This window comes from Brassica napus, chromosome A8 (genome assembly GCF_020379485.1).
Source record: "Brassica napus cultivar Da-Ae chromosome A8, Da-Ae, whole genome shotgun sequence".
Taxonomy (NCBI): domain Eukaryota; kingdom Viridiplantae; phylum Streptophyta; class Magnoliopsida; order Brassicales; family Brassicaceae; genus Brassica; species Brassica napus.
Genome location: NC_063441.1, coordinates 203,746 through 336,692, shown reverse-complemented (window position 1 = coordinate 336,692; position 132,947 = coordinate 203,746). Strand labels below are relative to the sequence as shown.

General features: G+C 36.5%; 27 protein-coding genes, 1 long non-coding RNA gene and 1 other non-coding gene across 38 annotated transcripts in view; 13 read left to right on the top strand and 16 right to left on the bottom strand.

Moving 5' to 3' along the window:
• Positions 1–5,586: 5,586 nt before the first annotated feature.
• LOC106354082 (serine/threonine-protein kinase BRI1-like 1) lies at positions 5,587–10,031 on the bottom strand. Of its 2 annotated transcripts, none has more exons than XM_013793932.3 (2): positions 9,564–10,031; positions 5,587–9,466 (listed from the first exon to the last, which is right to left on the bottom strand). In XM_013793932.3, the coding sequence occupies exon 2, from the start codon at positions 9,343–9,345 to the stop codon at positions 5,848–5,850; it is 3,498 nt and encodes a 1,165-aa protein (XP_013649386.2). In that variant the 5' UTR covers positions 9,346–9,466; positions 9,564–10,031; the 3' UTR covers positions 5,587–5,847. The 2 variants fall into 2 exon arrangements, with proteins under 2 accessions (XP_013649386.2, XP_013649385.2); XM_013793931.3 differs by having other exon boundaries at positions 9,594–10,030.
• A 3,426-nt stretch (positions 10,032–13,457) lies between these two features.
• Positions 13,458–17,651, bottom strand: LOC106354084 (chloride channel protein CLC-f). 2 transcript variants are annotated; one of them, XM_048738395.1, is made up of 8 exons: positions 17,053–17,651; positions 16,565–16,967; positions 15,904–16,098; positions 15,239–15,693; positions 15,013–15,117; positions 14,282–14,707; positions 13,972–14,204; positions 13,458–13,837 (listed from the first exon to the last, which is right to left on the bottom strand). In XM_048738395.1, exons 1-8 carry the CDS (start codon positions 17,482–17,484, stop codon positions 13,756–13,758), a joined length of 2,331 nt encoding a protein of 776 aa, XP_048594352.1. In that variant the 5' UTR covers positions 17,485–17,651; the 3' UTR covers positions 13,458–13,755. The 2 variants fall into 2 exon arrangements, with proteins under 2 accessions (XP_048594352.1, XP_048594353.1); XM_048738396.1 differs by having other exon boundaries at positions 16,565–16,981; positions 17,053–17,252.
• Positions 17,652–17,773: 122 nt separating this feature from the next.
• On the top strand, positions 17,774–17,855 carry TRNAS-UGA. Its single transcript has one exon. It is a non-coding gene; the product is annotated as a tRNA-Ser (tRNA).
• Positions 17,856–18,126: 271 nt separating this feature from the next.
• Positions 18,127–19,169, bottom strand: LOC106354085 (nucleoside diphosphate kinase 1). The gene is made up of 3 exons (XM_013793937.3): positions 18,959–19,169; positions 18,807–18,855; positions 18,127–18,653 (listed from the first exon to the last, which is right to left on the bottom strand). The coding sequence occupies exons 1-3, from the start codon at positions 19,007–19,009 to the stop codon at positions 18,307–18,309; spliced, it is 447 nt and encodes a 148-aa protein (XP_013649391.2). The 5' UTR covers positions 19,010–19,169; the 3' UTR covers positions 18,127–18,306.
• A 5,016-nt stretch (positions 19,170–24,185) lies between these two features.
• On the bottom strand, positions 24,186–24,995 carry LOC106354088 (photosystem I reaction center subunit V, chloroplastic). Its single transcript, XM_013793942.2, has one exon. It carries the CDS (start codon positions 24,821–24,823, stop codon positions 24,338–24,340), a length of 486 nt encoding a protein of 161 aa, XP_013649396.1. The 5' UTR covers positions 24,824–24,995; the 3' UTR covers positions 24,186–24,337.
• Positions 24,996–25,219: 224 nt separating this feature from the next.
• On the bottom strand, positions 25,220–28,446 carry BNAA08G00370D (uncharacterized WD repeat-containing protein C2A9.03). Of its 3 annotated transcripts, XM_013793939.3 has the most exons (10): positions 28,253–28,446; positions 27,660–27,837; positions 27,349–27,516; positions 27,140–27,226; positions 26,842–26,976; positions 26,648–26,758; positions 26,477–26,568; positions 26,293–26,398; positions 26,117–26,203; positions 25,220–26,031 (listed from the first exon to the last, which is right to left on the bottom strand). In XM_013793939.3, the coding sequence occupies exons 2-10, from the start codon at positions 27,804–27,806 to the stop codon at positions 25,618–25,620; spliced, it is 1,347 nt and encodes a 448-aa protein (XP_013649393.1). In that variant the 5' UTR covers positions 27,807–27,837; positions 28,253–28,446; the 3' UTR covers positions 25,220–25,617. The 3 variants fall into 3 exon arrangements, with proteins under 3 accessions (XP_013649393.1, XP_013649394.1, XP_048594350.1); XM_013793940.3 differs by lacking the exon at positions 27,349–27,516; XM_048738393.1 differs by lacking the exon at positions 28,253–28,446 and having other exon boundaries at positions 27,366–27,516.
• Positions 28,447–33,396: 4,950 nt separating this feature from the next.
• LOC106354089 (phosphatidylinositol/phosphatidylcholine transfer protein SFH13) lies at positions 33,397–37,647 on the bottom strand. Of its 4 annotated transcripts, none has more exons than XM_048738391.1 (16): positions 37,541–37,647; positions 37,083–37,280; positions 36,853–36,964; positions 36,426–36,735; positions 36,235–36,334; positions 35,877–36,143; positions 35,709–35,786; positions 35,527–35,631; positions 35,398–35,447; positions 35,223–35,322; positions 35,013–35,114; positions 34,827–34,940; positions 34,597–34,741; positions 34,092–34,480; positions 33,921–33,995; positions 33,397–33,832 (listed from the first exon to the last, which is right to left on the bottom strand). In XM_048738391.1, the coding sequence occupies exons 3-16, from the start codon at positions 36,911–36,913 to the stop codon at positions 33,812–33,814; spliced, it is 1,917 nt and encodes a 638-aa protein (XP_048594348.1). In that variant the 5' UTR covers positions 36,914–36,964; positions 37,083–37,280; positions 37,541–37,647; the 3' UTR covers positions 33,397–33,811. The 4 variants fall into 4 exon arrangements, with proteins under 4 accessions (XP_048594348.1, XP_048594349.1, XP_013649397.1 ...); XM_048738392.1 differs by having other exon boundaries at positions 34,597–34,738; XM_013793943.3 differs by having other exon boundaries at positions 34,579–34,741; positions 37,541–37,646.
• A 7,329-nt stretch (positions 37,648–44,976) lies between these two features.
• LOC106357205 (vacuolar cation/proton exchanger 5-like) lies at positions 44,977–49,045 on the bottom strand. The gene is made up of 13 exons (XM_048738389.1): positions 48,875–49,045; positions 48,377–48,447; positions 47,312–47,539; positions 47,162–47,229; positions 47,048–47,076; positions 46,766–46,962; positions 46,369–46,572; positions 46,124–46,246; positions 45,915–46,031; positions 45,765–45,818; positions 45,563–45,679; positions 45,368–45,461; positions 44,977–45,250 (listed from the first exon to the last, which is right to left on the bottom strand). Exons 2-13 carry the CDS (start codon positions 48,398–48,400, stop codon positions 45,240–45,242), a joined length of 1,266 nt encoding a protein of 421 aa, XP_048594346.1. The 5' UTR covers positions 48,401–48,447; positions 48,875–49,045; the 3' UTR covers positions 44,977–45,239.
• On the bottom strand, positions 48,612–52,232 carry LOC106354090 (probable galactinol--sucrose galactosyltransferase 1). The gene is made up of 12 exons (XM_013793945.3): positions 51,948–52,232; positions 51,612–51,853; positions 51,443–51,533; positions 51,296–51,344; positions 51,110–51,201; positions 50,902–51,009; positions 50,242–50,787; positions 50,018–50,159; positions 49,869–49,936; positions 49,659–49,793; positions 49,351–49,568; positions 48,612–49,261 (listed from the first exon to the last, which is right to left on the bottom strand). Exons 1-12 carry the CDS (start codon positions 52,136–52,138, stop codon positions 48,879–48,881), a joined length of 2,265 nt encoding a protein of 754 aa, XP_013649399.2. The 5' UTR covers positions 52,139–52,232; the 3' UTR covers positions 48,612–48,878.
• A 6,372-nt stretch (positions 52,233–58,604) lies between these two features.
• Positions 58,605–60,094, top strand: LOC111199997 (F-box/LRR-repeat protein At2g40920-like). Its single transcript, XM_022690681.2, has one exon. The coding sequence runs from the start codon at positions 58,605–58,607 to the stop codon at positions 59,910–59,912; it is 1,308 nt and encodes a 435-aa protein (XP_022546402.2). The 3' UTR covers positions 59,913–60,094.
• Positions 60,095–61,844: 1,750 nt separating this feature from the next.
• On the bottom strand, positions 61,845–63,500 carry LOC106354091 (BTB/POZ domain-containing protein At1g55760). The gene is made up of 4 exons (XM_013793946.3): positions 63,261–63,500; positions 62,942–63,090; positions 62,746–62,864; positions 61,845–62,674 (listed from the first exon to the last, which is right to left on the bottom strand). The coding sequence occupies exons 1-4, from the start codon at positions 63,377–63,379 to the stop codon at positions 62,072–62,074; spliced, it is 990 nt and encodes a 329-aa protein (XP_013649400.2). The 5' UTR covers positions 63,380–63,500; the 3' UTR covers positions 61,845–62,071.
• On the top strand, positions 62,444–63,463 carry LOC125577224. Its single transcript, XR_007315574.1, has 4 exons — positions 62,444–62,686; positions 62,758–63,007; positions 63,083–63,163; positions 63,234–63,463. It is a non-coding gene; the product is annotated as an uncharacterized LOC125577224 (long non-coding RNA).
• A 3,934-nt stretch (positions 63,501–67,434) lies between the features above and the next one.
• On the bottom strand, positions 67,435–69,547 carry LOC106442555 (pectinesterase inhibitor-like). Its single transcript, XM_013884227.3, has one exon. The coding sequence runs from the start codon at positions 68,153–68,155 to the stop codon at positions 67,634–67,636; it is 522 nt and encodes a 173-aa protein (XP_013739681.2). The 5' UTR covers positions 68,156–69,547; the 3' UTR covers positions 67,435–67,633.
• A 47-nt stretch (positions 69,548–69,594) lies between these two features.
• On the bottom strand, positions 69,595–70,814 carry LOC106353206 (heavy metal-associated isoprenylated plant protein 41-like). Its single transcript, XM_048738387.1, has one exon. The coding sequence runs from the start codon at positions 70,265–70,267 to the stop codon at positions 69,731–69,733; it is 537 nt and encodes a 178-aa protein (XP_048594344.1). The 5' UTR covers positions 70,268–70,814; the 3' UTR covers positions 69,595–69,730.
• A 295-nt stretch (positions 70,815–71,109) lies between these two features.
• On the bottom strand, positions 71,110–73,312 carry LOC106355934 (heavy metal-associated isoprenylated plant protein 41). Of its 3 annotated transcripts, none has more exons than XM_022689689.2 (3): positions 72,765–73,312; positions 72,406–72,607; positions 71,110–72,321 (listed from the first exon to the last, which is right to left on the bottom strand). In XM_022689689.2, exons 1-3 carry the CDS (start codon positions 72,949–72,951, stop codon positions 71,427–71,429), a joined length of 1,284 nt encoding a protein of 427 aa, XP_022545410.1. In that variant the 5' UTR covers positions 72,952–73,312; the 3' UTR covers positions 71,110–71,426. The 3 variants fall into 3 exon arrangements, with proteins under 3 accessions (XP_022545410.1, XP_022545411.1, XP_022545412.1); XM_022689690.2 differs by having other exon boundaries at positions 72,406–72,604; XM_022689691.2 differs by lacking the exon at positions 71,110–72,321 and having other exon boundaries at positions 72,402–72,604.
• Positions 73,313–73,510: 198 nt separating this feature from the next.
• LOC106354093 (protein BOLA1, chloroplastic) lies at positions 73,511–74,228 on the bottom strand. The gene has a single exon (XM_013793948.3). The coding sequence runs from the start codon at positions 74,136–74,138 to the stop codon at positions 73,662–73,664; it is 477 nt and encodes a 158-aa protein (XP_013649402.1). The 5' UTR covers positions 74,139–74,228; the 3' UTR covers positions 73,511–73,661.
• A 1,488-nt stretch (positions 74,229–75,716) lies between these two features.
• LOC125577422 lies at positions 75,717–76,295 on the top strand. Its single transcript, XM_048738931.1, has 3 exons — positions 75,717–75,911; positions 75,997–76,134; positions 76,215–76,295. The coding sequence occupies exons 1-3, from the start codon at positions 75,717–75,719 to the stop codon at positions 76,293–76,295; spliced, it is 414 nt and encodes a 137-aa protein (XP_048594888.1).
• A 433-nt stretch (positions 76,296–76,728) lies between these two features.
• On the top strand, positions 76,729–77,517 carry LOC106359236 (glutathione S-transferase T3-like). Its single transcript, XM_013798966.2, has one exon. The coding sequence runs from the start codon at positions 76,729–76,731 to the stop codon at positions 77,515–77,517; it is 789 nt and encodes a 262-aa protein (XP_013654420.2).
• A 2,582-nt stretch (positions 77,518–80,099) lies between these two features.
• On the top strand, positions 80,100–83,364 carry LOC106354094 (uridine kinase-like protein 3). Its single transcript, XM_013793949.3, has 14 exons — positions 80,100–80,120; positions 80,613–80,764; positions 80,841–80,932; positions 81,051–81,120; positions 81,278–81,396; positions 81,534–81,630; positions 81,749–81,828; positions 81,922–82,116; positions 82,196–82,279; positions 82,344–82,404; positions 82,485–82,545; positions 82,627–82,720; positions 82,789–82,944; positions 83,019–83,364. The coding sequence occupies exons 2-14, from the start codon at positions 80,617–80,619 to the stop codon at positions 83,166–83,168; spliced, it is 1,407 nt and encodes a 468-aa protein (XP_013649403.2). The 5' UTR covers positions 80,100–80,120; positions 80,613–80,616; the 3' UTR covers positions 83,169–83,364.
• A 2,112-nt stretch (positions 83,365–85,476) lies between these two features.
• On the top strand, positions 85,477–88,012 carry LOC106354097 (SEC14 cytosolic factor). Its single transcript, XM_048737378.1, has 10 exons — positions 85,477–85,829; positions 85,922–85,953; positions 86,273–86,356; positions 86,453–86,506; positions 86,589–86,666; positions 86,771–86,824; positions 86,907–86,966; positions 87,057–87,152; positions 87,238–87,420; positions 87,488–88,012. Exons 1-10 carry the CDS (start codon positions 85,775–85,777, stop codon positions 87,767–87,769), a joined length of 978 nt encoding a protein of 325 aa, XP_048593335.1. The 5' UTR covers positions 85,477–85,774; the 3' UTR covers positions 87,770–88,012.
• Positions 88,013–88,922: 910 nt separating this feature from the next.
• Positions 88,923–91,427, top strand: LOC106354098 (cellulose synthase-like protein E1). The gene is made up of 6 exons (XM_048737377.1): positions 88,923–89,790; positions 89,867–89,983; positions 90,055–90,267; positions 90,356–90,559; positions 90,679–91,026; positions 91,096–91,427. Exons 1-6 carry the CDS (start codon positions 89,023–89,025, stop codon positions 91,273–91,275), a joined length of 1,830 nt encoding a protein of 609 aa, XP_048593334.1. The 5' UTR covers positions 88,923–89,022; the 3' UTR covers positions 91,276–91,427.
• Positions 91,428–106,536: 15,109 nt separating this feature from the next.
• LOC106357206 (cathepsin L) lies at positions 106,537–109,320 on the top strand. The gene is made up of 8 exons (XM_022689687.2): positions 106,537–106,848; positions 107,042–107,194; positions 107,463–107,553; positions 107,991–108,280; positions 108,363–108,497; positions 108,588–108,812; positions 108,888–108,964; positions 109,048–109,320. Exons 2-7 carry the CDS (start codon positions 107,042–107,044, stop codon positions 108,915–108,917), a joined length of 924 nt encoding a protein of 307 aa, XP_022545408.2. The 5' UTR covers positions 106,537–106,848; the 3' UTR covers positions 108,918–108,964; positions 109,048–109,320.
• A 392-nt stretch (positions 109,321–109,712) lies between these two features.
• BNAA08G00220D lies at positions 109,713–110,928 on the bottom strand. Its single transcript, XM_013793958.3, has 5 exons — positions 110,769–110,928; positions 110,546–110,691; positions 110,101–110,452; positions 109,984–110,029; positions 109,713–109,906 (listed from the first exon to the last, which is right to left on the bottom strand). Exons 1-5 carry the CDS (start codon positions 110,782–110,784, stop codon positions 109,858–109,860), a joined length of 609 nt encoding a protein of 202 aa, XP_013649412.1. The 5' UTR covers positions 110,785–110,928; the 3' UTR covers positions 109,713–109,857.
• A 4,468-nt stretch (positions 110,929–115,396) lies between these two features.
• LOC106354100 (mitochondrial import inner membrane translocase subunit TIM50) lies at positions 115,397–117,693 on the top strand. Its single transcript, XM_013793959.3, has 10 exons — positions 115,397–115,779; positions 115,862–115,959; positions 116,063–116,099; positions 116,203–116,264; positions 116,341–116,457; positions 116,615–116,719; positions 116,797–116,895; positions 116,973–117,129; positions 117,219–117,321; positions 117,403–117,693. The coding sequence occupies exons 1-10, from the start codon at positions 115,479–115,481 to the stop codon at positions 117,443–117,445; spliced, it is 1,122 nt and encodes a 373-aa protein (XP_013649413.1). The 5' UTR covers positions 115,397–115,478; the 3' UTR covers positions 117,446–117,693.
• Positions 117,694–118,045: 352 nt separating this feature from the next.
• On the top strand, positions 118,046–119,283 carry LOC106354101 (zinc transporter 11). The gene is made up of 2 exons (XM_013793960.3): positions 118,046–118,588; positions 118,672–119,283. Exons 1-2 carry the CDS (start codon positions 118,114–118,116, stop codon positions 119,169–119,171), a joined length of 975 nt encoding a protein of 324 aa, XP_013649414.2. The 5' UTR covers positions 118,046–118,113; the 3' UTR covers positions 119,172–119,283.
• A 4,689-nt stretch (positions 119,284–123,972) lies between these two features.
• LOC106354102 lies at positions 123,973–126,067 on the bottom strand. The gene has a single exon (XM_013793961.3). The coding sequence runs from the start codon at positions 126,009–126,011 to the stop codon at positions 124,134–124,136; it is 1,878 nt and encodes a 625-aa protein (XP_013649415.2). The 5' UTR covers positions 126,012–126,067; the 3' UTR covers positions 123,973–124,133.
• A 253-nt stretch (positions 126,068–126,320) lies between these two features.
• LOC125577255 (nuclear pore complex protein NUP214-like) lies at positions 126,321–127,061 on the top strand. The gene is made up of 2 exons (XM_048738504.1): positions 126,321–126,719; positions 126,798–127,061. The coding sequence occupies exons 1-2, from the start codon at positions 126,479–126,481 to the stop codon at positions 126,920–126,922; spliced, it is 366 nt and encodes a 121-aa protein (XP_048594461.1). The 5' UTR covers positions 126,321–126,478; the 3' UTR covers positions 126,923–127,061.
• Positions 127,062–127,484: 423 nt separating this feature from the next.
• LOC125577039 lies at positions 127,485–129,574 on the top strand. Its single transcript, XM_048737696.1, has 4 exons — positions 127,485–127,843; positions 127,914–128,109; positions 128,359–129,003; positions 129,096–129,574. The coding sequence occupies exons 1-4, from the start codon at positions 127,686–127,688 to the stop codon at positions 129,285–129,287; spliced, it is 1,191 nt and encodes a 396-aa protein (XP_048593653.1). The 5' UTR covers positions 127,485–127,685; the 3' UTR covers positions 129,288–129,574.
• A 91-nt stretch (positions 129,575–129,665) lies between these two features.
• BNAA08G00150D overlaps positions 129,666–132,947 on the bottom strand; it is a 4,104-nt gene continuing 822 nt past the window's right edge. Inside the window, exons 4-18 of the mRNA XM_013793965.3 lie at positions 132,836–132,907; positions 132,584–132,731; positions 132,355–132,437; positions 132,125–132,180; positions 131,896–132,032; positions 131,694–131,784; positions 131,536–131,601; positions 131,226–131,448; positions 130,998–131,099; positions 130,785–130,870; positions 130,597–130,719; positions 130,392–130,461; positions 130,208–130,299; positions 130,017–130,121; positions 129,666–129,918 (exon numbers count right to left, since the gene is read on the bottom strand). Of these exons, the coding sequence (XP_013649419.2) occupies positions 129,790–129,918; positions 130,017–130,121; positions 130,208–130,299; positions 130,392–130,461; positions 130,597–130,719; positions 130,785–130,870; positions 130,998–131,099; positions 131,226–131,448; positions 131,536–131,601; positions 131,694–131,784; positions 131,896–132,032; positions 132,125–132,180; positions 132,355–132,437; positions 132,584–132,731; positions 132,836–132,907 (1,583 nt within the window). The 3' untranslated portion in view covers positions 129,666–129,789. The remainder of the gene's footprint in view (positions 129,919–130,016; positions 130,122–130,207; positions 130,300–130,391; positions 130,462–130,596; positions 130,720–130,784; positions 130,871–130,997; positions 131,100–131,225; positions 131,449–131,535; positions 131,602–131,693; positions 131,785–131,895; positions 132,033–132,124; positions 132,181–132,354; positions 132,438–132,583; positions 132,732–132,835; positions 132,908–132,947) is intronic.

The following is a 132,947-nucleotide window of genomic DNA, read 5'->3' as shown; positions in this document are numbered from 1 at the left end:
AACGTAACCTGAAATTGTCGTAAGTTTTTCATACATTCCATTGCCCATAATAAAGCTTCCATCTCCGCATGAAGAGGAGTAAGAGAAGCCCGAACATTCCTTGCACCCATCAAACACGCAAATCCTTCTAGAGTACTGTACCATCCTTGACCTGAAAAAAATGGCCAGCATTTTCATAGGGGTTAGTTAACCCATAGATTTTGAGAAAAATTCAAAAAAAAACGAAAATTATATTTTAATGCATAGTTGCATCCTTCACTGACATATGATGAAGGTCAAAGAGGTTGGAACCTTTGTGGTCTCCGTGTTTCTATAAATAGCGATTTTATAGTGGTTAGTCAACCAATTTAGGGGGTGTTATGAAGTTTTACTAAATTAATTAACAAAAAAATTAAACGATGCCCATGTAACATGAAAGAGAGTTTCATATACATTAACACAAATGTAGAATGTGTTTAGAAATTTTAAAACAACACTAAATGTTATAGGCTTCAGTATATAGAGCATTTACCGAAAAATTAAATATTTTTGTAGGGGTTAACCAAAAGATTTTGAGAAAAAATCAAAAAAAAAGAAAATTATATTTTAATGCATAGTTGCATCCTTCACTGACATATGATGAAGGTCAAAGAGTTTTGGAACCTTTGCGGTCTCTGCTATTCTAGAGAATAGCGGTTTTATATTGGTTAGTCAACCAATTTAGGGAGTATTATGAAGTTTTACTAGATTAATTAACAAAAAAATTAAAAGATGCTCATGTACCATGAAAGAAAGTTTAATATACATTAATACAAATGTAGAATGTGTTTAGAAATTTTAAAACAACAGTAAAGATCATAGGCTTCAGTATATAGAGCATTTACCGAAAAAATAAATACTTTCGTAGGGTTAACCCATAGATTTTGAGAAAAATTCAAAAAAAATAAAAATTCTATTTTAATGCATAGTTGCATCCTTCACTAACATATGATGAAGGTCAAAGTGGTTTGGAACCTTTTTTGTCTCCGTTTTTCTAGAGAATAGCAATTTTATAGTGGTTAGTCAACCAATTTAGGGAGTATTATGAACTTTTTCTAAATTAATTAACAAAAAAAATTAAACGATGCCCATGTACCATGAAAGTGAGTTTAATATAAATTAATACAAATGTATAATGTGTTTAGAAATTTAAAACAGCACAAAAAAATAATAGGCTTTCAGTATATAGAGCATTTACCGAATAATTAAATATTTTTGTATGGGTTATCAAATAGATTTTGAGAAAAATAAAAAAAAATGAAAATTCTATTTTAATGCATATTTGAATCATTCACTAACATATGATGAAGGTCAAAGAGGTTTGGAACCTTTGTGGTCTCCGTTTTTCTATAGAATAGCAATTTTATAGTGGTTAATCAACCAATTTAGGGAGTATTATGAAGTTTTACTAAATAAACTGACATAAAATTTGAACGATGCTCATGTACCATGAAAGAAACTTTAATATACATTAATACAAATGTTGAATGTGTTTAAAATTTTTAAAACTACACCAAAAATCATAGGCTTCAGTATATAGAGCATTTGCCAAAAAATTAAATATTTTCGTAGGGTTTGTTAACCCATAGATTTTGAGAAAAATTCAAAAAACAAATATTCTATTTAAATGCATAGTTGCATCTTTCACTAACATATGATGAAGGTCAAAGAGGTTTGGAACTTTTGTTGTCTCTGTTTTTCTAGGGAATAGCGATTTTATAGTGGTTAGTCAACCAATTTAGAGAGTATTATGCAGTTCTACTAAATTAATTGACAAAAATATTTAAACGATGCACATGTACCATTAAAGAGAGTTTAATATACATTATTACAAATGTAGAAAATATTTAAAAATTTTAAAACTACACTAAAAATCATAGGCTTCAGTATATAGAGAATTTACGGAAAAATGAAAATTCTATTTTAATGCAAAGTTGCATCCTTCACTAACACATGATGAAGGTCAAAGAGGTTTGGAACCTTTGTGGTCTTCGCTTTTCTAGAGAATAATGGTTTTATAGTGGTTAGTCAACCAATTTAAATAAAAGAAAAGGAAATTAGTTTAATAATAATAATAATGGCAATTACAATATAATATATGTATTTCATTAAGGTTAACCCTGTAATTAACTACCGTAATAATTGATGTGAGCACAACACGTAGAAAACTGACTTCTCAAATAATATAATAGAAATAAGATGTTTGAGTGCAGTTAACCAAGGGTCACGCCACACACTCGTAGTTTCTCCATTACTAATGGCTTTTCCCAAACCTTTGAGGAAAAGGTCTCTTCCTAACAGTACTCCTTTCCAACCATGCGATGAAGATGCAGTGGGAGTGGTTCTCAGGAAGGAGCCGTTGATGCAGTATCGTCCTCTCAAGACACGGGATAGGAGGCAATCGGGTTTAGTTACAACTCTCCAAGCTTGTTTAGCGAGGAGTGTGGTGTTAAAAGCTTGTATGTCTCTCACACCCAAGCCTAATAGAGCGCCTTAGGATTGATGATTTTGGTCCATGAAACCCAAGACATCTTCCTTTCGTTTTCATTTTGTATCCCACCAAAATCGTGTAAGAGTCGATTGGATTCGCTTACATAAACTCATAGGAAGCTGAAAGCAAATCATAGTGTATGATGGGATAGCAGTACAGACGGACTTGAGCATTACTAGTTTACCCCCACTCAAGAGCCGTTTCGACGACCAGCTGTTTGCTTTTAGTTTGATACGATCAACAATGCTTGTGAAGAGTTTTTTTACGTCTTCCAACGTGTTCTGTCAAGCCCAAATACTTTCTCACTCCTCCTTCATTAGCAATACCGAGGATATAATGAACACTAAGGCATGTCCTCTGTGGTGTTTTTGCTGAGAATGAGATAGATGATTTAGCTGTATTAAGTTTTTGGCCCGTTGCTGCCTCGTACGTTTGGAGTATGTCCGCAAAAGCTAGGAAACTATCACTGTCTGTTTTTACAGAAAACATAGTGTCATCGGCAAACAATAGATATGTGGTGAATGTCTCCCCGCTCTTAGACCCGTTAGATGTCCATTTTGTTGGGATTGCCGCCAAAGACCGGAAAGGATTTCTCTTCATAGTATGAAAATACACGGTGAGAGAGGGTCGCCTTGTCTAATTCCGGGGGAAGGGATTACTTTTCCATGGACTGAGTCATAGATGAGGAATGAATAAGAGACCGAGGTTATACAAGTCATGATCCTTGCTACAAAGATTGGGTCTCGATGAACTTCTATTCTAATCGGTCGTAAGCTTTGTTCATGTCAGTTTTAACTACCATAGAGCAATTTATACGGGCTTCGGAGTGCCTGAGGGATTGTAGGAGTTCATGTGTGAACATATTATGTACATTCTGTTCGTTTCAATGCAACATTTGCGTATTTTCATACTCATGCATGTGTACTATATTTATGCCAAACAACTTACTTACAATGTTGAGTGCATATTATGTAAACATTGAAAAGAATCAAATATTTGGAAAAAGTTACTACATGGACTTTTTTTTTGGAAATTAGGCAGAAAGTATATTATGGATATGAGTCTAGAGTTTGCGAGTATCCATAGATTTCTAGGATACCAGCAAGACCAGTCAATCCTATTGCATTGGTAGTTCATCCAAGGATGATGGCAAGTGGTTTTATAAAGATATATACAATGAGAGAGAGATTAAAAGGATTCCAAGTGAGAGAGTGATTTCAATCAAACCAAATATAGTTCTCATTTTTGTCTTCTCCTATAGAACTCACGCATTCAAAGTTTCAAGTTTCAACTATGCATAATACATATCTAGTTACCATATAATATTAATGCTAGCTATTATATATAACTATTTTATCAAATAAATTAATTTTGGTATATATATATATGATTCCAACACGTACCCTCTTTATAACGCTTCCGCGTACCCGCTTCCGGTTCCATGTAACATAAATGACATTACATAAAGTTATCTGGTACTCCGATACTTGCTTGGGGCTGGCCAATTTGGGAATGAGGCAGATGTTAGTTGTGTTTGAGATCGAGCACAGGGATCTGGTTCTAAAGAAGGCCTGGATATCCAAACATATCGCAGGGCCGACTGTTTCCCAATGTGACTGGAATAAGCATGCGGAAAAGCCATCCGGACCAGGAGCTTTGTCCGGATATATCGAGAATAAGGCAAACCATATCTCAGCTGGAGTAGGACTCGCTGTAAGAGAGGTATTTGTAGACGCATCAATAAATGGAGCTATGGCCTTAGATACCGTTACTTGTGAGTTATTTCAATTTGTTAAGGGGAGATACAAAACCAAAGTTGTAGTTCAAAAAACAGATGATGAGACGGTATGTGTCATGGTCTTGACAATGCGGGTGTATATGAGAATCCTGGAAAGGTTGAAAAGAAGGGCTTTATCAAGGTATTTATGGTTTCTTTACTCACATAAGTAGTTTTAATGTATCTTTGTTTTAACTGTTCCCTTTTCTGCAGGAGTTCTTGAAAGAAATCTCCGGTACAAGCTTTGAATTTTAGATCAAATTGACATCCAATAACATGAGGATTGCTGGGGAAAATTTGCATAAAGCTTTCTGTCTCGAGTTGACATTTTCCACAACGAGAATGTATCTCTTTATCCCAAAAGAGACTATAACAGGATACAAGTCTCCATTAGAAAGAAAGTGAAAATCCAGATTCTTCTGTCTCATTCCCTTCTTAACCATAAATGTATACTAACTTCTACATCGGATTTTGTGCAGTAATTGAGGAGTTTTTACAAGTACAGGGTTACTCAATATGAGAAGATAAAGGTAAGAAAAAGCCAATGATTTTGTTTTTCCTCGTTGCTAACAATGATTCTCATTGTCTGATATATAGATGTACATATCAAAATTGAAGAAAAACTGGAGGCTGAGTTGAAGTAACGAAGCCACAAATGTTTGTTTGTTAGTCTCATTAACGATGGAAAACTCTCTTTAGGAGGGGGTATATTCAATATAAAGTTTTAAAGTTTGAGGTGATTTGATTTTTGATGAGATTTTTAGATGATTTCAATCAATTGGATAGTTTAAAGTGATTTTCGTTAAACTACTTTAGAATAAACTACTTTAAAAGTTTATGGCCTTTGTGCCCGCGGTCGCAGCATTCTAGCTAAAATCTTCTCCATAACTCGAGATTTTCTTCCAACACCGCCTCAATATCTGCACTAACTTTGTCTTCCATAGTTGGAATCTTGGTTCTCGGATTATCATCAACGTCTGCAAATTTCAGCCCTAACCTCATTTGACTTTGTTCTTGCAGGTGTTCTCTTCATGTCTATATTCCTTGTTGATGCGGCGTAGTGGCAAACGAAAAGTTAGAAGTGGCGAAATGCTCACACTTCCATGTTGTCCTTGACCTTGTTCCAACTGGTTAATTTTTTACTTCTACCTGACGTGGGGAATCTTTGTCGTAATGATTGAATTTCTACATCTTCCAAAGGAAAATACAATGACATTTTGTTAGTTTAGTCAACTCTTTTTATATGTTTTTTATTTCATCACTTTCCCAGATCAGGGTATAAACGATATTAAACGAGTTATGTGAAAAAATGATCCATTACTTCACGCCACAGATCCACCAATCGTTTTTCAAAATCGAAACTTACAAAAGTTTATAATGAGGTACTTCTCTTACCGTGCTTAACAAGTTAACCAATGACAACAGAAAAAAGGCCTCCAAGCGAAAATCACAAGCTTAACAGCTGGAATAAATTTCTTCTTCTCAATCTAACCTTCTCGCTGGAGCTTCTTCAGTTATATACACACTGACACCAAAATTTAGAACATAGCATCTGATTCCTCTATATCTTAAGGCTCCTTATCTCTCGTGACTCTTCCACCAACGGAGTTTCCTTAAGCGAAAACTCATCAAGACTATCATCTTCCTCTGCTGAATCAGCCTTAAGCTCTTTGAACATGGCCATCACTTGTATCATTGTTGGCCGCTTAAACGGTCGATCGTCCAAACACTGAGACGCGATCTTCAAGTAGTGAAACAGCTCAACGTCTCCTGATTTCTCTGTTACAAGCTCCTGGTCGAGAATCTCAACTCCTCTTTTCTCTCTGTAGAGCTGTTTCGCCCACCCGACAAGGTTATTGTCTTCTCCAAACTCCCCTGGATCGATCGGTTTCTTACCAGAGAGAAGCTCAAGAAGTATCACTCCGTAGCTGTAAACATCCCCTTTAGCTGTACACCTGAAACTCTGGTAATACTCCGGCGGAACGTACCCTGGCGTACCTGCCAGCGTGCTCACGCTCAGATGTGTGTCTAGCGCGCTAACCAGCCTCGCCATACCGAAGTCCGAGACACGTGCTTCCAAGTTTTCGTCGAGAAGAACGTTGCTAGACTTCATGTCTCTGTGTATTATGTGAGGAATGCAGCTATGATGCAGAAACGCTAGACCTCTTGCAGCTCCAACCGCGATCTTCTTCCTCGCAGCCCAGTTTAGAAACACGCCGCCTTTTCTTGATACCTCGTGAAGAACAGTTTCTAAGCTTCCCCATTTCATGTACTCATAGACAAGAAGCCTCTCTTCACCGATCTTGCAGTATCCCAAAAGAGGAACCAAGTTTCTGTGTTTGATTTTACCGATTGTTTCCATCTCTGCCATGAACTCTCTATCGCCTTGCCCCGTGATTCGGATCAGCTTCTTGATTGCTACCGTTGACCCGTCTTTGAGCTGAGCCTTGTAGACTTCTCCGAACCCGCCAGAACCGATCATAGTCTCTGCGCTAAACCCGTTTGTGGCTTCAAGAAGATGCGCGAAAGTGAGTTTTCTCAGCGGCTTCTCGAAAGTGGCAACGTTGATGCTAAGCGGCTCAGGGACGCTAGAGAGCTTCCAGCTACAACTTCCAGAAGTGGGAAGGCTCTCAATGAACTTCTCCCTCTTCTGTTCCTTCTTCTGAACTTTCCACGCCCTGTAAAGTGCCATGACTAGCATCACAAGACACATGAAGGAAAACCCGATTCCAGCGATCACAGCGGTTGCAACGGTCTGCTTCTTGGGGTGGACTTGGGCTGTAACGGGCCGCCGAGGAGCAGACCCGCAGGGACGCAAAGGAACGCCGCAGAGGCCGGAGTTGTTTGCGTATCTTGTGACAGGGAACGTTGTAAGCTGGCCACCAAATGGGATCGGACCGGTGAGGTTGTTGTTAGAGACATCAAGATCGCTTAGGAAAGAAAGCGATCCGAGCGACCCAGGGATGTACCCTTGAAGATCATTGTGAGAGAGATCAAGAACACCAATAGCTTTCAGTCCTCCAAGACTGTCCGGTATGGTTCCGGTTAACCGGTTATGTCCCAAATTCAAGACCTGGAGGTACCCCATGTTACCATAACTGGGAGGTATAAAACCGGACACAGAGTTGTACGAGACGTCGAAGTAGATCATGCTTCCGTTTGCATAGAAAGTATACATTGTCATCCCTGAGTATATCCGCGTCGCGGGACACGAATGAACCATCGGAAACCGCTCCAGCCGTTCAGCACGAATGTCTTCAAACTCAACTAGTCCTCCCGCACCTCTGCAATCAGTACCGCCTTCGTTCCTCACAAACGCAAACTGTTTACCTGAAACACTCCCTGGCATTACTAGCCCGGCCTGGCTAGCTAGCTCGCCAGGGAGTGGCCCGGTTAGATTGTTGCTGTTGAGATCGAGCCAGATTAGGCTCTTGCAGTCCCCGAGCTGAGGTGGGACGCTCCCGGACAAGGAGTTGTTCCCGAGCTGCAAGATTGCTAGTTTGGTGAGATAACCGATTCCGCTAGGGATGGTCCCGGTCAACCGGTTGCTTGAAAGAGAGATCCATATCATGTTGGTGCATTTGGAGATTGAGTCAGGGATTGAACCGGTTAAGAGATTGTTGTTGAGGATGAGAGTCTCCAAGTTCCCTCCTTTGACGCAAACACCTTCCGGGATTCTCCCGGTGAGATTGTTCGCCCACATGACCAAATCAGAGAGGTTCGGCAACATCCATACCTCATTCGGAATCGGTCCCGTGAGAGCGTTGAAGCTGAGATCGATCGTCTTCAAGCTCTTGCACATGCCGAGCTCCATAGGAACTGTTCCCGAGAGGTAGTTGTTAGCCATGAGAAGCTTTTCAAGAAGCGGTGAATAGCTGCAGAAACCAGAGGGAAGGTTCCCTGTGAAGCCATTCGAGCTTAGATCAAGAACACGGAGGTTTGTGCAGTTGGTGAGCGAACTCGGAACAGAGCCTGAGATGTTGTTGTACGCCACGTACAGATACGCGATCCCCTGAATTTTACTCACGACGGTGGTTAAGAACTCGCCGGAGAGGAAGTTGTTTCCGAGGTTAAGGCTCTGTAGCGAGACGCACGCCGCGAACGGCGGAGGAAGCTCGCCGGAGAGAGAGTTTCCGGAGAGATCGAGAGTCTCCAGCGTTCTGCAGAGTCGAGAAAGCTCCGGCGGGATTTCGCCGGAGAAACGGTTGTGAGCGAGGGAGAGATGCTTCAGATTCTGGAAGATTCCCCAGTACTCTCCGCCGCCGGGGATTTTTCCGACGAGGTTGTTCCGGGAGATGTTCAGCGTCTCGAGGAGTTTGCAGTTGGTTAGAGAAAGAGGGAAGTGATCGCCGGAGATGTTGTTCTGCGAAAGGCTGAGGAAGGTGAGGTTGCCGCAGAACCCGAAGCTGAGATCGGAGAAGTCGCCGGAGAAGTTGTTGTGAGTTAGGTCGAGGTATTTCAGCGACGCGGGGATGAAACTCTCCGGGATGTCCTCGGATAAGATGTTGTAGGAGAGATCAACGGTCGTCAAGGCTTTAGACGACGGAGGAGAGCCTAGTTTTCCGGTGAGCTTGTTGTTCGAGAAATTCACGGAAACGAGATTGGTACATGTCGAGAAGATGTAGTCAACCATTGAATAATCGGATAACGAGTTCGAAGACAAATCAAGATTCTGAAGATAACAGCCGTCGCCGGAGGAGGAGGAAACAGAACCAGAAGAGAAATCGTTTCCTTGTAAGTAAAGATTCTGGAGACTAGTTAACGCCGTGAGGTTAACTAGGTTTAGGGTTCCAGTGAGTCCGCCGTTTCGGAGGTCCAACCCGATGACTCGACCGTAGTCAGAGCAAGAAACGCCTCGCCAGGAGCACGAGCCACGGCCCGACACGTGTTTCCAGTTACCGAGGATGTTGTTAGGGTCAGACTTGACGGAGGTTTGCTTGAACGCCGTTAACAGAGCAGTTTCGTAGGAGTTGTTTTCGTCGCTGATTAGTCTTTTGCCATGAGTGGTCATCACTATAAGAGTTGCGGAGAAACAGATGATTAACGATAACAGCTTCATTTCCACACCGAGTGTTTCGATCAGAGGCTTTATAGAGATTGATGATACTCAAAGGAGTAAGGATCTTCTTCTGACTTGTTCTGATTCATTTACTGTACTCAGTTCCTCCAGAGCTTGGAATCTGAAAATAAAATAAAAAACAAAGTGAGCTTTTAGAAAGAAAAAAACGGCAAAGAAACAATTTTTAATCAAGAAAGAGTTGATATACATATATGAACCTTGTTCAAGAAGAAAACAAAGAGTATAACCTAAGTTTGACAGAGACGATTGTGACTGTGACTGGAAGAATAGAGAGAGACAGAGTATCACTAGTGAAGAAGACAAGAGAAATTGTTTTAAGATAGTGTTTCTGCTCTCAAGTACGATGTTGCAGAGATGGTCGGACTGAAAACAACAAAAGTTGGATATTTTTTTTCTTTCTTTCCAAAATCAGATGGTTTAAGATTCCGTAGTGAGAAGAAGTGTTTACATAGAGAGGAAACCTTTTTTAGCAAGACCAGTTCACCAAGAAGAGAGAAAGAAAAGAAAAAAAAAGTGATTTTTCAGGAACAAAACAAGAATTCTCCCAGGAAAAAAAAAGAAGAAAGAATTTTCCTTTTTGATCTTGCGTAAATGAAGAGCTAATGGGTGTCCTTGTTTGGAAAGAAATACCAATGGTCTAATTGTTGTAAAAAAATGAAGGATTTCTTTTATTAATTCAAAAATAATATTCTCTTTGCCGGAAAATTGCAAACAAAAATATAATAATAAGAAAAATTGGTAAATAAAGGAAGAAGAAAAAGTAGGAAAAGAAAAAGCAGAAAAAAATGAAGACATAATCCTCCAGAAAAGAAGAGAAAACATAATCATGATACTAAAGATTAATTTTCTCTTTATAATCTCTGTCTAATCATCAATTATCTCGTATTACTTTAATCATGAAAATAATGTTTCACAAATTAGTTAAGGTCGAATTTCACGGCGAAATTTATGATTAATATTATTGTATTATTAGTCTAAATCTTGCTTGTTTTGGGGGTTAGATGAATTACCCGGCACGTATGTAAAGATGATTATAAGGTCTCTCGTTCCCATGTAAGTAAATAGCTGTCTCTCTGCTCTAACATATAGTTCAAAGAAAGAAAGAAATATGATTTTTTAAAAAGATTGACGATTGTTACGATAAAGGCCTACTTTTTCCCTTATTTTTCGTATGTTTCTACGCATTTATGCAACTTTCTAACCCTACACGGCACCAAGCACTAAGCTTATTTTAATTCAAATGAATTTAACAAGTAGTATGGTTATTATAATTTGTTTATGGTCCTCGTTTTCTTTTGTATATTAGTTAGCGGCCCCGCGTATTGTCTTTATTTATATAGTTGCCGCTTAACTTTTGGCAACTGTCGCATTTTATCCAGTTTCTACCTAAACCGCATCTATAAATAATGAAATAGTTCGTAGCAAAAAATAATAATAATAATGAAATATAGCTGTATTAGCTAGTCTTTCGAGTATCAAAGTGCAGTGAGTATAACTAAGAGAAACTTCCTTGCAGTAGGCCTAGGCATTTTAACGTGGATCCGAAAAACCCGAATTGGAACCAATCAAAAAATATTCGATTTGGAACTGGATCGAAAATTTATAAGTATTTTTTGGGTTTAAATTTTTTTTACTCGAAAGAACCGGAATCGAAAGGAACCGATCCGAATAGACTCGGACCCAAAAAACCGACTTGAATAGACCCGACCCAATAAGAACCAATTTATACCCGACTTAAAAATATGTATATCTAATACTATGATGATTTTGTGTTATATTTTATATAAATTACTTTATGGTTTAGTTGAAATATCTTTTGTTAATAATATTTGTTATTATTTCGTAACATTTTTTAAATAATATGAAGCTTTAAAATGTAAAATTTAGAGTTTAAAAATATTTTATTTTAATTATTAATAGTTTCATTTAAGTTATTTTGTAAAATTATAGATATATATGACAAATATCAGCTAAATTTGATGGAATTGGGTATATCATGTCCTTTTCACATCCTAAATATCCGGATCTGATATAGACCCGAAAAATTACGGATATTTTATGGTATTTTAGTTATAGATCCGAACCGATCCGGACCCGAGAAGAACCGATACGAACCCGAACCGAAAATTTTTAAATACCTATTAAAACTAAATATTTAGGATCCGAAAGACACAAACCTGAAAGGAATGCGTCTGAATCCGGCCCGAAGACCCGAATGCCCAGGCTTACCTTACAGATATTTTTTATAGTTATACACATTTATTTTAATTAACTAAAACAAGTTGAAAAACTTTTGATCCATCTAATTTTACTGCTTTAAAAAAAAATTTAAATTTAGCAAAAATTGAGTTTTTTTTTTTTGCTTAATAATTGAGTTTTGTCGATGTCAAAAAAATTGTGTAATAATATTTAACGTTTAAGATATATATTTTTACAGGAAACTTATATAATGAAGTCTAATATATGCTTATGTTAAATGAGATTTATTTACTCGTCCATAGCATATATATATATATATATATGTACAAACAGGAACATTAATTTCAAAAACCCGTGACATCCATCTACATGTAAAAATGAGCTAGAGATTACGGAGAAAAAAGACAAACAAATTTCTTGAAGTGTTAACATATAACATAGTTTATACACATAGAAAATAGGAAAACTAGAGTATCATTTTAAACCTACTTAGCTTGTGTGATGTCCGATGTAAATGAGAATAGGGTCGAGAATTTTTAATTTTAAAAATGGGGCAGGAAAAAGACAAGGGTCCTAGGAAGTAAGTTTATTATTAGTAGGTTAGATAGTAAGTTAAATAAAATAAGAAGGGGTTTTATGAAAAGTCGGAAACGGTTTCGACGCGCGTGGGCCGTAGGGTTGGGCCGTGTACCAATTTTGTCAGTATACTCTACCGCACGAGCGCATATTTTATGACCTCTTTCTACTCTAAAAGATTCTCCCATGCCCACTAAGTATATTTATTTTTATACAGTGTAATGTTAAATTATTCAAGGACTAGAATAAAATATAATTTTTGAAAAGAAAAAAAATCAGTCGGATAATTTAGTTAATTAAATATAAACTGTTACTTTTCTAGCAAAAGGTGAAAACCATCAAAATCTACGACTTTAACCTTTACGAATATTTATTTTTAATTCAAATAAGCATAATTTAAAATAAATTGTGTGAATAATTGTTAATCTTCATCTCAATAAATTTCAAAATATATCTAAAAATAAAATTTAAAATGTTCACTTACAAGTTTGATATATAAAAATTCGTCTTATTTGCCGAAATTATACTAGGTATGTATTTATTTTCTTATTCTCATTAGGCCATATATAGCTTGCAAAAGAAGAAATAGAAAAAGGTGGAAAAGGACATTTTAATGGTCCAGCATATCATTATCAAGATTAGCTAAATGGAAACTGAAGAATAGTTGCATGCATGTCTCTTGACATCTTTCAAGTTTCAAATGCAAAAAGAAGTTCACATATGGAAAATGATTTTTCGAGAAATAAATCATTTTAAATTAAATTGAATTTTTAGTTACACTTTTATACTAAGCTGTTTTCAATTGACAGATTGGAAGATGCTAAGACTATTTTTGCACTTTAATTGTGGGTCTCAACCAGAATGTTGAAAAACCATATTCATTCTTTGTTTGACGTTAAGGACCGACCTAATAATAGTGAAGAAAAAGTTAAGCGTTTTAAATTAATCATTTGTCACCCACTTACCAATATATGTATGACCAGAAAATTCAATCACACTCCCAATCAAATTAGTCAGCTATTTGTTAGTCTTGTCTCTTTTTATTACCAAATTTTACTGTAAATTAAAGCTCTTTTTAGTGAAAATGATTAACGCAAGGGTCCATTACCAGTCATTGCGTTATCTTTCTGGATCTTCTGTATATGATTTATCCATCAAGGTAAAAAAAACCTTTTTAAATTCACAACTTAAATTAACAGTTGTACATCACATACATGCAAAAAGAAAAGCAATTCTATGAAAGAAATGCAAAGGTCAATAAATGCTTTTTTTGTCAAATAAATGCTATATAAACCTTAATAAACGAAGAAACCATATAAGAGAATTCATTGTGTCAGTCACTTATAGAATTTACGATTCCAAGTATCACAATTCACAAGGCTTGCTAAGAACTAATGATATTACATTTTTCTCACCCAACAAATGTTGTATGTATGTTACACACTAGCTTTCTATTTGAGTATATGATAAGAGAGTGTTACTTTTGCGAGAAAAATATTTCAAAAAACTAATAAAGAGGTATTATTTTACGATCATGTTTTCCTCCGATCTAATCAATTGCACATAAGAAATTAAAAAAAAAAAAAAACTATACCAGATTGGCACAAACCCATATCAATGCACATTTGCCGCACCAACCTCCTCGTACTTATCTTTTCTCCGCTCGTTGATCGATCTCCTACGACTCATCTCATCTCTGCGTAACAAAAGGAGTTAGTTTTGCTTAAGATTATGAATTAAATATATCAACACACGCAAACACCAACAGACAATGGAGTGTTTGAAGGTTAAATGGGCAATAAAGGTAAAAGAGAAAACTTTTATAATTACCTGAGAAAAGTCCAGATGGAGTCATAATGAAGAAGGCCAAGCAGTTTCCTCTTTTTCCCTTTGTGACTTACTTCACCTCGTTTTACTACAGGTAGTTGCTTCACACCTCTTGCCTCCATTAACTCTTTGGCCACACCGACCGTCGTGTCTGGATAGCAAGTAATCAAACCGCGTTCTTGGCCTCTATACGTTATTTTCTTAGTACACACTGAGGAAACCGTACATGTATTCTCCTGCAACAAACAAGGTTCATTCAACTCCATTGCCAAAAAAAAAGAGACAGGAGAGTTTGTTATGTTTCACTGCTTACATCTACAATTGGAGAGACCTTATTGGACAAGCAACGTCTAATGTCTCCATGTGTTAGGATTCCGGCTAGAAAATCATCTTCATCGACCACCACAAGGCAGTTTTGGTGGCTGTCTTTAAGAATGTTTCTTGCTTCTCTTAGAGTTGTTCCCAGACAAACCTTCACATAGTTCTTTGGCATAACCCGCAAAACCTTTAAGTCGTCCAGAATAGTTTCTTCATCCAAGAAGGATTTGTGGTCAGGGTTCTCCATCACGGTAAGCTCAAGGGAGTTTGCATTATCCGTGCGTCTCCAAATGCCTTCGGTTTTAAGATGGGACGGTGAAAGAGTAGAGTATCCTCTTCCTGCGTTGCGACCCTCTGAAGAATCACTCTCTTTGTCTTGGTTTACCACAGAGGGGACCCATATTGCTAAACCAACCGCTCCCTGTTAGAGGAAACAGAGATGCATATCAGATCATGAACAAACATGATAAAGATTTTTAAGATACTTATCGCTCTCTATCCGTATAAACTACCTCTGGTTAAAAACATTATAATAGCGAAAAATGATAACTGGTTCATTTCATAGTTTCAAGAGAAGCTTTATTGCTCGATCAGCTAAACAAGCCAACTAGGGAAGCAATTCTTGAATCTCACCCCTCTAAGCGATTTTACCACATGTTATATTTGATAGTACCACATGTTATCTAAGCACCAGAAAGAAACTGAAAGGGAAAAACGTATGGTTACCATGAGAGGAAGCAAAATTCTATAATCTTTTGTTAGCTCGAACAGCAGTAATACTGATGTTAAGGGGACTGAGCACATGGAAGCTAGTGTCGCTGCCATGCCAACCTGCATCACATTAATGAGGACATCTTGATGAGTCAAAATCAGTAACAACAGAAGTGGACACTATCAGAATTAGAAAAAGGATGCATTGAAGTAAAGGCCTGCATCAAAGGTAAAACAATACCAGAGCGTAAGCTTGCGGTTGAGCCACAGCAGCATTACCAGGAATTGCTCTGTTAATAATCTCAGCAGCCGAACCTCCAAACACAGCACCAACAGCAGCACCAATCATCAAACTTGGTGCGTATAGACCGCCTACAAGCCCAGAGCCTTTGCACAAAGCAGTAGCCACAACTTTGGCTGCGGCTAACTGAGCTAATAACCAAATTCCAGGAGCTGAAGCACTCGTTCCAGTATGCAGGATTTCCTCAACATTTGTAAACCCCCAGTACAAAATTCCGGGGTACTTGAGAGCAATCATCCCAGCTCCTAAACCACCTAATGCAGGGCACACAATAGCAGGAAGACCAAATTTGTCTTTGATGAACTCGAATGACTTGGTAAACCACGTGACGAGCCAAGAAAAAACAACGCTGACAGCACCGCACAGCATTCCTAATATCAGGTACAGAGGGAGCTCTGGAGACAAGTGAAAACCATGTTGGGAAACTTATTAGAAAATGCTAGTTGAAGCATATATATATCAGCCTTCGTAATTTAAAGATACCAAGCATCTTTATGATATCATACCCTATCCATCAGGACATTCGATTATAAGCTACTGATCATTTATACCACCAGACTAACTGATAGTTTACAACTGAGATTAAAAGCAAAAGAATAACATACCTGCGGCGGACTTCAGGTCATACGAGGGGACTGTGAAAGCTGATTGAGTCCCAAGCAACGCATTCGACACAGTCGATGATATAACAGAGGCCAAAATTATCATTGCAGTGGTAAATGGAGGCGAGTTCTCGGCACGTAGAGGTCTTAAAACAGTCTCAATAGCAAAGAAACAACCCGCCACTGCTGCATTAAAACCTGTGACCACAAATAACGATCGGTAAATCAGATTTATAACCATGAACGAAATTTCCATATTGGAAAGACCAAATAATTGTAGTGCCTGTCTCAGTGGTCTCATTATAGTAAGAAACACATACACACGAAACCAACATCAAAGTAACCATAAGTAAACTCTTTTTCATTAATTAATACCAGCAAAAAGCTCTGTCTAGTGCTAGAACCTAAGATTCATAGACACATTTGTAGGCTAAGTAGTACATAAATTTGTAGGCTACAGTACATACAAAATTCTGGAACCAAGAGAGTGAGCAAAAAGAACGAGGGGCAATTAAGATTGAATAAGCCAAAAAGATCCCAAGAACGAATAAATACTAGAGTGAACGAGCTGTGCTGCTATTCCGTGCATAGGCAATCCAATAATACACAAATATCAATTATGGACGAGGAGGCATAAGGAATTTTAGAAGAGGTCTAAACATACCAGATGCAATCCCAGAAGCCGCACCAGCTGCAGTGAGAGCTATCCTCCTTTCTCTGTTGTTTTCCATCATTAGCGCAAAACCATTGGCACATGACTTTCCAATGTCAACACTAGGTCCCTCGGGACCCAGTGAACATCCTGTACCAAGGGTCACGGCAGCTTGTATGGCTTTTATCACTGGGAATATACCAGCAAGTAAATCTACACCTTGTCCTTGGGAAGAAGTGGACTGCCTTATTTGATCCAAGATCTCAAGCAAACCATGCATCATTCCTACTATAACACCCCCAGTGACAGGAATCAAAAGAATCCGATGCCACGTGTCGGCTAGTCTCTGCAGACGAAGCCAAGCAGCACCCTCGTTGGGTGTACCAGCCCATGACCACTCATGAATCACATGAACCTAGACAAAAACCACTACTCGAATATCAATCAATATGGATTCAAATCAATGTGCACAGATCAAGATCTGACGCATGACAGCGTACCCCTTTGTTGAAGCCGGCGACGCAAATCCCAGCGGCGACACCGATGAGACAGCCGATAAGAAGCAGAGCCCACTCAGGTGGAGCACTATCTCCCAGCACGTCGTTGCCTTCATCAAAACCGTACTCATCATCGCGATCATCGACGCCATCTTCTTCTCCGGCAGCCGAGAGTGGGGAAGAAGAAGAGGGATGGTGGTGGCTCCTATCGATTCTGATATTCTCCAGTCGTTTGAAGCTCAGACGACGCCCGGAGAGAGAGAATCTCCGATCCAGATGCTTGAGCAGATTTCTAACTCCTCCGGTGGAATTCCTGATGGCCGGAGACTGAGATTCAACGTCGAGATCACCCTCTCCTCTGCCATTGACGACTTCATCTCCGTCGGTTGATCGCAATAGATGCCTGTCCTCGTTGTACTCTCCTCCCGATGACATATCTAATTCCCAGCCTCCGTTACAAACGCATCATCCAACTCGCCGTGATGATTCACGACGGCATCAATCTCTCAGTAACAAATTCTATTCGTCGCCGGTTTTCTTCAGATTTGATCGGCTTTTCAGATTCTATACCGTCTCGCGACTCTCGATGATGAAACACGCGGCATCCGTCGTCGTAAGAGAAAGCCTCACTGTGAGCTTGAGAGAGAATCCAAGTCAGCACTTATGGGCCTTTATTGGGCCTTCCCTTGTTATTATAATCAACAATTTCACTTTAACGCAATAAGTCGATATGTCCGAGTGGTTAAGGAGACAGACTTGAAATCTGTTGGGCTTCGCCCGCGCAGGTTCGAACCCTGCTGTCGACGTTATAATTTTAACTTTTGTTTGACATTTCAGTTTCTGGAAACAGTTGGAGTTCTCGAGAAATAGAAAATAGAGAAACATTTGGGAGAGCAGCTTTTCTCACAATAATTGGTCACAAGAACATTATCCTCCTACACTAGTCTAAGTGCAAAAACCGTGTTGGCAACTCGCACGCCTGTGTTTTAGAATTTGAGAACGCTAATAAAACTTCCGATGAAAACCCATTTGGCTCTCTTGCTCGGGTAGAAATGAGAATATATGAAAGAGAGAATATAAGACGGTTCAAAGAAACCCTCACACAAAAAATAACAGATTCAAAGTTCTGAGATTCAAACTTCAAAAAAAAGATGCAAAGAGGCGGAAGCAACAGAGCTTGCAACAAAAACAAAGGAGAGAAACATGTTTTGACTCATAAACAACAACCAAAACAAAGGATCACAAAACGATAGAGAATCATTCGTAGATCCAAGAATGAAGGCTGCTCTGCCAGTTCACAGGTCCATCAGGGAACCACAACGCACACTCCTTGTTAGCACTCTCCACCGAGTCACTCCCATGGATAATGTTCCTCCCAATGTCAATTGCAAAATCCCCACGGATGGTTCCTGGCTCAGATGCTGCAGGGTTCGTTGCTCCGATGATCTTCCTTCCTGTCAACACAACATTCTTTCCCTCCCAGATCATTGCAACGACTGGACCAGAGATTATGTAATCAACAAGACCACTGAAGAAGGGCTTGGCTGACAAGTCCTGGTAGTGTTTCTCAGCAAAAGGACGGTCCACAGTGATCAGCTTTAGACCTGAGACCATGCCATCAATCAAACCAAACTATCATCATACAATACTGACCAGATCTAAGTCTTAAAATACAAACTACAAACTCAAAAGCTACATCTGCTAGGCTAGTCTCAGTTACGATGATAGTATGCGGCTACCAACTTAAAAGTATTTACCTTTCAAAGTGAAACCCTTCTGCTCGAACCTGCAGATGATTTTACCGACCTGAAGATGAAGCAGACATAATAATCAAGATACTGGCGAGGAAACTCAACAACAAGTTTCTCAAGAACACAGGTAACAATGAAGAGTATCAGTAGAAGCGTACCAGACCCCTTTGGACGCCGTCGGGCTTGATCATGATGAAAGTTTGCTCCATTGTCGATTCTTTTTGATGTTACTTACTAGTCGGCGATACCTATACGCAGTGAAGAGAAGACGTATTTATATAGAAGAGCCCTAGATGCTGAGAATATGCGCTCCTCGTTGTGGGGCTTCACCAGATGGGCCGTAAGATGTTTTGCTTTTCACTATTCAGAGGTCCATTGCCTCACTTGAAACTTGAACATCTATCTATATTATTAAAACTGAAGTACCTTTTAGTACTGTTTGTAAACATGGATAAAACATAAATTAGAATTGTTTGGAAACAAGGATAAAACATAAATGAGAATTGTTTGGAAACATGGATAGCAGATTAATTACTTTCTTTTATTTACACATTTAGTCATTGCATTTATTATAAATTATGTATTTCCTTTTTGTATTTTTTTTTTTCCGCCAATAAGATTTTTTATAATAATACTGAAAACGGGCCAAGCCCAGAGAAATTACAATAAAAGCCCATAGCGAAACCCAAACTCGATCCCCAAATGGGCCCAAAACCCACCGGCCCAACTTGAGTAACCCTAATTCCAAACCGGCGAGAGAGCAGCCGCCTCAAGTTTCAACTGTTTCGATGCAAGGACACGTGACGCCATCCTCGACGACGAGGGGGCACGTGTCGCACGGACGCCTCATCTCCACCACCTAACAACTTCGCCGGAGATCCAACCTTCGGATCTCTCGACCAAACCGGAGCACCGCAGCTCCACCATACCTCTCCGCAAGCGTCTTTGGGCCTCTAAAACCGGAAGGGATCGATCGCCATGGCGAGATCACCTCCACCACCAATCACGACAACCACCCAAAGAAAATATCGCATGCAACCTAACCGTTTCACCGGAGATCTCCTCTCTCCTACGACGCGAGTACAAAACCAAACCCTAAGACAAAGCGATGAGAAAAACTTAAACTAAAAAGACCAAACCCTAAAAGACTAGGGGACGAGATCCGGCGACACGAAGCTGTGATAGCCTTCACCCCCCGGAGACTAGAGCCGACGACGGCGGAACTGAGGAAGCTTCCCCGCCACGGATGCGAGAGCCGGCGGCGACGGATCTGTGAGAGCCTCCGTCCCCCGGAAACAAAGAACGCACAAACTAAACCCCCCATCCTTCCCATCAACGCATTGTGACTCCAAAGCCATAACTCCGGCGGTTAGTGGCTGACCAGAGCTCCGAACTGCAGAAACCAGAAAAGAATAGGAGGAGACAGGAACTGGCGATTTATTCTAGAAGAAAAAAGGATTCCGGCGGCGGCACGGACGCTCACGCGCCGACCAACCGCCGGATCTCCAAAGTTTTCTCTCAAGCTTTCTCTTTCTAACTTTCTCTCTCAAAGTGCTCCAGCCGTTCACTTTCCTTTTTGTATTTTTTATTTATAGATTCTGCCACTACATTTAAAATTAATTTAAATTAATTAATTACAATGGTTGTTGTTTCTTTATAGTGAAAAAAAACTAAAATATATAGTATATCTTATATAAAAGAATTTTAAATATAGTATTACTTTATTTAGTTTAGTCAAATATAAAAATTTCGAGAGTTCAATTTTCAAGAAAATAAAATATCATAAAATTAATAATAATTCATAGAAAACTAATGCAAAAATTAAATTTTAGGCATGTTTTCCTTAACAAAAAAACAACAGGTCAATATATGAATTATACAATTACATCAAATTACATTAAGTTATTAAAAATAATATAATATTATGTACAAATAAAAAAAATTATTATCAAACATCTATATTATAAAATAATATATTTTATTCTCTTTTTTAACGCTGATTTATTATGATATTACAATTATGATATGAGAAAGACTACATAGACGATTCTACTATATATGTACATTACAAAACATAAAAATATATATATGGAATTTTTAATCAAACCAGCGGTTTATGATTTTATGTTAAACACAAATTAAATCAAACATCCGCACGGGGGTGCGGGTCAAGTTCTAGTATATTATTAAAAGAGAAGTACACTTATATATTGACCTTTAAAATTTGCAATTATTTACAATGTAATGCCATTGAGTTATTAAATAGGGCAATTGTCAATAATAGCACCTTTTGAAGTTTATGTCTCAAAAAGAGCACTAGAAGGAGAAAGTCACAAAAATGACATTCATTAAAGGGTAAAATGTCCCTAATATCCTTGGTTTAAATTAAATAAACAAATAAAAAAAAAAATTTTATAGTTTCAGATTATATGTTTTCAGATTCGGAATTTTTATAATTTTTTTTTTATTTTTTTTTCAAATTTTCTTTTTATAGTTTAAAAATAATATTTGAAACTGTTTTATAAATTTTTATTTTTTATTTTAGTATTTTATTTTTATAAAATTTTAAACCCTAATTCCAAAACCCCACCCCCTTAACTCTAAACCCTAAGGTTTGGATTAATTAACCCAAGGGGTATAAGTGTATATTTACCTCTTTAATGAAACCTATTTTTGTGACTTTGAACCTTGAGTGATACTTTGGGAACAAAAACTTGGTTTGGTGCTATCCTAGTTTTTTTCTCTATTAAATAACTATAACCATTAATCAATGTCTTTCTTAAATTAATACTATCTAATTTCCCGAAACGAATGCAAACTAAAAACTTGGATTACATCAAGTCATTAAACCGTAAAATTAGTAAGCATAATATAGGAAAGTAACGAATGACATAGAAAACATTTTTAACTACTCCCATAAAATTATTCACCGAAAGTTGGTTTTCGTTTGTTCCTCGCCAGTAGCTCAATAGCTGCTCTAACGTGTACGGACAGAAATAAATGATTAAGAATTTTATTACTCAAAATACTTACAATTTTTTCTAATTCATAAGCACACGTTCATTCATTCATATCACTCTAGCTGCAAAATCATAAACTGGTGTTCATGTGCTTTATTTCTTTTTTGCTAAAAACTTTCATGTGATTTTTTTTATGAGTAAAAAACCATGTTATATTTTTGTTACTCTTAACATACTTTCATTCAAATCAGATTTTTAAATATTTTCCGAATCAGATAATCTATAATCCTCCGATTTAACCGCAAAAAATCAATTATCTTTTTTATTTCGAAAAAAGAACAGTAACAAAAACACTACATTTACATTATATTTTTTTTACCAGCCTACTTCCTATATTTGTGCACCAGCCTATAAATTTAAGGACATCACTTAAATTTGCCATTTATTTATGATTCTCATTTATTTCCAATTCAAATCTATATTATTAAAGCCAAAATAATTATTTATTCATCATCATAATTACAATTTATGCCACTGATTTAATAATTATTATTTAATTAGCTATAAATCATTTATTTTGGTAGAATATCCTCTAAACAAACTTACCGTTATTCTCTAACCGAAATATTCTCTAATTAATTTTACTGTAAAATTACCATTACTATATATTTTATTAAAACAAAAGTGAATTTTATATGACATGGTTTATTTTATTTTAGAAAGTTAGATTTATTAATATACAACGTAAAAATACTAATTGGTGCTTTAATTTATAAATAAATTACAAAATGGCTGATGTAAATAAAAATTGCAAATTGACGAATATGTTATATAACATATCATTTTGATTGGTTTAGTATCCAACCATAATATGAGCTTAAAAATCGCCGATGTTATATACTACAAATCGAAAACAAACATTCATACGGATGCACCATTTGTGTTATGAATAATTCTATAAATATTTTATATTATAATAGACACCCGTGCGGGTGCACAGGTCAAGATCTAGTAAATATGTTAAAAGGGATTATTAATCCAAATAAATAAGGAATTGGATTAACTGAAATGGAATGTTATATGATAAGTGGAATCAAAAGTGGGTATGCGGAAACAAATGTTATGGAAACGTAGAAGCTAAATTTAAAAAAGGACTAAGAAGAGGAACTTGTTGAAACGTATACAAGAATAATTTTATAAAACTATGACTAAAAATATATGCAAGATTAAAATAATATTATACACAAAATAATTTCTAGTATTAGTTTAATATTTGTATATTTTTATTCTTTCTATTTTAATACTATTATTTTTAGATTTTATATAAAATAAAAATATATTTTATATTTCTTTTAAAAAAAATTATATTTCTTTTTTTAAGAAAAAATATATTTCTTATTTATTTATGACTTTGGATTTTTAAAATAGAATCAAGATTTCAAAACGAAAGCGTAATCTTTCAAAGTGTTTTTAAAGAGATTATTTTGACGAAATTCTGAAAACTTTCACAAGTTTCTAATTCGAATTTCTTTCGATTTTAAAGAAGAAAGCAAACGTCATGTGAAGCTTCCGTTCAACCTGGGAATTAATCTGTGAGTGTGGTAGAGTCGTAAAAATACATGTTTATTCCTCCCGAATATTATTAACAAAGACTTTTTAAAATGTTGTATTTTTTATACAATAAGAGCATTATTCCAGGGTTTCTTAAAACGGAGTTTTTAGAGAAATATAAAGAACTATTTCTTAATTTTTAATTAAAAAGTTAAGAAACTGTTTTTTAGAACATGATTAATAGGAGTTCTTAGGAGTGGATTCTTAAATTATGCTAAAAACCCCACCCCTAAAAACCTCTTTAATCATGGACTTAAAGTACTACTTTAAAAAATAATTTCTTAACTTATTAGTTAAAAATTAATAAATAGTTGTTTATATTCCCCTAAAAATCTCGCCCTAAAAAACCCTTGATAATGATGTTTTAAAAAGTAGTTTAAAAAGACTTGGACTGCAAGGTTGAAACAAAGATGTTGTATAACTGCAAATAGGAAATCCATAACGTTGATCAGTCCTGTCTTTGAGATTAGGCATGTGAACTCGGTTCAGTTAGGTAATTTGGTTTTAGTTTGCTCAAAATTTTGCCTGAGTTGAACCGAATTCTGCATATATTCAGATTATTTCCTTGTTTTTGCCAAAAGAAACTTTCCATATTGTTTGTGACGACAATCGGAATAACCAAGTACAAATGTTATAAATATAGTTCTGAAATTAGTGGATGAACATCATGAGATTTCATTGTTATCATGAAATAAAATCTTAAAATTATAAGAACCTCAAGCACACTAGCTTTCTAGCCACAGATGACTTTATTCGTAAATGCACCTAGTTTCATCTTTGTGTCATTATGTATATTTTTTTTTAACTCTGCAAGTGGATCACGAAATATAATATGTTTCAAACGAAAGGAAGACCCACAGAGGCAGAAACAAGCAGAAGAAACAAAGATAGGTGACTAGATTGGGTAACTTGCCATACAAGTCAAACATATACATAAACGAGAGAGATATAGTTTGAATGAATCAATCAGCCAAAGAAGCTTGGATCGTAGCCATTGCTAGAAGTGGCCAAGACATAGTAAGCAACGATGTGACCAATAGAACCCCAAGCAAGAACATCCACGATGTTGAATCCAACTGGATCGTTCGATTTCAAGAGGCTTACGTACTCCTTGGCACGATCATCTCCCGCTTCGAAGTGGGTCTTCCCGTTCTGCTCCGGCACCTGTTTTGCCACATTCTCTCTCTGAAAGTTGAAGAAGACGAACCGGCCTAGGAAGAGGGAGAGACCTGTGCTGAGGCTAATGACGACGGATGGGCTGAGCTCAGCTCTCACAACGGCGGAGGAGGAAGATCTTCTTCCGGAGGTGGTGGATAGCTTTGGTAAGGCGGAGGAGCCACCGAGTCGGAGAGGACGAAGGCCGTGGAATGAGATGGAGTTTGGGTTTTTCTGGGAGATTACGGTGGAGAAAGTTGTTGGTGAGAGCAAAGCAGATGCGCTTGTCGCCGCCATGTTATCTTCTTATTCTTTGGAGAGTTTCAGTGCAAGAGAGAATGAGTGGTTTTGGATTTATGATCACTTTTGGCTTCTTGGAGGAGACGATACAAGATTTTGCTTGTGAGGATAGGATTCAAGGTTGATGATGTGGCATTCTCTCATTGGTTTGTATTGGATTATGAGATTTCAGACAAGTATTTTGTCTTACAGCCCCTCCTAGTTTAGACTTGTTCCCGTAAAGCGCCTTACATTTCACAGTCATACTAGAAGCAATATTTGCGTTAAAGCCCCAATATATACATTTTGTTTTGTAAAACGCCCAAAGTTTTCTTTTGTCAATTTAGACTACAGAGATTAACACAAAATCAAATTCTTTTTGGGTTAAAACCCTCATAGTTTAGACGGTTCTCCTTATAAGACCCTACTCTATTAACGTTCAATTTAATCCATACAAGTTTACAATCCAATAGAATACAACACAAAATCAGCAGAAAAGGATGAAAACGAGTCCCTAACAATGGATTATAGCCAAATACTAAGCTACAGGCGATCGTGTTGTTTCATCCTGGTCTATCCAGAGTAAAGAGTTTATGCAAACTCAAGCTGAAACTCAAACACTTATGTACAAATACACGAACCTCAACAGTCAACACTCAAAAGCTAACTAAATAGACTATCTGTGAAAACCCCTAGTACTTGCACAACACATCATTTACACCATTGGAGATTTGATTATAATGTTTTTATTTGGACGCAAGTGTATACCAGGCATGTGGTAAGCTCTTTTATTCTTCTGATGGCTCGAACGGTTACATAAATGAATCGAGGTAGGAGTAGTTGTGGTGGCGGCCATACTCAAGGAGACTACCATAAGTACGGTCCCAAACACCGATGAAGAGCGCTTCCGTGTCAGGGCTGCAGGAAATTCCCGATATCTCCCCAAAGAAATCGATCTCTTGCTCTGTTTCATACCCCTTCGAGACATCGTAGACATGGACAAAGTCAGCCGGCTCAGCCATGGCCATGTATTTCCCATCAGATGTGTAGCGGATAGATCGGATTGCTCCAAGGTTACCCCTCAAGACAGCAACAGATTTAGACAGGTTACGAATGTCCCAAACCCGACAGGTCTTGTCTTGGTTACCTGTAGAGAACGTGAGCCCATCTGGGTGCCATGCTGATGCAAAGGAAAAGTCCAAATGTCCTGCTAGCGTTTCCAGTGTCTGTCGGAAACATCCAACTGAGTTAGAAGACAAACATGGTTATTTATTCAGAAGAGTTGATCATATAGAGATAGTGTGTCTGCACCTTTCCAGTGTTGGGGTCTACGAGAAGACCCTCCGGGTTGTCTCCCACAATAGTCAATAATTTACCATCAGGGCTCATAGATATGTGCTGACAATAAAAATTACTCAAACTTAATGTGACACATACACTTATGCCAGTGTAAAAAATAATAATCAACAAAAAAAGAATAGACTTACATTGACTGGCCAAGGAAAGCGAAAGTAGTTAACAAGCTGATATGTCTCCATATCAAAGTCTCTGACTCCACAATCATTATTTGAGGCAGTGAAATGAAGTGCACCACTGCAGACAAACAGACATAGGCCAAAGGGAATGTTAGAAGCTGGAAACTAGCAAAAAAAAACTACATGGAGCAGATACCTGGGTTTGTTATAAATCTCAATTGCATTGGTGATAGCATTATCGTCATAGGTTGTACGGGAACAGAAGCTCACACCAGGTCTATCAAGATGCTGCATCAAACAATTGTGGAAACAGTTGATTAGATTGCATGTCTGTGTAATCCATAATTGGAAGAACTTTAGAGTTTACCTTGCATATAAGTTCTCCTTGAAATCCACCAGCAACTAAGAATTTATCTTTAACTGCAAGCGTACTCACTTGAGTCTTCGTAAATCCCTCCAGCAAACTTCCAGGATGTTTCTGCACCCACACAAGAAAAAACCACTAACTGATGTGGGTTTTAGAAGAAGAATCTCTGATGATTCTGGAAGAAGGAAGCAAACCTCGGATGGGGAAACATGGCCTTGAACATTGAGAATTTCATGCTTTCCAGAAGTCAAAGTAGAGTATTGGCTCACTAAAAATTGTGACATGAGGTACACATCATGCTTAGAAGTTGCCCATACCAAATTCCTCAACTACAATACAAAGATGTACACATAGAAGCTTTTTTAGAACAACAAGAATCCATTTATGTTTTAACTTATGCTGACAGTTGCAGCAATTTGTACATCCCCATTATGCATACGGACTAAAACAATTGGAGTAAGAAAAAAAAGGTAGATATGCTTGGATGAAAACCTGGAAATGGAGGATACTTGATTTGATAGATCTTGAATTCCGCCAGAAATCATAAAAGATGGCCCCTTTTTGTGTAACCATGCAATCCTGAGAGGCCATTAAGCAAATGATAAATAAGTATGTAACAGTTGAAGTTGAAACCAATATTATTGATGAAACAAGCAGACAATAGCTAAAGGGGATAAGAGAATGGGTAGAATATTACTTACTTTCCCGGAGGAATTACCAGAGTTAGGGACATTTTCGTAGTTTTTATACTGGTCTAGTCTAGTTTGTCTGTATTTCTCTCTGGTAATGCTAAGCCTATCCCAAGGAATACCCTGGATGTCTTTGCCTTTACGGGCTTGCTCAGCTGAAGTATCTGCTATTTTATTACTCTATAACCAAAATAAACCCACACAATTTAGTAACAAAAACTATATATATATATATATAGTAGTTGTACATTTCACGGTAAGCATTTAAGAATGGCAAAAACGAATTTGCATAAGACTTATTATGGAGGCATATATATTCTTACAGAGTAGTCAAACTCGTCGACATCGGAGTCAGATGCAGCCATGTCATCACCATGAAAGTTGTCATCTAGATCATCGTCTACATCTTCCATATCATCATCAACATGGTCCATGTACGCAGCATCCTCCTCCGCTTGGTAATTGGACATATTTTATTTATAGTTTGGATAGAAAAGGCAACTGCACATGTAGAAAAAAGCACATTTTATTACAAAACTCTGAAAGCAAGCGACCACAAAAGCCAAATAGAGTAGTTGTAAACATGAATATTGCTCCTTGAGTTGCAACATCTAAAACAAACAAAGCGGTTAGAGGAAAGATAGATCTCCACAAATATTACAATCTTAAATAGAAACTTCATCCCATCATAAGTTTAAAAAAAAACACTTCATCCCATCGCGAAACAAATGAAACGCCTACTAAACCGGCTCCGACACACTGAAAGTTTGGAAATAACGAAACCCAACGAAAACAAGACACTACCAAACATGTAAGTCCAAATCGTAATAAGGCAGGAGCACGACGACTCCAGGAACATAGCAGATAAATTAAAAGGCAGAAACATAGGAGATGTATGCTTCAACAAATTCATTACCTGGCGATGCAATTCCTTCGTGAAAATCCAGAAAAACTCTATTATTAGGTTTTTACATTTACAATAATTTTTAATTGGATTGGCGTTGGTTGAGATCGATTGCGAGAGAGAGAGAGAAGAAGAGATGTTTTTTATTTATTTTTTTTTTTTTCAATCACAGGTTATACTGTAACTGTACAAACGAATCAGACGGTCCTTGTTTTTCCTTATTTTTAAACCTCATTTCTTTGATCGTTGCTTTGTTTACGGTTTTGCCCTTCCATCGTATTCAGTGAAATTTGGTTTTGAGATTATGAGGGGTTGATTTGTCTTTTAACTCATGGCGTTCGGAAGAGTTCCACATTATTTATTAGAATTGCCCACATTTTATTAGTATTTACAATATAACCTCGCCAACTTTTTAAATACTCCAATCATACCTAACTGCAAATCCATCATTACAAGATATTACATCAAATATCTATAGCAATAAAGATGCATTTTCTCCCTTCTCAACACTTTACCTATGCAGACAATGCTCCAAAATTCGCCACGTGTCGCTGTTCCATCCCTCTTCGTTTGATTTTTTTTTGTCTTTTTCGTTTGATTTTTTTGGGCCCATATTATACGAAAATCTCGGCCCACGGTATCTTGGTTATCTTAGAGTGTTCATGTTCAAGCTCAGGCGCCTTAAACATTCATATTTCTATGGTTCCGATAAAAAACAATTGTAATGTTTTCCCTTCTCATAACTCCACCATTAATCTAATCATTAAACTACGCTCCACCTCCCCTCCCACTCCGCTCATTTACTAGCTGTTGTGGAAAAGGATTTGATGGGTATATATCTGTTTATCTTCTTAATTCATTGACTCCAATGATTTTAAAAATCTCCCTCTTTTTTATGGATTTGTCTAATTTTAAAGTGTTTTCGGCTAAATATGTTATGCTTTTCTTCCTGATTAGTATTTAAGACTTTTTTGTGTTTAAGATATTTATAACACTTTTGGAGTCTATTTATGCTCCAATCTTCATGCCTTTCCATCGTCTTTAATGGTTTTTATGTATAGTTCATTTCTTTTGTTGGAAGCTTCTTGAATAAACAGATACTTTGTCATAAACTTAGCTCATCGTTGAATAGTGATGAAGATCATAAATGGCTCTATTTGTCCTTTCTTGATTTGTAGGTCTGAAATAGATTTTCTTTGGATATAATTTAGGTTAAGTTTGGTTTAACATCAAGCTTACACAGAAAAAAGATACTGGAGACAGAGCCATCTCGGAAGATATTCTCAGTGAGGAGCTTCACTCAGCCACAAACAGTTTTAACTACGACAAACAAACTCGGTTAAGGCCGCTTCGGCAGTGTGTATTGGGGTCAGTTCTCCGATGGTTCACAAGTATATTTATCTCAGCGTTTCTTCTCTTTAACTTAACTGTTATGTAGAACGTGCTTCTTATTTATAACCTCATCATGTGAGGTGAAACATTCTGCTGGCCTATTCGGTTTTTTTCTGATCATTTGTGTTCTTGCAGGTTGCAATCAAGAGGCTCAAGGTATGGAGTCACAGAGAAGATATAGATTTCTCTATTGAAGTTGAGATTCAAAAGAAATTTTGTGAAATCGTTAATAAGAGACTGAAAGAGGAAAACATGGAAGAGAAGCTGAGAAGTTTGTCTTGGTGGGAGTCGTGGGACTAATATATGCTTAGATGGAGCCAGAGAAGAGACTGACAATGTCTGAAGTGCTCGAGATGCTAATGAATGAATCAAAGAAGAAGATGTTGTCTGAACTTGAAACCAATCCTCTCTTCAAGAATCCATATAGCAGCAAGGAAAACTGTAGAGAGCATCAGGAAGTTTCAGATGAAAGCTCAGAAGTGATCTCAGAAGAAAAAGATCATCATCAATAGGATTTTTTAAAGCACATGACATTTATTTTCTCAGATTAGTTTTTACCATCTTCTGTTAATTATACTAACACATAACAAAGCTACTCCATTTCCAAATTTCTACTACCATGCTTCTCCACTGAAACTTCCATTAAAAAAGTATGAAAACGAAAGTATTTTATTTAGTTTGTTTATGCCAACTTCATTTTGTACATCCTTATGGTTGCTTCATTACAGTTTCTTTGAATTGGCCCAAGTCACCAAACTTTAACCGTAGAAAGAGCTGCAGCAAAGTAGTAAAATCATCATATCGTGAGGTGAAAGAGAAGTATTCTTCTCGACTTCGCCACAGTGTTGATGGTTGGAAGCAAGAATCCAAAGCGAGTAATGGCCTGAGGATTTCAAACATAAAAATGATCCCAAAGAAAACACCACCAAAGTCTGAAAAGGTTTATGGAAAAAACAAGAGTGGTCATGAGGAGAGCTAGGTGGAGTGAAAAAGAGTTTTGTGTAATCCAAAAATCTATGTAAATACATTTAAAAGCATTTTAGTAATTTATAAAAGGTCCAAATATATCACATATTTTGTGTTACTGAAAAAAAATTGAAAAAACAATGATAAAAATAAATTTCACCACTAAAACGCCTTTAACTTATGTATTGTATCTACTTCCTTAAAGTGATATGTAGTCTTAAACTACCAAATTTTTTTTTTGGTAAAAATGTAAAGATATTATTACCAGTTTTTTCATTTTTGACAGAATTACAGAGAATGACAAGAAACAGACAAACGAAAAAAAATACCTAAACACAAACTCAAGCTAGCTATGACAAGGCAAGGCAGACACAATAACCAAAACCGCTATCCCGAGGCTCGACCAAATCCGCACTCCGCTTGCCGCAAAAGAATGAGCCAAGTTCAACCGAGAGTCGAAACCCGGTAATTTTGGCCTCCCCGGTGATTCGCTCTTAAAAATAATGGCCCATTCGAAAACAGCTCGCCGAAGGCTTCATAGCACTTGCCCACACGAACATACAGCAACAGCAGAGGCCTAGCACACCCGCAATAACCAAACTGAGCATTTATTAGGCTCAAAAACGACCTGAAGGGTACGAAGCCCACACTACACCACAGGAAAAAAGGCGGATTTGGAGTACCAGCGGCTTCAATGCCGCAATCGGTTCATAACCTGCACAATGAAGGAATTGAACAACAATACCATCATTTATCAAAGACAAATGCCGGCGCTGGGATGTGATGTCCAAACATAAGTTGCCATCGACGAACACTCAGGCGACGGAGACCACCCAACCACCCGAAGTTCAACGCCAAATGCCCAAAATTATTAAAACAATGGTTATATTGTTTAGTGAAATTTTGATGCTTTAAATGAACCATAACACATATAATCTCAATTTATTATGAGGTATCTGTACACTAAATAATCCATAAATTTTTGAAAATAATTAGTCTCTCCTAATATTTTGAAGATTGTAATATAAACTTTGAACTAGGAAAAAATTAAACTAATTATTATAAAAAATATTAGCATATAAATATTTATATTTTGCGTTTATAACAAGAAAACAGATCGTGAAATACACAGCAAGAACAAAATTACTTAAAAATATTATTGAAAACCAAAACTTATAAAAAATAAAAGTCAGAGAACAATAAAACCTTACTAATGAAAAAAAAATTCATCATTTGTTTTCAAATATCTATCAATATTATGAATTTAATTTATTATATAAGTTTGAATAAGTTTTATTTCCAAAGGATTAAAACAAATCCATAGGTAGAATATACTCTCCCCGTTGATAGTCATGATCTTCTGTATTATTGATGATAACATTCAAAACTCAAAAGGGTTCAACCTTTGTCCAATCAACCTTACAAACCAGTGATCACACTGCAGCCGGGAAGGACAAGCGAGTCGCAATATAGACAAGAAATCTAAATAAATTTGTAGAATATAAAACATTATTGGGAAAATTGTTTTTTTAGAGCAAAAAAATGGTAACTATGTCCTTTTATACTAATCTATACTAATTTATGTCCTATTAGACTAATTTTTTTCAAAATGGCAGTAATGCCCTTAAAATTATAATTTTTTTATTTTTTTTCGTTTTTTTTTTATTTTTTTGTTCCTTTTTCGTTTTTTTATTTTTTTTTTAAAATCGATTTTTTTTTTCAAAATATAAAAGTGAATATTCCCAAATATTTTGTTTCCATATTTTTAGGAACTGATTTTTTATCCGTAGAATACAACTAATATGTAGAAATCGGTTTCTACAGTTTTTTAGAATTATAGTAATGTTTAGATTTTGATTTCTACATGTTTTAGATTTATAGTAAATCTGTAGAAGTCAGTTTCTACGTGTTTTAGATTTATATTAATGTGTAGATTTTGATTTCTAAAGATTTTAGAATGATAGGTTAAGCGCGGAATGTGTATTCTAAATATTTTTAGAATACTCCTATTTACGTAGATCACGTATTCTAAACATTGTAGATTCAATGGAAAAAGTGGATTTCGTTTTCTACTTCGTAGAATGTCATTTCTACTTTATTTAGAACATAATATGAAATTTATAATTTTAACTTTTTTATAACTGGAAAAAATATCACTAAGTTCATATAGGTAGTTTATCAAAAGTTACTATTTTTCCAAAATTTTTTTGTTTGTAAAATTATTTATTAAATTTATTTTCAAAAATATTAAAGGGTGTTATAGGAAAATATGACACAAAATATAGATTAGTCTAAAGGGACATAGTTACCATTTTTTTGCTCTAAAAAAACAGTTTTCCCAACATTATTTCTTCATTTTTAAAAACTCTTCGAGCAAAAATCAAATACTAATAAGGATATTAAAAAATAATATATATATATAGTATAAATGATCAGAGAAGCACAAAAAGAATAGAAATAAAATTATCTCAACTATGGGCTTACTTAAAACAAATAGATAAATTAATATATATCGTTAAATGAAAATATCTTCACTAAAACTTTTTCATTTATGAAATTTGGTTAACTACAACTAAAATAAAGCTGGATATCGTATCATAAAACAAATTTCAACTGGAAAATGATAAAAGTAAAATTAAATAAATTAAATAAATAAATAATATTTCATACATCATAATCAAATCATGAAAAATGATAAATAAAATATTTTTGAAATTCGCGCGGACAAACCACTAGATCCTAAATAATAATGGCTATTATACTTCTTCACAACCTCTTTTCTTCTTGCTTTCATGTTATTAACCAAATAAAGAGAGACTCGTTGTGTTTTTCATTATCATAAGTTCATAACCTTAAACAGGATCTCACACTTTTCTTGTTTTTTTCTAGTCTAGTTTCTTCTCTACTCTGATTACAACAAAAGGCTTTGAAATCAGCTTTTATACTCAGAACTCTCATCTCAAATCTACATTCTAAACCATCAAAGAATTTCTCTGTCCCTATCTTCTTCTTCTCCTTTTTTCTAACTTAAAGAAGTGGAAGTAGATGGACCTATGAGAAAATAAACAAAATGGCGTGTGGCCCAAGTTAGAGGAGTAAGAATATAAAGAAGATTCTTCTTTTAGAAAATATGTTCTCTTTCTCTGTATGTGCAGACGTCTGGAGTTGTATTTATGCAAAAACTCAGCAGAAGATGTTGTCTTCTGTTTTTTTCTAACAGAACAATCTTCTTCTCTGCACAAAATAGAACAATCTATGGGTGTTAGCTCAATCTCAATATTCTTCACTACAGATAATCAACCTAGGGGGGACTTAAACTTACGTGAAGCTGGGACTCTCGTAAACTTTCCAGCATTTCAGTTATTTCCATCTGTTTCACCACTGTAGCGTGCAAAACCTGCAACCAAATGAAAAAAAAAATGTCAATTCCAAGCTACAATTATGCAGAGCTTGTGAGAAACGAATTAAGGAAAAGCAGGCAGCATATTATTACCCGCTTTGTTTTCACAAGATCAAACTCAACCGATTTGATTCTGTCTAGAGAATCCATCAGCATTCTCTCCTTCTCTACCGGAATCTCAACCGGTTTGTTCCTCATTTCCTCGTACACTTTCTCCAGTTCCTGAATACGTTCCAAACAGGGACGAATCTTGTCTTTCATTGTGGTCTCTGTGGGAGCTGAGATGAGTCTGCTCCTGTTCTCATCTTCCGTTGGAATTGAAGGAGTAATGGTATTCTTCCTCCTCAAAATCTGAAACGGGATACAACGAAAAACTGCTGCTAGTTTCAGCAACAACGCAAGTATTCTTTTCGCTACGTTCTCAGTTCTTATGATGTCCATTGTTCCCCTTAAATCGTGAAGCCATCGGATGATGGGAGTACCTGGAAGATGAAATTTAACATGTGAGAAAACTATTTGCGGAATTCGTGATTTTCAACGCTAAGGGCCGTTTGATTAACAGCAAAGCCTGAAGTATAACCTGGTGGAGATGTTTCACGTTTTAAACCGAGTGTTGCTTGATTGAGTTCGATCATTTGGTAATGGGATTGCCTTTCTTGTCCTTTTCGGTTTGTAGCTATGTTAGGTATGTCAAACTTGTCATCGCAACTATAATAGCCGTTAACATCTGATGCCCTAGCCTGCTACATAGATCATATTGCTCCAGTCAGTGTTATGAAACTAGAGTGGTGCTGTGACACAAATGTACCAACACAACAAATAACTCACATCCTCAGAAACTGGATTCACATGAGCAGAGGCTGAGCACATTCTTCCAGTTAGAGAAGTAGGAACATCAGAACATGATTCAGATTCTGCTGCTGAACTCTCAGCTTGCATAGCCTAAAAGTTCAAAGCTGATTCGTCAAAAAATAAGTTCTAGAACATAGATATTGGCTTGAAAGTGCCATTTACCTTTGATGGATGTATACTTATGTAGGATGAAGAAGAATTCTGCGGGTCACTCAGCTTCCTACTGATTTGCCTAAAGAGTGATGATTCTCCATGGTAGAGAAGCTGATACAAAGCACATTATCTAAAATCAGTTTCATGTAAAAATACAGATTAAATTATAAAAAAAGATGTAGATATTCATTATGAAGTTGATAGAAAGTTATAAAAGACCTTCATTATTTCAGGATCATTCCAGGGTCCTTTGTTAGAGCGAAGACACCCTCCCTCGCCAAAGCAAGAGCATGAACCTCCGAGGAAGTCTGGCAATTGACTACAAGCACAGACCATTTGGATCTGGTAAGTATTGGTTTCAAATGATATCTGATTTGAATGGAAAACAAACTACCTTGAATCAATGACTTCGTGTAATTTGGATAAAGATCTGGGGTCTAGTACCTGCAGCATCAGAAATAAGAATAAAGTACACATGGCAATAATTGGGTAAAGAGAAAATTAACTAGGTTGAGAGCAGTACATGTATCTTTGCAATGGTCTTTGCGTCAAGAAACTTCTGAGCAGCAGGCCAAAGCATCTTCTTGAAACCTGTTCCAGCATTTACAATGAACATTCTGTGCAAAGTCTGCAAAAAAAAATTGATGGTTTGAAACAACCTGGTATGTATATGCGATGTAGATATAAATTGAGAAACTAAAGTACCTCAGGGTAGTAGCTGTTGTCTATCTTCGACATGGCAGCCACAAGATTCACAGCTGTTTGTGAAAAATTCTTCATGCCCTGTGATTAAACATGAGACACTCCATAGCTAAGAATGTGGATGCACTAAAAGAGCAAGGTCTGCTTCAAAGCATAGCTTAAATTAAATACCAGTCCTTGCACATCCAGTATTGTAGTCGTGGAAAAGATTCGACGCTTTGCTGCAATGGAGCATGCAGGGAATTTCTCAAGGAGAGCTCTCTCAAACTCTTGCACATGGTATTTTAGATATCTGTCAATGGTGGTGATACGCATAAGCTTGGAGGGATGAGCTTTTCCAAGCCTTTCAATGTAGACAGGTCTTCCTTCCTTGTCAACTCCATGATAGCCTTGAGGATAGTATTGCAGAACTTCTTCCAGTTCTTGAAATTCAAAATCCTACATAAAAATATTTGATCTTGAATCCAACTAATATTATATAGAGCAACAAACAAAGCTGGTTTCCAGCTTAAATCAATGGCTTCCTTACCTCTAATATGGTATCTGTCCCATACTCTTTTCTCCATCTAAGCATGTCTTCCCACATCTGGATGGTTTTTTCAATGTTGAAATCCCTCGCTTTCAAAAATCTATATTTTTAAAATGAAGAGTTATTTAGCTGTGACAACCCCTTTAACAACACATCACAATGTAAACTTAAGAAGGACAAAATGAAGTAACCTGAGAAGAGTATGGTACTCATCATGTCTAGGAGGTAACAAGTCTCTCTCGAGAAGGTTACGGCGGAACTCAAGCACAACGCTCTCTTCTTTCTCATCCCTTACATCTTCAATAGAGACAACTGGAGGAAACCGGTAGTCAATCTTCTTTTTCCCTCTTTTCTTCAGAGAATGAGTGAACTTGGTGGAAGCGTTAATGGCCTTCTTCTTCAAACTCCCGATCTTTGAGCGGCGTCTTTCATCTTCTTCAGAGATTTCAAAGTCTGATCTTCTCTCCCTGATTTCGTCAAGGGCTCCATTTTCTTCAACTCCTTGAAAAAGTCAAATCAAAATAAGTATCAGACAAAGTCTCAATATCTATCTTGCTTGTGTTACTGTTATGTCATCCACAGGGAATAATTTATAACAAACAACAACAAATTGTGTACCTGACATATCTCGATCAAAAGGGAAAGATTCTGGTTGATGCAAAGCGGATAGAGAGGACATGCATGTGCTTTTGAGTTATACGACCATCACTTGTGAGACAATAATACAAACCTGCAGGAACAGAGAGTAACGGTTAGTCAAAGAATGAGAAATTAAACTAAAGCAGCGATTACAACAAATCCATTAACAAAAAAAAAAAACAGTAACATAGAACGTAAAAAAACTTAACCTTTGTGTTGTTGTTCTCGATAAATTCTACCACAACAGAGTAATCATATCACCATCTTGATTTTGTGTCGGAAATGGAGCAGAGAGCCAGGAAAAAAAAAAAAAAAAGAATCCAGATCTGCTCTTAAGGTGGGGCTTAAGAATGCATTTAACTTCGATTCCTATGCATTTAAAGTCTTCATCCTACACTTGTCTTCCCCTGAAGAGAAAAAAAAAAAAAAAAAAGGGAAACGCATCATCACTTCAAGGTCGCCATAAATGCAAAGCTCGAAACTTTAAATGAAACGAAACCGTTAAAAATGAAACAGCAAGCATGGAAACGAAGACCACGAATCTCCTCATTCTCTCCTCACCGACACTCTTAGATATATCTCACAACAATGCCGATTGAAAGCAATCGGATCTCACCCACCGACAAAACAGTGAAAATGAAACAGGACTCCAAACTCTGAGGTTTACCTTAATTAAAAGATGAAACCACGATCTCATTCACCGATTCCAATACTCCCCACAAAAACGATCGTAATCTAGATCGGATTGAGAGATTGTTATCGAACGGCTACAAACGTTGAATTAAGAGACGAAGACGCAATCATACGAAAACTCCCCTCCCCTCCCCTCCCTCGGATAAGTAAAGATGTTTGATAGATCTCGCGTGTTGTTCTTCTTTCTTCTACTTTTGTTAGTCTTGAGTTTCGCCACTTAATTATATTCCCTTTTGCATTTTTTTTCATTTTCTAAAAAATACAAAAATGTAACAATAAATTAAAAATTCGATAGGTTTGGTATTTTCCTGTTGGTCCCCTATTCTTCTGTAAAAACAATGGGGGAAGGTAAAAAAAGGTTGCAAGCAGCTTTTATCTTTACCCTAACTTGGTCTGCCTTCATTTTGCATGCCTTCTGTCCTTTTCTTCCCCTTCTCCCTTTTTTACTACTGAGTATTAAATTATTGAGATCCAAAGGTAAGATTTCAACTTCCCATTTTTTAAAAAAATTATTTGGTTCTAGTACATTTGTTTAATCAATTGTTCTATTCATTACATGTAGCAAGTACACTACTCTTTCCAAACATCACTATCTTCATTTACATTCTTCTTGGCTAAATGTAATAACAGTATTTGCTTCTTCTTTTTTAAAAATGTTGCTTGTAAAATCAGATATTTAAGTCTTACACAGTGAAATACATTAAGACAGAGAGATTAGATGAAGACAAATGAAAAAAAAAAGTTTAAAAAAGATTGGTTTGTTTCTCTCGTTTTCTATACAACAGAGATCATTTTGTTCAAGTTTGGGATTTTTAGTTGATTTACTATTACTTCTACAAAGTAGTACTCCCTCCATTTTTTTCTAAAAAATGCATATTCTAGAGAGAAAAAAATTATTTCAAAAAAAATATTTTTTATATTTTCAGTGCAATTTTTATCAATTAATAATGATAAATTGTGAAGCTCAAGAACATTAATGCGTTTTTAAACTTTTTATTGGCTTAAATGTATAGAAAATTAAAAATTTAAAAAAAATATGCAGTAATAACTAAGTTTTAATATGTTTTATTAAAAAGTGTGAAAATTCTAAAAATATGTATTATTTTGAAACGGAAAGAGTATTTTCTAATATAATAAGTCCGGACACATAATTTCTGTATCCATTTATTTTTGAACTATTAACCACTTATTAGCAATAAAAACCTTGTACTATTTAATTCAAATCGAATTACAATTTACAAGCAGAGGAGAACTATTCAAAGTTGTTATCTTGCTTATGCATTATATTATATCTTTATTATCTAGTTCAAAAAAATTTTAATGGTTGTAAAATTAGATAGTATATCTGCACTTGATAAATAAAAGACTACTCAATTGACGTAATAACTGATTTATTAATGAGGTGAAAAGGGTTGATTAACTTTGTATCTTACCATGCGTAAAGTTTCTTGTGTATTGTTCTAGAAGAATTAAAAGTGTTTCTCAAAAGACACGAAAGGTGTTTTGTTTTGATTAGAACAAAAGAATGGTGGTAATCAACTGGAGTAAGTTGACTTTTCATACAACGACATATGGAAATGGACACGTGTCATGCTTGCCCAGTCTGTTGTATTCAATGCATCCCTCTCGTCATTTTAGATTCATACTAGGATTGTGGATTGTCTAAAGCACTAAATAAATACTAACATTCTGATATATTAATTGTTGTGTTCTGATAAATACCACATCTCATACTAGTATACACTCAGGAACTCAGAATCATATAAATCAATAACTGCTTATAAAATGTGGAATTATTGCTTCCAAGTTGCATCACTCGTAGACTTATATCACCAGTTTTGCACCTTTAAACAAAAACATACTTCTTCAGTTTCATATTAAGTGTCGTTGTAGAAGATTTTTTTCGTTACAAAATAAGTGTAATTTTTTAACTTTCAATAAAAAATTTATTAATTTTATTAAACAATTTATTTTTCTATTGGTTGAAATATGGTTAGGTGTATAGATAAATATATTTTTATATAAGAAATATATAAAATTAATTGTTTCCTTAATATGTGCACAAACCCAAAACGACACTTAAAATGAAACAAATAGAGTATTTTCTACTTTAATTTCTTTAACTTTTAATATTTATATTACTACAAGATTCCTACTTAATATTTACCGTGGGTTACAATTAATTACAAGTCAAACCGGTCCAGCAGTAAATGAGAATGGCCCCATCAAACATAACAGTATGTTCAAAAGAACAGCTTATTAGAACATACAGTTCAGTCCGGTGGAAAATTACATCATTTGATAATGATTCTTTTGTTTAAAAGATTATTTTTTACTTTTACCGCTGTAGCGAATGTGTCGTTCTTCCTTTGTCCAAACGCATCATCACACCATCATATGCCATTAAATGTTCACCTCGCTCTTCGATTGCGTACGGACAATAAATCTGAGTTAAAAGCATTTAATGTGGAAACTCCCACCAGCAAATGACCACAGCACTAATTACATTATTATTGGTCAGTGTTTTTTTTTTTGTGGGAAGTCGGTAGTCCAACTAAAAATATAATGCATTTTTACATTTATTCATGATGTATATACATCATATAAACTATGTAGAAAATGCATGTACAATTGTACATTACATGTATATAATACAATAAGGCGATGCATCCAATACACGTATGTGAACAATTTTTTTATTTTTAGCAAAACGTATGTGAACAAATTAATTTGGCAGAATTACAAATATTTACAGCATATATTTCCTTTGATGGGTTCAGTTTATATATACATATATATATATATGATTTAAAAACCGAATTGACCAGTTTTCAATATATAAATCAAATCGACTATACAATATAAGAGCATCTCCAACCCAAACTTTATTTTAAATAGGACAAAACTTCAAAATGAAGATTTGAGTGTTGATTGCTCCAACCATGAATCCTTAAAAAAATCTTTAAAAATTTATTTATTTATATCATAGTTTTTGACATTAACAAAAATTACTAATATTGATAAAACTTCCTAAATACTTATAAAACATACATTTAATATATTATATAACACACATTATTATAATATTATATAATGTATCTTTATTATGTCTGAAATTTATTTGATGTATTTTTATTTTGTGCGAACTTTATTTTAATGTTATGTAGTATTTATCTTATTTTATTTTATTTTTGTGTACTTAAGTTATTATAAATTAAGTTTAGTTTATGTATTTGTGAAGAGTAATAACTATAAGGATCCAAAAAAATAATAAATAGTTTTGAGGTTTTGAATAGTGAAACTTCAAATTTGAGGTTTCAATATTCAAAACTTCAAAATTTGAAAATTTGAAATTGAGTTGGAATGACACAAAACCTCAAATTTTGAGAATTTGAGGTTGGATTGGAAATGCTCTAACGTTAAGCATAGAAACATCTATGCGTGTGTATGCACTCGGAATTTTTTAACACATATCATATAATAGCACACTCATATAATAGACTGTATTTCTAAATCCGCCCTTGTGAACTTCAGATATGAGAGTAACGTATGTGTCAATTTATTTTTGTAAACAGTCAGTGTATATAGTATATATACTATCTACAACACGGGTGAGCTAAATAGATGGTCAAATAACAAAAACTAAAATTAAAATATATTTTCTTAATAATTGGGGTATGCGTGAGAAAAGTGAAAAAAAGAAAGATTTGGATGTGACACAGAGAATCCAAGAATGGAGAGCAGCTTGACATTGCGACAAAGAAGATGGCGCAATCTCCGTTTTGCAGTGCAGTGCTGAACCAAAGTCTTTTTGAATAAACTACAAAATTCATATTAAAATAAACAAATAATTATAAAGAACCAATGAAATGTCACTTTCTTCACAGAATGACAGCAATAATAATACACATTTCATTGGTTCTATTTGTTCTAAAATAAATTCATTCCAAAATCCCAAAAATTCTGCAGTTATTGGTCGTTTTCGCTACCCAATTCCACTTTGTACTTACATTTCATACTGTCATTTTTCAAATACTACACATTTTACAAACCCTACATAGTTTACATTTATTTTAAAACTAATAATGAATATTAAGCCCACCCTCAGTTTTCTACAAATGTAGATATACGTTAACATAGGTATACATTTTCATGAAAAGAATTGGTCAGAGTCCATGCATATGCATACATATATTATTTTGCTGAACATTGAAAATGTATCCAAGTGATGCCATTACTTAAAACATATTAAAAACCTAAATTATATATTTAGATATATCAAGATTCTGGAAGAGGAGCAATGCAAACTAATCAACAAATGATGAAGGTTTTTTTCTAACTTGTGGTTATGTATTAGAGAAGCATACACTTGCAAATAAAAATACCTTTTAACCATATACATACTAGTTTGTTAGGAAAAAAACAAGTGGGAAGAATTGTATTCGCACTTTTGCGGTTATACGATCCTGTTACTGTATAGCTTTGTGTTTATTTATTTTTATTTGTGTAGTTGTCTTCTAGTTGGCTTTGTAACTCTGTCTAAAAAACAAAAATGGTAACAAATCTGAATATGTTTTTTCTATTAATTGTTTTGTCTCTTAAGTCATTATAACTATTACAAATAAATTTTGTATATTCCATTTTTTTATAGATTTTCATAACTAATTTTACAAAATCATTCAACTCATAAAGTAACTCCACGTCTTTCATTGTTCATATGGATGTAGAGTTACTAGTTTGGTTCAAAGAGTTTTAGTTGAGTCTATTTATGTTGATGATAAGAAAATAGTGATAAATATTTATTTATATATTTAAATATTTTCATATTCCATTTTGTTACAAATCTGATCTCTTTTTAAAATTTGGCATAGTTTTTGCTTTTAGATACCTCACAGTCGCTTTGTATATTATGTCCATTCATTCTTTAATTAATGAAATTTAATCAAAAATAAAATATTAAAGTTAAAATATTGGTTTTATATTTGAAACCAAAATATTATTTTTTAATTTTATTTAATTATTATTTCTTTGAAACTTTTAAGAGCTAAATTTAATTATGTTTGTAAAATTTACCAAATATAACAAACAAAACATTTAAATATAATTATATTTTTATTCTGTGATTGAACTTAATTAAATTCGGTTGAATCTGAGTGTATCTTATCACTCTATATCAAAATCTTTACATCACCACTTACTTAAAAAGCAAAATCATTACTTTCACTTATTATTTATTTCCTAATTACCATCATCTTTCAGAGATTGAAACATGGAAAAAAGTTTAATCCATTCTTAATCTCTGGGAATTGGGTATGGCTTTGAGAACAAGCCTGACGCAGTCTCTTTAATCTTTGGAGTCAACTCTTTGGCTTCCTTTGCTTTCAACCTTTTGATAATATTGAACCGTTCTGTTCTTCCCGTGAATTATTTGCTACGATCGATAAGCATTTTAATTTGTTATTCAATAAAATTTAAAACTCAGTACACCATTTAGAAACATACACGTGTAGGTTTCTTGACGATTACTATGTAAGGATTACTGATCGAAATGAGTGTATATATTTGTGGGGTTATGGATTAGCAAGTCAAACTGTATCTAAAACCAAATATTTAAATCAGTCGGTGGTATAGTAGAGAGTTTGGTATGTTTGGGTAGTAACTGGTAAGAAGGCTATTCTCCAGACAAGTGACTGTACCCTACTGATTTGAAAGGTTAATGGAATCAAACACAGGGGCCCCATAATGTGAAAAACGAATGTAGATTCACAGTTTAACTTTTGGTTCAGTAACTGAATGGTACTACTACTATAGACTATAGTAGTTTCTTTTGTTACATTTTTTTTAGGGTTTTTAGTAATTAAACCCCTCAACTAAAGATGAATCGTAAAAAAAACCCTCAACTTAAAATCCTGTGAAATAAACCCTCAATTTTAGTTCCGTTAACATATGTTACCTTCCGTCTAAAAAACCGTGACGGAGGGTGACATATGTTAACGGTTTATAAGTTGAGGGTTTATAATGTTGAAAATTTAGTTTAGGGTTTTTTTTACGATTCATAAATAGTTGAAGGGTTTTATCACTAAAAGTCATTTAAGGGTTTTTAAGTTATTTATTATCCATTTATTCATTGTTTTAGATTGATTTGTAAGCCTTTAAACCTAATTTATATTTTTAATACATTAATCTATTATAAAATTAATTTATACATCTTAAATTAATAATTTTCAACACGATTTACAACTTATTATAACTTCAAAATATTAAATTATTTGATATTTGATAATAGTGATATAAAAAAAATTGTGTGTTTATATCGTCATTTTCAAATATCAAATAATTGAAAGTTTCTAAGTTATATTAAGTCTTAAATAGTGTTGAGGATAATTCATCCATGAAGTCAATCTTTCTATTTGGAGGATAATAAAAATATAATGTAGTTATTCAGAAATCAGTGAGAATAAAAATAATCATGCATTATTTTGGAAGGGGGAGAAGTACGAGCCGGATGACCGAAATCATGAAAATAGGAAAAAGTGTGTCATACTCTAAATATAAAGATTGACTTCATGGATGAATTATCTCGACACTACTTAAAACGTAATATAACTTAGAAACTATAAATTATTTCATATTTGACAATGATGATATAAACACACAAATTCTGTTATATCACTATTGCCAAATATCAAATAATTTAATATTTCAAAGTTATAATAAGTTGTAAGTAGTGTTAAAAATTATTAATTTAAGATGTATAAATTAATATACAAATATATTAATGTATTAAAATTTATAAATTAGTTTTAAAGGCTTATAAATCTTAAAACAATGTATAAATGATAATAAATAATTTTATAACATTTAATGACTTTTAGTGATAAAACTCCTCAACTAAAGATGAATCGTAAAAAAAACCCTCAACTAAAAATCGAGTGAAATAAACCCTCAACTTATAAACCGTTAACATATGTCACTCTCCGTCACGGTTTTTTAGACGGAGGGTAACATATGTTAACGGAACTAAAGTTGAGGGTTTATTTCACAGGATTTTTAGTTGAGGGTTTTTTTTACGATTCATCTTTAGTTGAGGGGTTTAATTACTAAAAACGCTTTTTTTTACTGTTAGAAGAACCAAAGATATTCAAGGACCAGTCTCAAAAACGACTTGTGATTTTAGTTCTTTCTGCCTATGGGCCCCCAGATCCGTATATTTTTTGGAGGTATAGAAAATGATCGACATGCTTACGCAGCTCATTTCTGCAATTGACGAGTGTAACTTCTGGTCGTTTTGTTTCGATGAAAACCACGTGAATTTCTTTTTCTCTCTTTTTTTCAAAAACAATTTTACACACAACCAAAACTAGTTTTTAGTATTTTAGGTTTTGTGATGGCCTCGGCCAAAAGCCTTAGTTAACAAAATAAAAATAAAAATAAAAATAAGAACGAGTTTAATGATGATCGCTTACAAACCCTAAACCCCAAGGAAAGTAGTATTTAAAGGTGCGAAAAGCGTAAAAGGGACAACTTTCAGTTTCCCTGATATAAACAAACTCCAGAATCTTTAATGGTTTCATGCATGTAAGATCTTGTGTTGGTGATACTATTCGGCTTTGAAGTTTTAGTATACAAACTGCTTCACAGTTCACACACCAGATTTGTGTTCTTGGCAATGGCTATGTATCATCTATCAAGAAACAAAAACACATAAACCATTCACAGACGTATGAAACATGGTTTTTGTTGCTAATATCCGTATTATCACCATATACAAGATGGAAGAAATAACAAAATCAACATTAACCTTGATCAGGATCTTGGTGTACAAAGAAACTAGCCGCGACTATCAGATAACTGAGAATCAGCATCAATCCTTTGAAGTAATTAGATGTCCCTTCCTACATAACAACAAACACACATAGAGATTTTGACAAATTCATGAGATAAACTGATCAGGTTGGTTCCATATATTTTATAGCTTCAAGATTATTAAACTCACTTGGAGAAAGAAAGCTACAACTATAACGGATATGAACAGTGTAGCTGTCTCAAATAACTGGAAATTCAGATCCATTTGTTCACCCATCATCCAACTAATGACCACACAGAAAGGAACCTATAATCCAATTCGGGCAAAGTGGAATGTATTATCATTTTTGTTGTCACATAATAATGTTCATGCAGTAGAGACAATTACGTACCGCAAACATAGAAATCTGAATTGAAGATCCAATAGCTACTCCCAAGGACAGATCCTGTAGAGGAAAGAAATTATAAAATTAGAATCTAAAAAGATATAGAAACCAAAGACAGCAGAATATAGGCATGCAAGAGTAGACATGTCTGCTTACCAGCTTGTCTTTCATGGCAAACATAATAGCACCTGCATGCTCGGCCGCATTACCAACTATAGGAAGCAAGATGACACTTATAAACGATATTGGTACGTTCCATGAGACTGAAGCACCCTGTCACGTTATATAGTAATACATCAGATCATGTTAACTTATACAGTACGATAAGATGTTCATCAGATATATATACAAATAATTATATTAACTTCTATGGCATCGACAAGATAACCGGAAAGAAGAGAGACCCAAGCCGTAAAGATTAGAAGCCAGATGATAGCTTCCCACTTGGATATCTCAGGAACTTCATCATCATCCCAAGTTTCTTCGCTCTGGTTCAGTGATCAAAGTTTACCAAACAGCAGAGATTGAGTCCAATTAGAGGAAAGAGAGACAACCAAATGGTGAAAGTGTTTATAACTTGTAAGAAAAAAAAGGTGGGAAGATAAAGAACCTCGGTAAGAAAACTTGGCTGGCTTTTCAACTGGAAAAAGAGATAAGCAGCATAGGCAACGAGCATTATGCAACTGGTTGATCTTGAAAGAACCAGCTCTGATGAAGCAGCATGAACCTCACTATGCGTGTAATGAAGAAGTGTGGGGAAGAGTAGACTCATCACTGCAATCAAAAGCATTCCCGAATTCAAAACCGCATTCCCCTGCATTAATTGCAGATGAAACATGCTCAGAAACAACCTATAACCCTTAAATTTTCTTTTTAAAAAATTACATAAATATAAACCCCCAAATTTGTGAAAAATTATTATTTTTATTAAAACCTTTACTAGATCCTTTACATCCCTAAAATCTCAAGACCTGCTCTGTTCAGATTGAGAGAATGTTATGCCCTACTTTGTCAAAGACTTGCTGTTTGCGAGAAAATACAATGCCACCGCAGAAAAAAGAGCAGCCAAGTACGAGCAACATGTTAGACAGAATGGAGCCGAGCAGCGTCAGTTGTACAACGCGTATCATTCCATTTTTAAGAGCTATAATGGATATAATCAGCTCTGTCACGTTTCCAAATGTAGCGTTTAAGAGGCCTCCAACTGGTGTGAAAAGTGTCATAGCTCGTCAGAAAACAATATTAGGAGAAAAAGGACGCAAGAAACAAAGTCACATGTTATATATTACCAGTTGGACCTGTGTAACAAGCCAATTGCCTGTAAGAAAAAATTAGACGGTTAACCGTTGAGGATATATGGTAATTTAATGGTTATGTACAAGTGAGAGCTAGCAAGTACTTACTCTGTAGCATATCCAAGACGTTCAGCTAATGGTGTGATTCCTAATAAGCTCAGTAAGAAAAACCATCCCTAACCCACAGAGAGAGAATGATCATTTCTTGAGACAACTTATAAAGACTGATAAGATTATAAATGCTTGCTAAGTGCTAACCTTGTTATCTGTCAAGTAGTGGACTAGTATTGCTAGAGGACCAAAAGGCAACAAAAGATTGAGTTTATTGGACAAAATCACGATCTTGAAGCTCTGGATGACGCTGTTCTTTGTTGTTTTGCCTGGAAGGGATCCTCCTTGCTCCAACGAGAAAACTGCCTTTCTTTGTGGGGAATTTGTCTCTACTCTGAAAAGTCTTCTGTGCTCAGCTTCATCATCGAACTCCATCTGTTTACAGTAGTAATATTTTCACTTATTAAGCTGATAATGTAGAGCAAAAATAACTAAGACAAGACTTGATCGTGAACTCTAACTTACAATAATAACTCAAGAAAGAAACCCAAAACTACTTGAATGATTAGTATATCAAAAGGAACATATATCTATATATAGTTCACAGGACATGATTTGTGATCTCAATGATCATTGATTTGGTGTAAAATCCAGTCATTGTTCACCTTAATTATTCCCAAAGAGTATATGGAATGGTGACGCATTAACAAGCACGGGGAAGAAGATACAAAAAATTAAAATGGTCTATTATGGACAAAGATCAACAACTCAGGTATTAAAGTATGAAGGTTTCATTGTACGAGTCTTGGCTTTTTCTACTTTAAAAGTGCGACACTGAAGCACGCGTGAGTATCTCACCCAGCTTTACATTCTAACACAGCTATGGGTTTGCATATCTCGACCCGATACTGCTTTTTGTCGATTCCACATAGTATTCAGAAAAAGCCACGTGGAACTCATCTTAAAAGAGATATAATGATTGAACAAACCATTCATGAAACAATGTCTTTACAAAACTATGGCCCTAGTCCACCACTAGGAAAAGCACACAATTTAAGGGGCAGCAAAACCGTAAGATGGGGGGGAGGGTAACTTTCAAAATTGTTGAAACAACTCCACAAGCTCTCAAAATGTAAATGTAATATTTCTTATACATACCAACGCAAACATGGAAAATCTGGATTGAGGATACCATAGAGGAGAAATGATAAAATTTAGAAGCTAAAGAAGAGAACACAAAGACAACAGAGTGTAAGAGAATTGTCTGCGTACCAGCTTATCTTTAATGGCGAACATAATAGCACCTGCATGCTCTGCCGCATCTTCAACAAGACTCAAGCACCCTGTCATAGATTGTAAAAAACAAACAAAAACATAAGTCAAACTCGTAAACTCCGCATTGCAAATGTTATCGTATTCACTGGTTTCTAGTCAAATCTTTGACAATAACCGTGACCGTCTACAGAAAAGACTGGTATAGTCACATTATAATGTGGTACTGATCATATAGCATAAACAGGTAAAGTGAATATTGCAACATCCTCATAAGAAACACACACACTAAAAAACAGATACTTATGGCATCTACAGGATAGCCGGAAAGAAGAGAGACTCAATTACAAAACTCTCTTTGCCCAACCCCTTTTATTAGAGTAGAGATAGCTGATACAGGATAACATAAACCAATACGTTACAATATGAATCGATACAGTGAAACCAATAAATTAATGAGAGAGCGAGCTTGCTCTTGTCTACGAATACCGATCCTACCAATTCAAAGCTGGATGACCACGTCCCAAAGATACAATTCCTTCTCCGGTACTCCTAATGTAAATGTTACCATTCCGGATTCCCCATCACACCGGTACTCCACTTCCTCAGAGTCCACCGTAACACTCCGTGGTCGTCCAACAGACGAGTATACCCCAACCAAACCACTTCCTCTTAGTTTCATCTTTACCACACAATTAGTCCCATCATCATCGCATCTTAAGCTCACAATAGCTCCTCCAGAATTAAACATCTCTATTAGCCCCACCGGAGCGAACTTGGTTCCATTAGAATATTCTTTCACCGGAACCACCGTGAAAACTTCATACTCACGTGACTTCAACGTGATTGGTAAAGATGTACCTTTGGGGAGATACACTAATTCACCTGGTAACGCAAACCAAAAAATGTGAATTGTTTGACCAAAAAAAAAGAACAATCAGAGAATTTAAGACTGATTGTTGAGTTTGGTGTACCTCTGAGATGGGAATAGACGACGGAGTCACCTGTCCATTCAAAGGCTGCTACTTTGTGGAGGTAATGAACATCATTAGTTCTGACATAACCAGAAATGGTCCCAGGTTGTTGGTCATGGATCATGTATCTCTTCTCCTTCTTACACCACCCGGCTCCTTGGCAGTTGAACACTCCAATAACTCCCGTGAAGTCGTTTAGATTCCATATTTTCATAAGACTAGCCAAAAACAACAACTGATGTTAATATACTATTCACTTCTATTGAATCTTTCTTCACTGGAAAAGGAGGGAAATTAGATATACTTACCTTTTATTGTCTCTGACTGGATCACTGAAGAAGCAATCACTGGTTGGTCTTCCTGGAAGCTTTGCCCTGAGGATGGAACCGTCTGGAAGGACTAGCTTCCTTAAGAGGTTGAAGTCATGTTGTCCTGGTTTGTCGCTGTTAACAAAGTTTGAGTTACTTGCAGCCTATTTTACTATACTGTATTTTTTGTTATTGGATCTTATGATTTACCTGACGTAAATGGCACATCCACCAACCGCTCGAGCTGCTGCATGATATTCAGCCATTGGATGCAAACTCTGCAGTGAGACACAAATAGATTCAGATTTATCATGAAACACGTTATAAATGTTAAATGTTGTTGTGCAAATTTAACGTACATGGAACATGTCCCAATCCGGCTGCATAAACTCGCCAAGGAAAAGTGTGTTATATGCAACAGAAGCAATGTGGATGGTGTGCGAGGCAGGATCCCTAGGCCAGAAATCGTCTGATGCCCTTATAACAGCCGTCTTTTTTGCGCTGAATACCATTTACATAAGAATGAAACCACACTGAAGTGAGATGATTCTAAAGAAACTTCATAGGTATAAGATGTTTTCACCTGTAGAGACCATCTGTGTTATGGCTCATGCAAGATATAATACCATTGTCAGGGAAGTTTCTTGAGATGGAGGCTTCCAAAGCATGGTGATACTTCTTTGCTAGTTTGACACGACCGCCATGTCCAGCTCCAAGAGTTTCCAGAATGTTTTGGACGTCGACTTTGACACCATCGATCCCAACGGATGCAAGGTAGGAGTGAAGGTCGTTGTAGAAGGTAAAGACTTTCTCAGGGTTCACCAAACCGAGTCCATTCTTAGTAATGCTTTCTAGAGATTCACAGTTCTGGTTGGACATAACTCCTGGTGAAGAAACTGGATACGAGACCTTTGATTCGTAATGCTCCATACCCGAAACGCCAGGTTTGACTCCTCCCCAGTACCCTGTTAGCGCATGCCAAACGTAAACATACTTGAGCGAGTTGTTACTCTTAATGTCTGTGATAACATGTCTAAGACTCAAGGCAGGGTCCTCCACTCGGTGGCCCTCTCTCCCATCCTTCTGAAACTTGTAATTCTCCTTGATGTGTGTTAATCTGTTGGCGAAACTGAAGAATAAACATAAAGAGAAGCTATTATTAGCACAAGTAGACTTGCACAGGCTTAAATCTACAATACAATGTTTCAAAGCAAGTAGAGTTTTTTTTGAATAAAGAGCTTACTTAGCAGCATTATCAGCGTTAAATTCAACACCGGTATCATCCATGCTAACAGATTGCCATCCATCATCAATAATGACAAATTTTGGGGGAATCCCACCGGCTTCAAGGCTGCAGAGAAATGTTGCAGGTTTTGTTAAGTCGCAGCCTTGCAAAAAAAGAAAAAGAAAGAATGCATGTGTGGTTTTGAATAAGAAAGACTCATGAGTACCTTTGAAGACCTTGCTTGACGTCACTGGCCGTGACATTGGTGTAGAAGGCATCCCATGTGCACCAACCGAACCAGTTCAACATATCTGGCATCTGCACAGAAACCAAAACAGGGGAACGAGATTCTTCACGGTATTCAGTTTCTAATTAAATCTGAGAAAATTGATGTAGAGACGAGTTTCCTTACTTTCTTTCTCTCGCGGTGTGAAAATGTCTGAAGATGCTGTTCAACAGCCCTGCATAAATCATTGAAAGACAGAGAGATTCTTCTTAACACTAAGATTCTCAATACAAAGAGAAATGAAGAATCTTTAGTAAAGAAAAGGTTACAGACTTGACAGCTTTGGTGATGACATCAAAAGGGTCAGAGCCAGCAGCCACAAAAACCAAATGATCCCCCTTGAATTGGTCAACGGTAGGATCACCTAACCATACAAACACACAGAGACACTCTAAGCAAAGTTACCAACTCAAAAATCTAGCATTGTGGAACACATACATACCGCTTTCAAGACAAATCTCAAGCTCATTCGATTGGTTGCCTTGAAGAACAGCTCGAAAATCTCCTTCGAGGATGGGCAAGAACACAACGTAGGAGGCAGGGTGATCTCCTTCCAAATCAGAACCGCCGTTAGCTTCTACGATTAGAAACTGAGTCTCGAAAGGAATCTCCTTCCCGTGAGTCCCCATTCTCTGCGTCATCCACCATAGTTTGAATCGGAACACACACATAAACCTCAACTCTCTGCCCAAACAAAATGGTGAAGTCTAGTCAATCCAAGCATTCATTAGTTATCTATCACAATGCTGCTGACATTTAACAAGAGAGAGAACAGTACTCGAGTTTCCCTAAGGGGAAGACACGGTGGCTTCCGGTTTGGTCCGACGAGACGCCGATGAAAGCTCCGTCGATCAACGAGTTCCCTGAAGCAGGAGTGACCACAACATTCTCCGGCACGCCGCGAAGAACACGGTGTCCTAACACCACCAAGTCGGAGTTGCTGACGCTGATTCCGGCACCAACCGTCATTGTTGCAAAAATCAAATCGAAGAAAAATAATGAAACCTCGAGACTCACGAGTCACGATTCGCAAGATCTCCTTAGTTGAACAAGTGAAGCGTAAACAATGAGTTATTTATAGGGAAAATCACGTAAAAAACCTTGAAAGTGTCACTTACTAGCACTTTAAACCTTGAACTTTTTTCACTAACACTTTTAACCTTCAAAGTGACATTTTTATCATAAAAAACCTTCAAAGAAGAAAAATGACCGGCTGAACAGGTTAAAAACATTTTTTTTCAAAAAATAATTATTTAATTAATAAATAAACAAAAAAATTAATAAAAATCGGAAAATTTAACAAAAAACTCATAAATTAAAAAAAGTGAGAAAAATAAATAAAGATTTAGAAAATTAAATAAAAATAACTAAAATTCAAAAATAAATAAGATCAAATTAAAATAGAGAAAAATAATAATAAATTTCAAAATTTTGAAAATTCAAAAATATTTTTTTTTTATTTTTAAATATAATGTCGGAAATTATCATTGGAGATATGCCAAAAACCGTCATTGGAGATATGTCGGAAATAACGGTTTTTGGCATATCTTCAATGATACGGTTTTTGGCATATCTCCAATGATAATTTCTGACATATATTTAAAAACGAATGTTGATAAAAAAAATCATTTTCAAATGATTTTTTTTTAATTTTCATTTTTTTTTGAAATTTATGATTTTTTTTTATTTTTCTCCATTTTAAATTGATCTTATTTATTTTTTGTTATTTTTTATTTAACTTTTTAAATCTTTATTTATTTTTTTAATTTTTTGAATTTATGAGTTTTTTGTTTAATTTTTCGATTTTTATTAATTTTTTTGTTTATTTTATTAATTAAAAAATTATTTTTGAAAAAAAAACAGTTTTTAACCTGTTAAACCGGTCATTTTTCTTCTTTGGAGGTTTTTTATGATAAAAATGTCACTTTGAAGGTTAAAATTGTTAGTGAAAAAAGTTCAAGGTTTAAAGTGCTAGTAAGTGACACTTTCAAGGTTTTTTATGCGATTTTCCCGTTATTTATAGAAGAACGTAAATGATGACGTGTCCCCATCAACTTTTAGAGTATTTGCACCCCCTACCCACAACATTTACCCTATTTAGTGATCTATCCACATTTCCCCCAAGTTTTGCTCACTCCATCATCACTATTTCCCCCCCAAGTTTAGGCAGATCCTTAATATTCAACTTTTTTTAGTACTTTTTAAATTAACTCATTTTTTTTGTTTTATTTACCACGTATTTCTTTTCTTTCTTTTACTACTCAGACGTCATAACTTTATTTACCCATTCTGAAAATGCGAAGAAAAAAAAAACAAAAAGTAAGATATGCATCTTTATCTTGGTACATTAAACTATAAATATGAAAATGCTAATTGATTTCTATTTTCTCGAAGAACAGATACGCGTATTTACGTGGAATTGCATGGCATAAACCTTAAACATCATACCCTCTTTTTTCAACCATCTGAAACATGCATGTTTTATTTAAGGAAGAAATGATAATCATATAGCTTACGTATACGTTATTACCCCCTATTTCATGATTCGGATATGATTGCTGACTGTGTAATCCGAGTTGAAAACGATCGATGTTTAGTGTTGTCTGTTTGACAATTACATCTTTGGGAAAACTAAAAAGGAAGAACAATGACTCATATTACTAGTAGATTTAAATAATGAAAATATCTACTTGTGTTGTCAGTTATTATTAATAGAGCGGCGTAGATCTAAAAGAGCAGACTGGGACCATCACATGCACGACCATTGGACGGTTGTTATAAGAATAAGGTCACACATCTATTACCAATGCGACAGTAACCAACCGATATGGATCCTTGTGTCGGGTAAATAACTTCGAGACAAGGAAAGACTAGATTCATTTTTCTTTTTGATATGCGTAGTGAGTGTGTGGTCACGCCATATGTTTTCTTATTTGATGCATCTTCTTCTGATAAAGCATTATCCAGAGAAGAATATGTTTTTTTTTGGTAAAAAAAAAGGTGTTTTCACCTCTTTGCCGGGAACCCAAGCATTGTAAATAGTCCCTCCCACCGTGAGTTGAACCCAAGTGGCGGAAGTTACAGCCGCAATCCCTTTACCACTAGGCCAACTCAACGTTGGTCAGAGAAGAATATGTTCAATAAATGAAAGTGTTATCAGAATCTAACCCAAGAAAAGGTTAATCATCCAATCTTTGATTAATTGTCAGTTTACTTTGTAAGTTGCACTTGCACACTTGCACTTTATTCTAAAGAAAACGAAGGCATGAAATGTCAAACACAGAATCGAGGGTTACTTATGATTTTAGCATATATATAGTCCGTATGAATGCGTATGTATAAATCATGAAGAATGTAATAACTAGGTGTTAAGCATGCACATGCGGACATAATTCTTTTATTAGTTTATGTCTTACTAATCTAAAATCCACATAATAAGTTATTATTTATGTTTTCAAATAGTTAAATCATACATCAAGGTATTTTTATATGTCAAATATTTTCATCAAAATATATACTTATTATTGTGTTAATTTTTTTTAAAACACTCATATCTTAGAAATAGTTTAGAAAATATCTTTATATAAAATATTTTTGCTTGACAAATATTTAATTATAAATTGTTTGGTATCTTAATTTTTTTTTAATTTTTATAATAAAAACTATTGGTTCCAGATAGCAACACAATATATACAAAAATTATCTTATTTTTTAAATATGTTTTTTGATAATTTTATTATATAATTTTATTATCAATTATTTAATATTTAATATAACATATAAATTTAATATTATTAAAATAAAATTTGTTTTTAATTATATATAAAACTCATTAAGGGTATTATTTAAATTAATAAATTATTGAGTAAATTAGAAACTAATAATAAATCAATAACCTAGCTAAAAGTCAACCTAATAAAAATATGAAAAATTAACTAAATATTTAATATAACATATAAAATTAATATTATTAAAATAAATTAATTTTTAATTATATATAAGATTCAATAAGTGTATTTTTTAAATTAATAAATTAGTGACTCAACTAAAAACTAATAATAAATCAATGATTTAGCTAAAATCTAATAAAAATAATAAAAATTACTTAAAATTATGGAAAACATGACAAATCAGCAAATTCACTTCTCAAATAATAATATAGATTTGAAAATCATTGTCACATGAATCATCGTCTAATGCATAGCTGAGAATTGAGAAATAAGTGATTCTGCATAGGTTTGACTTGTCCTAATCATTTTTAAGGGATTTGGGAATTCATATGCATGCAAATAAACGGAGCTAATCACTTCGAGACGGAACCATCTCGAATCCACAGCTATGTCTACCTACGGATATCCTACGTGTAAGTTTCAGGTTACAGCTTGCAACAGCCATGGAGTTTCAACATTTAAATGTAACATCTTGAGTTGTGATATATAGAAAGGTTTAAAATGATTGATTTGACTATTTATATCACCAAAAGTTGACTTATCTTTTTCGTCATACATCTGTTTAGAACTCTAGAGTTAAACATGCTTGAACTGGAGTAATGGAAGGATGAGTGATCTATCGGGAAGTGATTCGTGATACCGTGCGAGTGATGCCAAAACATGGGGAAAGGTCGGGTGGTGATTGCAGGGACAATAAACAAGACTTCTGGGTCTTAGAAAAATTAACGTACCGTCCGTCAGATGGAATAGAGTCCACGTGCCGAGTGAACGGGCGTGGATGGCCCATTAGCCGTGGACGGTCAGAGCGATATATTAAAGTTTTTCAATTTTTTTTCTATACCAGTCTCAGTTTTTTTCTTTCTTTTCACAACAAGACTTTGATAGTACTCAAAACAGAGTCACATATTTTGTAAATCAGTTTTCTTTTTAAATTAATTTAACATTTATTCAAAAAAAAACTTAAAATATCTGTGTATGCTCAATTGACAACCAAAATCACTCGGGCGAATGCATAATTGGTCTCTCGAAACTCTATTTTTTCAGGTAGACTTCAGTTTCTCAAAACACAGATATTTGGATTGGTAAATGCTAGGTGTAGACTTTTGTTTTGCCTAAGGGATGTGTTAAGATGATTGAGGGGTTCTGCTCAATATTTTTGTGGTCTAGTATGAGCAAATGAACTGTTTACGGAACTTATAAATTTTAAAATTTACACATTTGATGGAAAAGTAAATTTGTGATTTTTCTAGAAACGTCATTTCGTGGTTTTAATATAAAACACGATTTTTCATATTTGACAAAAAACATCATTTTACGGATTTGACACGAAAATATGTGTATTTAATTTTGGCGGAAAACATATTTTGACGGAAAATGTGATTTTGAAAATTGGACAAAAATGATTTTTTTTTTTTATCGAAAAAATATTATTTTGTGGTTTTGGCGAAAACATGATTTTGTGGTTTTAAGGGAAAAAAGATGATTTTGTAATTTTAAGGGAAAACATGATTTTGTGAATTTGGCAAGAAAACTTAAACTAGCAGTTTTAGCAAAAAAAAAAAAAAAGGGTGATCATGTGGTTTTGACGAGAAAATCACATCTTCTCCATTTATGAAAACAAAGAAATAATTTGATCAACAACATCTTGATCTTTCTTTTGATAGAGAATTCGTAACCCTATCAAGAAGACATAGGAAGCTTCTTTTGTCCATTTGGTTGATTTAGGTGTTACAAAAACCTGAAATTTTGATTATTCCACTTTGTGTTTTTTTTTCTACTTTTGCCGGGATGAAACAGAACTAAGAATCTGGTATTGTAAGGTCTTTAGATTATTAATATGATATTTACATTTTACCACACAAAAAAAGACACAGTTTGGCGTTACATTATAATGTGATATACATTAAAATTTTGAATTGGTTACAAAAAAGAATCAAGATCAACATTGTACAACTAGTTTGGAGTATTTCTCTTGGTTTATGCATATCTATTACTGGATATAAAGATGTGTTTAGTAGCGGGAGTCTCTTTCTCTTTTCCTTTTCTTATGGAATTTGAACTTGGTATCTCAAGATGACAAGCAAAGTTTAATCATTGAATTTAAATAGTTGTATGAACACATTAACTTTTTTTTCAAAAGAATCCATAGACATAATTAGTTTTTCACTTCTTCTACACATTATCTTTTCTTTTGATTCTCAAAACGCATTAAGAAACCTTTTTCTTATGTTTTATATAATTGAATTCGAACCAGGATTTCACTTCGATAAAACAATTTTTTTTTGTTACTAATGGACTGAGTTACAAATACTTGGATAACTTTGCTTTATAAGAAAATTTAGTAGAAAAAATATGGTCTAGAAGAAGAATATTACCTATATATATACCAAAGTTGTGTGGGTGCTTTCTTGGTTTGCTTTAAAGCAAGAAATATATAGACAAAGCGTTCACGCACCACTCTCTTAATAATCCCTTCACTAAAATCTCCCTCTCTTCTACGCCTCTCTCCACGTTTCTACCCCCTCGCTCTCACAACCAACAACCTAAAGAACCCTCTATATAGGCCCTAAACGTATCTACAATTCTCACAACCTTCTCCGGAAAAGATAGTGATCGAGGAAACAATCGCAGTGATCGTAGGAAGAAGAAGAAAAAGAAAGATGTGTTGTGGAAGGATTTGCATGTTATGCACATGCTTGGTTTTAGTAGTGGTAGCCATTGGTTTGGTGTTTGGTTTTGGTGTATTCAAAAACGGGTACCACAAGATTCACGACACTGTTCATCTTGATTGTGATCCGAGATTAGGCTGCAATGGCAGTAGTAGTCGGCGTGCTTACGGTTTCGTACCTCCTCCAAACAGATTTTAGCTGAGAACACAAACTCCAATCTAGCCGTCAGTTTGCGTTTGATTGGATGGATTTGGTCTCTTGTCTTTTATTCTTAGATTGTCTTCTTTTTTCTGGTTTGGAATGCTTATTATAGTGATTTTATTATAATTTACAGATCAGTGAAGTTTATGTAAACAAAGCACTTATCTGTTTATATTGTCCCATTGTAAACATATAATACGGGCTGGGCTTCACGAACTAAATAAACAGTTAGTATAGGAGATATATCATTAGGATCATAATTGTAATTAGTCAATACCTAATTACCTCTGTATTCTGTACACATCAATAAAGTATTCAACCTCCTTTCATACAGTTAGAGCATCATGGTGTTCCTTGTATCTCAAGCAACAGTCTATATTTACATTACAAAACTATATTGTTTAGTCGGTGATTATAAGAACTTCACAAAACAGATAAGAGAATTTTGGGAAGTTAACATATTAGGCCAGAAGGCCTAAAAGAAAAGAATCAAACGTGTTTAAAAAAAAAAAAAATAATATATATATATATATATGTATATATATATATATATACCACAAGCAATCTTAAACCCTAAACGCTTCTTTCTCTCCAAGGTTTGTTGGCGGCTACTCGATGGGTCCTTGCCGTCCTTGCCGTCTTCGCGGTTCTTACGGTGCTCACGGTACTTACAGTCTTCGCCGCCCTAACCGTCCTTACGGTCGACCAAATATCAAACGGAAGATAATAAGAAGACTACCGGAGATGGAGATGGAGATGCGTATTCCTATGCATGTGGTCACGGAGGAGGTCCTTACGAGAATGCCTGCTAAATCATTGATGAGATTCAAGTGCGTCTCAAAGCTTTGGTCATCCCTCATCAGCTCACCATACTTCAAAGACCGTTTCCTCACTGTCCCAACCCGACAACGCCCACATCTTTTCATGTGTTTGCAGGATGTCAATGACCACAGTAGCTCTGTCACGCTATCATTGGTTCCAGACGCTAACAGTGATGATACTCCGTCTTCTTCTTCTTCCTTTGTAGTTGACCACACCATCCCACGGATGAGAGGCGGTTACATCTGCCAAAATCTACGCGGCTTCATGTGCTACGACCTATGGCAAAAGCCGCGTATCTTTAACCCTGCCACTAGACAGCTTGTTACTTTACCCCCTGCCTTCAATCCCAATACTACCAAAGGCACCGTCTCCTACTATTTCGGACACGACCCTATTACAGACCAGTACAAAGTGGTCTGCTCAGTTGGTGTCCGTTTGACCGATACGCAAGAGGTAAGGTCCCATCATCGTGTCTTTGTCCTCAAACCTGGAGGAGGAGGTTCCTGGAGAAAGGCGTATCGACTTCCTCCTCCGGACTTTATTCCTCATATTGCGGCCAGAGGAGGCGTGTGTATCAATGGGGTTATATATTACCTTGGTTGGACTGCTGCTGATAGCTGTATGCTTGTGACTTTCCATATTAGATCCCATGACTTCAAAATGATCCAAGTACCTCTTCCGGAGGAGCTGCCTCCTCCTGCAAAGATGAAGAATGTGTGTCTTGTAGAGTATGGTGGCAAAGTAACTGTCGTTGACCAGGCCAGTCTTAGAGATAAGGGTAGGCTTGATTTATGGGCATTGGAAGATGCTGCAAACCAAAAATGGTCGAGTAAGAGACTGGTTGTGAAGCCTTCTCAGCTAGATTTTGTCAGAAACACTGAGTTTGTTGTCAGAGGTACAAGTCGAAATGGCAAGGTTTTCTTGATACCAACGGATTTGGTTTCTCCCTTTCAAATTCTCTGTTATGATCTGCAAAGCAACCATATGAGAAAGATTGATATCAAAGGTGTACCGGACCACTGGTTTAGTAAGGACAAATCCACCGTTGAAGTGATGTTGATGGATCACAGTGAAACTCTCATGTCCTTGATGAATACATGAGAGAGTTTAATCATTCCCTTTCTACCAAGCTTTGTGTGTTTAGTTGATTAAGAAGACAGTTTAATTGTTGGTTTTTATATTGGCTGATATGTTAAGAATTTTATAGTGTTTTTTGTTTGTTTCATTATTGACTTACATGATATAAGGACAAGACAAACCTAATCAAGATTATCTTTCTTTTCCAACAGTCTGTTTGTTTTGTGAGGCCATAAATTCCTGCGGAGTATCATGTAAGAAAGATATCTGTAGAACACACAGGGAACTTTTGTATGTGCTTCCTAGAGATGATGTGGTGAAACTAAAGGATTCAGGAATGAGGAAGGAGAGACATGCTGACTACTAGAAGAGGCAAGTGATAAAAGAATTTGGTGTATTACTTGCAAATGAAGAAACCTAAAAAAGCTAGAATCTACTTTGTTTTTCTTTTATAAAAGCTATCTACAAGCTGCTATATACATAAACAAAGTTCATTCCTGATACGAATTCTTAGTTTCATAACATCATCTCTAGGAAGCTTATAGCCACTTGTACTTTTTAACAGTAAGGTTAAAGAGTACACACAATTGTAACAGTCCAGTGAATTTTGTTTTTTTTTTAAAAAAGCGCAGAGTCTAGTATTAAAGAGTACAAACGTTTATGTCTGAAACTAGCACTTTCACTAGTGTATATGCAAGATGAATTCAATATTTTCTTAGAGAACTTAAAAATAAAATATTGTTGTTTTGTAGATTGAAGGCAAGTACAAGTTTTATATATAATATGGGTTTCTTCTATATGCAAAATTTTCATATCAAAACGACCATATCTAACCAAGCTTTGTTGAGAGGAGAGTAGCGGCTATGCGGGACGGATATATCTTGGCTGAACTGAACCTAGCCATCAGACATCTCATGAGCCTTTAATGGCTTGAAGATTGGCTTAGCAAGTTAGCAGGCATTGCCTTAGGTTCAGTTGAAGACTGACTGTTAAACTGAATGCCCATTATGAATTTTAGTATTGGGCCTTGTGGCCCATTAGTATTGTACATTTCGAAAAATAACTCAAGGAGGATACTATTCTTCCGCATCTTTTATGGAACAAGAGAGATTCGATTCGATTCCCTCTCTCTCCGGTGGAGGGAGAGCAGCATAGGTCTCCTCCAGATTCGAATTCGAAAGATGAACAATGCCGATTCTGGTGATCGTTATCAAAAATGTAAGTCCTCGCTGCTCTCTTTGAACACTTATATTTGCGTGTCCATTATTTTCTTGGTTTGATTCTCATGTACTGCTTATATGCTAATCCTCTATATACCCATCTGTTTTTAATTTTTTGTTTCTGTCTTGTCTTCATGAGTTTTGGGTATTAAGTATTCACATCTCATACGAAGAGTACTGTTGTTGTCATTGATATGTCTAATTTTCCCAACGGCATCTGAAATCACTTACATAGCAATTGATGTGTGTACATCTTCCTCTGTTTAAACTACTTGTTTGGTTCTGTGAAATGACTCAGTATTTATTCCTCGAGATTTTTTGATGAAAATGTTACCACCAGACATGGATAATAAGCGTTTCATCAAATACTATTATATACTAGTATCTCCTTGCATCATATCCCCTGCACTTGCTACTCAGATTCATGAACCAACTTGTCATTGTCAAATTCTTGTGCTTCTAGAGTATATTTACCTGCCTCTGTTGAAACTCTACTAGTTTGCTTCTTTGAAATGACTCTGCATTGTTTCTGTAGAGTTGCTCCTATGATGAAAATGTTACCACATATTGGGGAGGGGGGGGATTTGCTTATTAGCTCTTTAGCTTGGCCTAAGTTTAGAATAAGTCTTTAACCAATTCCTACTCAAAATCATGAACCTACTTCAAGTTATGTTACTTAGAAATTGATTGACACATAAATCTGATAAAAAAAAGTAATCTGATGTTATAGGTCAACGATTCAAACTTGAAGTTTGCATTCAAACAAATCATGAATTTACATTGTTTCTGTTTTTAACCTTTTGCAAGGAAAAATACTTGTTTGGGGGGAGTTGAGTTTAAAACCCCCACCTACAATCCCATTCTTTGTAATCTGTACATAAAAGACCCATCAAATCCTTCTTCTGCACCAAAAAAACAAATAGAGTCCATAAATAAATGTTTTTGTATAACATTACCAACACACTAAAACCCTTTCCATGTAGTGAGGACTTCGTGGAAGACTTCAGATATCAAATCTCTATCTGCGCACTGCATGAATACGTTGAACTCCTCACGGATCTCAAATATCTTCCCAAACTTCACAAGATACCTCATGCAGCTTGCCTTCAGTTCAGGCAACTGATAGAGATAAGCGTTCTGCAGCCTCTCAAGCACATTCTTCGTGTCTATATCCTCTACAAGACTCAGGTGGCACGCGTCTTTCAGATCAGCGATATCATATTTATCAGCCGCTTGTAGAAGCGCCAGTCTATGCGTTAGAAAGTCTTCGTTCTGGATATTCCCGTAGATATAACTTAGGAACGCTCGGCAAGCTTCGAGCGGCATGTCCGGTATGTTTATCGCTGATAGTTCTTTCTCTTTCAGGTCATGTAGAAACATGCTGCGGAAAACAGGCGAACGGGCAGCGAGAACAGCTCGGTGCGCTCCGATGCTTCCATCAGAGGCGTTGATGGTTATGTCGGTGTAAATGCTTTCTGTCAACATACGTCCAAGGGATGTTACCGCTGTAACTTCGGATTGGTTCTGCGTTGAACCGTCTGCCCAGATTGAGTAAAACTCTCCACTCTGCCAATCCAGGTAAATATCAACTAAATATTAAAAAAGAACAAAGGTTCTGTCTATTTTCTAACACTTACATCTTGAGACAGAACCTTGAGGTCAAGAAACTCGACGTCGATGATGATTTTTCCAGTCAAGGGAACTTCAATTGTCCAGAGGAAATCTTCGTTTGTCTTAATCCTCTTATCTATTACTTCTGCAGCATTAAAGAAACAATGTTTTTAAATTCATCTTTTGTTGTGGAACAGGAACAAAGCAAGATCTTGTCTTTACCTGGATGAGTAAAAGCCTTCCTCTCACCAGTAGAAGAGACAACACGAAGAACAAAGGAAGCAACAGGTGGGTTTTCCCTGGAAAGGCTGGATACTTCTGGATACAACTTAACATTTAATAGCATCTTGCTTTTCTCCACAGACAAATGCCTTCATATCAATAACCCACCATATATAGTGTCAAAACCATTCTTATTACCAAACACATCAACTACTAAAAAAGGTGTGTCCACTTTTTTTTCATTCATCATCATCATCATGTCGGATCATTAATTGGTCAGGTGAACAAAAAGGGAAGGAGAGAGAGAAGAGAGAGGTACCAGTTCCAAAGACCCATCTTGAAAGGATCGGACTTGCGGTAAGTGGAGGAAGAGAGGTTGAGGATACGCCATTGGGCGAGCCTGGAGATGGTGTCTACTCTGTAAGCTGAATCAGTCATCCTAGAGAAAGCCAGAGCTGCAGAGATGTCATGGATGCAATCCAACCAACCCTCCAGCAGATTCTCCCCTGACTTTCCCAGGTTTGCTCTCTTCTTCTCCTCCTCCTCCTCTTCTTATCATATAATAGTATATGTATAAGCAAGAGTAGAATCAAGGAGATATGGGGTTTAGGGAGATGAATTGTTTAATGGATTGGAAGAATCATTAGCGTTTCTTGGATTGGTAATTCTTAGGGGGAAGCAAAGTCTGTGCTTTGCTTTTACGTCATTTGAAAGAGAGAGAGAGAGACAGGGGAAAGAGTAAAGTGTGTTGGTTCTATATGACCATATGTTTCTTAACACTTGGCCTTATTTCTCACCCTGGCCCACTCTTATGGGGCGTGTGTCTGTTTTATTGGAGTCTTTGAGTCTTCTCTTCCAACTAATTTCAGACTTTAGGTTTATAGACACTTCCAACATTTCTTGGGTTGGATATGGTTTGTACAATTACATAACTACCCCGATGAACTATTTTTAAAATGACCTGATGTTAAACATAGTTTGAATTAGTCCATAATATTTCTGGTTCTTGTCGAATTGTCATTTGTCATTAGTTATATGTGAGAGTGTATGTGGTTAACTACATAGTCTACATATAACCATCCACTTTATTATGTTAATGAATAATAACTTGATAGTGAGTGTTTACTATAGTCTTCATAGGAAAATCTTGATTTATTAGGAATCTAAGTTATCAATGGGAGCATAGCCTTGGAGTGTGATGGAAGCAATTCCAATATCTGTGTGCTTCGAAGGTAGGCAAATCTACTTTACAATTAGTTTATAGGTTTGTAATTATGTATAAGTGAATTTGCGTGATAAAGAAGATATGTTAGATTAATGTGAAGCGTTCTTTTTCAGCCCTCACATAGATTTGCGTGCATTCTCTGCCAACTTGGTTCCTTTTGCCCATTCCTTCGCAAGTTACAACTTCATCGGATCCTTCACCTTGATTTTCCCATACATTCTCACATATCCTAAACATTAATATTATTATTGTCCACGGCCTTCACCACGCTTGATTATGGGTTCAGTAAAATTCAGATCCTTATCTAACCATTACCCACTAATAAATCATTTTTAGATGTTTTTGAAAAATTGTCTCTAATTGCTTATATTTGGATACCAGAGTATGATTAGTGTAATTAAGTTTTTTGTTTTAAGTATATAATCAAGTTGGTTGGTAAAATATATTATTATCCATAGATATTTATAAAAGAGAAAGCAAGATTCTATCATTGTTAAGAAGAAAGACAACAAATGGTGGGGTCTTAGTGGAATCTTGAATTCCATTACAAGAGTGCAAGTTTTCTCTTATGATCTCATCTTTGATGTGCATAATGTTTGAATTACTTTACATATATGTATATATTATAACCTTTAAATTTAAAACTTAGTTATGACTACACATAGGGTATTTAATAAACGTATAACAATGTGAATTACCTTTTGAGTGATGAATAGAAAACAAAACAAAATATTTGGAAAATAAATTAAAGCTTAGAACAAGTGTGTATATAATATTGGTCCAAGTGGAGAAGAAAGGTATCTGTGTTTTGTCATTTTCTGGGACATTGAATCTAGAATCTATTCAACACCCTATCTTACAAGCAACCTCTAGAAATCACGTCAAAATTGATCGCGACCGTACATTTCCGAAAAATATCAGACCTTAATCATGAGTCTTGTTTATTATATCTCCAAGCTTGACTAACACCTTTTATTGAATCAATTGAATATGATTTCTTAATCTTACAAAATGTACATGTGGTTATATATACAATGGTTTAAGCAAAAGGAAACTTAACCATTGATACAATTCTTTACTAAACCGGTATATACACTAATATCTATTTTCTTAAAGAGAGAAACTAGATTTTGATCCGCGCTTAGAAAGCGCGGGTTTTTTTCGGCAAAAATAAAAGTTTAAATTGATTATTATTTTGTGTTCATATAAATTTTTTAAGATTAAAGTCACCATGATTTATATTGATATGATCAAGCATCTGCGTTTTTGAAATTTGGTTGAAATGTTTTTAAAAATGATGTTTGTTTGTATAATAGTATAGAAATTATGAAGTGTAAATATATATGTTGGTATTGGAAAGATTGTTGCTCACAATTATATATATATATATATATATATATATATATATATATTAACTATCAAAATTTAAAAATATAAAAGCAAATATATAAAAGAGATTTAATCTGTAGTTATTATAAAGCTATATTGTTTTTCTATACATAGTCAATATTTAAATTATTGTTGAAAATTAAAATCTAAATTTTTAATTGCAGGTTTATTAATATGAGTGTAAAATGAGTTTTAATGTAAACTATGACATTGTCATATATATACATGGTACGTTTTTTTATTTCACATATCCTATTAGAAACATACTATATATAGGTCTGTTTATTTATACTGCTGGTACGTACAATTTTATATATACCTTTATCAAAATATGCGACATTATAAGGACTAAAAGCCTTTTAACTAACGTTGAATAATATATGGTAATAGGAGAAATAATAGGTACACCAAATATACTATTAGTTAAATGAAAGGGTGCAGTAACCTTGTTTAAGTAGATTTTTCAAAAATGCTTCCCTTTTAATAGAATAGATATTGAGTTGATAATAAATCAAAGTACTAACTACATTCGTTACGTTATGAATATGGTAGCGGTCAATATAGAGTTGGAGTTTGGTGAACAATTTGACTAGAAAAATTGCATGATGGGTCGAGTAGATCTCCACCATTGGTTTCATTTGTTACTGGATCTCAACTACCCACCATTGTTTTTGCTTTTACACATTTTTCTACATCGCCTAATCATATTGTCTGTGATCATTTTCTATTATATTGAAGGTATGGAATTCTAAATAAACCTGATTGATTCAGTTTCATCTTAATCAAACCAAATAAATGAACAGAAACTGAATATATGTTCTTATGAATATATAAGATCGACCTGGTTATAAACAATCCAAACTGAAACCGTATAGATTAAGTCAACAATAGTAAGTTTGGTTTTACTTTGATAACCGTATAAATCAACATTATGAATCTATTTATATGTGTCACAGTTTGGGCCCAGTGGACAGTCTTCATCTGGGCTGGATTTCAATATTGTAACATGTACATTCTTTTGTAAAAAAAATGCATTTCATTGTTGAAATTAGGGCTGGGCAAATAAACTGAATCCAAAAATTCGAACCGAATCCGATCCGATAAAAATGAATCCGAACCGATCCGAACCCGACGTAAATACCGAATGGGTCTTGTTTTGTGGTATTTCGGGTTATGGGTATTATCCGAACCGAACCCGAATCTAAATGGATATCCGATAGAACCCGAAACATTCAAAACCTCGAAAAGATCTTGTACCAAACATGATTTCAATTCTTAATATGTATCCAAAATACACTAAGAAATATTGAACATCTAAAATACTTATCTATTACATGAAGATTGGTGGTTCTATTACATGAAGGTTGCTGGTTAAAGATGGCCGTTGAATCTTGAAGTATTTAGATTTAGATTTTGTTTTTGTTAAACAATGTTTCTCATTTCATGAGAACTTGGTTTTCGTTTTATGTTTTTATTTATTTGGTTTTCTTTTTATCAGTAAATATGTTTACTTTTCGTTTGATTTTGAATGATCACGGTTGATGTTCCTTATTTTTGAATCGATTTTACTTAAGTTTTGGTTACAAAATAGGTACACATCAGGTATTTTAAAAACGAAGAACCGATTTTACTCATGTTTTGGTTATAAAGTAGGTAAAAATCAGGTACTTTTAAACTGAAAAACCGATTGGAACCCGAACCCGAAAGTATTTTGGGTTGTACCGGTTCTTTGAAGATTTACTAACCCCGACCCGAACCCGATAGAACCCGAATCGGTCCCGAACCGAACTTTCATATAATCCGAATGGGGCTGATTTTGATAAACCCAAAAAACCGAAACCCGATTGGATAAAACCGAAACCCAATTGGGACTCCAAATGCCCAGGCCTAGTTGAAATTGACATTGTATTTGATCACTGAAACTATGAAAAAAGAATCTCTTTTTGACGTTTTTATTTAATGCAATGCAATGATATTCATATAAATCAATACAACAAAGAGTTGAGAAAAAAGTTGACGAAAAAAGCAAACAAACAACAAAATATTGTACGGAAACATTCAAATGTTGGGAGTTAAACTCATATTAACATTTTGTTAATTACCAAAGCGTTTTTGCACAGTTTAAGAAACCATTCGATCCTCTGAGAAAGCTCTGCATCGTTTCCGGCTCCTGACTCCAACTCGTTACTACAAGACTCGATGGCGCTGATTGCCGCGTTCAGCCAGACGTCGACGTCGGCATGCGCATCAACAAGCATAGCAGATATCGAGTCGTCGAGCTGCTCCACAGCATCTTGGTAATTCTTCTGGCAGTCCTCGAGTGTGGCCTCCGTAGCCGGCTCTAGATCCTCTCGGCTAAGCATTTCCTTAATATAGGCGGAAGTGGAGGAGGCGTTAGCTGAGGCGGCAGAGATAGCTATGATCTCGATCTGGTTGGTGGTGGCTGCGAACTCGCCAGACTCAGGACGGGTCTGTATGCTTGAGAGGCAGAGTTTTGGATCGTCACAGTGTTTGCACAGATCGGTAATAAGATTGGAGTCAGCATTGACATATGAGAGATAGAGAATGAAAATGAAGAGAAGTCTCGAGAATTGCTTCATCTTTGATTATTGATTAGGTTTGGAATGAAGATTATAAGAATGATGAAGAAAGATTTATATTTGTAAAAGGGAAACCTACAAAACAATAATCAAAGTTCAAAGCGAATTTTGTTTATTTGTTGTTGAAGAATTCTGTTTTTAGCAATTTTGTTTATAATGAAATGGAAAACTAATCTGACTTAAAAAATAAGGCGGGAAATATGCAACTACAAACAGAAAACAATTTGGCCTATGGGCTGAGATGCTATTTCTGAACGAGATTGAAACCAATAATATTTCAAAATTTTTATTGGATTTTCATGGTCTCAATTAGGCATAAGCTTTCAGTTTTCAGTTCGGTTATGGTTTGATTTTGGTTCGGTTACTTTGTTTTTGATTGAGGTAACACCGTAACAGTGGTAGAAAACAATTAATATCCGATAAAATTCTGGTTTCAATCCGGTTATGGTTTTCAGATAAATCAGATAAAAATCAGATTTTGATTATTATTTTTTCAGTTTTTCAGATTAAATATCTAGTAAATCAAATATATCTAAATATTTTGGATAAAAAATATTAGGCAATTTGGTTCTTTCGGTTAATTTGGAAAATTTTGAAATATTTCATATAAAAATCAGGTAATTTGATTTTTTGGGTATTTGGTTTATAAGTAATATTTTAAAATTATTTTAAATTTTTATCAAATATAATTAATAGTTTAGATAATCAAACTATATTTTAGATATTCATGCACTCATTCGGTTTTCGGTTCAGAGATATAAAAATTACTCGCTTATTTGTGAACATCTGTTGGTTTTAGATTTGATTTCGTTCAGTTATCGGTTCTCAATTTATATGCGTAGACCTAGTCTTGATATATGGATTTTATTATCAGCTCATGCAATATATATACGATCCTTTGAATATTAGGAGTATATTAGCTTTTGATTCTTTACCAATTCATTTTCTTCATTTATAGTGAGTTGCCCAGAAAAGGAAATAAATAATTGATAATTGACACGATCACGCTTCCCGCGTTTGAGGCCGAGAATATACGAAGGAATTGAAGTATTTAAAAAACAATAGTGTTTCGTTAGACATATCTTTAGCAAAGACCTTAAAAAAAATGATAACTGTTGGACTTGACCTCATCACCCTACGAAGAACATGTAACAATAAGCAAAACTTTTTTTTTTTTGCAAAAAACAATAAGCAAAACTTGAGACCCAAATAATCTAAAATGCAAACCGTTTCTAGTATTACCTTACGTAAAAGAAACTAGACCAAATATTAACGAGTATGAATGAATAGTCGTATTCTTTGTTTGTTTGAGTATATAACTCGATCATGAAACATTACTCTTTTTTTTTTTGAAACACCGATCATGAAACATTACATTTTACTAAACCCTTTAACAAAAAAAAAAAGAAACATTACATTTTACTTATTTTTAGGGTTTAGTAAATCTTTTTTTGAGAGTCCACTGTCACAAGTCACAAAAATTACAGCATCACGAATTTGGAAATTTCTAATCTTTCTTTAAAATAAAAGATAAAACCGAAACAAAAATCACTCAAGAGTTGAAAAATTCGTGCATCACATGATTCTGCAATTATCAGGATCTTCTCGGTAACCACCGTACATCACCGGAGGTGGATACGACGAAGCTACCATCTGGTAAGGAGTTTCACGCATAGATCTACAAAATCCACAGTAACCCGAATTCGGTATCTCGCATATGCATCTTCTCGCCGGAGCCATCTCATTGTTATGTTCCATAAGATACGGCTGCACTGGCTGCTTCTGCTGCTGCTGAGGAGGCGGCGGCGGCGGTGGTGCGGCCTGAACTGTGACAATGGTCGTGTGACAAACTTTCTTGCGGAGTTCACGAGTTAGCTCTGCCGTATCAATCCCTTCTCCCACTATAACCAGCTGATCGTTCTGTCCCTGAATCGAGACAGATCTCACACCTGCACGCGCGAAAACAAACAAAGTTGCTGAAACGTTTTTCAAATTACCTAACTTGGCGTGCAAGTTATTTGCAAAAGAAGTCATAGAGATGTTTTTACCAGAAGCTCCAGATGCAATTTTCATAGCTTTCTTGATTGATTTCTCACTCTCGCTCATATCCATCTTCAGAACTATCCTTTGCTGAATAAACAACCATATGGTATTTGAAAACAATTATAGATTTAACTAATAATTTTTTTTTCCAGGAATGGATAGAAATGTTTCTTGTTTTACAAGAAAGTTGTTTCAATAAGAATGAAAAAATAAGACACTTACCCTCATCGTACTGCCGGAAAAACCGACCGGAGAGGATATTCCGATAAGGGTTTTTGAGTAAGGGAGAGAAACCAAGTGCAATAGGTGACAATGCAAGAACCGATATGGGATTCTGAGTGTTTATTCTCTGGTGATTATATACAGATATGAGATAACAATGGCGATAAGTAATGAATGATAAAATATCTAGATTCCTGATTTGCATACAAAACATTCAATATTATTATATGAATTCTAATATATCATTAAAAATGTTCCTTATTAGATAATAAAACAAATCTTATAGAATTGACATATCTATCATAACGACTAACGACTAAGAACATACATTTAATAGTATAAAAAGTTCATATATCTTACTGGAAGGTTCTTGTCAACCAATTGTACTTGTTTCGTAGTAATTCTATAAGCAGATTCCCTGAAATTTACAAGTTCTGTTTACTATTATTTTTATCACTATGAATCTATGATCAGTTTCGTTGCTTGAAACTTTCATAATTGTTCAATTAATTATTAATTCAATGAAAGTGAAGTTTATGCCGTTGCCTTGTCGGCTAAGCTTGAGTTTATAATACTAAGGCTACAATAAACTATAAACATATTTGTAAGTTTACCTACCATTACCATAGTAAAAGAAATAAGTGAAAATTCAAGCACCTAGTGTCTTAGTGTGGAGATAACAGGAGGTATACCGTTAAAAGACAAGGCACTGCAAGTTTCTCTTTTAAGACAAAGCAAGTTGCAAGACTCTAAACACTATTTTCACTACACAACGTAGATACATACACCAAATGATCATTCTCCATACTGAGATCATTGTGGTTTTGAGCTGTCAGTAAGTTAACCAACTACAATTTCATAAGCTTCAGCCACCTTGGTTGTTTCCATCAAAGTTATCCTGAGAAGTTCTTTGATGATCAGTCACCTGGAAGATCTTCATAATGTACACAAAGAACAATGATTTACCAATGCCGTGGAGGCTAAATGTTGAGGTTGCATTGCCTACTCAAGCTTCCTTCTTGTGATCCCCAGTGTATGGATGAGGAAAGCTGTGACTTGTTAACATTGATCTTCCTCTTTCCCCGTTATAAATTTCATGAGAAACTCCATTTAACCGGTTAGAGCGTTGGAAGAATGGTTCTTGACGGCGTCTTTCAGGTGATTCTCCAGTGTACAGATGAGGAACGCTCGTCTGTGTTAACGTACTCTGCATTCTCCTGACATAAATATCAAGCGGAACTCCATCAAAGCGGCTTGAGCATTCAAAGAAGGATCGTTCTTCTTGAGGATGGAGACTAGGTTGAAAAGGAAAGTCACGAGAGCTTCTTTCAGTGTATCTGAGCTGCTTTGAGTTTTCTTGAAACCGGACATGGTTAAACGTTGCTGGACTTTGAGTTGCTCTAATTGAGCTAACAATAGCATCTTCAAACTGTGAACATCTATGTTCTTGGTAAGGAAACAATGGAGATGTTCTTTGTCTTGATTGAACCAAAGGATCATGCACTTGCCTAAGGTTATGGTCCTGGTGATAGCTGAGACCAAATGTAAGTGCTGGTCTCTGCCACTTTGATTCACGTTCCTTCATCTCTCTGCCTTTCAACTTCTCAGCATAAATCTCTTTAGCCACGCGAGAGACTCTGAATTTGAAGGTACTGCACTCTCCCAAGAGGAAAGGCATGTCACATCTAGACCCATCTCCTCTCTTATTCTCGTAGCCAGGGTAGTCGCTCTTCTCGAACGCCACGCACTGGGTCAACGCAAGAGAGCATTTGCTAGCAAGCTCCTCGAGCTTCCAGTGACAAAAGGGTGGTTTGTTCTTGTGAGAGACATGAACTTCTCCATCAGCCCTGACCATATGGCTTGCACTGTGGAGGAATCCAAACACCAGTTCCCTATGCTTCCTACAAGAAACACACACAAAAGAACATCTGATAAAAATCAAAAGTCAGCAAAGTTGCAGCACTAGCCAGTATACAAGCATTTACTTTATAAGAGAGGAGTCAGTCTCTTTGCCGTGGAAACCGGCGTGTGGGAAGTTGAAGATGATTCGGTCAAATCTTCGGCAGTTAAGATGAGGATGTAGTTGGAGTTTGGTTGCATCAACTCCATGTAAAAGAGAAGCTCCAAGCCTCTTCAAAGTCTCAAGGTTTGACCTTGCCTTCTTGTACTTTCTAACCACTTCATCTGCTTCAAAATACCATAGGAGACAGAGGTTATAAGGTACATAAACAGTAGTTTGCCCTAGACATTATTTTCCATTTGAAACATGGGAGTCTTTTAGCTCTATAGAAAACCCCTAGACTCTCGCCACAGGAAATTAACCTAAAAAAGTCTCACAAAGTACCGTATGAGTCGAGAGAGGAGGCGCAGATGTTGGAAGCAGAGCGGAAGCGAGTGGCTAAGCTGCAGGAGAATGAGAAATCTCCTTCGCCCACGAGAAGTATCTGATGCTTGGATGAGTAGTGCGTGATCCATACTTGTTCATCACCATGATCTCTGATAAGTCTCGAGAGCTCTCTGATCGTCGCCATTGGGACTGATGAATGATGATACTTTTGGAAAGGTGTTGTTTTTTTTGTATTTTAGTATAATATTAGTGCCGTTACTGTTTCACAAAAAAAGCCAAAGGGAGTAGTGACTGTCGCCTCTTGTCGGATAAGCTTTAGTCTATATATGCGTCCCACCACCAACCTTCTGGTCAGGGCAGAGCCTTTGTTGCAGAATCAGAGAGTTTGCAAATAAGAAAGTACTACTAAGCCAGTCCCTAGGTAATGGAGAGAGGTTTTATCTCCTTCAGACAGACAATGCAGATCACAACCATTTCCTCTGTTTTGCCAGAATTTGAGGATGTTCTTTCTAACTGCTCATGCTTCTTCTGCTATTAGAAACATTCAAACAACAGTGGTTCTTGGCTAGGGAAGTCTTAACAACGTGTGCTTCTGATGAATCTTTAGTGCACTCATGAGGAGATCTCTTCCCACCTCGTCTGAATAAACCTCTTTAGACACCCACAGAGAGTCCAAACTCATGAGGATATGAACAATGCAAGACATTATCATTTCATCAAGCTATAAAGAATGAAGCTTTGAATAATAGAAAACCAGAGAGAACTCGAATTAATTAAAAAAGCAGGTTGGCATTTTGTTCCAAATCCACCACCAAAGAACAATCAAATCCCAAAGCTCAACGATACACAAACTCTCTCTCATAAGAGAAACGTAAAACATAATATTTTTTTAATCTAGCGAGTGGACTCGGAAGGAGTCTTGGAGACGATGGAAAGCGCGTGCAATCCACTATCAAGCTCCTCCCTGAGGAGATCGTACACAAGCCTGTGCCTCTTCACCAGATTCATCCCTTCGAATCCCTTCGATACGATCTTCACATTGAAATGCGTCTCTTCGTCGGTTCCTCTACCTTTCATCCCCGCGTGACCCGCGTGCTGGTACGAGACGTCCTCGATCACTAGCTCCACCGGTTCCAGCTCCTTCTCCAGCTTCTCCTTTATCCTGCTCGCCCGATTCTCGATCGCCCCCGTGTTCGATCCGGTTTTGTCAGCGCTGCTCATCGCGATTCTACTGTCGCTGAAACGAGTGGAGCTTGAGTGGAAGTATCTAGGCACGGAGGTGAAGAGTCTCGGAGTGTTTGCCGGCGATTTCAGGATCGGAGTACGGTGAAGCCCGGTTACGATTATTGACCTAATTGAAGACGAAAACATGGCCCCTCACTGTGTGTGAACCAAAGAGGAAAACGTCGCCGTTTGTTATTGCGTTAACTTCCTTCCACAAATTTGCAAGTATAACAATACTACCCCCGTATTTCTCATAATATTTGAAAAGTGCACCCCAAAAGTGAACCAAAGAGGAGGCTCTGAGATTTTTCTTGGATTAAACAAAAGAGAGTAATTACATGAGTTTCGAATGGTCTTCGGGTCGGGTTCGGACCGGTTCCTTTCGGATTCTAAATATTTAGATCCAATAGGTACTTAGAAATTTTCGATTCGGGTTTGGATCGTTTCTTCTCGCTTCTGGATCGGTTCAGGTCTATAATTGAAATAGCCATAAAATACCCATAATTTTTCGGATCCATATCGGATTCGGGTATTTATGATCTGAAAAGGACATGGCATACCCAATTCCATCAAATTTAGTTGATATTTGTCATATATATCTAAAATTTTACAAAATAACTTAAATAAAACTATTAATAACTAACATAAAACATTTTTAAACTCTAGATTTTACATTTTAAAGCTTCGTATTACTTAGAAAAATGTTAAAAAATAATAACAAATGTTGTTAACAAAAGATATTTCAACTAAATCATAAAATTATATACATAAAATAGAACACAAAATGTCATAGTTTTAGATATATATGTTTTTAAGTCGGATAGAAATCGGTTCTTATCGGTTGAATCTATTGGGGTCGGGTCTATTCGCATCCGGGTCTATTCGGATCGGTTCCTTTCGGTTTCGGTTTTTTCGGGTTAAAAAAAATTAGACTCAAAAAATATTTATAAATTTTCGGTCCGGTTCCGAATCGGTTATTTTTGAATCGGTTCCGGTCATTTTCCGATCTAGGTTAAAATGTCCAGGCCAACCCCCAACCTTCGAATTAATTTTTGAAGTAAACAAAAGGACAATATTATTCGACGACAGTTACGTTGTATTCGACCACACCCTACCACTGCCTGTCGCTGCGTCCTCTGAAAGTAGGACCCACATCCGAGTCGGAGATGACGTGGATCAGCGATCACCCTTATCGACTTTAGACCATGCGCATCAGGAGCTCATGAGGGGGTCGTGGGCTCGAGTTCTTAGGCCCGTTTGATTTAAAAAAAAGGAAAATGGGTTTTAATCGTTGAACCGGGCCTTACGCTTGAACCCGTAAGAGGCGGGTTCAAGCCACGCGTCGGGCGGTGAGTGGCTTCTCCTTTCCGCGTCGAAGAGGAAGAAAGGAGGGGATACGCGTGAACCAGTTCATTTCTCTCATCAGTGAAAAAAGCTAGGGTTTTTTCTCTCCGAGGCGATAATCGACGCCGTGGCTTCTCCGTCGTTATTTCTCCATCAAATCGAATCCGCTTTCTCTTCTCCACACTCTTAGGTCAGTATTGTGTAGATTGACGGTGTGGTAGCGTAGATTTTGTGTGCGATAGGGATTTCCGATGGGGTGATTTTAAATCGATTTGGGGATTTTATTTTTCAGGGTTTTTAATCGTTATGGGAGTTCGATTGAGGGTTCAGTTACTCATATTCTTCCCTAATTATGTGCTAATAATTTGATTTCTGTCACAGATGGATCCGGCAGAGGAGAGAAGACATTCAAAGAGGCAACAGGATCACATAAACATGCTAGAGTTCGTCAGCGATTCAGAGTACGGGATTCCCAAAAGGTGTCCATGTGGTGGGAGAATCATCGATGAGGTACGCCGGAAGGACGAGTACGACTCTCTTCCGGGGAAGCGGTTCTTCACATGCAAGAACTACGAGGTAAGTTTGATCTTAAACGCTTTGATTATCGTTTATGGGTTTGCAAATTGTAGAGTGTCTGATATTTGTTTTTGGTGTAACCAAGGCTGATGGATTCCACTATCGTCAGCCTTGGGTGATAGGTGTGCAGGAGGAGATCGAAAGGTTGACTAAGCGGGTGGTGGAGGCTGAAGAAGTGATGTTGGGGTCGTCGAATCTCTGTAAACTGATCGACAGACTAGAGGTTAGTGATAACACATTTTCAATACTTGTGTGGTATGTTTTGCGTGACTAACACTTTTTGTTTGATGTTTACATGTCCAGGATCAGGTTAAAATGCTCTCTGAGCAGGTAGATGACCTCACAGTTCAGGTTGCTACGTTGGAGAAGGTCTGCTTCGAATGAAACCGAAGGTAAGACTGAACCCCACTTTAGATGTAGTTCGAAAATGGCTGTTACAAATTGTTGATTGGTATAACCAGTTTAGCAATTTAATAAGTTAACTAAAAGTGATGAAAGCTTAAATGATAACTACTACAATAACTACAACTCCAACTAGAACTCTAACTACAACTTTTAAAAATCTGTAATTAATTTTTTGTTGGTTGTTGGTTGCTGTGAACTCTCAATAGATTGTACTTAGGTGTAGTTAATATTTTCCAGTGAGTTGATGTGTATTCACTGCGGTTTGTGAAGTACTTGTGGTAGGTAGAGTTTGATTATTTCTTCTGTTTTAGTTAATTATCTCAAATGAAAGCAAAAACTAGTTTATAAAACATAGCAAATCCACAACTAAAAACACACAAACATTGAAACAACAAACCAAACCCAAAAGAAAATGGATCCTTTCTCCTACAACTCTCCCGGGTTTGTGAACCTTTTAGCTTCGCAGAGCAGTCCCCCACAGGACGTGGACTCTGCTGAGGCAGTTGGTAACGCACCCGGGTTAGTTAAACCTGCAGAAAGAAGAAAGTGGGTTGTCAAAGAAGACCTTGTGCTCATTAGCGCTTGGTTGAACACGAGCAAGGATCCCATAGTCGCTAATGAGCAGAAGGCAGGGGCGTTTTGGAAGAGGATAGAGGAGTATTTTAACTCAAGCCCTCAGCTCATTGGCGCCGTTCCTAGAGAATGGAGTCAATGTAAGCAGAGGTGGGGAAGGGTGAATGAGCAGGTGTGCAAGTTCGTTGGTTGCCATGAAGCCGCTTTGAAGGAGCAGACCAGCGGGCAAAATGAGAATGATGTCATGAAAGCTGCACATGACATCTTCTTCAATGACTTTAATGTCAAGTTCGCACTTGAACATTGCTGGAGGGAGCTGAGATTTGATCAGAAATGGAGGTCACACGCGTTGTCGAAAGTTGGTGGAAAGGAGAAGAGGAAGGAAGCATGTCCGGAGGTGGTGGGTGACGATGAAGAGGTGAGGCCTCCTGGTGTAAAGGCGAGCAAAGCAGCCAAGCGCAAGAAACACGGGAATGAAGCAGCTTATGATCAAATAGAAACCATGCTAGCTCTGAAAAATAACATTTCTAAACAAAAGATCCTTGATCGTCTCATTGGCAAAAATGAGGAGACTCTTTCTGATCAAGAAAAATCCCTTAAGTTTAAACTAATTGGTGAAATGCTTTGAGTTGGTTAGTGCCTTGTATTGGTGCTTTGTTTATGTTGATTTGCTTAGCGTGATCGGATGGAATGTTTACGTTGCTTAGCTTAACTTGAATCGATGCTTAAAATGAAATATTGATTGGGTTTTATTTTCTTTCGCAGGTCAGAGAGTGCAGGTCACGGGTTGGAGTGAAGGTGTTGGAGTTGATCAGTCGGTAAAGTTTGAAGCCTAGTTTTTTTTTTTAATGTTGCGGGTAGTTGGACTGTAGTCCATCTTTGGTCACGGGAAAGTGTAGTGTTTTGTTTCTTGCTACACTTTTTTCATTCACGGATTGACTTAGTATGTTTTGTGTCAGTCACAACTTGATTCACGGATTATGTATTATCGTTTCAAACTCTCTATATATGTTTGCATTGTATCATTATATGAAATAGCACTTCTCTCACTTATTACTCTCTATCAAGTTGATTCTCTTATAGCACTTCTCTTTGTATTGACTGAGATAAGAATGTTTAGTTGTAAATGGTAAAAAGTCGAGATCATTCAACTGATTCCCATTTAGTACCAGTTCTGAAGGAAGCCGACACATTCAAGTGATTCCCATCTCGCTGCAAGCCGACACATTCAAGTGATTCCCACAACAAGGTATAATATACAACTTAGTAAAGATTATGAAAATAAAAGATTATGAAAATAAAAGATTATAGAGTAATAATGATAGAGTAATGTATAAAATAGATTATAGAGTAATAATGCTAGAGTAATGTATTAATTATGACAACTTTTATTATTAATAAGAAAACTTTTGTCATGTTAGGAAAATAAACACCAATGTCTTCCTCATCAAGTGATGAAGTTGATGAAGCTTTAGAAGAAATTGTCGACCAAGTAGTTGATAATTTCTTCGACTCAGTGATTCATGCTCATCCCAACAAGCCGACGAGAAGAGCTTATATCGAAAGACATCGGGAACAAGGACACAATCAACTATGGAACGATTATTTCACGGAAAATCCTACATACCCACCGGAAATGTTTAGGAGGCGTTTTCGAATGAACAAGCCATTGTTCCTTCGCATTGTCGAACGTCTAACTAATGAAGTTCCATACTTTCAGCAAAGACGAAATGCTTGCGGAAGGAACGGGCTTTCTGCACTTCAAAAGTGTACGGCAGCTATACGTATGCTGGCATATGGTCAATCGGGAGATACATATGACGAATATCTCCGACTTGGTGACAGTACATCACGTTTATGTTTAGAAAATTTCACTAATGCAATAATTGATTTGTTTGGAGATGAGTATCTACGAAGCCCTACACCTGAGGATCTTCAACGATTACTCGATGTCGGAGAGGTACGCGGGTTTCCAGGGATGATAGGCAGCATCGATTGTATGCATTGGGAGTGGAAAAACTGCCCAACAGCTTGGAAAGGTCAGTACACACGTGGTTCAGGAAAGCCGACAATTGTCTTAGAAGCCGTGGCATCACAGGATCTTTGGATATGGCACGCTTTTTTCGGATTACCAGGTACCCTCAACGATATCAATGTTCTTGATCGGTCACCAGTTTTTGATGACATCTTACAAGGTCGAGCACCTAAAGTGAAGTTCAAGGTCAACAACCACACTTATCGTATGGCCTACTACCTTACGGACGGAATTTATCCAAAATGGGCAACATTTATCCAATCCATCCCACTTCCTCAAGGTCCTAAAGCTGAGCTATTTGCTGAACGTCAAGAATCCACCAGAAAAGATGTCGAACGGGCTTTTGGAGTATTGCAATCGAGGTTTGCAATTGTTAAAAACCCAGCTCTACTATGGGACAAGGAAAAGATAGGAAAGATTATGAGAACTTGTGTCATATTGCACAATATGATAGTAGAGAACGAACGACACGGATACGCTCAAATTGATACATCTGAGTTCGAGTCAGGAGAGTCAAGCAGAAGTTCGAGGGTGCAACGGAGAGAAAGTATTCATGGCGGTGATATGTTAGGCATTCGCAGACAAGTCCGAGATAAAGAGAAGCATGATCGTTTGAAAGCGGATTTAATGGAAAATATATGGCAAAAGTTTGGTAATGAAGATTAATAATGTTTTTATGTTCTTCTATTTCTCAATTTATGTAATCTACTCTTATGTATTGAATAAAAAGTTTTAAAATATTTATAATATATTTTAATATTTTATTTATGTATTCTCAATAATTTGAAATTTTCTTTTTTTTTATTTATATTATTATTTTATTCCTATGAACTCCTTCTTCGGGTTCACTAATGCAGAAAACAACAAATACAGGTTCATAACTATTTATGGCCCCACAAAAAAATATTAAAAAAATTGGGTGAACCCCAAAGGGGGGTTCACCAATGCTCATGCTCTTAGGGACGAGAAGACGCATGAATTTACAAGAAATGCCCGGAAAGAGCGTTTAAGTGGGAAGGGTAGTATCGTAAAGAGCAAGAAACCACTTCCTGGTTTTCGCAAAAATAATCCGTCTCCGCCGCTGCATCTTTCCCTTCTTCTCTCTCACATATAAATAAAACTGCCTTGTTGTTGTTGTTGTCTGTGCGTCATCGAGTTTAACAGGCAATGCTCGTGTCTCCCTCTCTCTATTTATGGTTGGATTCTTTATCTGAAACTGCTAAGCTTATCGGTGATCTGGAAGCTTATTGAATCCCCTTTTTTTCGTGAGTTCTTCTTGTGAAAGTGTCCGGTTATTGATGATCAATCATTGAACATTTTTCCTTATTCTCTTTTTTTGTTTCCGTTAGTTTTGTTTCTGCATGGATGTGATCTTCATATCTCTGCCCTTTTCCTCTGTTTGATCTCCACCTTTTTCCCGGGGGAAATGATCGGCGTTACACTATAGGATAAATCTGGTCGATGATGATTCGTGAAAAACGCGTCCCAAGTGTCCTTTTTGTTGCTACAAAGTTGGATTCTTTTTTTTTTTTTGAGGAATATATTTGACTGAAAGCAAAAAGTAGGCTTCCTTTTTGTTCTTCGGTTACTCAACTCCTAATATAACAAAAAAAAGGTGGTAGCGTTTGTATTCCTCATAGGCGTTTTCATTTGATTTTTAAAACGTATACATTTTTTTCGTGATGTAGGAATATGGCTTCAAAGTTGGCTGTTGATGCGATAGAAACATCTACAAAGGTCCATTTCTCAGGCTTTCATTTAGATTCAGCTAGATCAAACCATATGGCTGCCTCAGCTGAAGAAGAAGAAGAACAACAACATGGACAGCCTTTTGTAATCGGTGAGAGATGCTGCTGATGATGACCTGCTTTAAAGATAGTTCGGATCAGAAAATGTTAATATTATGATGTTTTCAGGAGTTGCTGGAGGAGCAGCATCCGGGAAAACAACTGTCTGCGATATGATTATGCAACAACTTCATGATCAGAGAGCCGTTGTTGTTAACCAGGTCATTCTTCTACTTGACATGTTAATAAACATCAGCTTTTTTGGTTCTGATAAGTATTCATCACAAGTTGTTGTAAGTGATATAGATGCAATGCACTGAGGTTGATCTTAACTTGCAGGATTCTTTCTACCATAATGTAAATGAAAAGGAGCTTGCAAGAGTTCATGATTACAATTTTGATCATCCTGGTTAGCAAGCAACTCTCTCAAAACTGTGAAAAAAAACTAATTGGTCTTTAATCTGATGTACAGACTATATTCTATCTCACATAGCCTTTTGGATCAGTACCAAATTATCTGGCATATAATTGCTTAGTAAGTACAAATAATGCTTTCTGCCTTGTAGACGCTTTTGATACGGAGCAACTATTGTGTTCCATGGAGAAGTTAAGAAAAGGGCAAGCAGTAGATATCCCCAACTACGACTTCAAAAGTTACAAAAACAACGTCTTCCCACCAAGAAGGGTAAGCAGCTTCTTTTTTTCTTCTTATGAAGATTGAACTCGTGATGAAGCTATAATAGTATTTTTCCTATATAATTTGGCTATCTAAGAGTTATGCATAAACTAATATCTCTCTGTTTATGATGTTATATTCGTCAGGTGAACCCTTCTGATGTTATCATCCTTGAAGGGATACTCATTTTCCATGACCCTCGTGTACGAGATTTGATGAACATGAAGATATTTGTAGATGCAGGTCTTTCCCATACTGCAATAGTTATACAAATCCGTGGAATATGACTTGTGCATTACATGTACGTAGCAAGTGCAGTATATACAACTCATGTTGGTAATAAATTGGTTATCAACTGCAGATGCTGATGTGCGTTTAGCGAGAAGGATTAAACGCGATACCGTTGAGAAGGGCAGAGATATAGCGACTGTTCTTGACCAGGTTCGTTATAACCTTCTTCAATATTTAAGCTTTCCTGCATATATAGAACTCTTGTTCAATGTTTTTTTTTTTTGAACTATTGTATCTTAACAGTACTCAAAGTTTGTGAAGCCAGCATTTGAGGATTTCATACTCCCAACAAAGAAGTACGCAGATATAATAATTCCACGTGGTGGTGATAATCATGTTGCTATTGATTTGATTGTGCAACACATTCGCACTAAGCTTGGTCAACATGATCTCTGTAAAATATATCCTAATCTCTACGTCATTCAATCAACTTTTCAGGTTCTTACTTACTTACTTACTACTCCCTTTCCTTATTATGTTTAGTGAACCAAAAAGGCTGATTCCTTTAGTTTGGCAGATACGTGGGATGCACACTCTAATCAGAGACTCCAAAACAACAAAGCATGACTTCATCTTCTACTCTGATCGATTGATTCGTTTGGTAGGTGCAAAACCAGAGTTATATTATTTTACCATGTTCGTTTTAATAATGTCTTTTTTGCTAGGTTGTTGAGCATGGCCTAGGGCACCTTCCCTTTACAGAAAAGCAAGTGGTCACTCCCACAGGCAAGCTGATGAAACATTTCTCATATTAGAGTAAAGATTATAGACTGATTTTTTTTTTGGTGTTTGTCTGTAAACTTTAGGATCTGTGTATTCGGGGGTGGACTTCTGTAAGAGGCTGTGTGGTGTCTCGGTTATCAGAAGGTAAAGAAACTTGCAACAAATATAGTCAAGGGACAATATATAATTAAATGATTGAAACTCTTTTACCAAAATATGAAACAGCGGTGAGAGTATGGAGAATGCTCTAAGAGCATGCTGCAAAGGCATCAAGCTTGGGAAGATTTTGATTCACAGAGAAGGCGACAACGGTCAGCAGGTTTGTGGTCTTTGTCTGTTCATTCATGACTTGTTCTAAATAATGCTGAACAAATGGCAAACTAGCAGCTTAGATACGAGAAGCTACCCTCAGACATTTCGGAAAGGCATGTGCTTTTGCTGGACCCAATCCTTGGGACAGGAAACTCGGCGGTGCAAGCGATAAGACTGCTGATAAGTAAAGGAGTACCTGAATCCAACATCATATTTCTCAATCTCATATCTGTAAGTTGATAACTTGAACTCCAAAACCAACTTTGTCTTCTGGTCTCCATAGCTTAGCTTAACAATGTGTTCAGGCACCGCAAGGAGTAAATGTGGTGTGCAAAAGGTTCCCGAGGATTAAGATTGTGACATCTGAGATAGAACTGGGTTTAAACGACGAGTTCAGAGTTGTTCCTGGTATGGGCGAGTTTGGAGACCGCTATTTTGGCACTGATGATGAGTGAGTGAGAGAGTGAGAGAGAGAGAGAGAGAGCTTATTAACACTCGAGAGAATCTTTGAGTTGAAAGTTTTGGAATTCTTTGATAATTTTGTTTTTGGTTTTGAGCTGTTTATTATCGGATTCACACACATGTCACATGTATACCAACCAGACACAAAATTTTCCACTTGAATTTATGAAGAAGAAGCCTTTATCTTGATAGAGAGGTCTCAAACAGAGTTAAATAAATGTTATCAGACCTTAGCGCCACTGCCACACACCACAACAGCAACCTCAAGCTGATGTAACGAATTGGGTCAACAACAACTAATAGGCCAACAAGGGGAAGCAGCTACAAAGATACAGATCAAACTTGTAAAAGAGGTGTTAAAGTCTGATTTTTGGGTGTAAATACATCATCCCCATAAGAATGTAGGTTGACAGTTACAATAGAGAAGATGTGCTTTAAAGTAGCAAACCTTTTTTGCCTTTTTCTTGTTGTTGTGACATTACATAAAAAGAACGTTTGGGAAGAAGATCCTTAATGGATTTGTAAATGTGAAACTGATGATGCCTCTTTTTTCTGTATTCCGGAGTTCTTACAAACGTATATCAGATATTCAGATCTGTCCTGAGCAAATCACTAGCGTGTAGACCTGTCGTAAGGCTGGATCCTTTTTCACTTCCCTGCACAAAAATAAGAAATACAATCCTCATCATCCATGCACATACTGACATACATGTTCTCTAAAGAAAGCGACATGGCACCTTTTCTACCTTTTCAGTCATTTTATACAATTTTAAAATATTGGATCTTTCCTTATTTAAATTGTGTTATGTGTTCCCTTTTGAGAAAATCTATCTAGTGAAAGAAAGAGAAGCTGAGATATGTATAGATTAAAGTGTGTAGTACACATGTAGCACACAGTAGGATCTGCTGGCACATGTTGTCCTTATTCATCATCATTTATTGTCTATTTCATGGCTGAGTTCAAGAGAACAATCCCTTGCTTCTTCACATTGTTGACAATACTATTGATAGCCACTACAAGCAGAGTAAGGACTATATATATAGTTAATTCACCACTTGAACTGTTGCATCTATATGAGATTTGTTTTTATTTTTTGGCACTAAAATTAACAGGAATATATTGGATAACAGAATATTATCATTTTTGAACGGTAAGAGATTTTCCGTATGCGGGATGTTAGGTCGAATTTTAGAAGCATTTATAAGAAGGATAAAAAACGGAATATGGGAATATGTTGTGAATCTAAATTATTTATCTTGTTTTGTTATAGCTAAAATAAGTAGAAAACCGACACAAAGAGATAATAATAAAAATTAAGAAAGGAAAAAAGGCAAGGAAGATGGTTGACGATGATGCATGTGTCATATGGGGTGCACTTAATATTGGGAATGAATGAGAATGAGTGAATAACTAACACATGACATGACGATGTTAATGGACACTTATGTTTCGTTGAACTCTCACTTTACGATATTCTTAAAATAATGTGTGTTTGTTATTTACTTGATAAAACATTGAATTGAATGGTGGGTGCACGCATCTTGTTCTCTTTTTGTTGCATTCTTAAGCCAACTAGTATAAGTATATCTTTTTATAGAAAAAAATATTTTCTCTCCCGAAAAAGGATGACATTTACGAGTATTAACCCCCATATGCATTATGTTAATTAATTAAAACCATAGTCTTAACTGATTAATAATTCACTTTGTTCTTGAGTAGTGCGTATGTACTGGATATAAAAAAATCAAATTCGAAAGAACAATATTCCATGATATTCTCAAATTTCGGAGTTTTCCTTTAATAATCTTTATGAATTTATTGTAATCATCATGGTAAATTAGTTAATCCCAAGAATTTATTCTTTGATGGATTGATATTAAAACATTATTAACGGTGAATGCCTTTATTTCCAAGCATGTGCAAAAATGTCATTAAATTACGTAGATTAATTTCGGGAGAGAATATATTAGGTGGAATCAAAATTAAGTAAAGTTTGAGGAAAATGGAAGTGAAAGCATTACTAATGCTAAAATTTATTTGACACTAAAGAGAAAATGGTAAAAGAGGCATGCGAAGAGAATAATAAAATGTTTAGAGAAAATTTTTATTTTAAAAAAATATTTTTTGTATTTTTGATATATGTTTTATTAATTATTTGCAAATTTTCAAAAATTTAATTGTATTTATTAAATTTTTTTTTTAAATTCTAAAAAAAATATAATCACAAAAATTTATGTAAATTTAATGTGTTTTATTAAAATATATATATAAAAGATCTAAAATATATAATATTTCAAACCAGACGAAGTAATAAATATACATAAAAGAAATCTGCATCTCTTCTTCTGCTTCTTTTCTTATTTATTAGGACAACAAGAGATGATGTGTTTCTAACTAACCAGAGGAGAATGAATGCTTAAGAAGAAGAAGAAGACATAGCTTATAGAGTTTCTCTCTCTCTCTCTCAAAAAAAAGTTAAAAAAAAAATCTTTCTCTCACTTCACTTCCTTCTAGAGAGGAACTATTAAGATCAGAGCTTTTACACTCTTTAAGATTTTTTTCCTTCACATCTGAGCTGAGATCTCTCTAGAGAGAAAAATGGGAACTGCTAGTGAGGAAGCAGTCAAGCAATTACGTACTTTAATGGAAGATGGTCTCTGCTTCTTTCGGTTTCTTCATCTTTTGTTCAAATTCCTAAATCTTTTTTTGTTAAAGCTAATTTCATTTTTTTTCTGGTATGGACAGTTGATGATGAATCACTGAGGGAGTCGTATCGGGTTAGTAATTTCACTTGCTTTCTCTTTAGATGCCTCAGGATAATGATTAAACAACTCCAACATCTTTTGCTTATTGAACCCCCACCAAGATGTGTCATGTCGGCAATGATCTGGATCTATATTTTGAATCATGCTCTAAGTTGTTTGCATTTGGTTTATTCAATATGATCTAATGTTGTTAGAAGGATCTGTGAAGTTGTTGTTGTTGTAGTTAGAAGATCAATACTGGGCTGATCCAGAGTATTCAGTTGGATCTTTACCTACTGGTAGCTTCAGAAAAGACAAATGATTGATAAAAAATGTTGTGTAATGCTTGCAGAACATTCATCAAGGGTATCCCACAGAGACCTTGTTGCGCTTCCTTAAGGCCAGGGACTATAATGTCCACAAATCTCATCAAATGGTTTCAATCTCTCTTTTTTTTTTTTTTAATTTGTTCTTGTTATATCAGCCTCTCTCTTTTTTTTGGTCTGGGGGCTTAAACTAACACTTGTTACAGTTGCTCGACTGTTTACAATGGAGGACCCAAAACGAGATTGACAATATACTAAATGTGAGTTTTCTGCTTTTGAATCTAATTTCTGTGACCCTTTCATCTTATCCTGTAATTGTTTTTTTTTTTTTTGGTCTTGTAGAAACCAATTGTTCCTGTTGAGCTGTACAGAGGAATCAGAGACTCTCAGCTTGTCGGTCTCTCTGGTTATTCAAAGGAGGTAACAAGTCTACTACTACTACTAGTTTGAGTTTCTTTCTTCTTTGACTTTTCTAATAAGCATGTTTGTTTCCAACTAATAAGTTTTGTTTGATTAACTTTTAGGGTCTACCTGTCATTGCCATTGGTGTGGGGCTTAGCACATATGACAAAGCCTCAGTAAGCATCTCTCTTTCTCTTCATTTTAGTCTCAAAATACTTTAATATGAAAGCTGATTCTCTTACCAAATCCTTCATTCAGGTTCACTACTATATACAGTCTCACATTCAAATGAATGAGTACCGTGATCGTGTAGTACTGGTCAGTCCAAAACTCTACTTTCTTTTAGCTTTTTTTTTTTCCTTTTCTACTTTTATGATCTTATTAGTTGTGTGATTTACTTTTCTGCAGCCATCTGCTACAAAGAAACAGGGACGACCAATCTGCACCTGTTTGAAAGTTTTGGATATGTCTGGTCTAAAGCTTTCAGCACTAAGTCAAATTAAGGTATTTGATCTAACCTTTGTTCTTTTACTAATTCACATTTGCGTGCTTATGATTTATCTATAATAATTTGTACTTGTTTGCGCAGTTAATGACTGCTATAACCACAATTGACGATTTAAACTACCCAGAGAAGACAGAGACATATTATATAGTCAATGTCCCCTACATATTTTCTGCTTGTTGGAAAACCATAAAGCCTCTGTTGCAAGAGAGAACCAAGAAGAAGATTCAAGTTCTGAAAGGCTGCGGTAAAGATGAGTTGCTTAAGGTAAGCTGCGATTGAACAAACTCATTTGCCCACCAGCAAGTGTTAACTCTTGTGCAACCTAACGCAGGTAATGGACTATGAGTCTCTGCCACATTTCTGTAGAAGGGAAGGGTCTGGATCTGGTAGGCACATCTCAAATGGGACAACAGACAATTGTTTCTCTTTGGACCACTCTTTCCACAAAGAGCTTTACGACTATGTCCATCAACAGGCTCTGGTTAAAGGGTCTAGTGCACCGATCAGACATGGTTCGGTCCACGTTAGGTTCCCTGAGCCAGACACGGAAGGCACCAAGATATTCGACACCTTAGAATCTGAGTTCCAGAAGCTTGGAAATGACAAGGCCTGATAAAGATGAACCCAAAAAAAAAAACCCGGAATTTTCTCTGGTTATAAGTGAAGTTATGAGAAAAAGTATTTTAAGATAAGAATCACCTCCTACTTGTTGAGCATCACAACAAAGACTGTATTGCTTGCATCAGATAAATGCAGGTTTTGTTGGGGAAAAAAAAAGAGAGAAAAAAACGTAATTTCCTCAGGAATGGATCTTTATGTTCATTTTGCAAATAGAGAAAAAGCTTTATTTATATAATTTACAACTCATTTTCTATTTTTGCTAATAGTGACAAGACTACAAAATCTGCACTCATTCTTGATTTAACTCTCCAGCAAAAGATTCCACCAACACTCAATTTGCTAAAAGTCGTACCTATCTTGAAGTCTGTTATTGCAGTTTGTTCATTATTCTTCAGTAGAACCATGTATGATGGGTCATGGGTGCACTCGGCCCCTTAACTATATTACCACCTACCATGTGCCAAGAAAACATTAGCTTCAGCTTTTTCTGCTCCCACTTGTATGACACTGTTGTACGGGAAAACAGAGCCAATGTATCTTGATAATTGGGAGCTCTAAACAATTTTGTAAAGAATTTGAACAAAATTTAAACAATTTTGGAAGCCTATATTCATGTACATTTTCTTCAAATTTCGGGAGCTGTAGCCCAATGTTTCAATTGTCATGCTCATGTTCACCGGCTCTGGCAGGTAATCACCATCAATTAACTGGAGTTGAGATTTCAGGGGCTATAAACATCTTTTGAAAATAAAATTAAAGGATGACTTCAATAAAAAAAAGTTCATAATTTTGGGGGTCCATACATATGTTTATTACCACTAAAAATTTTGGGGACCAAAACTGATGTTTCATAGAGTTGTTCATATAGCGCGAGAATACTAGCTTCTTTGTCTGCTTCATATTTGTTTTTAGATAAGACAGATTGCAAATCTGCCTTCATCTTGTTTGTGAGTATCTCAGTCTTGTTGAAAATAACCATTGTTACAGATAGCTTTTGAGTAGTTAAAAATAGGAAAGTAAAAATCGGGTCATATTAAAAAGTCTTCTTTCTTTCTTATTCAGCAACAATAGCTTCATATGGTAAAGTCTACATCAACTTCAACCTTTTATCTCTTTCTACTGATAAGTCTCATCTTATTCACTAAAACAACTGCCTCCACTAATTCTCTCTACATATACCAACAATAAGATACGTTTCTCTCATTTTCTGTTATCTTTAACCCCTTCCACTCATCTCTCTCTACAATGATGAGAAAAGGAGACGACCGGTTTAGAGCGGTTCACGAAGACGAACCGCTTTTTATCACAGGGAGGAGAACCGGAAGGGTGATAGCGTACCGGGTTTTCTCAGCCTCTGTTTTCTTTTGCATCTGTTGGATTTGGCTCTACAGAGTGACCGCACCAGTAGAGGTTGATGAGAACCGGACCGGTTTAGTTCGATTCGTGTGGTTGGTTATGCTAGTCACAGAGATTTGGTTCGGTTTGTACTGGATAGTCATGCAATCTCCCCGCTGGAACCCGGTTTGGCGGTTCACCTTCACCGATAGACTCTCCCGGAGGTACGGTGACGATCTCCCTAGGCTCGACGTTTTCGTCTGCACGGCGGATCCGGTGATTGAGCCGCCGTTGATGGTGGTCAACACAGTCTTATCCGTAGCGGCTCTAGATTACCCACCGGAGAAACTTGCCGTGTATCTCTCGGACGACGGTGGTTCCGAGCTCACGTTCTATGCTCTTGCGGAGGCAGCTGAGTTTGCTAAAGTTTGGGTTCCGTACTGCAAAAGATTCAACGTTGAACCGAGATCCCCTGCTGCTTACTTGACGTGCAAGGCAAGTGGTTTTGATTCAGCTGAAACAGAGGAAGTGGCTAGGTTGTATAAAGAAATGGCGGCGAGGATTGAAACGGCGGCGAGACTCGGGATAATACCAGATGAGGCGCGTTTGAAGTACGGTGACGGGTTCTCCCAGTGGGACTCTCACGCTACTCGCAGAAACCATGGAACCATTCTTCAAGTAAGTAACGGTTATGTTCTGTAAGAAAACTGCAGCAACCTAACTGAATCTTTGTGTGTTTGCTTCCTTTAATCAGATTTTGGTAGATGGAAGAAAAGGTAATACAGTAACAGTACCAACGTTGGTGTATCTATCGAGAGAGAAGAGACCAGAGCATCATCATCACTTCAAGGCTGGATCCATGAACGCATTGGTAATAGTTTACTTGTTCCACAAGGCATCTTCCTATCTCTTAATGTAACACCGTTTTTCATTCTATCACAGATAAGGGTGTCTTCGAAGATCACATGTGGGAGAATCATACTAAACTTGGACTGTGATATGTACTCAAACAACTCAAAGTCAGCACGCGACGCGCTCTGCATCCTCCTTGATGAGAAAGAGGGGAAAAAGATTGCTTTCGTGCAGTTCCCGCAGTGTTTTGAGAACCTTACCAAGAATGATTTATATGCAAGCATGATGCGAGTTGGATATGATGTAAGTTTGTATATATAGAGGAAGTATTATTATTGATTCTGCTTATAACTAAGCTTTAAAGTTTTTGGAATGTTTTTAATATAAAAAGGTGGAGTTTAATGGATTAGATGGAAATGGCGGTCCATTATACATTGGAACTGGCTGCTTTCACAGAAGAGATGTGATCTGCGGAAGAAAGTATGGCGAGGTAGAGGTTGAAGAAGAAGAAGAATCTGAGTATATTTCAGAGACTGAGATGATTAAGGCTCTTGCAAGCTGCACTTATGAAGAAAACTCTCAATGGGGAAAGGAGGTAAAAGCTGTGATTAATACTTGCTTACTACGAAATGTTTCTTGATCCGGACGCAAACCGGTTTTTGAATATCTCATTCACTCAAAACTAAAGTAAAGAATGTTTGTTTCAATGGGCAGATGGGTGTGAAATATGGTTGCCCGGCAGAGGATGTAATAACCGGTTTAGGGATTAAATGCCGTGGATGGAAATCAGCATACTTGAACCCGAAAAAGAAAGCTTTTGTCGGTGTAGCGCCGACCAATTTGCATCAAATGCTAGTGCAGCAAAGGAGATGGTCAGAGGGTAACTTTCAGGTTCTGCTTTCAGTGTATAGTCCGGTTTGGTATGGCCAAGGGAAGATCGGTTTAGGATTGATACTTGGTTACTGTTGCTATTGCCTTTGGGCTCCAAGTTCAGTACCTGTGCTTATTTACTCTGTTTTGACTTCTCTCTGTCTCCTCAAAGGCATTCCTCTGTTTCCAAAGGTAACTATAATAGCTTTACTCTGTTTTTGTTAAATCTTGGGTAAAAAAAAAACGGTCTGCTCTTTGCAGGTCTGGAGCTCGTGGTGGTTTATCCCGTTTGGATACGTGACTGTTGCAGCTAATGCTTATAGCTTAGTCGAGTTCTTGTGGTGCGGAGGTACGTTACGTGGGTGGTGGAACGAGCAAAGGACGTGGCTTTATAGAAGAACAAGCTCGTTTATAGAAGATGCCAGTGACCGTGACAGTTAACTCCTTTGTAAAGTTTGCAACAGCTTGTCTTTTAGGGCATTTCCAATAAAATCTTCTCCAACTCCACTCCATAAACCCCGAGTAATCTTAGCTATTACTCTATTATGAAGTTGAATATTATTTTTTTATAAAATGGTCATTTTAATCTTCAATATTTTTGTTTCATACTTAAATAATATTTAAAATAATATAATAACATAAAAGTAAATATAATACTCCAAAAATATTATTTAATATTTTTGCATAAAACATGCAAAAACTAAGAAAAATCAAAACTATATTATTATAAAACACATTTTTCTCTCTCCTTAGAGCGCCACATAGGATTCCAGGTCACAAAGTCGAAGCATGTAAGTGTGTCTGTTCGTCCAAAACACATTGTTTCAATTAAAGTTGTATGGATGTTTATGGGCTTCGTGTACGGGCTTTGTTCTTGGCATGTCACGCGGCCCCTTTTTCAGTTCCAGTGGCCTCCGAGCTACCGCTATGCGATCTATTTATAGGGTTTTCTGATTCTTCCATCTAAAGGAGATGAATCTGCTTAAATCGGCGTGACGATTCAGTTTGTTGAGGGTTTCTATCAAGTCCTTACACCTTCCATCAATCGAAACGAATTCTTCCAGATCCATCGCATTAAGCATGTTCTTAACTCCTTTAGCCACGATTTCCACTTCAATGTGTGTTAATCTTCTGAGAGGTGGTGTTTCTACGAGTATAAAAAGGTATGCTTTCTTCCTCTCCAGATCATCTACATCTTTGAATCACTTTTTTTTTGCGAAGCATAAAGAATCAATATTCAGGAAGATCGTCGAAGGATTCTGACATGGTGGAGATCGCTCCTCCTACCTTTGCTTCGGGTTCGACAACTCTAGAAATCCAGAAAGGTTGAATCTTTGTATCCTTTTATGTAGTTTATCTACCCATTTTCGTTGACTCTATAGGTGTCTTACCTTGAGATTAAACGTCTTTGAGAGATTTAAGAAATAATTCGAGAGTTCTCTGCAGATGTACCGAGAACACTGTGAACATGGGTTTAATAACATAAGAAGACTATGAACATAAGCCTAAGAACATTTCTTACATCGCTTTAAGAAAACTTTGAACATGAGTTTTGTGAACATAAAGCAATCCGAACATGAGTTTAAGAACATAATTACCTTTGAATCCAGTAAGAGCATATCAAGAGACATCAGTTCCCCACCCCCCCCCCCCCCCCCCCCCCACTCGAACATTTCTGGTTTTCCAGAATCTGAGCAACAGCACTTGGACGGTGGAGGAGCCTCGGCCAGGCTTCAGATCAGAAAGGAAGATTGATAAGTTAGCCATTTCACAGGTAATATATAGATTAGTGTTTTCACAGATTGAGAAGATGATGCTCAAGTGAAGAAAGCTAACATTTTTATAGGTGTAGTTCAGAGGTATAACTCACAATTAAAGTCAGATAGTGGTTTATGTTGCCTATGGAGTTAATAAGGTGATAAATGCGATGAATAACTCAGAACGTTTCGAATTATTAGAAGAGAAGGCTATAAGACGCGATTGGAGACAAACAAAGAGATTCTGCAACTCGATTTCAGTAATCCAATTACTCGAGACGCCATTGATGCTGACAGATAACAGAGAAAAAAAATTTAGATACCAAGTGTTAGAAGAAGAAGAAGACGAACCCTAGTTACGGCATGGTAAGCGATGAGGACTGTAAAGTCTATTTTTTTGGGCTTTAATTCTTAACATAAATAGAAAGCCCATAAATTTTTATTACTTTCCATAAATTAAACGACGCGTTTTGAATAACAGACACGTGGCGCCGTCTCCTTGCTCGACTTTCCTAGCTGGAATCTGATGTGGAGGGCCTAGGAAGAAGGTAAACACTCCTTTATATAATAAGATAGGTACATGTGTTTTTTAGAATTTGTTTTGATCCCGCAAACTTGAGCAAAACTTGTGATCATGTCATCTCATCCATGTTTTCCTATAACCTTAGATTCATTAGATATACTCATTAGATACCTCGTTAGAACCCTTTTCATATCCACAGATGGCTTTGCCTATTAATTATATAAAAGAGATCACATTGGACTGAAAATGGTGACTGATAAACCAGACAACGGGTATGTTTATTTGTGCACGGACAAATCTTACCTAAAAAGTAAATTGTATTGGTTGTACTTGTATATGTCTGTTGTACCGACAACAATGTAACTTTGGATTCAGTGTATGTGAAATTTAAAATCGAAGAAAAAAATCATAGAAATTTAATTTCACTAAGAAAGAAACACAAAAGATATCTTCAAATCGTAACATAACTATCTTTTCTATTAAAAATCAAAACAAAAGAATAATGCTTCAATTCTTCAATACACCCAACCTAATTACAATATATGATTGATGCCTTGAGCTAGACACATACGAAGAAACACCATGTCATAAATCTGCGTTGAAGCTTGGTTTGCTTTAATGGGGATTTGTCAGTGAACATAAGTCCAAGTGTAATTACTTGCTTACAAGTTCTCTCTTCAATCTTCATATTCTCATCAACCACTCTCTCTAAGTTATCCGACCATAAACTCTTATTTACACATACCTCCTTTCTGGATCTTCTTGTTCCTCACCAGGTTTCAGATTTGTAATCCTTTTCAACACAAACAATCCAAAGTTAAATATATATGTAGATGATAACACAAACGAAAACACATTTAACTTTGAATTTTTTGTATTTTATATTTTCGAAGAAAGAGCCATTACTTGATGAGTTGGTTTCATTTCCAATCATGAATTGAGAAATCTCCAATCATGAATTGAGAAATCAATGGTTCTTGATCATCATCAATAACAAAACACTGCTTGTATTCAGATCAAATGTAATCCTATGCCATTGTTCCAATAGATAAAATACCTTATATAACTCCCATAACCACTCCTAATCTTCTTATCCATGACGAAGTCAATGAAGAATTGAGCCTAAGTCTCTTATATTTTCTCAATCGGTCGATTCTGTAACCAAAGCGATCAAGTTACTGTGGATGATGATGATTAAAGAAATCGACTATCACGTACTTGGTTCCGATAAGGATGCCTCTTTTGGAATTAATGGAAGTTTCCCAGAAATTGATTAGCCTAAACATCAACTTGGAATCTTCTGGTCGTGGTGAAACAAAAGTAGAGAATGGCTTGCACGGTGGTGACTGCTGTTTGATTTGCCTTAGTGCTGGGATGCGTTTGCTGAGCAAGGGATTGTTGGGTTGGGATATATATATATATAGTCTCAAGACGGAAAGGAGAGAGCTGGGATATTTCATTTGAGTGATTAATTAAGGGGTCTTCAAGAGGCATCAATATCTTTGAGTAAGAGGAGGGATGTGGAGAATTACACACCGATTTGTCTGGAGGATAACTTTGATTCCGTCGCAGGCGTTATACGGAGGAAATGGGAAGACAGTGAGTTTTGGAGGGTCTGTAGACGCCGTAAAGAAGAGGAAATTAATACAAACGGGTCAATAAAAGAAATTGGCATATTACGCATCACAGATTCGTGACCCAACAGCTTAACAACTTTGATTACATGAACAAATGATTGGTTAGGAATATTTTGTGCTATGTGGCACCCCTAGAATTACTTCAATTTAGTTCATTTTATATAGTGGAGATAAATTAAACAAAAATTAAGAATGATGCAAAAATTATTATCAAATTCTATTTATTATTCATAGTCATTAATTTCCACATATATGTAATTCCGTAGATTTTATTTAAAAAAATAATACACGCTTCTTATATTTTAGATTAATATAATGTTTCCTAGTAATTGGATTTTGGACCAATAATTTTTTCAATTGATTTTTAAGCTCCCACGTAAGTTAAATTGTCATCTTAATTAAGTGACACCTAAGCAGAGTTTTCTTTAATTAGTACGAACTTAAAGTTATAACTTTTTAAATAATTCTCAATTAATATATAAGGAAGGTTAAAATTCAAGTTCCAATAACATTAGATTTGGATTGAATTAAGAATCCCTAAAACCCAAATATTTTGAATACCAATGGACAATATATATCATTCAAGAATCATCAAATCTATAACACTCGATTTTATGAGCATGTTAAAATCTATTAGCCAATAACTATAGAGTTTTAAAATTCTAATAATCATTATAAACGATTTTGTGATTTAATAAACTTAAAAAAAATATATAAACTTCTTTTATTGATGAAATTATCCCTCAGGATTATAGCACCTTTCTCAGATCACATGCGATCTGCTTAAATTTGATCTCAAAAAATAACTACCATACTATTGGCTATCAAAAAAAAGAACAAGACTTAGGTTCACCCTAGTATTGGCTAGGGGTGAACCTTTAAATTCACCAATCCTTTTATTACCAATCAAAATATCACCTAGATAAACAATAAAATAGATTAATTTTATTTAAAAAAATCTGAAATAATTGAAACAAAAAATATAACGCCAATTTTAATGATGCTAACACTACTAACTAAACCCTAAACTTTAAACGCAAATCCTAAACCCTAAACCCAAGCCCTATATCCTAAACCCAAATCCTAAACCCTGAATCCAAATCGTAAACCCTAAACCCAAACCTTATATCCTAAACCCAAATCCTAGACTCTAAACTCAAACCATATACCCAAACCTAATCCCTTGACCCTAAACTTAAATCGTAAACTCTGAACCCAAATCCTATATCTTAAAGGTTTGGATTAATGTTGATGTTGTTTCTTTAGGGTTTAAGGTTTGGGTTTAGAGTCTAGGTTTGGATTTAGGATTTAGGGTTTGAGTTTAAGGTCTAGGGTTTGGGTTTAGAGTTTACGGTTTGGGTTTAGGATTTGGGTTTAAGATATAGGGTTTGAGTATAGGATTTATATTTAAGATTTAGGGTTTTGAATTTAGGGTTTAGGGTTTAGATTTAAGGTTTGAGATTTAGGGTTTAGTTAGTGGCGTTAACGTCATTAAAATGAGCGTCATTATTTTTTTCAATTATTTTAGATTTTATTTTAAAATAATCTATTTTATTAATAATCTATGTGGCATTTTGATTGGTAATAAGAGGAAAGGTGAATTTAAAGGTTCACCTTAGGGGTGAACCTAAGTTTTGTTCGAAAAAAAAGAGCCAAGACAGTTTATTAATCTTGATAATTAACAATAAAGATATAGAATTCATTTAGTTAAATAATATATTGTAATTATGGATCATTGCGAATGTATATTTTGGATTGAAACCTTTGAATATTGGGAGAATTTGGTGTATATTTATAACAGGGGAAAAACTCACAATATACCCATGCTGCAGTACATGCCCGGAAAAGAGACAGGTTTGGGCCAAAAGGTGACGGAAATAACCTTCGAAGCGCGTGTGCGTGTCGAGGCAGAGGAAAGGAAAAAGAGCATGTGCGTAAAAGAGTTGTACCAAACCTATAATAGAATAGTCTGCCACTTCTATATCATAAGCACACACTTAATTACTCAAAACATCGCAAATTCTCGTCCATTAGGAACGTGTGGCTACTAATAAATCTCTGTATCTCCTCTTCCATACTGCTTTTCGGTAAAAATAGGAAACATAAAGTTTAAAAATGTCCGAAGAAGAAGACAGCAGAGGAGTTAAAACAAAAGGAGACAGCGAAGAGGTATGTAGTTTCGACATTAAAGTTCTGAAGGATAGCAGATTTTGGTAGGTGGGATGGTGAATATGATATGTAGGGTACGTTATATAAGGAGTTAATTTTAAAAGGCTCATATGAGATGAAGCGATGTTCTCTTGTTTTATATAATAAAGGTTCAACCCAAAGATTAAATATGTAACGATAAACGTTAAATATCAGATAAAGCAGCAAGGTTTCTATGCTACAAAGGATAATGGAAAGAACCGATCTAAGAATATTTTTTTGGCTTTTACGTGCGTATGCAGATGACGGTGCAGGACAACATAATGATAGTAACTGGGCCTTGGGTCCGCGAGGATGACGGGAAATGGATCTTCGATGCCCTAACAGAAGAAGGCACAAAAAGCATTACCCTGAAGTCGGGTTTGGAATAAGAAGAATTAGTGAACTTGGTGAAGGAAGCTCTCAGCCTCGGGGTACGAAACTTGCATACCAATATCCGACGTGGATGCAAATCGACGATGGTGATGGGTCAACACTGCAGTTCATATCAGACGATCATGAGGAGGAGGTATTTGTCCAAATGAGGCGCAAAATCAAAGAAGTAAACCTCTTTGTTACCGTCTCGGAGCCGAGAGTCCCATATGCGAATGTTACAGATCAAAACCTTGCCAGGAATGAAAACGATGACGACTCAGATGAGGGAGAAGGGTTTGAGGACGATTGGGTGGATTTTGCGATGTCGGACACACCTTTGACACGTCCACACAAAAAAAAATGACGTTAGTGGGAGTTTCGGTGGACCGCCGGTGTGTCCTATTCCACATAAACAAAATGGAATAGTCATTTGCGAGCCAATCATTCGCCTAGCAAGTCCCACAGAGCGCGAGAGTTATCGAGAGAAAGGGAAAGCCATCGACATAGGAGGGGACATCGTTGGTTGGCGTGCGGATGTCATTCATCCACTCATGTCAACTACCAAATCTGGATATGGGGGAAATGGAGAAAGTAGTCGTGCTGTGCGGCGTCGATTGTTCGAGGAACCTATGCATCGAGGGGTTGAAGATGTTGAAATGGAGGAATCTGGCAGAGCAGACTGGAGCCAATAGAAGGAGGTACACTTATTGCGCCCACCCCTAGCGCACAACCAAGTAGCCTATACACATGGACGCGATTCCAAGACTCTCTGCATGACCTGCTTAACGACCAAAGCACAAAACCTGTACTCTTTGCACTCGATGTGCCACCTGTTATTGACAGCGCCGAGGAGAATGGTAAGTATATAGGAATACTATACGTTATATAAATATAGTATAGAATATATTCGAGTATTAACAAAGACGCTATTTATACTGCATGCCTAAATGCAGCTTTAGAAGCTGTCCCATATGAAGGGGACAATCTGTTTGTGGGGCAGGTTTTCAAGTCAAAGACCGACTGCAAAATCAAAATTGCAATTCATACCATAAATAAGAAGTTCCACTTTAAGACAAGGCACTCCACACTCTCATTTATGGTTCTTATTTGTGTTGCTATTGACTGTCCTTGGAGAGTGTACGCGGCAAAGGTTGATGGAACTAGGAATTTTTAGATAAGACAAGCAACCCTGAGGCATTGTTACTCGGTTGATGCTAGGAGGAACTACCATAAGCAGGCGACGACACAAGTCATTGGAGAGCTCATACAATCACGTTTCGTTGGAATAAAGATTGGCCCGACCATCGCAACAGTAAGGAAAATGATGTTAGACGACAACCACGTCAACGTCTCGTATTGAAAATCATGGAGGGGACTTGAAATTGCAATGGAGAGTGTATTAGGGTAGATGGCAGGAAGTTATGCACTAATGCCTGCGTATATGGGCCTGCTAGAAACCACAAACCCCTGTTCCATTTGTGTTCTCGAGAGATAAACGCAGTCTTGTGTCCTCGTCTTTGTATTTGTCTTTTCGGCCTAATCTGCATATGATCCAATCTGGAGTTATCGTCTTTTCGCTACCAAACAAATATTCCCAAACAGGGCCATCTCCACCGCATTGCTTCGCCTTGGATTTCTCTTTTTTTTTTTTGCCTTTTGCTACACGCTGTTCGGCCACCGACGCAGTTGGAGGTGTCCCACAATTGAGTCCAATTACTAAAGCAAAGTCCTCAATGCCATATCGGATTGGCTTCCCTGCGAACACCCACCACAACTCATACAGCTTCTGTGTAACCAACTGGCGGGACAACAGCTGGTGAACAAACCTAACTGAAAATGTATGTGATCCCATTAGCATGAGTTGTCGAAATTGAGATTCCACCAACATCTCATGTTGAGCATCTGAAAGTGCTGCTTTTACGATCTCAATCCACCGCAGATTGAAATAGTTGTTAATTCTTTTTCGGCCCGTCGGTTCATATCCGGTCTCGAACAAGCTCTATGGCAAACCTAGCTCTTCCATTATTTCCCTGCAAAGACACAACATGAGGCCTACTATACGAACAGACCCATCCAAATAGACATATATTCAAGTCAATAGCACAGGACTGTGTAACCCTCCGTTCATGTAACCATACGACATCATACTATTATTTATCTAGCATAGTATAGTGAAAGGTGAAACGAGACTGCATACTATTCTTTATCTAACATAGTATAGTTATTGTAATTCGCTTTCAACACTCTGAACAAGCGCAGAAACGATTTGCAGACACAAGACGACACAAACGAACACGCGAAACGTGACATATTACAGACTGTGTTTAAAAACAAAAGCGCATGCAAAAGATTCGCTTAATTAAATCGCATGCAACGGAAACGAATAACCACACATACACGGAGTCGCGCCAAACATACTATTCTTTATCTAACATAGTATAGTTGTTCTGCTTGTCTTTCAACACCCCAACCAAACACAGAAACGATTTGCAGACACCAAACACATAAACAAACATGCGTAACTGGATATTAATCTCTCGTTTAAAAACTTAAATCGCATGCAAAAGTTATGTAAATTTACCTCTCTACTCAGCCAACGGTCACAACTTCTTCACAGATCTGCAAATTGAAGTGGAATGGGTCGATCTAAGTTCCGTAAACAGAATTGGTTTGGGGGAAAAAGGATATGCTAAATTAATGATTCCGATACACTGGACAGCTACGATTTAAGTTTGTACCTCGATTATTTTCGTTAACCCTCTTCAATCGCGAGTCCCACCGTCGATTACAACCGCCTCGTAAACCCTAGCTTCTGATATCCATTTACTCGCTCTATACCACACAGACTTACAATAGAGAACCCCTTATCCTCCAAAGCGACACAAACTTGCGACTCACAATAGAGAACCCTTTTTCCTCCAAAAGCAACACAAACTTGCTTCGTCTTTGTCGGGTTGTTATTTTTATAAAACTTTGAAATGTTTCAGTTTCCAGGGGTTAGGGAAACGAAATAGCCGGTGGGGCCTACAGTTTTCCACGCACATGATGGGGTATTTTGGCCAGTATACACAAATATATAAATTGTATCCTAGCCAAAGAAATGCTATGGATAGAAGCTTAATTTCATGGACCGTTATAGTTATGAGTCCAAATTTCCCTTGAATATTTTAGGTAATCAACTATTAGGCCATATGGAAAAAGAAGAATATGGAAAAAAAAAACAAACAGTTTCTCTCTCCTCTATCCTCCCTCTCCGCTCTCTCTTGGGCTCTAATTAAAAGTGAATAAAGTCTCTGGCGTCCGGCGGCGCGTGAGTGCATGTGCCGGCGCCGGAGGGCCCCTCCCTCCCCCTTCCTCTTTGATGTTTGATGTTCGTTGTCTCTATGCGTTCCGTGTCGATATGCTTGTGGATTTGCAGTAGGGTTACGACCATGTTTGAAGCTTTGCGCGCAGCCTCTCAGATCTGGTGTCGTCTCTGCTACTGGTGACTTCACAGTGAGGCTCTGAAGCAGCTTGTGCGGCGGATGGTCGGATTTTAGGGCTTTGTGGGTAGATCAGTTTTAAGTTCATTTCCCCCGGAAGTCTTGTCGTTGAAGATTGGTCATGGTTAGGTCTTGATTTTGAGTCTTTGGTTCTACCAGAGTTCAAGTTGGGTTCTTTCGGCGAAGGGGGTTAGTCTTCAGGGTCTCTCTGGCGTCGGAGTGGCTCGGAGCTATCGTCCCTTAACCAAGTGAATTTCGTTGCTTCCTTAGAACGGAGGCGGGTCTCAGACAAGTGCACGCAGAGGAGATGGTGTTTTGTTCTGGTTCAGACTCGTGTGAAGATTTGGGTTGTTAGTAGCCTGGTGTCGTCTATGGCTTCGGGTGGACAGCTCGTATGGACACTTCTCTTCAGTTATCATCTTCACGGCTCCATTTCTAGCTATTTCCGGGCTTTGGTCATGCTTACGTTCAGTTTTGTCTCAAGGCTTCATTGGTTCAGCCTCTCTTCATTGACACCGGAGGAGGTTTCTCACATATAGGTTATGGTCTTTGGTTCTCATGGGCTTCAAATGGCGAGGCTGTGCTCGGGAGTCATTCACACCTTGGTGTCTTCGTTTGATCTAGGCCGCTTCCGAGGACCACTTTAGATCTTCATGCTCTCGTGGTGGTGTGCCTGATATTCCTTATAGGTAGTGAGACTACTAGCTAGATTGGGAGTGACGATGCTTCCAGCCCGCTTTTTCTGCAGGTTTCCTAGGCGGCAGTAGCGAGCACTTGTTCGGTTTGGGATGCGGTTCTAAGCGTCGTGTGGCGTTACATACAAACCGGCTTTGGTGGCATTGCAAGGCTATTGGCAGGTATATGAATCCTCCCCTATGGTCGTCTTGTGCTTCATCGACACAGAAGGTTACTAGCTTCGTGGAGATCATCGGGAACTAGCTACTCCGGAGACGTCAAGGGAATTCCCGACATCCGAGGCAACGAAGACAACCTCACTTTTTCGAGAATCAACGTCAATGGTTGAGAACGGCTACCGATATCGAAGAATTTCGAAAAACAAACTAGTGGAACGTGTCGGGTTTAGTGGATGGACGAAACTAGGCATGTAATAGATTGACTTTGATACTTTTGTTCAAAATAAGCTTGTAACCGTATCTGATTACCGATATATTAGGCATATTTTATTTCTATAAATATATACATATATATATAGATATATATATATATATATATATTAAAAAAAATGGAAAAAAAAAGAATATGAGAGCAAATACCGGGGTTTGGGATAGGACATTTGAGTGTGATTCGGTGGATATTTCTTTTCGGGGTCAAATATTGATCTTTGAGAATATCCTTTCTGCTGGGGCCTACACATACATAAGAAAACTTGTTCGTTACGACGAATTAAAGTTTACCGTCCTTGTTGCCCCAAAGGACATTTTGGTAGTAACGTTTGGTACTTTTACTGTAAAAATCCTTGTAAATAATTTTAACAGTACACTTACAGCTATTTGCAGTTAATCTTTTAAAATTTATACAAGTAATTTAACTTTATTGAGAAGTCTATAATGAATATTACTATTACAGACTGTCGTAACCTTGTTCCTTAGTTTTCTTATTTGGATATTTAATTATAGTTTTTATTTATTTTAACGTTATTTTTATAAAGATTAGTAATCTTATATTGTTCCCAAGCAACTATTTTAGTTTATTTACAAGGATTTAAATGTTATTTTAGTTAAATAATAATTTAAATGTTCTTTTGACAAACAAAAAAGGTTAGTTTGTTGTTATACCAGTGGTGATTTTGATGTTTCTTGTACCAAATTAGTTTAAAATCACAATTTTTGCGTTTCAACTTACTCGGTTATCTTTATTAAAACCCACACCAAGGCCCATATTATGATCCAATATGAAGTGTTTGTTAACCATGTAACTAGGATTCCTTAGGACTATATATATGTTGTTAGATGGTTAGTGTCGGTAACTTTGGCTGCGTTGAATGCAGCCTCTCCTTTCATATTTATGAATCATTTACAATCTTACTTATTTTGGTGACAAGCCTAAAGATTCTTCCTTTCTTTAGTTTCATTGCACAATAAAGCTTCTTAAAGCTATTTCATTTTCTGTCTCAATAAACTCTTATGAGCATAATCTATCTTGTTTTCAGTTTATTCACATGGTAGCAGAGCTTCAGTCGATTTATTGGGAGTATCTCTTTTCCTCTTCTAGCTTCCGCTTACTCTATCCCCACTAAAGCATTCAGATTTTTGAAGTCGTCACTTCACTGCCGTTTCTGAGAACCCGTTGAAGCCAAATCGTAGTCAAGCTCCATCCTTTGTGTTTAAAACAGTGAAGTTATTTTCGGCTTCTATCTAAATCAGACATCTCATGATCTGGAAATTATGTTCAAGCTCGCTCAGAGATTATCAACTCGTCTCCGTCTCTAAAACATGTCGTCCTCTTCCTGGAGCTTCAAGCAAAGTGGGTCTAAAGAAACATCACACAAAAGCTTCACGTCAGCAGGGTTGTGGTAACGCGTCGGAGACTATGGTCATCTTACTCAGAGCTTGCTTGTATCAATGCCAGATACAACAAAGAAAAGAGATGGGTTTTGAAAATTTGGTGAAGCATTGAGCGAAGCCGTGACATCACATCAAAAAAAAAAAAAAAAAAAATCAGAGATCATGGGCAGAAAATCCAGCGTGTACTCGATCCAAGGTAATTTCTTTGTTCTAAGACAGAACAGAACATAGAGTATTGCCTTGTAGTAATAGTTTGATAGGACATTGCTGGTTCGGTGCTTTGTTGGCTGGTTCAGATGATGACTAGCATAGACTAAGTCTGGAATTAAGAGGTTAGTTGGAATGGTGCTTGAATAGGCTTGTTTTGGGTTCGATAAAGATGGGATTTATGGTTGAAAGTTCCTGGTTTGACGGATGCACACCAGATGCTTGATGAAATGCTAAAGAGAAGTTATTTTGCTGAAGATTCATTGAGATTGTGGTTTAATGAAAAACAGTAGTTGGGTTAAGAAGAAGACATTAAGAGCAAGATGTGGCTGCAAACGGATAGAAGAGTGCTTATGTTGAAGGCTAGCTTGTAGTAAGCAAAAGAAGGAGCATGGTGTTTGACTCAAAGCTGAGACATAGTTACATTATTGTCACCTGAAGCATGAAGACAGTGGGTGATTTTCCTTTAGTAAAATAGAAAGGGAGTACCTCTGAGAGAGTTTGGAAGCTCTACAAGTATCTACCCTAAGGAATGGTAAGAAGCACCTCTGAGAAAGTTTATGATAATTCTACAAGTGCAAAAGACACCTCTGAGAGAGTTACGTTAGCTTTACAAGTGCATACCAAGTTATGGCCACACATACCTCTGAGAGAGTTTATAAAGCTCTACAAGTATAGGCCAATATGAAGTTGTATATGGCTTTGAAGAAGAAAATATGCTCTGCTCTTATCAGCTACATTCTACCTTCAGTCCACATGTCCAAGACTTGCTACAGACCTCATCACCAACTAGTCTTCTACAAGTACACCCAAGTAATCAGGTTGTGGTTTCAAACTCAGCAGCTTCGTGTTCACCCGCAGCTAAGTTTGCGGGAGAGTATTAAAGCCCACACCAAGGCCCATATTATGATCCAATATGAAGTGTTTGTTAACCATGTAACTAGGGTTCCTTAGGACTATATATATGTTGTTAGATGGTTAGTGTCGGTAACTTTGGCTGCGTTGAATGCAGCCTCTCCTTTCATATTTATGAATCATTTACAATCTTACTTATCTTGGTGACAAGCCTAAAGATTCTTCCTTTCTTTAGTTTCATTGCACAATAAAGCTTCTTAAAGCTATTTCATTTTCTGTCTCAATAAGCTCTTGTGAGCAGAATCTATCTTGTTTTCAGTTTATTCACAATCTTAACCCTTGATTATTAGACAAAAGAAAAATAACCAAGTAACATTGTTGGACATGAATGATGAATCCAAATATACATCAGATTCTATATCAGGCGGCTTGACTTTTTTTTTTTTTTTTTGAACACAAAAATACCTAAATCAGGCGGCTTGACTATTAAATTAATTAGTGTACTAACTATATATAGAAGTCTTAGGTTACTTTTTCTTATTTAACCTCAGACTAATTTTTTAAAACCTTAGACTAATTTACTAGTCAAGAAGAAAAAGTAACCACATTGGCATTAATCAAATACATACATGTCAGCTTCTAACATTAACATCAAGGGTAATAAGACACGATTATCTTTCATTGATCAGGAAGATATATAGTTCAAGGCGAGTGAGATTTTATATCTATCTGTTTTCAAACAAGGCTTGCATATAACGGTTGTTAATTAATAAAAAGAAAAGAAAAAGTTTAAGGTGGGCTCCAATAAAGTAGTAGTGTCAGTCTAGGGTTTAAGGGTGTCGTTTTCTATGAAAAAAAACAAACAATTCATGGTTGCCAATTTGTGATAGGGAAACCCTTTGAAATCGAAATGATTAACAAAGAGATAAATACAAAAGTTAACCTAAAAGACACATATTTGTTAATCCGGGGCGAATCCAAAAGTGACTATGACTGGGTACAATTTTTGGTGGACACATAAACATTAGCGAGAAAATACAGTAGCTTTCAAAAAATATTATGAGTGGATGTGCACCCTCATTTTTCTTACTGGCTTCGCCCCTTATCCTTCACCAAAATGACCTTTTCGTAATTACTTATAAGTTTCTCTCTGTGAAGACTTTCTAAATACGGAGTATTTTTTTTGTCAACAGTAGCCTTTCTAAATAATAAGCGAATACACATTCAAATATTTTTGATAATATCCGTGTATGTTGTAGCACGTCCCGATTTCAAAAATGTGATTTGAGTATAATAATCTTGTGGGGTTCAATTTGATGCCAAACATTCTTTGTGTAAATCCAGATTTTTGGAAGTCTTTTGCCAATTTGTTTCTAAGTTGCAGTTTTCCTTTTCTGAAGAATCCAAAAAGCTAATAAGTATTATAATGGTTTGATTATGTGTAACATAGATATATATATATATATATATATATATTATTGGTTCAAAATTATTATAATCATCATACGTGTAGTAATATTGATTTAATAATAGGAGCCATAATTTGTTCTTTAACAAACAAATAGTAAGCAAAATAAAAGTTTCCAATACAGATTTTAACTATCTTTCCTCATTTTACTTATTATCAAACATGTAATTAACAGTTTAACACATAACGAACTGACTACTACCAACAACAAATTGTCCCATAAACTCAAATGAAAACCACCTTTTGTGATCTCTTAGAAAAAATAAATATCTACATTGCGACACATGCAAAACTTCAATTTTTTATGATTGGTTTGTTTTGAGTTTGTGTTAGCGGAGACCGCGTTATCTACTATAATTATCTGTAAGCTTTATTGACCTTTGTAAACGTTTTTTTTTTAACTAACTTTTTTTTTTTTTTTGATTAACCTGGAGGTATTCCAGGCCCATGGAGAGGCCCAGACTAATCCCCAAGGGGAGGTGCAGCCCACGGATAGACCCTCTCTCCGGGTATTCAAATAGACCCTAAAGCATGGGCCCATATCCGTGTTGGGTGACCAGGATAATTGTGACTTAGTTTCGCGCAGCAGGCGGATCGAACCTGAAACATGTTGGTGTCTCAGCCCCGTCTCCTTACCATTCAACCACAATCACCCGGTCATCAATGACAACAATATCAGAATTCGTTAAACGGGAGAATTGAGGATAGGGGGTATAACTAATAGTATTAAATATTTTGCAGGACCTGATCAAATATAAAGCAATAGTAGTTTTTGTTTAGTTAAAACAAATCTAAACTTTTTTGAGAAAGAAAACAAATCTAAACTTAAGGGACTAAAACTTGAAAAAAAAAAAGAGTACACGAATAAACAGTGCTGATAAATAGTACAACAGTCGCTCACAGTTCATATCTCCTTTCCTTGTTGTCCATTTTTGGTGACGTTCATTGTTCATATCTCTTCTCTTTTTTCTTTCTCCGTTTGAGGTGACGTTACGAAGGTAGAATAGTTTTTCTTTTCTCCTCATTTATTTTATTTTTTGAAGCATATCATCTCCATAGCAAAGTTATTGAGCTTTTTACAGATTAGACTTTTGTTTATTTTTTACACACAACTTTCTTACGGTCAGATCTGTGTTATTTAGTATCATTATAAATACTTTTTTGATGTGACATAGCGACCTGATTTGACAGATGGAAGAAATGGAAGAAGAAGAAGATGATGATGAAGTCTATTCTTATGGAGGAGGAAAAGGCTATAAAGCCAACAAACGAAAAACGAAAAAGAAAAAGGAAAAGCCCACCCAACCTCAGAAATTGGTCCCATCCGATGACAATTTTCCAACAGTTAAGCATCTGTTTCTTTTTAATTTGTCTTTTAGTTTGAGTGAGAGACATCTCTTGTAACCTAGCCGGCCGTTTTTTCCTTCTGGTCGCCGGAATGTTTACTCCGATTTGCTCTTTATCTCGAGCTTTTAGGAGAGTGAAGAATTTTTTAGCATAAAACTTGTTGGAATTTATATATATATTATATATATAATTTTTTTTTTTTTTAAAAATAGAGACATCTTATCCTAGTTCCATCTAAAACCTTATAAGTTTTTTTTTGTTGAAGGATCTTGAAGAAGGCACTACACAAACTGAGTTGGATTGGTTAACCAAAAGGAACGGTGCTCTAAGAAACGTGACCGATCAAGGAAATAGACGTAAGCATTATGATTTGAACAAAGAAAAAAAAGACTTAAAGCATTTCGAGGTTTCCAATCCGATTTTATTAACTTTTGGGCTTCTCCGGTATAAGTAAAAAATTTGGATCTTGCGCAACTGAAACGGTTTTTTTTTTTGGTTTTACCAAAAATTAGAAGAACTATAGCAGTTTACATTGGTGTCCGAGGAAGAATAAGTGCAAAACTGGATTTGTTCAACAAAATTTCTAAACCACACCATAGATATTTATTTATATACTACTTGACATTACTAAAATAAATCATGAAAATACGCGCGCGTATAGATTAAAAACTTATTTAATATTTTGGAATCATGTCCTTCTTTTCAACTGTGAATTCCTTACAGTTTTGCTGATGCATATTCTTTACAAAATGGAATACATATATAAATTCAATATCCCTATGTTTATTTGAAGGTACTTGCTGGACGATTGCTTCAACGAGAGGCTTGTCTGCAAGTCTTGTAATTGCAGACAGATTTGATCCTCCTGATGCCAACTTATCAGCTCTCCATATGCTAGTAGGTTTGATTGACAAAGTAGATACCACCGGTGGACTACAAAACCTTGAGCATCTAAGGAGTTTTATGATCAATTGGGGTGCTGTTTTAGAGGAAGACTGTGACTGTCCTCAGTTAGCCCTAGAATCGAAAAAGGATTCATCTAAACCCAAACCGGTTCTATGTACCAACAAAAAAAAAGCCAAGGTTATATACTAAATATTTTATTTTTATCCTTAAATTTTTATATTGTGGTGTCCTTAGTTTTTGTTCTTATAATATACTGTAGCAAACTCGCACGTTTAAGGTTAAAGATCTCATCATTCTAAAGGAGGTCGATGAAAAAGAACTCATGCGCTTGGTCAATTTGGGACCTGTGGCAGTTACTATAGATGTGCACACAGCCTTTAGTACCTTCAAAGGGGTTAGCAAGTAGAGTCATTTATTTTGTGATGTCTTAATATTTCCATACAATCCATATTCACTTTTTTTTTTAATTTTGTTTATGAATCAGGATGGTATCTACACGGGACCTACAAATAAGTGTCGCAAACTGGACAGGCACATGTTATTAGTGTACGGATATGGAACTGACAAGTTGACAGGAATCCATTATTGGAGAGTTCAGAATTCAGCAGGACTTACTTGGGGGATGAATGGATATGGAAAAATAGTTAGACAAATCAGCCGTGGTACAGAAGCAAATAAGTCTTTGTTTACTAGCGTTATTTATCCTCAGGTATGATCTTCAATTGAATAACCTGTTTTGATCATGGTTTGATTCTTACAGTTAAAATCATTTCGTTTTGTACAGCTTCTTGATCACTATGAAGGGCAAAAGTAAAATGTCTGGAAAGATGAGGAAGACTCGCCTTGTCTAATACTAAGAAGGTAACTACATTAATTAAATAGCGTGTAATAGACACATGTATATGTTTCGATTCTTACGTAAATTAGTCATTTTTGTCTTATAGAGCTTCTGATGAAAGGACAAAAGGGAAAACGTCTCCAGAGAATAGTTTTTTTTCTTCTCAAAAACAACTCTTTTACTTGCTTCCACTCTCTCCAGAGAATAGTTTCTGGTTTAGACATTCTCGACTGCTTTTCTTCTTCTTTTATTTACTTACTCGCTCGCGTCTATTTGTGTGCGTTTTATTTCTGTTTCTTTCTTTTATTTGCTAAAACATTTCTCAGTTCTGTTTTAGACCTTGATGAGGAGTGTATATACATTACCAAGTGGTTCAGACGTCACAAGAAGAAAGTTCCGTTTTCCGTTTTAGGACATATATTGACAATAGTGAACAATTTAAGCAGTCAAAGGAGAGTTCATACCATAGTTTTCATCAATTCTTTCTCTCTCGACCAACGAATCGATTAACCTACTTATAAAGAAAAAAAAAATCCATTCGATACGAGAATATTTCTAATAGAAATTTCAAATTTCAAATACAGATAGGGCTGAAAGCTTTAAAAAGTTGTATAATCGGCTAGTATTAGTATTTATTACATGTTTTACAAGAAAATCTTAGCTAGAGTTTTGTTGTTGGTTCGTGGTTCCCTCTTAAAGAATGGGAATAATATAAATGGCATAAATGGTGGCTTATATAAAAAAGAATGGCCTCTAAAAGAAGAGTCGAAATACGTCTAAAAGAGAGCTGACATTATAAGTCTATTATTATTCAATAGGAACACAAGAAGTCAAGTCACAGTTGAGTGTTAAGAAAAACGAGCAGATATAGGATGCAAATAGGCAAGGAAAATAAGAGAGCTCTCTCCAGTTCTCACTACTCACTACTCACCATGCTTGTAGCATATAAAAGCTCCGACTCCAATCTGCAAAAATCAATAAATGAAGAATCAACCATACAAGAATCAAAAGTAAAGACACTGGGTAGACAGATGTTTGGTACCTTTGTTTCTTGGCGACATTTGTCTTGGCATTCCCATAGTATTTTACTATCAAAAGCAATCAAAATGCAATGAGTTTCAAGAAACAAACATATATGTAAAGAAGTTAACAAACCTACCTCCAATATTGGGTTTAGGTCTGCAGAAGATGTACTCAGTGAAGGTATCGTTGAGGTAGCGTACCCTTGCTTGGAAGGGCTTGATCTTGCCATCATAAGGATCAATGACTTCAAATGTTATCAGAAACATAAGCCCCGCAGAGAAGTGAAAATTGGATTTAACAAGCCTGACAAACTCGAATTCTCTCTTCTCCTTTGCATTGTTGTCCTCAAGAGATTTCTGAGCGAGTCTGGTGAGAAAATCCCCAGTGGTTTCCGGCTCGTTCCCGAACTCACCAAATTCAACATCATCGAGATAGGCACGATGGTAGTTGAAAACGCAGCGGTAGTAATCGAAATCGATATCAAAACCCTGTCGTCGTGTGATTAAACAAACAAACAAACACTCAGCTCTGACTAAATTAAACAAACACACATACATAATCAAAAAACCAAACACACATACATCGCTTTGATTGACTTCTTCGCGCATCCTGTCAAGTTCTTCCTGAGCCGTAAACTTAGCCTTTTCAGGATCGTACACAGGTCTCTCATAGTCTGGATCCTCAGGTTTCCACAGTAAAAACGCAGGTTCCACCCACCGATTCCACCCTGTCACCATGTAAAGTTTGAATTCCGGCGAACAATACTAAATTATAAACACCAGACAAAGAAAATTTGAATCCTACCTTCGAATTCGCCCATCGCCTCGTCACGAATCAGAAAATATCGCCTTTCCTTTCAACAACCCTAATTTGTTTTTTTCTTAGATGCGACTCTAAAAGTTAATATCCTCACTATTTCCTATTTAGTGCACTCCGGTCCCTTTAAGTTTCTTGCTTTTCCTTTTCCCCCCCACAGTTTTATTTTGATTTAAGTATCTCCTCCCATGGACAAAAAGGGAATTTTTTTTTTAATTTTAACACAAATTTGATATAACTTCTCTAATGGACAACCATTTTGATAAATACCTTAAATTTATGATTAAAAAATTAACTTAATCCCTCTAAATCATCTATCAATAATAATCAATCGATATTATTAAAACAAAATCATTGATAATTATTTTATAACTGTAGCTAATTTTATTTAATTACTATTCAATATCTATTTTTCATAAGCTATAGGGCTTACGTTTATTTGTCTAGTAACCACTAACTACTTCCACTTATTAACAACTATTTTACATGTGATTTCTCATCATCATTTAGGCATGTCAATTGGGACCACCTGCCCCACCGCGGTTATGTGCTGGTCAGCCAGCTGTGACCCGAGGTATCCAATACCTCCTCCCCCACTAATTACCTAAGACTTTGCGGTCTGGCCCGCAGTTTGTGATCTTTGCTGACGCGTTAGTGATGCTCGATTCGCTTGCTTGGTAAGTCTCGAAGTTTAAGCTTGACGATGTTGCAGTCAGCTCCATCTCGAGAGCTATGATGTCTCCTTTTCCGAATCTGCTTCGTTGCCATGCTCCAAGAATGTAGAAGAAGCAACATAAGTGTTAGACAATATATTTTCCCTTGAATGTTACGTTGTATTCACTCATCAATATATACAAACGTTGGTTACACAATATCAGGGATCTCCCTTAGTTTACTCTAAGGGTATAACATAATATATTACAGAATATTCTTGTTGTCTATCACCCTCCCGCAGTTGTAGCATGGGGATCAAGCACGCCTAAACTGGACCGGAAGGAGTTGAACAATGTTGTAGGGAGTCCTTTTGTGAAGATATCAGCGTACTGCAAGGATGACGGCACATGTAGTACTCGAATCTGACCCATTTGTACCTTTTCGCGAACAAAATGGATATCGATTTTTATATGCTTTGTACGCTGATGTTGAACAGGGTTGGAAGATAGGTAAACGGCACTGATGTTGTCGCAGTACACGATCGTAGCTCTATTAAGAGGGATGTCCATTTCGAGCAGTAGGTTACGAATCCAACAGCTTTCAGCAACTGCATTGGCGACTCCCTTGTACTCTGCTTCTGCGCTTGATCTTGACACTGTAGGTTGTCTTTTCGCTGACCAAAACACTAGGTTGTCGCCCAAGTAAATGCAGAAACCCGAAGTCGAACGTCGTGTGTTGGGACAGCCTGCCCAATCTGCGTCTGAGTAGACTGTGAGAGCCATTTTTTGACGCCGCAGTAGTCGAAGACCTTTTGTTTTTGTTCCTTGTATGTAGCGTTGTATTCACTCATAAATATATACAAACGTTGGTTACACAATATCAGGGATCTCCCTTAGTTTACTCTAACAGTATAACAGAATATATTACAGAATATTCTTGTTGTATCAATAAGCTAATTACCATGAAGATCTCAATATAGCTTCTGGTTTTATTATCAGCAGATCAGAGCGTCTGGATTTTTTTTGTCCTAAAATTGTTGAAAAAAAACTAAATGTCGGGAAAAAAGACAAAACTGTAGAGAAGCTTGCAGTTTTGTTCAATACCCAACTGGCCATGAACTCGTCAAACAAACTAACAACATACTTGGTTTCTTTCTCTCCAAAAGAACAGATGTATCTGCCATGGTACGTTCCAAACAAGTTACAAGTCTGTCAAAAGAGTCGAGAAGCTAAAGGTTATGAAGACAAACCCTTTAGGCTTGTTGAGAGAAAAATAAACCTTTGGAAGAAGTTTCTTAGGTGCACGGTTCCCAATACCACATATAATGTCTCTCGTTGGATCAACACGAGTCTACATAAACCAAAACGTACTAACATTTTTGTCATAATCACAAAAAAAAGAACCCAATGGACTGCAAGGATAATGCCTCGATAAAGATAAGAAGCTATGTTACAAGCATGATGTAGAGTCTGATGGATCTCAAAGACTTAAAGAACACTTTACTGCAATTTTTTTCCCTTATATCATCCAAATAAAACTACATCAATTTATAATAGCAAACACCTAAAGTAACTACCCAATCTCCCAACTAACACACGTTAGACAATTCCACTAATACAAGAACACAATTCTACTAATACACGTGTATTCTTAAACCAAACTATTGGTTTATTTTGGTTAAGATCTTATCAATATTCCACCCTCCAAAGAACCTTGTCCTCAAGGTTCTAAACATAAGGAGACTTTGGTGAAGATGAAACGTAAGTTTTATTATCTTTCTCTCTTAAGATTCATGGTTACAAGCGACAGCATATTTATGTGGAAATGTGAAAGCCCTAATAACTAGATACATGTCATCATTTGTGTCAGATGCTGAATCAAGAGCTGAGAAGGGATTGGACAGCTCTATTTGAAACGCTCCCTTTGTCGTACTGCTAGCTGTCACCGTTCTGTCTTAATGTTGCACTAGGATAACGAGTTGTATATATACTTGTATTACTCTCTTAATGTTGTAAGCTGAATGTGATATAACAGCATAGAGAGAGAGAGAGAGTTAGAGATAAGATACAGAGAGAAAGGCAGAAGAAGTAGATGACCATTGTTGTATCTCAAGAGCTCGGTTTGAGCTAAGATCTCTATAGTGCAGTTGCTGGTATCGTCCAGCTCCGGAGAGTTATAGCGGCTCTTCCTCATCGGAGGAGTGCGGTGAACTCGGGTGACTAAATCGTGTTTGCGTTCTTTCTTTGCTTTATCGTTTCTTGCATGTGCCATTGATCGAAGTCGTTAGATCAAAATCAAGCTCGAATCCTAGCATCTCAATTCATGGTAAAGATCTATCATATTTTGATTAAAAGGAACAAGATTTGTAAGAGAAAGAAGAAATTGTGAGAAAAAAGAATGAACAGCCGCTGTAAACTCGTAAGTGATAGGTTAGGGACGAGGACATTTTGGTAATTGTCGATTTCATTAACCTAAAATTGAAAAATGGTCAAAAGTTGACTTTAGGGCTCTCGAACCTGAGCCTTGTAATATTGGCAAATGATACCAACTACTAGACCAAAGGCTACCGTCGTTATTCTCGTACATATTTAATATACAAATCTTCAAAATTATTTAAAAGCTTCAAAATTCCTTCGCGATTACTCCCCGTATAATCTCCGATTTATCGATTCCGCTCTAGGCCCTACCGGTCCGCACGTGTTACGCCTAGCGCAATTTTGAACCTTGGTTTTATGTGGGTTCAAGTCTTTTAGCCGGAATTGTTTTCGGTAAGGGATATGTGCTCGGCATGTGGGGCTTTATGTTGAACTGTGTAAAGTTTCGATGCTGTGAATTTGTACAGGCTTCTGGTTTTAAGTCGATGGATTTTTTCAAAATTTTTAGTAAAGGACTATGGAGTTTTAGTTCAACCGGGTTTGAATAGTGTGATTGTAAAATATGTTCTTCGTCGCTTATTCGGGTGATATTTGTTTATTTGTGGCTTTTGTTAGTTGAAGTTTGTTCTTTAGACGCAATGGCTGTGTTTTTTACCGGAATTTGTCTTTGAACTTTTCTATTATCTCGAATAGTTACGATATTCAACATTTTCTTGTTTAGGCTGTAACTGGTAACTCATTTTAAGAATGAATGGAATAAATGAAATCTGGCTTTCCTTATTGATTTATTTCGCTTCTTTGATGATTATTTTTTTGTTCCACAAGTTCTTAGTGATTATGTCTTTCTTTGTTTTATGTTAATTAGATGTGTTCTAGCCTTCTAGGTTACATCTTTAGCTTTGGGTTGTAATGTTTATCTCGCTGATTTTTGATTTTGGAAAGTATCATATATTTACCGGTTTCAAAAAAAATGTAAATAGGAAAAATATGACTACAAAAATTAAGAAAAAGAAGTCAATAAGTAATATTGGTGTCAGGTCTGAACACATTTATTCGGAACTGTATAACTGAATCGAACTGAACCATAAAATGAATTTTGGTTAGGATATGGATCCTATCAATTAAGCGAACTAATCGTATATTTTTAGAACCGAGAAAAACAAAATTAAACCAAAAACTATATTTTATTTAAAAATATTTTTATAGACTAAAATAATAGAAACAAATAATTAGGATACTTTTTATCTGAAATATTTAAAACTAACTATCCAAAAATTTTATCTAAATACCCAAAAAAATTATGTTTAATTCAATTTTTGATTTTTAATCCGAATTAACCAAAAAATCGGAATCGAATGAGATCTGAAATAAACTCAGATATTAGTTGGTTCCTATTTGTTACCAAACCGAACCAAAAACCAAAATAACCAAATATAAACTGAATTGAATTTTCTAAATATCTGAAGGGATCTTAAACTTCTAGACAGAACTGGAACCTAATGTCTAAATAAACCGAGTACCAAACAGCGTAATCCTGTATCCAAACAGACCAATTGTGTTTTTTTTATTAACAAGAAGACCAATTGGGTTATTTTTAGATTGTCCGATCATTTCAAAACCCTACTTCAACCCTCCCCAGGGGCAAAAACAGAGACGCCGAAATCGGGAAATGGCTTCGTCTATTGCTGTTCGATCTCGCCTTGTGCCGAGTTTACTCAAGCTTCGATCTCGCAACCCAAGGAGGGCGTTGTTCTCTACGGAAGCTTCTTCTTCATCGAAGGTCTCCTCCTCTAGCCAGCAGCAGTCCATCTTTTCTGATTTTCCACCGCCAAATCACCTTCCTCCTCCTCCTCCTCCTGAAGCCGCCGCGGAGGCTCTAGGGAAGGAGCGGAAAGGTCTAAAGTACCTAAGTAACGGACTCATCTGGGCATTCACTGGTGCCACCGCTGCAATTGGTTACACTAGCTATGGTATGTCATTACTCTCTCAACTGTTGATCTCAGACATTTTTTAGATCTCTCATGATTCTTGTTTTGTTGTTGATTGGTGCAGCTTACACATTAGATGAAGTGAATGAAAAGACTAAGTCTTTCCGTGAATCAGCTATGAAGCCACCACCTCCTGCTCTTGATTCTTCCTCCGCCATTGATGTGAGTTGTTACAACACTCTCTCTCAAATCATTTCTGACTAACCTTTGTTTCTCGATTAGCTCCCTTGACAATGCATCATCCTCTTTACATGTTTTTTTGCAGAAATATCAGGCAATGTTGTACTCTGCTGCCATCAAAGGTATATAGACATTTTTTCTATGTCATCACCACAACTAGTAGCAGTATCGATCTCTTTAATTAAACATATCATGAATTGGGGTTTTGGCTTGAATTATGTTCAGTGCCTGCCAGAGCCATTGAAATGTATTTGGAGCTTAGGGAACAAGTCGAGGAACATGTTAAAGTATGTTCCTTTTCACCCTTTCTGACACTATATTCTTCTTTCTCTTCTCATTTCTTCTTATTATTTCTGCTTACAGGGCTTTACAGAACCTCTCTCGGAAAAGCTTCTTCCTGATTTGCATCCCTCCGAACAGAATGTAGTCTACACTCTCGTTCTTGATTTGAATGAGACCCTTCTTTACACTGACTGGAAGGTAGGTAACACCCACCCCATTTTCTTCAATTTGGATTCTCATTACCACCATTTGCTTTGCTTAGAGTGTCTACGTTATGGGGGGGGGGGGGGGGGGGGGGCAAATCAGTCCTGTTAAACTGATTCTGTCTTTTTATTTACAACACCAATAAAATTAGCGAGAAAGAGGGTGGAGGACGTTCAAAAGACCAGGTGTGGATGCATTCTTGGAGCACCTTGGCAAATTCTATGAGATTGTCGTCTATTCTGACCAGATGGATATGGTAGGTTCTATTCGTTTCTAGTCCTTTTGCATGTTGTAGTTTCCTAATATTGACACTTTCGTTTCATTGTCTTTAAGTATGTATATCCGGTATGTGAGAAGTTAGACCCGAATGGCTACATACGTTATAAGCTAGCAAGAGGCGCTACCAAATATGAGAATGGAAAGCACTACAGGGTACGTCAGTTACATACTTTCTCACCTACCAAAGCAGCTGCTTCTGAACCAACTTTCTTAAAATCCCCTTACTGCAGGATCTGTCGAAGCTGAACAGAGACCCGAAGAGGATTCTCTATGTAAGCGGGAATGCTTTTGATACAAGCCTTCAGCCAGAGAATTGTGTGCCAATCAAGCCTTACAAACTCGAATCTGATGACACTGCGCTTGTTGATCTTATACCCTTCCTCGAATGTAAGTAATGGTTCAGTTCCAGTCTTGTGAACTGCCTTTATCAATGTTGGTTGGTTGATCCTTTTTTTTTTTTTTGTTTGGGTCTGCAGATGTTGCACGTAACGGTCCAGCTGATATCAGACCGGTTCTAGCCTCTTACGAGAGAAAAGATGTTGCCAAAGAGTTCCTTGAGAGGTCCATCGAGTATCAAAAGTGAGTCTTCTTTTCGTATCAATTGCAAAATCTGTTGCTATGGTTGTCCAATATGAAGACTGTCTTTATTGAATATGGCAGGCGAATGCAAGGACAAAGACAAGGCCGACTCTGGAGGCGTTAGAAGGATCTAAAAACATTTTATGTATAGTGAGAGACGATTATATCCTCATTGATGCATTACACCATAAAACAAAAGCAGGAGCTTACTGTTCTTCGCTGTGGGGGTTTTAGGTAAACTCCAAACTAAAAAAATCGTGTCTTTACTCTCTCATCTAAAAGAGTTGTGTTATGTGTGACCTCTGTCTCGGCTTTACAAAGTTAACTTTTTCCATGAGAGTTTCCTTTTTATATGATCAGCAAATTTATATTGTTCTAATCTGTTTTGGTTAACAACCAAATGAATTAATTATGATTATGAATTTTGAGAAGGAAGTTTGTTGAAACGTCTATTTTGTATGTATTGCATTGGTGATAAAAATAGAGTGATTTTACCTGTCAGTTTCATTGCGTGCCTTAAGGTGCAATGGGAGAGTACAGTTGGGTCAGTCAACCTCTCCAAAGAGGGTCACAAGTCTAACGACCAATTACAATGATCCTTCACCTGTAATCATTTTCACTATTGTAGTTGTCAAATTAATCAGGAACCACATAAAATTATTGTACTACAAAACAGAGTCTTGACTTTTATATTGTACTACGACTCTTAAAACTCACCCACTCATATTTATTACACGACACATCTCACAACTTGGAATCACAGACACCCACAATCCCACTCTCAAGTTTCACATGTCTCGTCCTCTTGTCTTCTTCTTCTTCTTCCTCTTTCTTGTCTTGGTCGTCCCTTGTCTCTCCCATGGAGGTGGAGGAGACCATGACGACGATGAGGCTCCACCCGCCAAGAGTACCGATCTCAAGTCAAAATCCTTAATCACAGTCAAAATCGCATGTCTTGTCATCATCTTTGTGCTCACGTTCATCAGCGGCGTGTCTCCCTACTTCTTGAAATGGAGCCAAGCGTTTTTGGTCCTGGGAACACAGTTCGCGGGAGGAGTGTTTCTCGCGACGGCCCTGATGCATTTCTTGTCAGATGCAGACGAGACGTTTACGGATTTGCTGACGGCGGAAGGAGAGTCGGAGCCGTCTCCGGCTTACCCATTCGCTTATATGTTGGCTTGTGCTGGTTATATGCTGACCATGCTCGCTGATTCCGTCATCGCTCATGTCTACTCCAAGACCCCATCCAAAGACGTGGAGCTTCAAGGTACCAACCTTAAAAAAGATTCTTGATTTCTCAAATCTCAATCAAGAATTATGCTGAAAGTTTGCTTCTGTTTTCGTTTTCAGGAGAAGAGAAACCGAATCAAGGTTCAGGGATAGGAGATAGCATTCTACTGATCGTAGCTCTCTGTTTCCACTCTGTTTTCGAAGGCATAGCCATTGGGATCTCAGAGACTAAAGCAGATGCGTGGAGAGCTCTATGGACAATAACACTCCACAAGGTATTCGCAGCGATTGCCATGGGAATAGCTCTTCTCCGTATGATCCCTGACCGTCCTCTCTTCTCCTCCATCATGTATTCTTTCGCATTCGCCATCTCGAGCCCGATAGGTGTTGCGATCGGGATAGTGATCGACGCAACGACGCAAGGGAGGGTGGCGGATTGGATATTCGCAGTGTCTATGAGCTTGGCGTGTGGGGTGTTCGTGTACGTGTCAGTGAATCATTTGCTGGCGAAAGGGTATCTTCCCAACAAAAAGGTTAATGTGGATGAGCCTAGGTTTAAGTTTTTGGCTGTTTTGTCTGGAGTTGTTGTCATCGCCATTGTTATGATATGGGACACTTGAAGTGTACTAAAAAATACTACAGATTTTAGAATTATAAAATTGGGTTTTAAAAAGTTTGTGAGAAAACAAAAGGTTATTTGATACTATACAGTACGTTGATTTTGGATGTTTATGTATGGAACAGTCCGGTTTTGTAGAATCAAGTGAACACTAATCGATAGAATGGTTCCCTGAAACATAACAAACTCAATCTCTAGATTGAACAGACTGTATTTATCAATAGGCATGGGCATTTTCCTGTAACTCGAAAAGTTGACAACCGAAAACTATTTTGGATCGGTCCGGATGTATACATTTTATTCTATTGAGTATACTAGATTTTGATCCGGACTTCAAAAACTCAAAGTTCTTTGGTTATAAACAGTGTGTAATATGGATTAGTATTTGGTTTTGTTGTACATAATTATATTACTAAATAGTACTCCCTCCGTTTTTTTTAATATAAGTCGTTTTAGAGAATTTTTTTTGTTCCAAATTATATGTCGTTTTCGGTTTTTTATGTAAAATTTATTAATAATTAATGTTGTCTAAGACCATCTCCAATGGTACTCTATAATTTTCTCTATATTTCACTCTACAATAGAGTAACTCTATTATAGAGTTGGATTTGCTCCAATGGTTCACTCTATAATAGAGTTACTCTATAATAGAGTGAAATATAGAGTATTCTTGTTTTTCCACTCTATATTTGGAGTAAAAAAATAAGATTACTCTATATTTCACTCTATTATAGAGTGAACCATTGGAGCAAATTCAACTCTATAATAGAGTTACTCTATTTTAGTGTAAATTATAGAGGAAAAAATAGTGTCCCCTTGGAGATGCTCTAACCAAGGGTAATACATCTTCTATTTTTCTATTGGTTAAATTGTGGTTAGGTAAATAATTAATGATGTTTTTGTTTTGAAAATATAAAAAATTAATGATTTTCTTAATTTATGTGCATAGCTGTAAAACGACTTATATTAAAATACGGAGGGAGTATTATATTGAAGAAGGAAATAGTTTATTTTAAATTAAATAATTTCTGAATTAATTTATTTGAGATTTTATGTACATTCTTATTTAAGATTTAACTAGATTATGATCCGCGCAACATAGCAGATTTTGTTTTAAATAATTGAATGTTGTTTAGTGTCAAGAGAGATTTTAGCGGTATAAAATTATTAAAATTATTTTTTGTAGTTTATCTTGCTAATAATTTAGTTCATACTATAATCAGTTTAATTTACTGTTTATAATTATTTTAAGAAATTACTTTCAAATAATATGTTTTAACATTATTATCTGTGTATTTTAATATATATATATATATAATTATTTTATTTTGTATAAATTAAATATGAAATTGTATAATATATTATTTAATTTAATTTTTAGTTACTTCAGCTCTTTTCGTTATGAATTTTTAATAAAATCTCAGTACTTTATTTGATTAATTGTATGATATATTTTAATAAAATTTTAATTAGAAATTTTATTTGATGTCAATTTATTGCATTTTATTTATATACAATATTTATTTTAAAATGAAATTTTATTTGAATTTAAATAAATGTCATTTTTTTATTTATGAAAAATAAATACAATAACCCATTAATTTAATTGATTTGATATTGACTGTAAATATTTTGTATTATCTATATCTGCAAAAATTATTTATTCTTATTTTTAATTTTTTCATAAATTATTTGAATGTTCTAATAAATTATTTGATTTATCAAATATTTTGAAAGAAAATTAATAAAAGTTACTGAGAAATAAAACTTAGTGTTTTATATTGTTTGGACACAACATCAGTTATTGTGTTGTTTGGAAACATATATACTGTATTTAATTTAAAATGCTACAAAAATATGGTCCAAATAAATGTTTCTGTTTTAAAGAGAAATTGACAGATTTTGAGCTAATTTAACAGATAGATTTGTAGGGGTTTTAAGAGTTTTCATAATTACATAGTTTGTAATGGGTATTTTATACCTTTAAATGTTCTGAAATTATTTTGATTTATTTTGTAAAATTTTAGTTAAAAACTCGCAATTAAAAACAGGATAAAACTTGGTAAGAACTTGGAAATCTATCATTAACCCGCAACTGACACTAGTTAACCAGATAAAAACCCATTTCAGTCCGATGATATTTTGTAAACATTTAATAAACCCTGATACACTTTTAAATTTTACATAAAATTTAATAAACTAATTGATTTGTAATTCTTTAGTTTTGATAAAAAAAATACTGTAATTTAAAGAAAATGAAGAAAATGGTGATAAAAACTAAAATTCATTGTTATAATTCAATATTTATTTTCGTTATTGTTAATCTATTTAATTTTTTTGTCAATTTTATTTTCAATAACTTTTTTATTAATTCGTTAAAATTTAATTTTATAGTAATTGTTATTTACTCATTTATTAATTTTAACTAAAGTCTTAAGTTGGTAGAAAAATTAGTTAATAATATTTTTTATGAGAAGGTTAAATTAAATAAAAGATTTAGTATTTAATTATATTTTTTGAAAACATGATTTTTTTTATATTTAACTATTTTCAATATTATATAAATATATTATTATATATTAAAATTTATTAATGTATTGATCCACAGTTCACCATAGTCGATCAAGTAATCTGGTGACCCAGAAAATAATCCGGTTCAGTGTTCGGATCGGATTAAAAACAAGAACAAAAGATGTATATAATGCATGTTATTAGGATAATAAATTGGTCCATGATGCAGATTGTTACTAATATATAATAATGAATATATGTTATTTTATATCCAAAATATTTTAAATGATCTTATTATCCAAAAAATTATACGAAAATTCAGGAAATTTGACATTAATCTAAAACTCGACTTTTTTTTACTTTTTTTAACCGAATTAACCAAAAAACTAAAACCGAATGGGATCCGAAATTATTCTGAAGTAAGCCGGTTCCCAAGTTTGTTACCCAAACCGGACCAAAAAACCGAAAGAAACAAATCAAAACCCAATCGAACTTTCTAAATGTTCGAACGTATCCTACAACTATAGAACCGAAGAACCAAACCGAGAACCAAATGTCTATGGCTAGTTTTACACATTGCTGACGGAACTACCCTAAAAATTTTGTATAGGCAAATTATGATATCTGAAAAAATAGATAAGAAAATAAAAGATAAATAAAACGAGCTGGTAGAAAGCTATTATACTCCCCATGAATTAGGAGCAAGAGTTCCGATCAACCCTCCGGTAACCTATTTCAAGGTTTTCAATTTTTGATGCTTATACAATTTTGCTTAGTCACGTTTGGTAACTTTTCTATAAGATGATGATCATAAATAAGAGCTTTGCAGGTACACTTGTTAAATCTGGAGAGGGGCTATGGCTCCAAGAAAGGTTGAAACTGGTGGTAGAGATTTAATCAGTAGCTTACCAGATGAACTTCTGAGTGAGATCCTATATTTGCTTCCAACTCAAACTGCTGCTTCCACATCAATTCTCTCAAAGAGATGGAAGAATCTGCTGCCTCTGGTTCACAACCTTGATTTCGATAAGTCCACCATGGTCTTCGCTTCATTGATTTCGTGAGGAGAACCCTTGTATTGCTAGGTGATTCTCCCATTCACAAATTCTCTTTGGAATGGAAATCTGAGAAAGCTCAGCATCTTATCTACCCTCTGATCTACAATGCCCTACAACGTGAAGTCTTGGAGCTACATTTGATATCACCAAAACGTCAGTTCGTACCGTCTGAGTTGTTCTTTAGCAAGACACTGGTTAAGCTCACTCTAACACTTGGATGTTTTGCCCGGAGAAACGACAACGTGCAGTGTGCTTTTCCCTGCGCTTAAATCTCTTTCTCTCTTTTGAGTCATGTTTGCTGCGTCTTCTGAAATGTATGGTGTCCTCCTCGCTAGCCCTTTGCTTGAGGAAATTCACATTTGCTATGATGGACCTTATAGCTCGTTTTGGATCAACAGGTTTGGGGTTCATCCATCAAGAGGATAACCACTTTCTACCGTTCTTGTGGTCTAGATGATTACTCATGTTTTATCTTTAAGACCCCCAGTCTTGTGTTCCTTGACTACTCTAGTTATGTCGCACAAGATTATCTTGTTCAGTTTGATGATTCTCTTGTCGAAGCTAGATTGGATATTCGGTTGTGGAAGTATTATGATCATGTCCTACCATTACCTATCTCATATGGTTATCAACTTTCAAAGCATGGTGAATATTGGGGGGGATGCAACCAAACTCATTCTAGGAGTAAGCAATGTTGTCACCCTTCACTTGTCTCCAGGAACGTGGTTGGCAAGTATTGCCACTTTTGCTCCGGAAATCTCCAAACCTGGAGACTCTTATCATCAATGTATATGATTTAACAACAAACACCCTAATCTTTTTCTAAAAAAAAAAAAAAAAAAAAAATATATATATATATATATATATATATATATATATATATATATAATTATTCTTCTTCTAACTTTGCTCCTCCTTTCCAGGGTCTTGTACACAAGATTACAAATTTATGTGGAGATGTATGTGTTTGCGATCATGGGAAAATGATGAGGAGTTGCTGCTTATTGTCCTGTCGGGTGAAGGTGTTGAAGGTATATGGGTATGAAGGAAGTTGTGGAGAGCTGAATCAGATGAGACATTTCTTGAAGAATTTGAGGTTTCTCAAACTGGTCAAAGTTAAGGTTCAAGAGCAAGTTAACTACTTGTCGCTTACCAATGACCTAACTAAGCTCCTCTCTACAGCTTCTTCCAGTAATTGCAAGATCCAATTCATTTGATTTCTCTTTCTTCACATTGTTTTCATTCATAGCTACATTTTTATCAATCTTGTGTGTCTTGTCTTTCTTTACACTTCATTTCATTTCCAATTGTAAAAAAACTGTACTCTGCATGCATGGTTCCCAAATCATATACAACACTCCTAAGCCTCCTCAGGTTTGCTCAGCTAATCAGGGTCACTCTTTAAGATCATCATGCACTCCCCTCTCCACGATCGCATTGATTCTCCACAACACCATCCTGCTTTCCATTTTCATGGCTTTGATTGCGTAGAGCCTCGAAAGCAGACCCTTGACGAATCCGTAGTCGCTCTTACTGTACCATTTCACCTGTTTCTTGACAACTTTCTCCAAATCTGTGAAAGCTCTCCTCACAACCCCAACTTCCATTCCTCCTCTTTCCACAAGCTCTCTCACCGAATCTATCATCTTCAAAGTAATCTCCTTAACAGAATCAGCATGACTTGTGACCTCTACCAAGTGAACCGCTGCACAAAAAGCACCCACAAACGCCAAGACCCAGCAACTATTATCTTCTACCAGAAGCAGCTGTACCGGTGGGTTTAGCCTTGTGTTGATCTCAGGGAGAAGAACATCAATCACAGGAATCAAAATATCCATATCATCAAGCATCATTGTTAGAGACTGGAAAATATAGACCGCTTTCTCGAACTGTGTCTTGCATTGTGATACAATATAGTCCCATAGATCGAACCATGTGTCTTCTTCTTTGTTGCTTAACACTTCATTAGCAACGTGGAACACCACTTCGCCTAGGAGCTTGAACATGCTGTCTGAGACTGAGAGCCGGTCTTCCTTAAGGCAAGAAATGAGCAGTGGCTGGAGCTGTCTCATCACTGAAACCTCTATCACCACCTTCTTGGTAGTGTGGTCAGAGAGCAGGAGGTTTAGCCTTCTGATAGCCACTTCTCTGGAACTCTCTTCGAGATCAGTTACCGCAAAGATTCTTAAGATTTCAAGTGGTGATGATAAGGTGGACAAATGGTTACACCAATCAATTTCAAACCCTCCTGCTATGTGATCATTATCATCATCATCATCATCATGGCCATACATGTTGGGTTTTCGAAGCACACTTGAAATCTCACTCTTTACCTTCTTTCTTTCTTTCTTAGATTCGTGACGGCAAGAAGCAATCTTGAAAGCTAACTCGGCTACAAAGGTGCGCTGTTCCTTATTGTACTTAGAGAGGGTGCCGTCTCGTGCAAGGAAGGTCTTGAGATCTTCAAGCCCTCTATCAACAAACTCTCCCTTTCCTTTCTTCACCGCATCATCCGCCAACTTGCGAATACGCTCCATCAAGGTCGATTCCATCTCCGAATCGGCGGCATGAACCCCAATTTTAACAACAGTTTGAAACGCCAAGACCCAATCTTGGACCCCAACTCTCTCAGCGTTAAGCAGCACCAACTCGGCTTCATCGTAAACTCTCTGGATAACTGGTAGGGTGATGAAGTCATCGCAGACCGCAGGCACGTCGAGGAAGACATGAAAGGCTCTGCAAGGGTAGGTATCAGTAAGTCCGAGGATGCAACCGTTGAGCTCCTCCCATCCTCCCTCCTCCAACATACCAACGTTGTAAGCCACGAAAGCGACGATTCTCCGGAGGATCTTGATGTCAGATTCTCTCGTTTCTTCCATCTCCAGGCACGAAATCACGAGAGGTTTGACGTCGCGGAGAGCGGAGGGAGAGAACTGGAAGTTGCGGCTTCTGAGCTCGGTGGTTGCTTGGGAGAGAAGGTAGATCATCCGGAACCTGAGGAGGCCATCGGTGGAACAGCTTCGATAGGTCTTGAGGAGCTTTAGGGTTAAGAAGTCTGCGAAATGAGCGACGCAGCATTCGTAGAGAGCACGCGCCGATTTGTACTCGCTGCTTTCTTGGCTCTTGAAGAGTGCGTCGATGACGGCCGCTACTTCGTTGCAGGTTTCGGTTTTGAGAAAATCTCTGGCTTTCGACATCTGATTCCAAGATTCCTCCAGTGCAGCAATCCATGGATCCTCCATTGCAGCTTCTTCTTCTTCTTCTTCGGCCATTTTCTTTTCTTTTTCCCGAGAAAATTTCGCTTCTTTTCTCTGGAAAATGGGATTTAGTAAGACTTTGCGGTTTATTAGTTTTGAGAATGAATAATATAAACCGGACTTAACCTTATTTAACCAACGGAGGCACGTGCTGTGGATATGGCTTTCCGAGAGGGCTTGGTTTGAGATGGGCTTATAATGGGCCCAATTGTGTGTGGTAATGGTGGCGTTTGTGTCTCTAGTCCCGCCACTCTGTATTAAATCAGGTTTTCAAATAAGTGTGTATCTGCTTCGGGAAGGATTGAATCTTAGGGCGGGGATGAATTTGGGGGAATTGCGTCTTTGGTGCTGGTCTCCCAGGAGCTACGTTTGGTTCTCCTACCGGATTTGGTGGCTCTAACCCAGGAAGCGGCCTCCCAGTTGCACCAGCATCTGGTGGTTTTGCTGCTGCTGGGTCTAGTGCTACTGGTGGATTTGCCGCCATGGCTTCGGCTGGTAGGGGATTCGCAGGTGCTTCTTCTAGTCCAACTGGTGGATTCGCTGGCTTAGCCTCAGGTAGTGGTGGTTTCGGCGGTGCTGCTCCAGGAGGAGGAGCTGGTGGTGGATTTGGTGGACTTGGTTCAGGATCGGGTGGTGGTGGATTTGGTGGAGTTGGTTCAGGCTCGGGAGGGTTTGGAAGCTTTGCTCCTCCTAATAGTGGAGGTTTTGCTGGAGCATCAGGAGGTATATACATATAACATCTTAAACATACACAATCATGCTCTTATTACATCTGTGGACCATTGTATGTCTTTTCAACAGGTGGTGGTTTTGGGGGTTTCGCTGGCCAAGGGCAAGGCGGTGGTGGTGGGTTCTCAGGGTTTGGTGGGAACACGGGAGGAGCAGGAGGAAAGCCATCGGAACTCTTCACACAGATGAGAAAATGAGACGAAAGATATATTATATGTTAAAATGAGAATGGCATGCGAGCAAAGTCTCTGATTCACTTTAGATCTAATCTGGTAGCTATTATATCGAGTTTGTATGTTCATCTACATTAATGAAAACGTTTGTTTGTGTACTCAATTTCTTAGTTATGTGAGCGGACCCTTGCAGACTAAACTCCCACGTGGCTCATGCCTTTGGTCATCGGCTAATAGCCTACATACGAGTGCGCTTTTTCATCATTGTGAAAACCGATTTTAGCTTGTTTATTGTTTTTATAACATGATAACATAGATATCTATTCTTATTTAATCTAGAACTGATATACATATAAGAATATATCACATGTTGCAAAAATGATAAAATGATTTTGAATTGGGGGAGTTGTGTAAACAAACTGAGCAAGGGAAAAATAAAAGAGGGGGAAGGAGTAGAGAGAGAGAGAGAGGCATTATTCCAGGAAACATTTATTACAGTGTGTCCCCTTGGTTATAATTTAATTTAATTTTGGGCTAAAGAGATATTTAATTTTCTGCGAAAATATAAATGTTATTGTTTTGCTCTTGTTCGATTCGATTCGATGTGATCCCGCGCCAACAAAGACTCTTTTCTTCTTCTACTCGTGAAAATTCGAGAGAGAGACGAGAAATAGAGATATACAGAAGAGCCGCATTTGAATTTACTGCTTCTGGGTCTCCTCCGATTCCGACAAGTTTAGAATTTTTAATCGAATCTTAGGTTTTGTCCCCAGAAGAATTTGTGGGGATGAATTTGGGGGAATTGAACAAGGTGTGGGAGATAAAGGCGTTGAAGAAGAAACCGAAGGAAGAAGAAGCGAGGAAGATTCTGGAGAAAGTGGCGAATCAGGTTCAACCTATTATGACTCGACGCAAATGGCGTGTCAAGCTTCTCTCCGAATTCTGGTAATTTTTTTTAATTAAAAAAAGGGCTCTCTTTCCTCTTTTAATCATCTGATTTCGAAATTGCTTGCAGCCCAACGAATCCAAGGCTATTGGGAGTGAATGTTAATAGAGGCGTTCATGTCAAATTGAGGCTTCGGAGGGTAAACCACGATGGAGATTTCTTATCCTACCACGAGATCCTTGACACTATGCTCCACGAGCTTTGCCACAATGCTCATGGTCCTCACAATGCTAGTTTTTATAAGCTTTGGGATGAACTTCGAAAGGTCCTTTCCTTTGCTTAATCTCATGTTTGATGTTTTTTTTTGTAATGGTAGGATGTTCTCTTTGTTGAATACTAGTCTCATTGTTCAAAAAGCTCATGTTAGCTGCACCACTATGCCTTATTTGTGATAAACCAATTGGTGGAATTGTGATTCTTATGTAGGGGATAGTCATATGCCTTTTTTGAAAGGAAAATGACAATTAGATTTTACTTGCTGCTGCTGCATTACTAATTTTGTCCATTGTCTCAGGAATGTGAGGAGTTGATGTCAAATGGTATCACAGGGACAGGCCAGGGCTTTGATGTTCCTGGCAAGCGCTTGGGTGGCTTTTCTCGTCAGCCTCCCCTCTCTTCTCTTCGCGTAACAGCAGCTAAAGCAGCTGAAAAGAGAGTGCGTGCGGGTAATTTGTTACCCTCAGGACCTCAACGCCTTGGTGGTGATAGCAGCATTATGTCAGATCTTACCCCAATCCAGGCTGCTGCAATGGCTGCTGAAAGGCGTTTACTTGATGACATCTGGTGTGGTTCCCAGTCCGCAGAGGCTTTAGAAGACCAAGAGAATTATAGTGACGCATGTGCGGAACCTGTTGTTTCGGTAAGGTCAGCAAAAAGAAGCAGTAGCTGCTCAAATGCTACCAGTTCATCATGCCCTCCATCTTCCTGGGGATCAGATGTCATTGATTTAACAGAGGAAGAAGCTTCTGAAAGTAGTAGATGTAGTAAAAGAAGTTGCAACCCAGCTGGTGATCAAGGTCCTTCGTCTTCCTCCAAAGATGAACCAATATCTGGTGTTATGAAATCATCAGAAACTTCACCATCCACCAGTTGCAATGAAAACCAAGGCAGAGAAGAAAGTGCAATGTGGGAGTGTGCAGAATGCACCTTATTGAACCCGGTGAGTGAGTCTTGTAAATAATATTATTTCCTCTGAGATTGTTTGCTTTTTTTCGAATTGAAAATTGAAGCTTCCTGCTATCTTTTCCGCAGTTGTTGGCTCCAATATGCGAGCTATGCACTGCGGCAAAGCCAAAGGAAAGAGAAATGAAGAACAAAGTATGGTCTTGCAAGTTCTGCACTCTTGAAAACGAGGTGAATCTGGAGAAATGCGAGGCTTGTGGTCAGTGGAGATACTCGTATGGACAACCATTGTCGACTCGTGCTCCTAATGTCGGCACTTGAGGGAGTTCCTATTGTGTTGTACTCGAAGTGAGGTACTGGGAATGGGTTGGTTCTCGAAGTTTATGAGGGAGTTCATGCTCGTTGGTGAGGTAGGCCTCGAAGTTTGTATGTTGGTTAATATGACTAGTAGATTTTCTTTATCATTGTCCCAGAATGCCAGTCTCAAGTACATGGGAATGGGATGGTTCTTAAGATCTTTTGACTAAGTCCATTATTAATTGTGTGCTGCCTCTTCTCTGCGTTTGGGATGTATCTCTTTCACTCGAATGGAATTTATGGATTTGGCACATGGTAGACTATGTTATATGGCTTTATGAAGAGTTTCAATATCCTTAAAAAGGCGATGTTGTTTCTGCTAGCAGATGGCACCAAAGCAAGAGATTGTGAATGGTTTATGATAAAGAGATGGTCAACAACCACACCATGTATTATAACAAAACAAGACGAAGAAAGAGGCGAAATGTTATTGTGTTAAGATTAAAATATAACAGAAAACACAAATCTAAGCATCACTAGAAGTGTCGAAGTTGTCGATTTTCAAGGGACTGATGTCATCTGCAACTTGGAACCCTCCGACGACTCGGGCAAAGAACACCATTTGTTGCTCCAGTGTGTATTTGATGTTCTCTGCCTGTTAACCAAATTATAAATATGCTTTTGCATTATTACTATAATCATATCTTTAAGACTCGTCATTGTACATCCAAAGTGATCAAAGAAGATGTTTACCTTACGAAAACCGTGTTGTTCTCCTTCGTACTCGACAAGGGCAACAGGCAGACCTTTTTCCTTTAGTGCTTGATAGATTTTACGAGATTGATCCGGTGTTACAACCTGCAACATATACAAAGATGATGAATTCAATGTTCACACACGAGTGATGAAACAAAACAAGAAGCAAGAGTGGCAAATTTAAAAACCTTGTCTTCCAATCCTTGGAAAAGGATAATGGGGCAAGAGAACCTATCGACGAAGTTGATTGGTGACCTCTCATAGAAGTCCTTTTCTTCTCCTACATTTGCGTACGTACTAGAGAATTATGGCAGCTGATCCAAAACAAAATTAAAGCAAATATAAAAGAGCTCTTCGAGGCATTTGACTCACCAACAAGATTGTCGATATAGCGGGATTCAAACTTATGACCTTCTTCTTTCAGCATTTTTAAGTCAGCCACCTGCATTAAAAAAGAAGCCAAAGCAAAATATGAGCTATCTACCTGCTCATAAGGTCTTCAAGCACCAATCACCAATGTATTTGAAGACACAAGTGTAAAATTCCTGTAACGATAATTATAATATAGCGTACTCACCCCGTATAAAGACGCTCCAGCCTTGAAGACATCTCTGAATGCCAATGCTGCAAGAGTTGTGTAACCTCCTGCAGAACCTCCAGATATACAGAGCCGCTTAACATCTGCCTTTCCTGAAGATACCTGCCCAAACCAAACATGTTTTGGAATTTTTGTTTCAACATAAAACAGGCAAAGAAAATGCATACCAAGTACTTAGCACATCCACAACAGTCATCCACGTCAACAATCCCCCACCTCCGTAACAACCGCTCCCGATACTCCCGACCATAACCTTCAAAATAATGCAACATTTTGTCACAATAGACCAACGTTTGTATACATGCTGAGAATGGGACACTGAAAACAGGACGTCTCAAGACAATCTTCTTTCACAAAAATGATATAACTGTAGTACAAACCTGTGCTTCCACCATAATTGACATCAACAAATGCCCACCCTCGGCTTGTCCAGTACTGGATATTCAGGTTTAAGGATCCACGTGATTCAGCAGTAGGGCCTCCTGTAGATTCAGATGGTTGAAATTTTTTTATTAAAGAGGCATGCATAGCTGATTTTGCAATATTAGGATGAACAAGTTTGAACTAAGCAAGTTTGAAAGCATATGCAAATGGGTATATTTGCATACCGTGACTCTTGACTAGCAATGGAGGTTTCTCCTCCATGCTAGCGTTGTAGAGCGGATTGGTTGGAGGATAATAGTAAGCATAAGCGTTTTGACCAGGAACCTCTGTTGGAAATTCAATCAATTCTGGCACGCTGAAGAAAGCCTTGTACTTTAAAACATCGGGGGAAGAAGACCAAACAATCTCAGAACTGAGTGCTTTCGTCTTATGCTGATCCAGTGTTACCTGTTGATAGAAGAAGCTATAAATCTACTGCTATCATCAGACACAATATATCCTCAATTAAAACCTACACTGTGAATCATTTTTTACCTTGGCAACTGATGGTGGTAGAACTGCTGATGCTCCCTCAACATAAAGGCATTGATTACCCAATGTCTGAAAATGGAAGCACAGTTTTTCGTTACTTTTGGATTCAACTGGGAATCAAAGGCACAAACTTGAAAAGGAAAAAAAAACGGATATATTACAATGTTGTCATAATCAGTTAAAGGAATATCAAGCAGAGAACATGAACCCTTCGAATCATCCAAAATGCCAAGATATGACTTTCCTTTCTGCCTGCATTCAGGAACAATAAGTTGTTACCAAAGAGAAACACAATTTTTCGATCACATATAGATTATCAGAGAACGGTTGAAGTACTTAAATTTTAGGTTTGCTCCGTATTACCTATAGCTACATGCAATTATGTTCTTCTCTTCAGAGCACTCGATAATTTCGTAGGAGTTTGTACCGAAAACCCATAACGGTTTTGCAAACTCAGCATCTAGAGGATATACTGAAACAACCTCATTGGTACTTTCAATCTGTGACAAAAAAAAAATCCATGTATTGATCAAAGGCAGACTAGAAAACTAAAATGTAACTATAAATGGCAAATGGAAGAGTTTTTTTATACCCATTTATGTATATTCCAAAATCCGTTCTTTCTGTCAGTTACAAAAAAGAGTTCACCTGCATAATAAAGTCAGAGAGTCACAATCTTGGTTAATTGGCTAGAAGAAGAAAGATGATTGCAACGAGTGATTCCTTTTTATTGTCAGAGACCCTAGTTTAGCCTAAAACTTATGAGAAAGAAATGGAAATGGTAGATCGTTTTCTGCATATAATTTCATGTCAGACAAATACCTCTTGGTGACCACTTGGGCTCAGTGGGAGATTCCACATACTCGGGATCACAACCAGCAACACATACACGTTTATCAATAGTTCTGCAAAAAAAGGTATAGCTCTCTGATTAATAACACAATGCAAGTGTAAAGGAATACAAAAAAGAACTATAAAAGCATGAACATGATCAGCGCTTCAATATAAAGTAATCCATATGCAATGCAAGTGGAAAGTAGCAGATGCTCACCCGGCCTCAGAAATGTAGCCAACCCAGAGCTGTGCTTTATCCCAAGGCATGTTAGGGTGAGTCCATTCAATCCAAGCCAAGCGCTCACAGTTGGGGTCCAATCGTGGAAAGGCATAAAAATCATTGCCACTGACAAGAACTTTAGGTTCTGGATCACCAAAGAGATACATTGCAAGTGTCAATATCAGGGCAAGTAATAATACTTGATCCATCCACAACAAACAAAGTTGGATATATGATGATGATGATTACCATCAAGTGTGTCTCCACTTAAATTGACCTCCACAATGGTTGTAATAGGGTTTGATGTGTCCTGGCGACCATCTACAAAGTCCAGCCAATCGGATCAGTTATAAATCACTGA

Excerpts from the sequence above, each read along its gene's own strand:
- LOC106354101 (XM_013793960.3), top strand. The coding sequence starts at position 118,114 with ATGTCTCGTCCTCTTGTCTTCTTCTTCTTCTTCCTCTTTCTTGTCTTG. Across the intron at positions 118,589-118,671 it reads CAAAGACGTGGAGCTTCAAG|GAGAAGAGAAACCGAATCAA; the intron begins GTACCAACCTTA and ends TTTCGTTTTCAG.
- LOC106354091 (XM_013793946.3), bottom strand. The coding sequence starts at position 63,379 with ATGACTGATTCAGCTTACAGAGTAGACACCATCTCCAGGCTCGCCCAA. Across the intron at positions 63,091-63,260 it reads AAGATGGGTCTTTGGAACTG|GCATTTGTCTGTGGAGAAAA; the intron begins GTACCTCTCTCT and ends ATTGATATGAAG. Across the intron at positions 62,675-62,745 it reads TCAAGGTTCTGTCTCAAGAT|AGTGGAGAGTTTTACTCAAT; the intron begins GTAAGTGTTAGA and ends CTGGATTGGCAG.
- LOC106354088 (XM_013793942.2), bottom strand. The coding sequence starts at position 24,823 with ATGGCGGCGACAAGCGCATCTGCTTTGCTCTCACCAACAACTTTCTCC.
- LOC106354093 (XM_013793948.3), bottom strand. The coding sequence starts at position 74,138 with ATGTTTTCGTCTTCAATTAGGTCAATAATCGTAACCGGGCTTCACCGT.
- LOC106354094 (XM_013793949.3), top strand. The coding sequence starts at position 80,617 with ATGGCTTCAAAGTTGGCTGTTGATGCGATAGAAACATCTACAAAGGTC. Across the intron at positions 81,631-81,748 it reads GAAGATATTTGTAGATGCAG|ATGCTGATGTGCGTTTAGCG; the intron begins GTCTTTCCCATA and ends TATCAACTGCAG. Across the intron at positions 82,546-82,626 it reads GGTGTCTCGGTTATCAGAAG|CGGTGAGAGTATGGAGAATG; the intron begins GTAAAGAAACTT and ends AATATGAAACAG.
- LOC106354098 (XM_048737377.1), top strand. The coding sequence starts at position 89,023 with ATGATGAGAAAAGGAGACGACCGGTTTAGAGCGGTTCACGAAGACGAA. Across the intron at positions 89,984-90,054 it reads CTGGATCCATGAACGCATTG|ATAAGGGTGTCTTCGAAGAT; the intron begins GTAATAGTTTAC and ends ATTCTATCACAG. Across the intron at positions 91,027-91,095 it reads GCATTCCTCTGTTTCCAAAG|GTCTGGAGCTCGTGGTGGTT; the intron begins GTAACTATAATA and ends TGCTCTTTGCAG.
- LOC106354097 (XM_048737378.1), top strand. The coding sequence starts at position 85,775 with ATGGGAACTGCTAGTGAGGAAGCAGTCAAGCAATTACGTACTTTAATG. Across the intron at positions 86,507-86,588 it reads AGATTGACAATATACTAAAT|AAACCAATTGTTCCTGTTGA; the intron begins GTGAGTTTTCTG and ends TTGGTCTTGTAG. Across the intron at positions 86,667-86,770 it reads TCTCTGGTTATTCAAAGGAG|GGTCTACCTGTCATTGCCAT; the intron begins GTAACAAGTCTA and ends ATTAACTTTTAG.
- LOC111199997 (XM_022690681.2), top strand. The coding sequence starts at position 58,605 with ATGGGTCCTTGCCGTCCTTGCCGTCTTCGCGGTTCTTACGGTGCTCAC.
- BNAA08G00220D (XM_013793958.3), bottom strand. Across the intron at positions 110,453-110,545 it reads AAGAAGTCAATCAAAGCGAT|GGTTTTGATATCGATTTCGA; the intron begins GTATGTGTGTTT and ends ACACGACGACAG. Across the intron at positions 110,030-110,100 it reads ACCTAAACCCAATATTGGAG|TAAAATACTATGGGAATGCC; the intron begins GTAGGTTTGTTA and ends TGCTTTTGATAG.
- LOC106354084 (XM_048738395.1), bottom strand. The coding sequence starts at position 17,484 with ATGTCATCGGGAGGAGAGTACAACGAGGACAGGCATCTATTGCGATCA. Across the intron at positions 14,205-14,281 it reads AGGTCTCTCCAATTGTAGAT|GAGAATACATGTACGGTTTC; the intron begins GTAAGCAGTGAA and ends TGTTTGTTGCAG. Across the intron at positions 13,838-13,971 it reads TCCATCTGGACTTTTCTCAG|AGATGAGATGAGTCGTAGGA; the intron begins GTAATTATAAAA and ends TTTGTTACGCAG.
- LOC106354102 (XM_013793961.3), bottom strand. The coding sequence starts at position 126,011 with ATGGCCGAAGAAGAAGAAGAAGAAGCTGCAATGGAGGATCCATGGATT.
- LOC106354089 (XM_013793943.3), bottom strand. The coding sequence starts at position 36,913 with ATGTCCTCTCTATCCGCTTTGCATCAACCAGAATCTTTCCCTTTTGAT. Across the intron at positions 35,115-35,222 it reads ATGATCCTGAAATAATGAAG|CTTCTCTACCATGGAGAATC; the intron begins GTCTTTTATAAC and ends GCTTTGTATCAG. Across the intron at positions 33,833-33,920 it reads TACGAGAGTCCCAGCTTCAC|AGAAGAAGATTGTTCTGTTA; the intron begins GTAAGTTTAAGT and ends TATTTTGTGCAG.
- LOC106354090 (XM_013793945.3), bottom strand. The coding sequence starts at position 52,138 with ATGACGGTTGGTGCCGGAATCAGCGTCAGCAACTCCGACTTGGTGGTG. Across the intron at positions 50,160-50,241 it reads AACACAGATGGTCTCTACAG|CGCAAAAAAGACGGCTGTTA; the intron begins GTGAAAACATCT and ends AATGGTATTCAG. Across the intron at positions 49,569-49,658 it reads CCAGTCAGAGACAATAAAAG|TCTTATGAAAATATGGAATC; the intron begins GTAAGTATATCT and ends GTTTTTGGCTAG.
- LOC125577255 (XM_048738504.1), top strand. The coding sequence starts at position 126,479 with ATGGCTTCGGCTGGTAGGGGATTCGCAGGTGCTTCTTCTAGTCCAACT. Across the intron at positions 126,720-126,797 it reads TTTTGCTGGAGCATCAGGAG|GTGGTGGTTTTGGGGGTTTC; the intron begins GTATATACATAT and ends TCTTTTCAACAG.
- LOC106442555 (XM_013884227.3), bottom strand. The coding sequence starts at position 68,155 with ATGAAGCAATTCTCGAGACTTCTCTTCATTTTCATTCTCTATCTCTCA.
- LOC106355934 (XM_022689689.2), bottom strand. The coding sequence starts at position 72,951 with ATGGCGACGATCAGAGAGCTCTCGAGACTTATCAGAGATCATGGTGAT. Across the intron at positions 72,608-72,764 it reads CTCCTCTCTCGACTCATACG|CAGATGAAGTGGTTAGAAAG; the intron begins GTACTTTGTGAG and ends GGTATTTTGAAG. Across the intron at positions 72,322-72,405 it reads ACTGACTCCTCTCTTATAAA|GAAGCATAGGGAACTGGTGT; the intron begins GTAAATGCTTGT and ends TGTTTCTTGTAG.
- LOC125577039 (XM_048737696.1), top strand. The coding sequence starts at position 127,686 with ATGAATTTGGGGGAATTGAACAAGGTGTGGGAGATAAAGGCGTTGAAG. Across the intron at positions 127,844-127,913 it reads AAGCTTCTCTCCGAATTCTG|CCCAACGAATCCAAGGCTAT; the intron begins GTAATTTTTTTT and ends AATTGCTTGCAG. Across the intron at positions 128,110-128,358 it reads TTTGGGATGAACTTCGAAAG|GAATGTGAGGAGTTGATGTC; the intron begins GTCCTTTCCTTT and ends CCATTGTCTCAG.
- LOC106353206 (XM_048738387.1), bottom strand. The coding sequence starts at position 70,267 with ATGGATATGAGCGAGAGTGAGAAATCAATCAAGAAAGCTATGAAAATT.
- LOC106357205 (XM_048738389.1), bottom strand. The coding sequence starts at position 48,400 with ATGTTCGCCATTAAAGATAAGCTG. Across the intron at positions 46,573-46,765 it reads AACAGCAAGTCTTTGACAAA|GGGAATGCGGTTTTGAATTC; the intron begins GTAGGGCATAAC and ends CAATTAATGCAG. Across the intron at positions 45,680-45,764 it reads TTCAGATTTCTATGTTTGCG|GTTCCTTTCTGTGTGGTCAT; the intron begins GTACGTAATTGT and ends ATTGGATTATAG.
- LOC106357206 (XM_022689687.2), top strand. The coding sequence starts at position 107,042 with ATGGAAGAAATGGAAGAAGAAGAAGATGATGATGAAGTCTATTCTTAT. Across the intron at positions 107,195-107,462 it reads CCGATGACAATTTTCCAACA|GATCTTGAAGAAGGCACTAC; the intron begins GTTAAGCATCTG and ends TTTTTGTTGAAG. Across the intron at positions 108,498-108,587 it reads CCTTTAGTACCTTCAAAGGG|GATGGTATCTACACGGGACC; the intron begins GTTAGCAAGTAG and ends TTTATGAATCAG.
- LOC106354100 (XM_013793959.3), top strand. The coding sequence starts at position 115,479 with ATGGCTTCGTCTATTGCTGTTCGATCTCGCCTTGTGCCGAGTTTACTC. Across the intron at positions 115,780-115,861 it reads AATTGGTTACACTAGCTATG|CTTACACATTAGATGAAGTG; the intron begins GTATGTCATTAC and ends TGATTGGTGCAG. Across the intron at positions 116,896-116,972 it reads AGAATGGAAAGCACTACAGG|GATCTGTCGAAGCTGAACAG; the intron begins GTACGTCAGTTA and ends CCCTTACTGCAG.
- LOC106354082 (XM_013793932.3), bottom strand. The coding sequence starts at position 9,345 with ATGAAGCTGTTATCGTTAATCATCTGTTTCTCCGCAACTCTTATAGTG.
- LOC125577422 (XM_048738931.1), top strand. The coding sequence starts at position 75,717 with ATGGATCCGGCAGAGGAGAGAAGACATTCAAAGAGGCAACAGGATCAC. Across the intron at positions 75,912-75,996 it reads TCACATGCAAGAACTACGAG|GCTGATGGATTCCACTATCG; the intron begins GTAAGTTTGATC and ends GGTGTAACCAAG. Across the intron at positions 76,135-76,214 it reads AACTGATCGACAGACTAGAG|GATCAGGTTAAAATGCTCTC; the intron begins GTTAGTGATAAC and ends TTACATGTCCAG.
- BNAA08G00370D (XM_013793939.3), bottom strand. The coding sequence starts at position 27,806 with ATGTCCAATTACCAAGCGGAGGAGGATGCTGCGTACATGGACCATGTT. Across the intron at positions 26,399-26,476 it reads GAGATTTATAACAAACCCAG|TGGTGCACTTCATTTCACTG; the intron begins GTATCTGCTCCA and ends GTTTGTCTGCAG. Across the intron at positions 26,204-26,292 it reads GCTTTCCTTGGCCAGTCAAT|CACATATCTATGAGCCCTGA; the intron begins GTAAGTCTATTC and ends TTTTATTGTCAG.
- LOC106354085 (XM_013793937.3), bottom strand. The coding sequence starts at position 19,009 with ATGGAGCAAACTTTCATCATGATCAAGCCCGACGGCGTCCAAAGGGGT. Across the intron at positions 18,856-18,958 it reads ACGGCGTCCAAAGGGGTCTG|GTCGGTAAAATCATCTGCAG; the intron begins GTACGCTTCTAC and ends CTTCATCTTCAG. Across the intron at positions 18,654-18,806 it reads GAAGGGTTTCACTTTGAAAG|GTCTAAAGCTGATCACTGTG; the intron begins GTAAATACTTTT and ends GCATGGTCTCAG.
- LOC106359236 (XM_013798966.2), top strand. The coding sequence starts at position 76,729 with ATGGATCCTTTCTCCTACAACTCTCCCGGGTTTGTGAACCTTTTAGCT.